The sequence below is a fragment of the Lytechinus variegatus genome, chromosome 8 (assembly GCF_018143015.1).
Source record: "Lytechinus variegatus isolate NC3 chromosome 8, Lvar_3.0, whole genome shotgun sequence".
Taxonomy (NCBI): Eukaryota; Metazoa; Echinodermata; class Echinoidea; order Temnopleuroida; family Toxopneustidae; genus Lytechinus; species Lytechinus variegatus.
In genome coordinates, this window is record NC_054747.1 from 3,014,372 (window position 1) to 3,133,674 (window position 119,303).

The following is a 119,303-nucleotide window of genomic DNA, read 5'->3' on the forward strand; positions in this document are numbered from 1 at the left end:
AACAAAGTTATATGCGCAACTCAGTGGTATGCAAATGTGAGAGTCGATGATGTTCCCCACTCACTTTTTTTTTCATTGTTTGAACTATACAATATTTCACATTTTACAGATTTGACAAGAATTAACGACCAACTTGGCTGAACCACAAAATATTAAAACAATGGTAATACCACATTTTCAAGGAGGAATTAAACTTCTGTTTCACATCGCTAGGAGAAAATGAAACATTTCATGTAAGGAAAAACAAGAAAAAGTGAGTTGATGATGTCATCAGTCCTCTCATTCTCACACCAACCAGGATGTGAATATACGTCATATTTGTTTTCGTGAAATTAATCCAAAATTTAAAATGTCATCACTTTCTTATTATACACCAGATTTTAATGAAATTTTCAGTGTTATGCTATTCGGATTTATCTTTTTGTTCAAGTCTACTTTTTACTGGGGGTGGACTTGTCCTTTACACGAATCCTTTCTCTATAATTGCTTGCTATCCCTAAAAAAATATACCCTCTTTATGTCTCAATCTCAAAACAAATCCCCCTTTATCTCACACTCTCTTTCCCTCAAACTAATCCACCCCCTCTATCACTCAAAGAATTTCTTCCCCTCTCTCACTCTCTCTCTCTCTACAAGTCCACTGCCACCCCAGCAAAAAGTTATCTTCAAAAAGAGGGAAAACAGAACAAGCATACCACTGAAAATTTCATCAAAATCGGATATAAGATAAGAAAGTTATAAACTGATGTATGTTTTGATTCATCCAGGAAAGTCAAATATCGATGGAAAAAATAAATCTATTCATCTGGACTTACTTGTTGAAGCAGAGGACAGTTTCACGTCCGATCCGGGACGCTTCTTCAGCTCTTCTGAATTGGCGAAAAATTCCTCGACGTCTTCAAGACAATAACATCGACGGTGCTTCGGCACCAATCGGCAACGACGATTTCCCGCCAATTCAGAAGAGCTGAAGAAGCGTCCCGGATCGGACGTGAAACTGTCCTCTGCTTCAACAAGTAAGTCCAGATGAATAGATTTATTTTTTCCATCGATATAAGAAAGTTATGACATTTTGAAATTTCACTTACTTTTACAGAAGAGTTATATATATGCACATCCTGTTGGGTATGCAAATGAGGAGACTGATGACGTCATCCACTCACTATTTCTTTTGTATTTTATTATATGAAATATTCAAATTTTCTCATTGTCAAGTGAAACAACAATTAATTCCTCCATGAACATGTGGAATTGGCATTGTTTAATACTCTATGGTTCAGTCAGTTTGGTTCTTCTTGTCAAATATGTAAAAATTTAATATTGTATAATTCAAACAAGAAAGAAACAAAAGAATAGTGAGAGACATCGACTCTCATTTGCCTATCACTGAGTTGTGCATATAACTGCTTTGTGAAAAATAAGCAACAATTGAAAATGTCATTATTTTCTTATTTTATATCCTGTTTTGATAAAATTTTCAGTGTTAGGCTTGTTTGATTTTTCTCTATTGATCCAAGTCAACATTTTCCCGGGGTGATCTTGACCTTTAAAGAAAGCAATCCTCTCTCTCTTCCTAAGCTCAAATAAACCATTCTGTCTCTCTTTCTGCTGTTTATTGATTGCCCGAGGATAGGCAAGGCAGCTATAACAACATGGCGCTACTCGCATACAAATATAATCCTTGCCTTTCTATAACACAGCAAGTAAAGCCGCTATCTTATGAGCTAAAAATCTCATCCAGACTCATTGGCAATCATATAAATGCACTTCATATCAAAACAAATTGGTTATTAAACAAAATAAGAACCAAATTTTCCTCTCCCACAAAATTTCAGCAACATGAATAATATAAATTATTTATGAATATCACTTTAAAAATTATATATCATTTTAAAATCTCCTCTTGCCTTAAAGGAATCCTTTCACGTTTGAGCAGCTGAAATTAAGCAATGCTCAGACTAAGATGAAACGTGTAATTTGTCCTCAAAATCCCTCAAACACACCACAATATAGGATGAAAAACTATAATTTAGACACAAGTAGCAATTTATTAGCCTGATTTTGATAACCGTCTCTTGAGACGCAAAAAATGTAGCTTATGCCCAATTTTCTCAAATTCAAAAATTCTTGTTGGCTGTGTTCACTGTCTTCTGCTGTAACTCCTGTGCACACACTATTGTTAGCTACACTGTACATTCAGGGTACATTGTACACACTGTATGTAGGTCATGCTGGTTTCATCTAGAGTTAATGGCCCAAATTCACAAAGTTGGTTTTGAAAACCCACGGTTGAATCCATGGTTAATGCAGATTTCCTGTATAAATTATGTTTAATTTAGCGTGTACATGTATCAGGTGCATGTATAAAAAAAAAGTAAAATGCTGATGCACGCTTTTGTCAGTGCGCCACATTGATGCCTGTTACCATGGTTAGATATGCTATTTGATTCATGAGTCCACTGTTTGAAGAGTGGACTCATTATTCAAAACAGTGGACTCTTGAATAAAATAGCATGGATAACCATGACAACAGGCGTCAATTTGGCGCACTGTGACAAAAGCACGGATCAGCATTGGACGTTTTTAAATAAACTTGGTAAAATAAGCATAATTCATACAGGAAATCTGCATAAACCATGGACTCAACCATGGGTTTTCAAAACCACCTTTGTGAATTCAGGCCAATGTGTTGTAGCACAGATTCGCACTGTACACTTTGTCATTGAAACCAACCCCTCATTCATTTTCAAACTTTGAGAAATGAGAATTTTTAAAATCGGAACAGATAGAAAAAATATCCATAATCAACATAAAACAAGACAATGAAATTAAACACAAAGACGGATCTAAATTATTCTGTGACTTTTTATTCAAGTGACAATCATTTCCATCTGGATTGAAAATAAAAACAAAGAAAAGTGAAAACAAAACCCCACTTCCCTTAAAAGATGAAGCTATACTACTCTCCCTGCTACACTAGGTGCGCTAGTGCCCTTCGGTAAGGCATTAATCTTCAGTACCAGGTCCTTCGGAGGGGACTTTAAGCCGTCGGTCCTCTGGTTGCTTGCTAACAAGCATTCATGCTTTCTTAGCAATCAGGTAAAAAATCACCACATTCAAAAAATTAACATGTAGTAGTCTGCGCAAGATGGACACTCGTCTGCATACACAGACCCTGATTGAAACTTTTATGAACAAGTGGGTCTTCACGCAAAGACTATCACACATAGAACTCACCTAAGTGAGAGGGCCTTCAGTACACAAGAGATGTTAGTCTTTGCATTCAGACCCCTTACTCAAGCCAGGGGTTCACACAGCAGACGAGTTGGACACGGAGTTCATCAAAAGAAGGAGATAAAAAAGGGTAGTTTTTCACCATCGATCCAGTGAAAATCTAAAATCTAATATTTAAGGCATTGTTTAGGTGGGGAAAAAATAGGACATAATACTTGTTTACAGTACACTCTGTTAACGGAGCAAGGATACCTGTGGGGTCCTTTTATAATAATCCATGGACTAACATGGGGTTCACTTTGTCATGACATTGGCCCTGCCAGCGTGCAAAGCTGCTAGTCTGCACCCACAGACCTTTGGTTTTTGCAATTCGCATTGTGCGAGAAGCAGAGTCTGAAAACTAAGACTAGATTCACTATGTACTCGACTTGCCTCTACCAGTCTTACTTAAGACACACACAGTTAGTCTGGAGTCTAGTCTTCACTGCAGAAAGGGTCTGTGCTTACAGACTACAAAGCTGCTCTGTACTTGAACAAGAAGTTGTGCACTGCCACCATGTTGAATGAATCAAAATGATGGTGCCGTGGAAACAGGCCCTATCAAATGACAAACAAGTTTCAATGATCACAACAATAATCCTTCAGCAGGGAGAGCAGGATAATGCTTGCTTATCTTGATGAATAATGGTGTGTTCCCACTGCAAGCATATCAATCAAATCCTTCAAAAAGAAAATTCCCGGCATGAAAATAATAACGCTAAGATGCAGACATTCTTATGACACATGGAGAGTATGAAAATAGTCAAGTCATCCAAAATAAGAGAAAATTTAACTCTTAAAAAAATAGATAATAATAATAAACACCATGGACACCTCAACGACAGACGCAAATCACTTACATGACTCTCAGTGGGAACAGCCCACTCAATTGTGGCTCAGCAAATTAAAGCCCCATTCACATTGAACATTTCATTAGAACAAGTAGGTGAATCACCCTACTTTGTGTGCAAATCACATCACTATCAGAGAAAGACAAATGGGTATATACACTGTACATAATTAAATACATGTATTACTAGTAATCACTAGTGACCAGGGGGGTGTTTCACAAAGATTTTAAGTATGACTTCAGTCGCACTTAAATACCGAGTTGTGTACTGTATGAAAGGCTTGACAGCATTGGTCAGATTGGGTCATGAGGACGCGCACTAATGCGTATTTATCAATAAGAACGAGCATTGGATATCATGTATGCATCGGCATTCACATGGGACTTAAGTCATATGCAAATCTTTGTGAAACACCCCCAGGGCTTTGTAACATAAAGTATAGTGACTGAGCATGGGGTTGATATCTTCAACTGGGGCCCGTTGCAGAAAGAGTTGTAATCAATCGCAGCTTGATTTTCAACCAATCAACATCGCGCATTTGGGACTTGCAATTGATTTTTTGGCTTGCGTTTAAACGCAACTCTTCCTGCAACGAGCCACTGATCATATTCTATCAATCGCAGAAACCTGCCCTAAGATCAATTAATAAACTTCATGCAACAGGGCCCAGGCATGTTAACATTTTTCTATTAAAGTTCCACTTAACCATACAACCTCTCCATATGAGGTGTTCACACTGCCGATGGAAATGCGACATAAGAGAAGATTGTTATTTATGGACAAGTTAGCTCACTTACCGACACAGGTTGCACAACATCAGAGGGCTTATCTTCATGTAATAACTCACACAGTTTTTGGTGAAAATAAATTTGACAGTTTAGCTGGTTGGACCCTAATTTTTTTTCCACAATTCATACCTTCTTCAGATAAAAGTGTCTTACTTGATATCTTATAACACAATATAAATATTGTTTTGGGGCAAACTTGTTATTATAATGGTTCTTGTGAAACCCTGTCCTGCTCCAAGATCACAGCAATCCAATCTTGTGATATAAATTTACACTTTAGGAATAGACAGAATTCAAGGGAAAAAAGAAACGTATCCTCTCTGATATTGACCTGGCCCACTGCATATTATATGGCATTACCAGAGAAAATTAATCATTTGTCCACAAAATCCTTGTTTTTGATTGGTATTGAGCAGTGTTACCACCAATAGAATGGCAAAGTAAGCCTTACATGTACTTTTATGCAACAGGAACATGACAGTAGTTCAAAGAGTAACATTTTGGTAACTGATACTTGCAACCAGAGTTCATGTATCATAGGCCGTGTTTATGCTTCCACTTTTCAGGCCAGAATCAGCGTTTCCATACATGATTAGTCCAAAACACAGTTGCGTCCATGCTTACTTTCATTTAAACAACATTTCAAAACGCTGATCGTAAACTCACAAAAAGGTGAGTTTGTAAACGTCGCTTGACCAGAATCGGGCTTTCTTGGGAAGCATAAACAGAACCACGATCGTAAACGTGTTTAAATGACGTCATTTGGTACATGCTTCCAGTGAGATGAAAATCTGCGGGCAAATACAGTCGCATTGCTCCATGTTATCTCCACGTAATAACAACACACGGAAAAAAAACTTTCGAAAAAAGGCGCGCTCAATTTGACCTCGCTTCCTGCAAAGCCAGCTGGAGATCGTGATTTCGCCTCTGAAAAGTAAACATAAACAGCACTCCCAGAACCATGTTTACGATCGGCGTTTTGAATCGACGTTTGAAAATGCTGATTCTGTCCTCGCAATGGAAGCATAAACAACACACCCTTAGTTACATGTACTTTTATGCAACAGGAACATGGCAGCATTTCACACAGAGTAAAACTTTGATAAATGATACTTGCAACCAGAGTTCATGTATCATAGGCCGTGTTTATGCTTCCACTTTTCAGGCCAGAATCAGCGTTTCCCTACGTGATTAGTCAAAAACATGGTCGCGTCCATACTTACTTTCATTTAAACGACGTTTTAAAACGCCGATCGTAAACTCACAAAAAGGTGCGTTTGTAAACGTCGTTTGACCAGAATCAGGCTTTCTGGGGAAGAGTAAACAGAACCACGATCGTAAACGTGTTTAAATGACGTCATCTGGTACATGCTTCCGGTGAGATGAAAATCCGCAGGCAAATACAGTCGCATTGCTCCATATGGTCGCATGTTATGTCCACGTAATAATAACACTCGGAAAAAAACTTTCGAAAAAAGGCGCGCCCAATTCTACCTCGCTTTCCTGCTCAGTGAAAATTACAATGCGAAGCCAGCTGGAGATCGTGATTTTGCCTCTGACAAGTTAACCATAAACAGCACTCCCAGAACCACGTTTACAATCGGCGTTTTGAAAACGCTGACTCTGTCCTCGCAATGGAAGCATAAACACACCCTAATTTGCTCCCAGCAAATCTGACAGAACAGAGGACTCAAATTATTAATTGATTTGGGTGTGGGGCGTGGTGGTCCAGTGGTTAGGACTCATGTCTCTCAATCGGAGGGACGTTGGTTCAAATCCCAGCCATAGCATGTTTCCCTTCAGCAAGATATTTACCCACATTGTGCTGCACTCAACCCAGGTGAGGTGAATGGGTACCCGGCGGGATTAATTCCTTGAATGCACCAAGCACCTTTAGCAGCTGGAGGTACAGCTGGGGTGTCATATAGTTCGCCATTGAATAAGAAACTAGATAAATGGTGCTCCTAAATGCTATATATATCATCATTATTATTAGGATATAGATTTGATACAAGGTGGTTTGTTTGAGCATTACAACCTCTGTGATAGAGTTGGGAGGATGTCAGTAAAAAATCCCTATTAAGTTCATGTCACATAAAACCCACAATTCATCATTCACTTCAACAGAGTAAAAAAAAAAAAATCAATACACCATCTTAAATGCTTGTTTCCTGAATACTTGAAGGTAACTTCTTCATAAGAACAGAATTGCAGGTGCTTTAAAATATACAACAAAATAATCAACCAACACACAAAATCAAAATGAAAAAAAAAATATGTTCATCATGAATCACATGACCCCCCCCCCCCTCCCCGATCATTCACTTTTATCTCAAATTTCCTCTCCCTCATTTACTGTGTCCAATAGAAAATACATAGATACAAAAATAGGGTGAGAAATTACAAATCATAATAAATACCCCATGTTCAGGATGAGTTCAATCTGAATTATTAGTTGTGCATGAAATATTTACAGAGACCCAATAATTTACATTCCGCAAAGCATGGATTGATTCCAATGAATTGAGTACTTCAAATATGCTCGGAAACCCCTGGGTTTTGACCCTTCAATGAATAATTTGTGTTTCAAACATTTGTCATAAATGGACTTAATACCAAATTGTACACAGTAAAAAAAAATCATACAATGCTGTTTACTATATGAACCTTACAGTAATTGTTTAAACAGTTTAAACAAGTGTTTAAATCTTAAGCAACAAAGTTCAATTTTCAATATCTAATTTTCAATAAATTAAACATGATTGTTTAAATGGTTAAACAAATACTGTAAGGTTCATACAGGTTGTTCCAGATCCCTGGTTCATATAGTAAACAGCGTTGTGTGAAATCTTAAACAGCGTTTTTACTGTGTAATGTTTAAAAGAGTTATCATCAATCTAATGAGTCATTATTATTAATACATGTCATTGGAATACGATCAAAACATGCCTGTGTGAATAAAAAAAATATCTTTAATAACTATAGCAAATCCAGACATTCAGAATATTTGGAATGGCGAAACTATATATAACTTACAGTAGATGTCAATGGAAGTTAAAGATATCTGCATGCCCTATAGGTGCTGTATCAGGCAAGCAAATTCACCCTAACCCTTCATACTGCAAGCTCTTGAGTATGGGATATCTACTGGCTTTATCTTGCCACACAAACTTTCAGTTTGAATACATTCTGACTATTGGCCATCCACCTCTTACATTCAATCATATTGCTAATATAAAAATCAAACATTCAAGAAAATAAACAAACCTGCTTATAAAAATAATAAATATGTACATCACGAAATGCTCATAGTTTAAGGCAATAAATAAGAAAATCTCAAAAATAGAACACAATATGACGTCACAGTTACACTGGTGAAACCCGACTCTCATCCCACCGATGATGTGACAATTCGGTGGATACACAATACGGTGCACCATCTATCGGCTGGCAGCGACCAGGCCAATTTCTAACTTTTGGGTCAACATCACGCGCAGGCCAGGCGCAACCAGCGAATAGCGCTGGTGTAAAGATGCTTCAAAAATGAAAACCATATGATAAACAGAGGAAGAATTCACCGAAAATGGTCCAAATTTCCCAAAGAAATTTGCAAAGAAATTTCCCAAAGAAATTTGCAGCGAAATTTTCTCCCAGCTCCTAGACCCTGGTATAAACAGAATAATTTTATGCAAAACGGCCGAGCCCATCGGTCATACAGCATAATGCACTCGCGCGCTCGGCAGATGTCATATTTTTCCATGAGGCATTACAAGTTTCAGTCTGTCCCCTGCAACCAACAGGTGCCGCACCGTATTGCGAATCTGCCAAATTTAAATAATGTGAGAGTTTTAATCGCTGTAGGGCCCCCGTAACACAAAGTTTAGCAATCATCGTAGAACTTTTTTTTTTTAACAATTGATTGCATTGACTACAATGTACAATTGATCGTAAAAATCAAGCGTATGATTAATCGCTAACCTTTGTGTTACGGGACCCCGGAGTCGTTTTCATCGGCATGACTGCGAGATTATTTTAATCATTTGCAAGACACATGATTGCAGCGTGCTCCAAATTATCACCAGAGATTTACAACAGAATACACACGATGATTGCATCTTTAAATATCAATGAAAATGAAATTTACAAAACCAAATATAATTAATAAACTCCTTCAATATCACAGACCAAATTATACAGAAAATATCATGTAAAAGTATGAATATATTATGACATTTTATGAGATTGTACTACTCTGATATATTTTCCATGCATGCATAAATATATAAAATATTCATCTTTATTTGAGATTAAATAATAATGAAGGCAGCTGTTAATGTGAAATAAATTGACATTCAATCACTTCATCAAATTCTTTTTTCAGTAATCATAGCTTGGTAAATCATCTAACATATCAAACTACAAGATTCCAACATAATTCTTTGTATACTGTATAGAAGAGAACCCCAAAAGCATGGGAAGTATTTTATAAAATCAAAACACAAAGTCAATCTCTAATGAAACCTCCATTTCCATTGGTTGGTTGCACTCATCATATACCAAATGCAAGCATTGTTATGATTGGCTAACCGGTGTTTTTCTTTTTCTCTCTCTCTTTCTGTGTGTTTTCTAACTTCTCTTCTCTCTTCTCTTCTCCTCTATTTTCACCCCTTCTTCCATTTTATCTCTTCTCCTTCATCCTCTTTCTTTTTATTCTCTTTGAAAAATACAAAAAATATAAATATCTGGATTTGTGACTATGATATCCAAATATCGTAAGTGAAAAATGGTGACAGCAAACATTGGCCTGCAAATAGACTTTGGCCTTCCATAGACAGGAAACATTGGCCTCCCACAGTTACAGCAATTTCAGTCAATCTTAAAGAGTTCGTGAACGTCCTCCTTGATTTTACTAACACTATTTGACTTTCATGTTTGAAGGTTAAACAACCGTACATTATCGGATGTGCATTTTTATGTCAAATGAGGAGGAAAGCTTGGCAAACTCTGGGATATGTTGACTAACTTTCAAGTATTTAACCCATCAATGTAGAAATCTCTGAGACTCTTAAAGATAGGCATGGATCACATTGAGCAACTTGCTTTGTAGCCCTACTGAAAAACAACAGTGAGTTTTGCCCATTAAGATATCTCCATAGGGATTTAGTACATGAAATGGATACAAAACAGCAAATTTCGTCCATTTTACATAGCTAAGCTCACTGTGAATTAAATCAAGTAGAGCTAAGTTTAAATCTCTTATCAGTCCATTAAATGACTTAATTGTATTTCTAGGAATCAATGAATAATAAGCAAAGAAAGATGGGTGACTCTGTTCACTTTATATGCGATTAGAATACATGGCCCCATTTGAGCATTTCTACGTTGGTAGTTCAACACTTTGGATATCATAAGCAAGGTTTTGTCAGTTTCTTTACATATACCTGATAATAACGCCACACTTTGAACAGTCTCAAGCCCAGTGGCCCATATATCAAGCCTACGGACATAAAGAGTTTTCAGTAGTTGACAGATTGACACAACATGAATAAACATCTTAAAATGACTAGATGACAGTTTATCGCTGGGTTGGATTCAGCTCATTCTGCTAGCGTTTCAAACTCATCGTCATGGAAACCATACAGTACGTGCATAATGTGGCGTACACACACCATGGACGCCTCTTTACACTCCTTGCCGACCGTTGAGAAGTTTAGAAAGCCATGGGGAAGGTGATCGACTATCTCCAAGAAGACAGGCTTACCCATACCACGAAGCTTCCTGGCAAAGCTGATTGAGTCATCCAATAATGGGTCTAAAGCACAGCCCTGTGGAACACACAAAATAAAAAATCAGGAATTAATACAACAAACTAATACTCCATTTGTAAAAACAGAAAATTTTCTTATTTTTCAAATGGTCAAAAATATATGGAAAAGAAAATGCTTTTGTATTCAAACAATATATCATTATTGTCCAATTTCAATAAAGAACATATGATGAAATGCCCTTTTGTATATCATCCCCACAAACATCAAAGAAAAGTGCTGACTTTCTGTAATTAAATATCAACCATTCCAAATGCTACCCTCTTCAAACACAAAAAGAATTTCTACAGTGCAAATTTGTTACGATCATAAAGGTTTAGAAGAGACACTTTTATAAGTGAACGACTACATGCAAGAAGTATTTTTTATGACAATACAAATTTAATACAGTTTTATGCTTATGTTTCTCACTCTCATGAATACACAATAACTATTATAAGCCAGAGGAGGATAGAATAGGTCGGGTTGGAAAAAGGAAAAAGATGGGAGGAGCAGGGAGAAGAGGGGAAGGAAGGTGAAGTGTTTCAGGAAAGCAATCAACTTACAATAATATGAACAGGAGGAAGGCCCTTGAGAAGCTCTTCATCTGAGAAGAGAGGCGAGACGTAAGGATTCCTCATGATAGGTGCATCCCTGAAAACCCTGATGGGTGAATTCACAAAGGATGTAGGAGTCTGGACTTCTTCATCCGTTGCTAGTCCTTCCTGCTTCAAATCAAGGTGAAGATCTTCTCTGCTCTTTGGTGATAACGGCACGGTGTCCTCTGACTCGCGGTCTGCTTCAGGTTTGGAGTCCAAGGAGATGGCATCGACGTCCGCTGGAAGACTGATTGAAAGATCCTCCGAGTTTGGAGGATGAGACGGGTCAAAAATTGCGATGGCTTCGGTGCTGGACTGGTCACCATTGGTTTCCGTTTGTCCGTCACCTTGACCTATCGTCGCGTTGTCAATGGCATCACTGACTTGCTCTAACTTCTCAATGTCTGTTGGAGGGACTTCCTCCATGAACGAAGAGACAGTGTCTGTTGGTGGTGGAACGATGATATCACCGTTAATGCCTTCCTTGGACGTTGGTGTGGTCACTTTAGTACTGTTACCATTCTCCTCTTCCTCCTCCTCCTCTTCTAGTTTCTTCTCAATCTCTCCATCAACAGGTGAACCTTCTTCTGACTTGATGGAAGACCTCTTAGGAGAACCGAGGATGCGATCATTGGCAGTGTCAACCACGGACGACACCTTCTCATCTGACATGAACTCCTCCTTAAGACCGACGTAGGCGGAGAGACATCGCATCAAGACTCCAAACGGCAAGAGCGGATCAAAAAGGCACAGTAGTCTAGAAGGGGAAGGGGAGTGATGAACAACAAAAGGTGTATACATGGTGACGATTCCGTCAGGGACCTGGATGCCGTAGGATGCTGCTCTCATGGCTACGGCTGTACAAAGGTTACCTCCAGAACTGTCTCCGGCTAGACAGATATGCTCTCCTGTGGATCCTATGAAAAAAGCAGTATGAGATGCAGACTTATTTAATCTGAGGTATGACTCTTGCTCCATAATTCTTATTTCAATCAACATAACTGCAGCCCATCTGGAATAAAAATATTTTACAGGGTCTCTACAAGAAATAAGCAAGGCTTTGCAATGGGATTATCTTACCAAAGAGGGTGCTCTTTGATGAAGACAAATTCAATCTACAAGTATGCTTAATGAAGAATTCTAGCATTTAAATCTTGCTTTATTCAATATCACAGATTTAAGGTTTGAATAACAATGATAGTGCCATAGTGGTGACAGAAATTGAAGTTTGGATGTAGTCATTTTTTTCCTTTTAAACCACAGCATGGGTGGTGAGTGCTTATTGGCTGTGTGTTTTTCTTCAGAAAGGCGATTTATAAAGCTTGAAGATAAATTCCAGTTGTGGTAACGATTTCAAAATGAGTTCGTACAGAATCCAATGAAATGACCACCAAAGTGTCTGTTTGTGTAAATAAAAAATATGTGCCAAAGGATTCTGGAAGAAATTGTGTAATTGCTGAGAAATAAGCAAATAAGCACGGGATTCGGGTCAAGCGTCGGGCCGACATTTAAAGCATTAATAATACACTGTTCCACGTGCGCTTATCTGTGTTGGTGATCTTCAGTGTGAAAATTTTTCAGCGTAGATTTCAAGATTTCACAAAGTTCAGTTTATGTAACTGTACCAGATCTAGATCCTCGATGATATAGTGACAATTAAGCTTGGTTTCACACACTTTCTCATAAAATCAGTGTTTACTGCAAGTACTGTCATTTATCTTTAATTAGTACAATGCCTTCATTATGCTCACATGTTGATCTTATATTACAAAGTAATTGTGATGAAAAGCTGGGATACATGAAAAATAAAAACTATAAGCTGCATGGTACAATCCTGCTCAAACATTAATATTTTTGCATTATATTATGGTATTCCTGATCCCCATTCCCTCAATATTCTTAGAGCTCAAGAAGGATTTTTTGAAAGATGTAGGGAAATTAAAAAAAAAGCTGATTTGAATTTTTGCAATAAAATTGGAAAAATTTAGGGATTCAGTAATAACAAAGAACCTACAAATTCATTTACAAACTACATTTTTGTTATCATTTTCATCATCATCATCATTATCATCACCATGACCATCATTATAATCATCACAGACATCATCATCACCATTATCATCTACACCATTATCTTTATCATCACTATAATTATCATCATCACTACAACATTCCCATCATCATCATAATCATCATCACCACCATCATCATCACCATCACCACCACCACCATCATCATCATCATCATCACCATCATCATCACCATCATCACCATCATCATCATCATCATCATCATCATCATCATCATCACCATTATCACCATCACCATCATCCCCATCATCATCACAATCATCATCATCATCATCATTACCACTATCATTACCATCATCACCACCACCACCATTACTACCATCAACATCACCATAGTCATCACCATCCCAGTGGGGGGGGGGGAAGTATCCTTCAAGATTTTCACAAACAAACCTTCAACGACTTCCACCGTAAGTCAATGGCTTACCTAGATAGGGTGCGTTCTTGACCGCCCATGCGTAGGCAAAGAAGCACTCTTCAAAAGCTCTAGGGAAGGGTTGTTCTGGAGCTAATGAGTAGTCTATGGAGACGATAGGTACACCCAAATCCTTGGCCCATGACCTTAGGTAAATCTGTTATGGAAGACAGGAAAGAATCGTATCAAATTACGGTTCCATGAGATGTGCTCTGGCGAAGTTTGCTCCGGCGACAATTACTCTGATGCAAAATCTGCACGATAAGCCAAACATAAAATCTAACCTCCAAAACTAATTAAACCAAACTTTACATTATTCTGAAACATAAACTCTATTCCATCCTAACTCTAACCCGATGCCCCCTGAGATATTAAGAATGGAGAATATGTCACAGGAGCAAATGACGTGTCACCCAAAGTAGAGTACCCAACAGAAGTGAGTACACCCCTCTTGGATGTGTTGATTAAAGATAAACTCTATTCTTGGTTACGACAGAAAAATAAAATGTTCAAAACCTACACAGAATTATACAAAAATATGTAAATGATGGCAGCCAAACAATTTTTTCAAGAAAATGCATCTAGAGAGTAATAAGAAAATGAAGGTCTGGAAAATTACTGCAAAAATTGCCCATCCATTTTTAGTGTGGTCGAACATGATATTTTTATGTGTTAGCTACACCAGGAAAATCTTGTAATGAAAATAACATTATTTCAAGCAAGCCTGTATTACTTTAATTTTTTTTGTTCTAAATAAGCATTCAGGTACACGAACACTTCAGGGCCCCTTCTTACAAAGAGTTACAATTGATCCGATCAAATCCATCAGTGTCATTATTTTTTCTACAAAAATTTTGCACAAAGTCCATTTTATTCAAAGAGAAGTGCAGTAAATTTTAAAGAACACAATGAATGCGTGAATATACATCACAGCTAGAAAATATTTTGAACAAACATGTATAATAGATGTTGAAGTTGCTGGCCGTCCATAGTTGCGATTGATCTGATCAATCGTAACTCTTTGGAAGACGGGGCCCAGGATAGCTTCCAACCTATTTCCTATCAAATAAGATTTCTATACCTGATCTCAAACCTAGCTTCAAATGAGAATGGAACCCTTGAAACCAGTTGAATTCATATAAAAAGAAAAATCAAAGAAAGTGATCAATGAAAGCTTGAGGACGATTTAATGGATGATAAAGAACAAAAGAATGAGCATTTGAATGTTGAGATCACTATAAATGCTATGAAGATCCTCCTATTGGCAATGCGATCAAGATCTGTGGTGTCACACGCTACAACGTCCAATTACTATAGTACGTATAAGTTGTTAGTTCTGAATTTATGACTATTGGATGGTGGAATGATAGAGATGGAAATTAAAAGGCGAGAAAGAGAGACATGAAGGTATCTTTTGTGAAATATGGCGTCGTCAATGTCATGCTTTAATGGATGAGTCACAAGTCTATCATCTTTGTAGCTCCACCATCTGGCAGTCCTTTTAGCACTTAAGCACATTGTGAACCATGAGCTTCTACGCTATCTGTACCTCTGTTCAAACTGCAATGATCACAAGATTGTGGCTTTGGGGACAAAGTTACTTCTACAACCACAATTGATTTTGATGTTACCATGTACATGTAGGTTTTATAAGCAGAAAAGAATAGAATAGATCAAAATAGGATAGAATAGAATAGTATAGTATAATAATGGTTTATTAGCAATACATGATTGGCAGCCAGTGGCTGAAATATACATGTTTACAAAATATAAGAACATACAAAGATATTATACAAAGAGTAGATAGATTAAAAAAAAATAACACAAAGATTTTCATTATGACGGATCTAACTAAATAAAGGAGTTCTCTGAGTGTAAGTAAAATTATAAATCGCATTAAATCAAATAATGTATTGCATAAATAGGCAGGAAAGATGAATAATGAAATCAACTGGAAAAAAACAAAAGAAAAATAATATTCAGTAGGTCAACAAAAAGAAGTAAGAACATTGACCCCAATCACTGAACTAACAGGAGTTAAGTCCCTTCAGGTATATCATAATATCTGGAACATGGTAATTGAGGGAGTTCGCTTCAGGCATATTTAAATGAACTGTATTACACTAAGTACATGCATAGGGTGTCTCCCTACAGACCCCATTACCGTACGGGACTTGGTGCATAGGGGATATACCTAGAGGCACGTTACGATATAGGACATTGATAATTGATGTGTCCCTCAATGGGAAATGATGCATAGTGTCATTAGGATGATTAAATCAATAAAAAGGTGATTTGGGATACATAGGGTAGAGTGTACAAGTATTATCTTTATTCTCCTGTGTAATTCAATGAGCATATTTTCAATCATCAAAATGCCATGGTAACCATGAGGCAAACAATGGTTTCTTTTTTAGCTGGGATATAATGTAAAACTAAACAATTTTTGACAACATTCACAACATGGTGAGATGAATGAAAGAGATCAAATTGCGACTCATTTTCCTGGGCCTCATTTCACAAAGAGCTTTGTTTGATTCGATTGATCATAAGTATGGAAAGCCAGTGATTCCAATATCTTAGAGAATCAGTGACCAAACTTGATACCAGCAAATTAAGAAAAATCATTATAATATTGCAGGATTGCAGGGCATATCTATAAAAACCCATTACTACATAAGTATTCTTTTTAAAAATATACAGATATGTGGAAGCGCATTAATGCCTTGGTCACATTTGCTCTATGACGGCCATACGGCAAGTCGAAAACAGGCGTTTTATAAATTTCAATTCAAACCACCTATATGTAGTTGGACAAAAAATGTTAAAACAGCTGTTTTCGACTCGCCGTACGGCCGCCGTAGAGCAAATGTGACCAAGGTATTAGTAAAGCTCAATTTATATCATTATGGGTATCTAAAGTTAATATTTAAAAAAATAGACTAACTGACCGTGATTCTCTCCTCTGTTATGCAAACATTTTATTTTTATGCCGTACTGCACAGGAATGCACTCATCTGCAGCCAATGACCATAATGGGTCTTGAGGCAAATCTAGCTCAAGTAGATAATTACCGTGTTTACACATTGACTCGGCTCGCGTGTTGAATCCGCGAGCCGGGTTGAAGACTGCGAAGGGATCAGAGATCGCGTTCATACGTACATATGAAAAGGCGAGTTCAACACGGCTCGCGGATCTCGAACGGAAGAAGAATTATGACGTCGCAAATTAAAGGCGGGAAATTCACCGCCGGAATCGAATCTTGTCCGTGCGAACAACAACAATGCCAAAAGTGAAAGCGCGCGCAGTGACCTAGGTCAAGAGAGTTCGACACGGCTTTCTGTTTACACACGAAAAAATTGTTGAGTCTGACTCGGGTCGCGGGTTGAAACCTTCGATTTTGTAGGATCGATAAAGCCGTGTTCGACACGGCTCGCGGATCACTCTGATCGCGTTTACACAGCATAAAATTGCCGTGTTGAGCACGGCTCTCGTGTTCAACCCCCGAGCCGAGTCAATGTGTAAACACGGTAAATGTGGAGCGTTGTGGCCCGGTGGATTAGTCTCCAGACTCTGAGACAGAGGGTCGTGGGTTCGAATCCCAACCATGGCGTAATTTCCTTCAGAAAGAAATTGATCCACAATGTGCTGCACTCAACCCAGGTGAGGTAAATGGGTACCTGGCAGGAGTGTATTCCTTGAAACGCAGCGCGCGTTACAGCTGCACTGCTAAAGCCAGGGTAATTATGCTGCATAAACAGTGTAGAGCGCTTAGAGACTTCTGACAAAGTATTAAGCACTATTTAAGCAGGTATAAGTATTATAACTGCTTGTTCACCTAAATTGGAAAACTTTAGAGATGTTTGGTGTTTCTAATGATTCAGTTCACATGCAATGTATAAATTGTTTAGTCCTTTACCTGAAATTCTATATATATCGTTGCAGATTTCAAAAACGGTAAATTTCAACGCCTTTATGATTTTTATCAACTACAAAAAGAAACTTGAATATAAAATAGCAGAGAAAAGAAATCAATTGGGTATTCACTTTAGAAGATGGTCTTTTTCATTTGAAACTACGAGGCCTCAGACTCAGTCCTAATTCTTTGGTATTCTGTACCAGACATGTTTTTATCAGTCAGTGTGCTTTTACCATCTACACATTTTACTCTTAAATTTGTGTGTTTTTATGTATTGTCAGTTTATTATTCATTAGTGCATAAGTTTTTTTCGTTATATCATTTATGTAGGCAGTTCTGTATACGCGTTGTGTTTGTATTAACTTGTAAAATATGTTAATAAATATTAAAAAAAAAAAAATGCTTGTTTGGCATGGCACATGAACCAGTTCTGTTTAGCTCCTGGTAGGCTTAAAATTCAGACCCTATTCCAGTTTCAAGAAATAGAGGACTTGTTCTTTCAAGCACAGGAATACTGACTCTTTTACAAAACCCATTCCCGAGTCCTGTAACACGAAAGTTTAATCGTACAATTGCTTTCAACGATTGATTGTACAGTGCGTATCAAAAAAAAGTTTACACTTTGAAAAAGACCTGGAAATTAAAAAATATACATCATGTTGGTAATTTTTTCACATATAATCTTGGGTTTGGGTCTCATCTATCCAATGAAAGTAAAAGTTTTGACAGAATGTTACACTTGAGTGAGCACTGTCCATTTTTGTAAAGCTCGCAGAAATCTGTTTGCGCAGAAATGCTCGTTTTCACGCTGTGTCAAGTGAAAAGGGCGAAATTAAACTTACCCTCCGACACATTTCTCATACATTTCCCTTGCACTTTTAGTCAATTGATATAAAACGGATACATTCAAGCATCTTGTAACAATTTTGCCGCCCAAATTGACATTTTAACACTTAGTAAGCATAACCTTTAACCTTTTTGTGCCAGCTGGATCCTAGGACACAACTGAATCTGAACAAAAGTTTATTTCAGACATCTCTAGCATTTTTTCACTAAGTTTTTATCATTTAAAGTGGGTTTACTTTTTATTTTTCATTTAATACTTGTTTCTCCACACTTTTCCCAAGCTTGACAATGATTATCAAAATGAAAATCATGCCTTAGCCATTTCATGTAAATTACAGCTCAGTGTAAAGCAAATATCGTCACGATGGCCTCAGTATTTGGGGAAGTGGGGTAGGGCAAAATGCACTCTTCGAAGTATTTTTGGCAAGGAAACAAGTTTAAAAAGGTAAAAGATATCTTCAAATCAATTTTCCTATCTAAATTACACATGTTCTTCATGATTAAGGTCTTCTTTTATCCGCATAACTATTTCAAAGTTCTGCGCAAATCATTTTTCACTAACTTTTTAAAAGTGAGTGGTGCTCACTCAAGCGGAAATATTTTTCGACAGTTATATCGTCATTTGCTTAAATGGATCTGTACCAATGTGAAAGTGTGGAAAAATGTTTAGGAAATTACATATGTATAATTTTACAGGATTTTTTCAAAGTGTAAACTTTTTTTTGATACGCACTGTATATTGTAGTCAATGCAATCAATCATTAAAAAAATGTTCTGTGATCATTGATAGCTTCATGATATGGGCCCCATATTACTGTACGTTATTTTAAATAGCATAGGTAAGGGTTGATATGGAGCTGGTTTCCTTGCTGTGGCTGTAGCATCGAGACTCCAACACGAGAAAGCGTGTCAAGAAAATGGAAGCTATAGGTGGTGCTGCACCATCCTGAGTTTGCTCAATCTAGAGATGTTAGCCAGATCGGCCCTCTTCGCGATTAATCTCGATATTCAAGAAACCCTGTCTCTACCATCGCAAGAAAAGTGATTCCTGCTCGAGCGAGGCATCGATGCATTATGGTCTGACGGCGTGAATAAATAATCCTGAATGCACCTACGAATAAGCGCGATAATTCATAAAATAACGCGCTATTTTGCAAATAATCCCAAGTTGACTTAGGATTGCAATCTCGAGAGATTAATCCTACGAACCAGCGCGATTAATGCGTCTCCATTGCAAATAATTTCGAGATTGTTCAGATCGGGATAATTTGCCCAATCAGAAATAGCGCGCTAATTTGAAAACTCGGGATGGTGCAGACGGCCCTACAGTAAGGAGAAACTAGGACAACCAAAGCAGTTCACTCAAAAACTAGTTTTCTTACAGTCAAAACAAGTACTGGTACATGTAATCCATACTACTATCCTGCCTATGGCATTTTAATCATTACACAATGATTTAAGGGATGGGGAGAAAGAGAGAGAGAGAGGAGGACAAATAAACAAAAAGACATGCGATAGGGAGAAAGTTGAGACAGGACAGACAAAAAGCCAAAATACAAGAGATAGGGAGAAAGGAGAGGGAGAGATAGAACAAAAAAAGCCAAGTGATGGGGAGAAAGGATAAACAAAAAGACAACTAGAACATCAATGATGTGGAGCTCATCCGGCATCTCGAAATGAAATTTAACACAATTTTAATTTCAACCAAGTTGACACTGTAGTGAATTATATTGATGACATGAATTGAGGATATAGAATTAAAATTGATGAAGAATTGACATAGAATCATTTTTGTGATCTATGAATAAATTTCATATAAATTAAGCATAAATAACATTCTAGTCAAAATTTCTTAACTCTGCGTAGAACCTTGGTGAACCTCATGTAGCTCTCAGATGGAACAAAAATAATCAAAATCGATCAACAGAGAAAGTAGAGATAGGAGGGAAAACAAAAAGACAAGTGATGCAGTGACAGAAGCGAGAAAGAACAAATGAATAGACAAGAAGTCAAGTGATGGGGAAGAAAGGAGAGTGGACAAAACAAAAAGTGCTGGGGAGAAAGGAGGACAACAAAAAGACAAGTAATGTGGAGAAAGGACAGACAAAAGAACAAGGAGAGAAAGAGTGTCAAAGACAGATACATTAGTAAAAAAAAAAACCACAACAAAAAACCCCTTAATTTATCTAGGAAGTAATTCCACCCCCTGTGCAGATATCTTGCCCGCCCTCCCCTATGAAAAATACCCTGTCATCATTTCATTGCTTCAGACCACCCCCCCCAAAAAAAAAAGGTGTTAGTAATAGTGTAAGACTAAAGGTGTGAACACTAATACCTTTCTATTCCTAAAAAGATGTGTTTCATTAAAATCTTGTTTTAATATCAAGATGAACTCGAAATGACTTTCTACTGATGGTAATTAAGATAAAGTCTCATAAAGGAATATTTCTCTCATGAAGACCAATCTTGGCAACCTTATAAAATGGGGTTAAATATTCCTTGTGCTAGACGAAAAGGAAGATGGGTGTAAATGGACCACTCAAAAACAGGAGAGGTCATTCGGATGCTCAAAACCCAACGCATCACTTACAAGAAGTTGATTATTAGAGGACTGAAATGAAGACTGATGTAAATGCACCACTCAAAAACATGATAAGTCATTTGGATGCAAAAAAAAACCCTGTGTATCACTAACAAGAAGTTGATGAAGAGAACAGAAATGAAGATTGGTGTAAATGCACCACTCAAAAATATGAGAGGTCATTCGGAGGCCAAAAACACATGCATCACCTACAAGAAGTTGATGAAGAGGACTGAAATAAAAAATTGGTGTAAATGCACCACTAAGAAGCATTAAAGGTCATTTGGATGCCCAAAAATGCATGCATCACTTATAAAAAGTTGATGAAGAAGAGTGAAAGGAAGATGGGTGTGAATGCATCACTTAGAAGCATGAGAGGTCATTCAGACCCCTAAAAATGAATGCATCTCTTACAATAAGTTGATGAAGAAGAGTGAAAGGAAGATGGGTGTGAATGCACCACTTAGAAGCATGAGAGGTCATTCGGACGCACAAAACACACGCATCACTTACAACGAGGCGACGGATAGGGAGGAAATGAAGACAGATCATGAGATGGCATCGAGACGAGAAGATATCTTAATTTCCTTTTAAAACCTGGGTCATCAAGACGGCATTCAGGCATTGTAGATCACCCACTTTCATCCATTAAACATAGCCCAGGAGCAGGTAGGGGTGTGTAAGTACCTATCAGAGAGGCGTTTCACACAAAGTTAAGTATAACTCTAAGTCAGGCTTATAAAGCCCAGCACACACTATGCGCTTTGTTGCGATCAGAATTTCAAGGAAATTGTAATAACATTTTATATGAACATTCCAACCAATAAAACATTAGCAATCTGAGATCAGAATAGTGGTAGGACTAATGAAATCAAATTCATTCTAGTTTGAGCCTCCCTTTAGGAACAAAAGCAAATTCAATTCCAAATCGTAATGACGTCATCATCAGCTGTGACTAGAAGCAGATTTTGAATTTACTCCGACCACAGGGCTTGTCGCGAAGTAAAATTATGGTTTTATTATTCCTAACATTATGCCGAACTTCAAATATAATAATTTTCACATTTGATGCAAAATGCAATGTAGAAAAAAATTGCATTGTATGAAGGCCCCATCTTACAAAGAGTTGCGATTGATCCAATCAATCGTAACTCTATAGAAATTCATCAGTGTCATAATTTTGTCTACAGGAATTTTGTACAATGTCCTCTGTAAACAAGAGAAGCACACTAAATTTTCAAGAAAACAATGAATGCATGAATAATACACCATAATTAGAAAATATTTTGAACAAACAAGCAGTGATGCACTATAATACAAACATGGGAATTTAAGTGAGATTTTCAATCTAACTCAGACATTTGTGAAACAACCCCCCCCCCTATAAAATCTAAGTCACAGTGTCTGGAATATTAGACTAGGCTTGTGTTGTACCACAAGGCTATTCTTTGAAAGAGGGATTGATGATTTTCTCTCAATGCATACACTAGTAATTGATACCCGCCAAAATAAAAAAATATTTCTTTTTCAGATGTGTTCCGGTATTTATTCACAACTACTTGATCAGATACACTACAATTCAAATAGGTCTTTATATCGAGACATTTCGATATCGTCATTATCATTGACAGTGCCTTATGAAAGGAAAAGTACATGAATTCAGGATTTTCATTTTTAATAATAGTTCATGTAGTAGCCATTAGCGATAACTCTCCTGCAATTTCCTGCTCCCATTGTAACCGACTTAACCATGATCTGAAAATCATAAAAAGGCTTTCCCTTTAAAATTCTAAATAAAGTCAGTAAAAATAATCTGCCTCCGAGCAAAGCACAGAGAAGACCGGAAAGAGTGTTGCTGTCATCATGATGTTCTGATGCTTGTAACGACCCCAGAGGATGAAATGTTTTCAAGTATCGGCAGAGGAAAATTTGGAATAAACAAACCCATTCGGGAGAGAAAGAAATATGTCGTTGTAACTATCAAGTTAAATCTCATGTGGAAAGGGAGGCAGAGACAGGTGAAGCTGTTAAGGTTTGAAAATAACACCAATAATTTATTTCTAAAAAATAACACAGCAAGTAACAATTACACCAATGGGTGAATTAAACAATGGCGTACAATGCCTAGTGTAGTCATCTGTGTACTGTGGATGTAAATTTTTAACACCAATCAGGGATCAGTGATCACAAATAAAAAGCGGAAGAGTGTTGGACAAAAGCTCAAACAGAAAGAGCTCCCACTATTTTGTACAGAGAAAAGTTAAAATGAGCTGAAATTCAGCTGAAAATCGAAAGAAAAACTAGCTGAAATAAGAATAAGACAGAACTCTCACAACCCTGACCACTTCTGGTTTCCAGGCCCCCATCTTACAAAGAGCTATGATTGATCGGATCATCCCATAAGTATATGGAAATCAGGGGCGGATCCAGCCTTCGCCAATAGGGGGGGGCCCGGAATTTTTTTCAGCCATATTTTCCCCGATCGGCCGCTCGAATATGATTTTTTGTTTCTTTGAAGGGGTAGTCCTAATAGTCACTTTTTAGCTTTATTCTTATGAAACATAAATGTATAATACCATAACCCTTATTTATATAATGCGAGCGCGAAGCGCGAGCTAAATTTTGTGGAAACTTATGTACTTTTTCCTAAAATTTTGAACATTCTGGGAAATGTTTGTTTTCCTGAAAAAAAAATGTGTATGCAAGTTAATAATTACTACGAACGTAAAGAGCAGAAATGAAGTGATGGAAAAGGTACTGTTAAATATACTTGCTTGCAATTAGCCATGAAGACGTTACACATTTAAAAAATCAAATAATGCGAGCGCGAAGCGCGAGCCGAAATTTTTTGACATTTTTACCTAAGGAATGGAAATTCTTAGCACGTTTTGTGACTTAACAGAATAGGTATATAATTAAACATGCGAGCACGAAGCGTGAGCAAAAAATTTCGAGATTTAGACCTACTGAACAAGACACTCTATTCAATTAGTTTTTGTATATCATGAAAAGGATGAGTAAGTGGGGATCTTCCTTACATTAATAATGCGAGCGCAGAGCGCGAGCAGAAAATTTTTGTATACGTTTTGAACTGCTCGAAATTGTACCTGTTATGGACTGCTTGCATTTAGCCATGAAGATGTTACATATTTCAACATTCAAATATTGCGAGCGCGAAGCGCGAGCTGAAAAATTTTGACCTGTTTTACCTGAATAATGGAAATGCTAAGCACTTTTTGTAATCTTGGAAGGACTCTAAGTATATAAACTAAACTTTATTGATGCGAGCGCGAAGCGCGAGCGGAAAAATTCTAGACACTCTATTCATGTTTTATCATGAAAAGGATAAGTTATTTATCCGCGAGCAGACACTTTTTGATATTGTGATCTGAAACTGGATAATGATTTAAATAGAGAACAATCTGGGTATCTGAATTAAAGGGGAATCCAGCCTTGGCCATAAAATGTTGCGTTGGGAAGGAGAAAAATAAATTAAACAGAATGGTGAAAGTTTGAAAGAAATTGGACAAGCAATAAGAAAGTTATAGCTGCTTTCAAATTGAGATCACTAATACTATGTAGATTTCAAATTGGCAACTGGGTAAGTAAATTATGACAAGGGGCAAGGACAACTTTCCCATAGGCCATGTACTTTATTATCAGGGATTTGTGGTTTTCTCCTAAGTACCCATTCCCCTGGGGCAGTAATCTAAATATAACCAATGTAGTATATTGTTTTATGTCCTCATGAAAGAAAAATATAATTTGAAATAAAACTTTTGGGGAAAATGACATTTTAGCCATAATATGTATTGGAGTACATGGAAGAGTAGTCCTTGCCTTACATCACTATGACATCCCATATGCGGCCAATTTGAAATCTCCATGGGTATAGTGATTACCAATATTTACAACTTTTAAAAATTCATATCTTTCTTTTTGTTTGTCCAATATTGTTCAAACTTTCACCTATCAACTTGTCTGATTTTTCTTTTCCTTATAAAAACAAGTTTTTATTTGGGTTGGATTCCCCTTTAAAGTGTGTTTCAGATTTCAACCTAGAATTTGGGTATTCTAAGTACCTTTCTTATCATGAAAATCAATAAAGCGAGCGCAAAGCGCGAGCTAAAAATATATGATATTCCGATCTGACAAAGGGTCAATTTAAGCTCTGTATTGCAAACACTTTGAGGGAAAATTGTGAACTGTGATGGATCACAGTTAAAAAAGAGCTGATGTACTTTATTATTATTACTTTGAGTTTTTACATAGGACCGGGACATAATATAAGGGCATTATGTCATCATATGAAAATGATGACATATTTTTAAATATGTGATATTTTCCTTTACTTTGTAACTTTGTTACAATTTTATCAATCAATATCAATATGATGACTATCTTCCTATATCTCTTCCTAAGCATGAGAGCGCGAAATCTGTTAATATTATGGCTTGAAAACTGGACATTTAAAGCACTTTTGTAATTATGAATACGATGCATAATATCTATCAATTCGAGCAGATATCGCAAGCCGAATTTTTTTGATAAACTGTCATCAAAGTAATTTGATTTAGAATTAATATTGGGATATACATAACTCACTAATCAAAATGCTAGCGTGCAGCGCTAGCTGATATGTTTTTACAATCTGACCTGAATAGGGAACTTTTTGAGAATTTTATGGAATACAGGAAAATAATAGGTACCTGACAAATCAAATTTTGCGAGCGCGCAGCGCAAGCAGAAAATGATAATATTCAGACCATATTACAGACATTTTTACAGAGCACTTTTTTTAAATCAATTTGTAAATCAAACAAAATAATGAAAGTTCAAAATTTTATATCCTAACAAATAGATTTTTCAAAAAATTATTTTCAAAGTCTTCCCCTCATGTTATTTTTATTCAATCACGTCCCTCCTTTTACGTTTGCCTTTCTTCTTTTCTGCACTCTTTTCCCTTCCTTTTCTTTTTTTCCTTTCTTTTTCCCTTTTTTTTCTTTTTTTTTTTGCTCCGCCAATAGGGGGGCCCGGGCCCCTCGGGCCCCCCCCTGGATCCGCCTATGATGGAAATCCATCAATGTCAGAACTTTTTCTCAAGAAAATTTGCACAATGTCTTTTGTAAACAAAGAGAAGCACACTGAATATTCAAGAAAACAATGAATGTATGAATGAATACACAGTATGTAAATCATAACAAGAAAATATATTGAACATGCTTTTTATATGTTGATGCTGCTGGCTTTCCATACTTATTGCTGATTGGTTAATAGTAAATGGTGGTGACATTTTACCTGAGTGCTATAAAGAAAGCATAAAGGCTCGTTAGCAAATAACCATAGGACCGACAGCTTAAGGTCCTCTCTGAGGGACATGGTAATGAGGATTAATGCCTTACCACAGGGCACTGGCACACCAAGTGGGAATCGAACAAGGGTGACCAAAATCAGACACCCGTTCTACCGACGGAGCTGTCCTGCCTCAACAGGATCAATTGCAGCTCTTTGTAAAACAGGGCCCAGATGGACATATCATAGTGACCAGCCAAACTCTGGATGTCATTTAAATCCAAAAGGTTTATTTTTTAAATCTCAAACAATGCCAATCAAATCTTGCAAGATTAAAGTTAAGTCCCAATTCAATATTCGGCTGGTCACTCATCAACCACAGCCAAGCAGGATGATGCAGATAGTATCCCAGGAGGAGGAAGGCTCTTAAGTACGTCTGACAGAGTGTTGTTAAGTGCTTTAAGAGGCTTGATACATGATACTAGTTTAAGAGGATGATAGGACCGGAATAGCTCCAGGCTCAAGGGGTGGGTTAACCCTTAACATGCCACTGTACAAGCAGCTCGTGGTTCTATTCTGCGCATGATGGTCAGAAGGTCACGGTGAAGATGCTGAGGATGGTGATGATAATGATGATGTTGGTGATGATGATTATGATTATTATAGTGATGATGATCATTATGATGGTGATGATGGTAATGACGATGATGATGGTGATGATGATTATGATTATTATAGTGATGATAATCATTATGATGGTGATGATGGTAATGACGATGATGATGATGATGGTGATGATAATGATGATGTTGGTGATGACGATGATGGTAATGATGATGGTGATGATGGTGATGATGATGGTGATGATAATGATGATGATGTTGATGATGATGGTGGTGGTGATGATGATGATGATTATTAGTGATGATGATCATTATGATGGTGATGATGGTAATGATGATGATGGTGATGATAATGATGATGATGTTGGTGACGATGGTAATGATGATGATGGTGATTATTATAGTGATGATGATCATTATGATCGTGACGATGGTGATGATGGTGGTGATGATGATGATGATGAAAATGATGATGATTATGAAAAATTCTGAACATCTGCAGATCAATCCTTTGCAGTTAACTATTTTTTTTTACTATAATATTCTTTCTAAATACTGGAAATGTACTTGAAAATCTTTCTTATAATATTAAGGTAGTGGGATGCAGAATTAGGATAGAAATTAGATGGTTTAAATCTTAATCAGTGTGTAGGAGTATAACAGATTAAAACCAAGATGGCAACTTCAGATATTGACATAAATGGATCAATAACAAGATCTGGTTTAATTTTTGTGGGATTTGAAGTCGATAAAAATAGAAGCAAACTTGAAGGCTTTCTTGGTTTCCATGCGGGGGTTTGATAATTACTCCTGTGCTCTGCCTTTGGACAAAATAAACGATTCTCAGCATTTTGTTTAACTTTTTTTAATGGTCAGACATTTAAGAGTGGATATTTGTTCCTGTGTAAAAATAGTAAATCCAACTGCATTTTTCTAAATTTTAAAAAGAAAATGAGATATCTAATAATCAAGGTCACCGCATACCTTACGACTAGCCAAAGTTGACAACCTTCCCCTTCAGAACCCCTCCCTTTTAAAGTGAAGGGGGAAGGAAAAAAAAAACCTTTCCCAGATGATCCTGTAAAAAAATTCAATGATTCAATATAACTTCAATAGAATGCAATCTTAGCAGATAATTGAAAACAGAGAAATCTTCCCAGGCAGGTTGAATCTTGAAAACAAACGGAAATTGAAGCTTTGCCTTAAAGGGAGAAGTCTGAGAGGCAGGGGGGGGGGGGGGGTTAATTTCTGTAAACATTCCTGAAACTGTTATCAAACAGGAAGAAGGATTTAGGGGCTATATAATCAGACTATCCTAGAATGAAATTTAAACTGTTAATAACACAATTCTGTCATTCCCATAAAACCTATTACTTCAAATATGAAAAAATTTGAGGGCAGCTTAGAAAAGGCTGTATTTTCAAAAATATAGCAATGGTGGCAGTCTCATATTGTCTGAAAACAGAGCTCCTGATACCTGTGAAGAACTCGCTTGAGGCCAAAGGAGGATGCTACACTGTAAAAACTGTGGTGTTAAAACTGACACCAATTGGTGTTAATAGAGGACCACACCCTGAGGTGTTAAAATAACACCCTAGAGATTGAACATAACACCAAAGAGTGTAAATGTAACAACCATAGGTGTTGTAATAACACCTATAGGTGTAAAACTAACACCACCAATTTAACACTGGTGTAAAATAACTGGTGTGGTCCTCTATGTACACCGGTTAACACCACAGTTTTTGCTGTGTACCCATGTTTATATCTCTAAAGTCTAGCTTATTCTGAGATGTCATCAAAATATTTAGATTTTGAGATACAAGGTTGCACAGCCCAGCCACGATAGGCTTTATAAAGGGATCATCCAGTTAGTTTGAATTGGCAAAAGCTGGCAATGGTTCAAATGGTAATATACAAGTATATTTGACATTCACTTTGAGTTTCAGGTACTTGTCCTGTCATTGGTGGAATGGCAAGTGGATTACAAACAAGGATTATAGAACTTCAAGATTTCTTGACATTTCTTTCTGCTTGTCTTCATTTTCAGCCACATCATGATGTCCTCTTAGCAACCCTCATGCTCTTCCTTGAGACCCACCCCCCCCCCTTCCCTCCCCCCTCTCCCCCCTCCCCTCTTTTCCCTCACAATATGTATCTTAAACCATTGTAGACTTAAATAATTCTATGTACTGTTGTGAATAATACACAATGGCCCGTATTCTGAATCCTGGTTTGACTTAGACCATGGTCCAACTCTGTGCTAAAATTACGGGAAGCCAAATGTTTCAAAATCTTGTTTACAGTGAATGACTCTCATGTTTACTGTGCTCTTTACTAATTCTTCAACGGTGAAGACAACTGTCATACTTATCTTGTGAAGCAGTTAATAATGTCTTGGGAGTAAAATGAGCTGATACATTGAACATCTACTGTTGGATATTTATGCAACAACTGGCTTTCTATAGTTAAACCACAACTTAAACCAGAGTTTAAAATAAACCCGACTTCATAATACAGTCCTTTGAGAACGTTATCTGATTTGACACTCTTTGTAAACTATCTGGGTTGCATTTTGTATTCATATCTCAATGCAAGTCGACAACCAAGATCAGTCAATTTCATTCCTATTATTTATTAATCAATTTTTGCACTTATATTTTGTGGGATGGAGATGTGTTAACTAGAGGCCTAATATAAATCTAAACCATTTCTATACTCTATTCTATTCTATTATGTTGCAGGATAAAATCTGGAACATTTTAATGGATTTAGAGCTTAAGGGGGGACTCCTGGCTAAAGTAATCCCAATAAATTGATAAGTTGATGGCATCTAGAATATATGCAGGCACATGAGATCCCTGGCCTGTTTGAAGAACTGGAGAAAACCAGTTTACACCACTTTCAACCAGTGAGAACCGGTATGAACCAGTAAACACAAATCAACTATCTACTAAAGATGTGAATATACCAGAGGATATTATTATGAAGCAGTTATCCAGGCCTGACTTATCAACATTTTCCCCTGATATTCACTAAAAATCTATTAAATATTTTGAAGCTTTTTGACTAGTTTTTGCTTTATAAAGGTAAAAGGTTGTTGTTGCAGCAAACAATTATTTCTGGAGAAAGTCTTTCAAATCAAGATTAATTGTCAAAATATTATCATACATCTAGATCTTGTACATTAATGTAATCTTATCTTTGTACAAATCATGAAATCTTAGCTCAAAATTGATGATTCTGATGATCACTAACACAGGAAAGCATAATGTGGGACAGTGTATAAATATTGCTCTGAAAAATATTTGACATTTGATGGAATTCCATGCTTATTTTGCTAATTTCTCAGCAATTACGCATTTACTTCATGAGCTATTTAGCACATATATTTTTCATCTACATACAAACACTTTTGAGGGTAATTTTATTGGATTCAGTTGGGACTCAGTTTGAGATCGCTACCACTACTGGTATTCATCTTTAAATTTGAGTGAGTCCATGACAGTTAACAGTGGTTCAAATAAAATCCCGTAAAGATTTGATTAATTTCTGGTAGCTGGGTGCCCGCCTAAAAAAAAATTAAGCAAGGGTACCTGGGAAGTGTTTCATCAACATTTTCGTCTGACATGTTGTCAGATCTGACAACTTTCCTTGATTTTCATTGGCCGGGAAGAACTGGTACTGCAGAAACTGTCAGATAAGACAGACCCGTCAGCTAAAACGACCAACAAGTCCTTTCATGAAACGCTTTATTCAGAATTCAGAAAATCAACTGCCATGCACGGAAGAGCTGGTATTACTCTACGTATGGGATGAAGTGCTGTGGCATAATCCCCGACACCTGGGAAGAATTAGCGGAGAACCGTTCGGCCGAAGGCACCATGGTTAGGGCTAGTGTGTCGGGCAACGAGTCAAGAAATGTGGACAGGCAAGTACAAAAACGCCAGCATCCTTAAGACAAAACAAGCACCATTGTTGCACCTGCCCCACTGTCGCCTTTTGCTTGCCCACACTGCAACAGACTTTTTCTGGCAAAGATTGGTCTGTTCAGCCATCTTCGAACCCACAGGAGTTGTTGAAGTTGTGGTCATCTTCGCTAGCGAAGGATGAACATCATCATTATCATGAGACATGTACAACTGATATTTAATTAAGGTACAACTGCATACATGTACTTCCACATAATCGCCACAAACTAAGGCGCGAATAGGACTATATGTAATACATACCTCGTGTGATTTTGAAGTATGTGCTACGAAGCCACCTCCATGTATGTGAATTAGAAGACCCTTTGACATTGGACTGGGCGGCTTCTCTATTTTCTGTTTTGTTTTCTTGGAGTTCTTCCCCATCTGCTGGAATGCCATCTCTTCGGCTTCATTCAACCAACCCTGGAGAGAGACAAATAGAGAGAGAGAGTCAGAGAGGAAGAAGAGGGAGCGAGTGAGAGACAGATGGAGAGGTAAAAGAATTAGAGCACAGAGAGAAAGAAGGAAAGAGATGTAGAAAGACAAGTGGGGAAGTGAATGAGCGATGTAAAAAGAGATAGAGAAAGGGAGAGAAATGCGAGAAAATAAATGAAACAAGGAAAAGAAAGGAGAGAGAGCAGAGACATAGAGAAGAGATATAGAAAGACAGGTGGGGAAGTGAATGAGCGATGTAAAAAGAGATAGAGAAAGGGAGAGAAATGGGAGAAAATAAATGAAACCAGGAAAAGAAAGGAGAGAGAGCAGAGACATAGAGAAGAGATATAGAAAGACAGGTGGGGAAGTGAATGAGCGATGTAAAAAGAGATAGAGAAAGGGAAGGAGAGAAATGGGAGAAAATAAATGAAACCAGGAAAAGAAAGGAGAGAGAGCAGAGACATAGAGAAGAGATATAGAAAGACAGGTGGGGAAGTGAATGAGCGATGTAAAAAGAGATAGAGAAAGGGAGAGAAATGGGAGAAAATAAATGAAACCAGGAAAAGAAAGGAGAGAGAGAGCGGAGACATAGAGAAGAGATATAGAAAGACAGGTGGGGAAGTGAATGAGCGATGTAAAAAGAGATAGAGAAAGGGAAGGAGAGAAATGGGAGAAAATAAATGAAACCAGGAAAAGAAGAGAGAGTGGAGACATAGAGAAGAAATATAGAAAGACAGGTGGGGAAGTGAATGAGCGATGTAAAAAGAGATAGAGAAAGGGAAGGAGAGAAATGGGGGAAAATAAACAAACAAAAAACAGAAAAGGAAAAGACACAAAGAGGATGAAGAGAGAGTAAGAGAAGGGACAGATAGAAAGAGAGGGGGAGTAAATAAAGAAAGGGAATGATGGAAGACAAATGGGAATAATAAAAAGAAGACGGACAAAATAAGGAAATGAGAAAGGGAGCGCAAAAAAGGAATAAAAAGTAAGGCAGGGGAAAAGAGATAGGATGTGAAAGAGAGGATGTGAAAGAGAGAGCAAGAGAAATTTAACATTGCACAAAATTAACATACAATGATAAATCGTAGCTGACTAGCTGGAATATAAACCTTTGATATGTAGAATAGAGCAATGTAATAATTGCCTCAAAAGAACACATTTTACAAAGATATTAAATTATCTAGAGTAATGCCAATAGTGAATACAATATACATGTAGGTGTTTTTTTTCCCTTTTTTTTTTTGGGGGGGTCAATATCTCATTGCCTATTCTATTAAAGGTCATTCAATATCATTACAAAAAAACACAGTTTCCTAGCTTCACTATTAAAACATAAAAGAAGATGAATGTAATGAAAAGAAATTCTTTCACTATATGAATCAAGGACACCCACTCATCTGATGTACGCCTATCCCTACCAATGGTGTAGACATACAAAACAGTCATGGGATTTTATGGCTTGCTTTTGATTGATTTGGCCTCCTTTTCAAAGCTGAGTAGAAAGTACCTCTTAAAACCTCGCCCCCCTGTCTTACAAAGAGTTACGATTGATCCAATCAATCGTAACTCTATGGAAATCCAGTGGTGTCATAATATTTTTCTACAGGAAATTTGCACAACGTACTTGGTAAACAAAGAGAAGCACAGTGAATTTTCAAGAAATCAATGAATGCATGAATATAAATCAGAGTTAGAAAATATGTTGAACAAACATGCATATAATAGATATTGACGTTGCTGGCCGTCCATAGTTATGATTGATCAGATCAATCGCAACTCTTTGCAAGACAGGCCCCAGACCTGCTCAGATGACTTTATATAGAGTTAATAATTGGATAATTTCTTTGCTTCAGGCTCTCTACTCAGTGTGATGTTATTGTTTGGGCATCACCTGTGCCCAAAGGGCGCTCAAGGTCTATCTGACCATCGCATCTCTCCCAATCTATAACATGCACCTTAAAATAATATATTGTGCAAAAAGTAATATGGGTATTCATATTGAGGACTGTAAATTCCACTCATAAAGAACTACAGAGCCTCTGATGGTGATTAATACATTCATGGGGGTTTCATGATTTATATCATAGATTCAATAAAAAAGATATGTAAAGAATATAACAATTTCAATAGTTGGTAGCACATATACTTTTGTTTATTCAATATTTTATTTCTATCCTTATCATCAGCATCATCATCAATATTATAATCCTCCTCCTCCACCTCCTCCTCATCATCATCATCATCCTCACCATCATCATCATCGTCATCATTATTATCATGATCATCCTCCTCCTCATCATCATCATCACCAACATCATTTCATATTATTATGACTTTATTTTGTTAGGAAGGGGAGGAGGAGGAGATTCTTTTTCCATTGATAAGCCATTCTCATTTGTTATATTTAAACATGTAGATCAACTTCATCTTTCACATTTCATGGATTTAAACTATTATCAATACACAAATATAATGTTCCCTTGCAACTCCACTTTACACAAATAAAATAGATAGCCATAATTTAATAAAGAGCTTTCTACTCTGTCATGCTTTCTGAAAAAAATAATGAGCACTTCTACTTCTCAACTTTATCATAACTGTTATTTATCCCCATCATGGTCAATATCGTCCTAGAAATGTGCTCTCTCTGTGTCTCTCTCACGGTGTACATAACTTCAATCCAACAGACAATCCAGTGCTCTGACGCTCATTTAGCACGTACACCGAGACTGTTATTGTTAGCGGTTACCATGGCGACAAGTCAGCAATAAATTACGGAAAGAGCCAGCCAAGCATGCACACGCCGAGTCTCATTTGCCTAATTGAAATAAAGCGTGTGGCATCTTACGCATAGACATCTAGGATTGATGCGCTTCGATTTCCAACTTCGATGCTACTTTTCAGGTGCCTGTATTTCATCAACTTCAGTGGCTTCAAGTAGGTGTATTGTTGAAACTATTTAAAACTGATTCTATATTAAAGTCATTATTGAGGAAATGCAGGCAAATGGTGAAAATAATGGAAGATTTACCATCAAGTGGAAACAGATTGAGGAGAAACGTGTCCATGAGAAGTGCATTTAGTAGACAGAGGACTTATCCTTTGGTGGATACAGGGTTTGTAAATAAAGGGGGCGCACAGAGTGAATGTGAAAAAAAAATAGAGCTGGCAAATGACAATTTTCCAATATCTTAGCTAAAATTAAAGTATAGAGGGGACGCGCATCGTTTGCGCTCCCCCCTGGATCTGATGCTGTCTGGTAATACTCAATACATCAGAAAATGGTGATCAATATTCACCGGCTCTGTTTTGCAATAATGAGAATAGAACACAATTACACTTCAAAAAAATATGAAATTTCTCAATCATTATGATATGAAGAGGAGGCTACAGTGTATAAACTGTTTTTAAAATATCATAATTGTAAATTCTATTATTAGCACAGCTTTTATAGTGACTGTACATGGGTCACTCGTAAGAACAATTGTCTCAAAATTTCTTGCATTTTATTATTTGTCAAAAAATTCAGTTATTTCCAGCCGATGAGGGACAAAAAAAAACTTGCAAATGTTGGGAAGTACTACTAAAGTGAAGATGGGCAAATGCAAGAATGTGTTTGAGAAATACCTCAGCAATACCCGAAAATATTCAAGAAGTCTATTTCGTAGTATTTCCCTATATTTCCAATGATTTCCCATTTCACCCCAAAAAATTACAGGGGCAATATTTACCTCATCTATATCTGCATTGCGTATTCAAGGAGTCTGCATAGCAGACTAGGTATACTGTGGCTGCACATTCACGCACCCTTTCAGGATGGTTTGCTTTGCGAACCAGCAGCAGCGCACTTTGCACGCTGAGATCCGGCTTCACAAGCCATTCAGAGTCTGCATAGCAGACTGGTATTTACCAGAATTTATCTGATTTCATACAGCCTTGGGTATCTCCCCCCTCCCCCCTTCCTCCATTACAAGATGGACACTATGCTTGTCCAAAAAGCACCCCAAAACATGTAAAAAGACAGACAAGATTTTTATCAATGCATTCTCCTCCGTCTCTTGATTAAAGTAGCTCAATTAAACTAGCTTATGCTACCACAGCCAAGGTATCAAACGAAGGTAATTACATTTATATATTATCATCATTGCACCCAAGCAATGACATATTAAGTGACAATTAAACTGTCATTAGTCGCAAACAAAGGGAGTGATTGATGTGAAGTATTGGTTTCAAATAAGGGTGACTTCATCAGAACGATAATTGCTGGTACTCGAGATTCACCCGATGAGAGAATATGAGGCTCATTATCTGCTCTTGCCAGTTATTTTGCAAAAAACTTCTGCCTGATCACATCTTGGAATACCATCTTACTGTAAACGCTGTTATTTCGCGAAAATTTCCACTTTTACAATAACCAGACAAAGTTAAAGGGAAGTTCACCCAAACTAACAGCTAATTGCACAATTTATTAATTTTGCACAGGTGCGATGCACAAAAATATTGGATTAAGGGGTTCTTGCACTGTCACTAGGACATCCTCCAATGATGTAAAACTTTTTAGATTCTTCACAGAAAATGTAAAAACATCTTTTGTGTTTGATTTGTGAAATTTTGAGAATTCTGCGTTTTTTCCTTTTTTTCTTTGTGGAGAGCTGTGGCCCAGTGGATTAATCTCCAGCCTTTCAAACAGGGGGTCGCCTGGAGGGTTGTGGGTTCAAATCTCAGCCATGGCAGAATTTCACTTCAACAAGAATTGATCAACATTTTACTCTTTTCAGCCCGGGAGAGGCAAATGGGTACCTGGGAAGAGTCTGCAAGCTACATGTATTCAATCCTTGAAATGCTTGTGTGCTGTGAAGTGTAGAAGGCTTGCTGGGCTAAAGCCAAGGTAATGATATTCAAGTCCCTTTGGAGGAGACATTAAATGGCATGCAGTGGCGTACCTAGGATTTTCCACAGGGGGGGGGGGCAAATTCGTATGCCAAAAAATTTGACAAGCCCCCCCCCCCAACAAAAAAAGGTCATCAACCACAAATAAAGGGATTTCGTACCAGAAAAAAAATTGACAAGCAAAAAAAAGGCCCCAAATTAAAATAAGCGGGCCAAAGATCATTTGTGACTCGTGGGGGGGGCAGTCTGCCCCCCTCCCCTCCCCCATAGGTACACTAGTGATGGCATGTGATTTTCACTATAAAAGAACTGCATTATTCTTTTAAAAGCACAAACATTGAGTAGTGTGTGTGTACAGCATGATGTAACCCAAAGGAAAAGGCCCTGTATAAAATAACTATTGGAATGGATTGGAATACCATTGTTAATATTTTTACTAAATTATCATTTCCAAATTCTGTACAATTTTTTTCTCACTTGCCATATTGTGGAAAAGTGGGAATGTTTTTGTAGGGTAACATACCTGTCCCTCTCTCTCTACAAAGCATAGTAATCTAATCTGAACCGGTGCTGGTCCCGTATGGGCGCAGGGTGGGGTAATTGTTGCCGTCTCGCCCTCCCCATCGCTGCGTTCCATCTCAAAGTTATGAGGCTGAATCTGGATTAATTTATTGACTGCTACCGACCCCGCCATCAGGTTACACATCTCCTGTAAGGAAGGGAAAAAAGCAAAAGCAAAGAAAAATTAAGAGATTGTCAATGTAAACGTAGCAATGATGAAGATGACAAAAAGGAACAAATAGTGATGTAATATGCTATGAGGAAAATAATTTCATTATAATGCTATGAATGATGATGATGATAATGTTAGTGATGATGGAGATGGTGGTGATGATGATGATGGTGATGATGATGATGGTGATGATGGTGGTGATGATGGTGATGATGATGGTGGTGATGATGATGGTGATGATGATAATGATGATAATGATGAAGATAATAGTGGCAATGGTGATGATGATGATGATGATGAAAATGGTTGGTGGTGGTTATGATTATGGTGAGGGTAAACTTTTTTCTTCAATAGGAATGAGGAAAATGGTTTCATTATAATGCTATGAATGATGATGATGATAATGTTAGTGATGATGAAGGAGATGGTGATGACAATAATGATGATGATGATGGTGATGATGATAATGATGACAATGATGATGATGATGGTGATGATGATGATGACAACGATGATGGTGATGATGATAATGATGATGATGGTGATGATGATAATAATGATGATGATGATGATGGTAGTGATGATGATGGTGATGGTGATGATAATGGTGGTGATGGTGGTAATAATGATGATGATGATGTTGATGATGGTGATAATTATGATTATGATGGTGATGATGAAACTTATGATGCTGCTGCTGATAATGATGAAGATAATAGTGGCGATGGTGAAGATGATGAAAATGGTTGGTAGTGGTTATGATTATGGTGAGGGTAAACTCTTTTCTTAGATAGGAACAAATAGCGATGTAATATGCTACATGTATGAGGAAAATTACTTCATTATAATGATATGAATGATGATGATGTTAGTGATGATGATGGAGATGGAGATGGTGATGATGACAATAATGATGACGATGGTTATGATGATGACAACGATGATGGTGATGATGATGACAACGATGATGGTGATGATGATGACAATGATGATGGTGATGATGACGATGGTGGTAATAATGATGATGGTGGTGACGATGATGCTTATGATGCTGCTGCTGATAATGATGAAGATAATAGTGGCGATGATGAAAATGGTTGGTAGTGGTTATGATTATGGTGAGGGTTAACTCTTTTCTTCAATAGGAACAAATTGCGATGTATGCTACATTTTTGAGGAAAATTACTTCATTATAATGCTATGAATGATGATGATGATAATGTTAGTGATGATGATCATTTTGATGATGATGACGGTGATGATGATATTGTTGATGATGGTGATAATTATGATTATGATGGTGGTGATGATGATGCTTATGATGCTGCTGCTGATAATGATGAAGGTAATAGTGGTGATGGTGAAGATGATGATGAGAGTAAACTCTTTTCTTCACAAAACTTGTTTTCAATAAAAGTCATCCCTTTCCTAACATGAGTTGTAGGAAGAAAAAAAATCAATAAAACATGCAAATGTTCTTTTTCAGAGGACAAACTCCTATTTTCACAAAATTGAGTAAAAAATGCAGTTTCATTTACTAAACAAGTGGAATGCCTCTGGCCGTCTCACCTGCATCACGCGGTTCAATATAGCAGCAGTGCTGACTTTGAATACTACTCTAACTCGCACAAGATGTTCAGTGATACATGGTTACTCTTATGTCCACTTTTTATGAACTAGACCAATAAACTTACAGAGATATGATGGTTATTCAACAAAAAACCCCAACATGGCCAAAGTTCATTGACCTTACATGACCTTTGACCTTGATCATGTGACCTGAAACTCGCACAGGATGTTCAGTGATACTTGATTACTCTTATGTACAAGTTTCATGAATCAGATCCATAAACTTTCAAAGTTTTGATGGTAATTCAACTGATACACCCAATTCGGCCAAAGTTCATTGACCTTTGACCTTGGTCATGTGACCTGAAATGCGCACAGGATGTTCAGTGATATTTGATTACTCATATGTCCAAGTTTAATGAACTAGACTAATAAAGTTTCAAAGTTATGATGGTAATTCAACAGATACCCCCGATTCGGCCAAAGTTCATTGACCCTAAATGACCTTTGACCTTAATCATTAGGCCTGAAACTTGCACAAAATATTCAGTGATGCTTGATTACTATCATGTCCAAGTTTCATGAATCAGATCCATAAACTTTCAAAGTTATGATGGGAATTCAACAGATATCCCCAATTCGGCCAAAGTTCATTGACCCTAAATGACCTTTGACCTTGGTCATGTGACGTGAAACTCATGCAGGATGTTCAGTGATACTTGATTGACCTTATGTCCAAGTTTCATGAACTAGGTCCATATATTTTCTAAGTTATGATGACATTTCAAAAACTTAACCTCAGGTTAAGATTTCAATGTTGATTCCTCCAACATGGTCTAAGTTCATTGACCCTAAATGACCTTTGACCTTGGTCATGTGACATGAAACTTTAAGAGGATGTTCAGTAATACTTGATTAACCTTATGGCCAAGTTTCATGAACTAGGTCCATATACTTTCTAAGTTATGATGTCATTTAAAAAACTTAACCTCAGGTTAAGATTTGATGTTGACGCCGCCGCCGCCGTCGGAAAAGCGGCGCCTATAGTCTCACTCTGCTTCGCAGGTGAGACAAAAACAACAGAAAAAGAATATAAAAAACATCAATGCAATCCATATCACATAATCCTAAGTATATCATAGACTCTTTTCTTCATAATTTATAGCAACTAATCTGTCAATGTCTTTTAAACATGTAAAACAGAGCTGCCGAAAAAATTCAATAATAAATAAATCATAGGCTTTTTAAGAGGATAATCTACTTTCTTCCTAAATCTTGCTTTCAATACAACTTGTTTTAACATGAGTTGCTGAAAAAGATCAGTAATAAATGGTCCTTTTAAGAGGACAAACCGTCGGCCTTATGCCAAAAGGGCCTTAACTGCTTTTGGCCATTCCGAGATAATGGCGTTTAAAGGTTTTGGCCTCTCTAATAATCAAAAGTTTGTGGTCGTTTTTTTTGCTTTTGAAGCCAATTTCGATAAACGTGTTAAGTTATTAAGTTTTACATGAAATGTGTTAAATTTATTATAAAATATTCAGAACCCCTAAAATCGGGTTAAGGCCCTTTTGGCATAAGGCCGACGAAACTCTCTTTTTTTCACAAATCTTGTTTTCAATACAATCCATCAATTTCTAGTGGTTTATAACGACAGTGGGTGTGAAAAACAAATGCACAGCTTTTATGGTAAAGCCGCAGTCTCTTACATTATCACCATAGCAACATCCACTAACCTACCATTCTAATGGGAATTAAGACAATAAATGTACAAATTAAAACCTTTCTTTATACCTACTATAAAGTGAATAGGCTGTTCTGTACATTTGATGTGGTAAATGGAGTCTATTTTTTATGTTTAGTATGCTTTTCGTAGGTTAGAAAAGAAAACAACACATAATTGTGGAAATACACAGAGAGAAAATCTGCTTTGTGGCTATGGCTTCTTTATTTCTGTGAATATTACTGATTCCATTTTACACAGAAACCATGAGCGGTCTCCGGATCTACACTCTTCTGCAACTTACAAGAACTTTGGTGCTACATACACAGGGGCGGATCCAGCCTTCGCCAATAGGGGGGGCCCGGAATTTTTTCAGCCATATTTTCCCCGATCGGCCGCTCGAATATGATTTTTGCCGGGATTTTTTGTTTCTTTGAAGGGGTAGTCCTAATAGTCACTTTTTAGCTTTATTCTTATGAAACATAAATGTATAATACCATAACCCTTATTTATATAATGCGAGCGCGAAGCGCGAGCTAAATTTTTGGAAAGTTATGTACTTTTTCCTAAAATTTTGAACATTCTGGGAAATGTTTGTTTTCCTGAAAAAAAAAATGTGTATGCAAGTTAATAATTACTACGAACGTAAAGAGTGAGCAGAAATGAAGTGATGGAAAAGGTACTGTTAAATACTTGCTTGCAATTAGCCATGAAGACGTTACACATTTAAAAACATCAAATAATGCGAGCGCGAAGCGCGAGCCGAAATTTTTTGACATTTTTACCTAAGGAATGGAAATTCTTAGCACGTTTTGTGACTTAACAGAATAGGTATATAATTAAACATGCGAGCACGAAGCGTGAGCAAAAAATTTCGAGATTTAGACCTATATTCAATTAGTTTTTGTGTATCATGAAAAGGATGAGTAAGTGGGGATCTTCCTTACATTAATAATGCGAGCGCAGAGCGCGAGCAGAAAATTTTTGTATACGTTTTGAACTGCTCGAAATTGTACCTGTTATGGACTGCTTGCATTTAGCCATGAAGATGTTACATATTTCAACATTCAAATATTGCGAGCGCGAAGCGCGAGCTGAAAAATTTTGACCTGTTTTACCTGAATAATGGAAATGCTAAGCACTTTTTGTAATCTTGGAAGGACTCTAAGTATATAAACTAAACTTTATTGATGCGAGCGCGAAGCGCGAGCGGAAAAATTCTGGACACTCTATTCATGTTTTATCATGAAAAGGATAAGTTATATATCCGCGAGCAGACACTTTTTGATTATTGTGATCTGAAACTGGATAATGATTTAAATAGAGAACAATTTGCGTATCTGAATTAACGTGTGTTTCAGATTTCGACCTAATTTGGGTATTCTAAGTACCTTTCTTATCATGAAAATCAATAAAGCGAGCGCAAAGCGCGAGCTAAAGATATATGATATTCCGATCTAACAAAGGGTCAATTTAAGCTCTGTATTGCAAACACTTTGTGGGAAAATTGTGAACTGTGATGGATCACAGTTAAAAAAGAGCTGATGTATTTTATTATTATTACTTTTAGTTTTTACATAGGACCGGGACATACTATAAGGGCATTATGTCATCATATGAAAATGATGACATATATTTATATATGTTATATTTTCCTTTACTTTGTAACTTTGTTACAATTTTGGAATGAATAAATTCGTTATCAATCAATATCAATATGATGACTATCTTCCTATTTCTCTTCCTAAGCATGAGAGCGCGAAATCTGTTAATATTATGGCCTGAAAACTGGACATTTAAAGCACTTTTGTAATTAAGAATAAGATGCATGATATCTATCAATTCGAGCAGAAATCGCAAGCCGAAATTTTTGATAAACTGTCATCAAAGTAATTTGATTTAGAATTAATATTGGGATATACATAACTCACTAATCAAAATGCTAGCGTGCAGCGCTAGCTGATATGTTTTTACAATCTGACCTGAATAGGGAACTTTTTGAGAACTTTATGGAATACAGGAAAATAATAGGTACCTGACAAATCAAATTTTGCGAGCGCGCAGCGCAAGCAGAAAATGATAATATTCAGACCATATTACAGACATTTTTACAGAGCACTTTTTTAAAATCAATTTGTAAATCAAACAAAATAATAGATTTTTCAAAAAATTATTTTCAAAGTCTTCCCCTAGCCCTCATGTTATTTTATTCAATCACGTTCCTCCTTTTACGTTTGCCTTTCTTCTTTTCTCCTCTCTTTTCCCTTCCTTTTCTTTTTTCCTTTCTTTTTCCTTTTTTTTCTTTTTTTGCTCCGCCAATAGGGGGGGCCCGGGCCCCTCGGGCCCCCCCCTGGATCCGCCAATGCATACATGCATGTGCAGTGTAAGCAAACACCAAGCTGATTTCTATTGGTGTTAAATTGACACCCGTTGGTGTCCGTCCAAATTAAATGATTTGTTTTTGCAGGGTAAAGTACTTTTCTGTTAACTACATGTACTTGATGTTGAAAATATATTGCGATCACCTAAATTGTGGTTTGAACATAGCCTTCTTAGTGGACTGTGAAAAGACTGCAATAAACATTAGCTCGATCGCAGCCTTATCAGTGGACTATGATATGATCACATTCAAGAGCTAGCTTAGCGTTAGCTTAAATGTAGCCTTATTTGTGAACTGAGATATAATCGCATTTACATGCACTGTTCAACTAAACATTAGTTTGAACACAGCCTTTATAACGGACAGCATATATGTGCTGCGATGGAGTTTGAACACAGCCTTTATAGTTTGCGGACTGTGATGATCCTTAGAAATTCTCACAATTGCCATCAACACAAATTACATTTCTTTTTCTGAATTGCCTTTCAACTCGGTAATTCTAATCAATTGCATGAATAACTAATGAGGATCAGCTAACACTGTATAGTCTCTGATCAATCCTGAATGATTAATTATTCAAATTTGCAAAAAAGAATTGGGGAATTTTAATCAGTTGTTACTTTATACGCAAAGTGCAGTGCCTTCTTTCATAAATTTGCAGGTGAACAAAAAAATGCACTGCACTTCCATGTACAAGGATTTCTCTATTTGAAATCCCTTCGGAATAATTCACAAGTATGAAATATTCATACTTGGTATTGCATAATAGACCTCCATGTAACTGGCAAAGTCAAACCAGGAGAGAACTAGAGTGTCGCTATAAAGGCAAGCACATAATACGCCAGTCTGTAACGCGGAAAATGGAGTTATCAGTCAAGCAAGAAAAGTGGAAGGTGGCGACTTCACCTTTGACCTTATGGCCTCAAAATCAATAGAATTGCTAGGATCATGATTAGATATGCTATTTTATTCATGAGTCCACTGTTTGAAGAGTGGACTCGATAATTAAAAACAGTGGACTCATGAATAAAGTAGCATGGATAACCATGGCAACAGGCGTCAATTTGGCACACTGTGACAATAGCATGTTTCAGCATTGGACAGTTTTGATACACTTGGTAAATTAAGCATAATTTTTACAGGAAATTTGTATAAACCGTGGACTCAACCAAGGGTTTTAAAACCCACCTTTGTTAATTCTGGTCTTCGAGCTCACCAGTCAAAATTTGCTACATTTCATTACAGTTTGCATCAGACCCTATAGGAATTTGAGGGGCTATTTTTTTTCTAGTGCTCTTTGGAGCATTCCAGGCCCCATGTAATCATTTTCTCCCTGTTCCAAACATTTGTTCAGGTCCCAATATCAGAATAATGTGTTCAAATGAAGTTCATTCAAAAACATCAGTGTTAACTCTACACCACCAGTGTTTAAAGAGCACCACACCAATTATTTTACAACGTTAAAATTTACGGTGTTACATACATGTGCATGTCGTTCAACACCCATTGGTGTCAGAACACTTTGTGTAGTTTTTAACACCATTTGGTGTGATGATGAAGTTCAATGGTGTATTTTTAGCACCTCATGTTGTTCTTAACGCTAGCACCACTCAACACCATAGCTTTTCCCCCTGTGTTTGCATCTCAATTTGAAAACAACACTTTGGTAAACCAAAATCATGGTAGACCACAATGAGACAGTCTAGGATTCTACTCTAAATATTTATAATCAAAGGCGTACTATTAAAATGTCAGTATGTGGGAGTCGGATATCACAACAAAATCTCTACCCAAATCCCCAAGGCATGTAACTTTCTCTTCATCAACTAGAGATTTCAAAATAGCAATGAGATTCAAAAGGAATCAATACAGCTTCATCATGCATGTTATCAATTAAGCCTGATAAACCAAGTTACTGGCAACATTTTTTTCCCAAAACACTAGGGTGTTACACAAGAGCAATTACGTCAGTGTATAATAAAGGAAACATGAAGTTAAGCAGCAGTTAATCTCGCTATCAATAGTACCATGAAGGAAATTTGAATACTACATGCAGCCATGAACAGCGGTACTCATACAAAGTAAGTCAACCCCACCAGAAAAGGAACATGAAAAAATAAGGTGTTCAAGTTCTGCCACGAGTTAGATATTCAATTGTGAAGTCAGGTTGATAGGATATTACATTCTTTAAAGTTTGTTTCTCTTTGCTCGCCGAACATTGTAGCATTGGTGTCTTCATGCACATTCAAATGTCAGCATGAAGGAATCAACATTGTAACTGGGGTTCACTAACTTTCGAGAGCAACTGTAATTGGCAAAAAAAACTGGGGGATTATCCTTTTTTTCACTGACAAATTTTGACAAAGCTAGAATGCCTAGAAGGGCTATTCATGACATAAATGTAGATGAGAATCTAAAGACTCATGAAACAAAGTACATGTAGACAAATTAAAGGTTAAGTCCACCTCAGAAAATGTTGATTTAAATCAATAGAAAAAAATCAGACAAGCACAATGCAGAAAATTTCATCAAAATCGGATGCAAAATAAGAAAGTTATGACATTTCAAAGTTTCGCTTATTTTTAACAAAATAGTTATATGAACGAGCCAGTTACATCCAAATGAGAGAGTCGATGATGTCACTCACTCACTATTTCTTTTGTTTTTTATTGTTTGAATTATACAATATTTCAATTTTTACGAATTTGATGATTAGGACCTCCTTGCCTGAAGCACAAAATGTTAGAATAATGGAACTCCACATGTTCAGGGAGGAATGAAACTTTATTTCACATGACAATGACTAGAAAATCAAAATATTTCCTATTTCATATAATAAAATACAAAAGAAATAGTGAGTGATGTCATCAGTTCCCTCATTTGCATACCCGACCGAGGTGTGCATATAACTGTTTTGTGAAATGAAGCGAAACTTTAAAATGTCATAACTTTCTTATTTTACATCCGATTTTGATGAAATTTTCAGTGTTATGCTTGTTGAATTTTTCTCTTTTTATTCAAATCTAGTTTTTGTTGGGGTGGACTTGTCCTTTAAGTAGATCACACATAGAAATCTGCCCGGTGCAACTACATCTTACATCTATCTTTTCAGTTTGCTTTCTAGTCAGAAATGAATGCGTCTTGTCTAGTACATATGGCTTTGTTTTAATATACTTCCACTGAAAAGACCGAATTTATAAGCGTTTTTGAAAAGCCATTCCAGAATGAATTTTGCTGAGGCAAAATCACGTCATCGCACGTTTTATTGACCCAGATAGAAAGACTGGTAGGAAAAGGAAAAGGTCTTAAAAATAAAGGGATTCAAGTTTGGTGTTGACCTCAAGGTCAATACATCAATTTTTAATACATCAATGTTGACATGTATCAGGTTTAACACCAACTCAAAACGAAGCTCACTAGGTAGCTGAGCTATCAGATTAATTTTTGGAGCTAGGGAACACAATCTAAATTGTGCTTCTAACAATAAAGAGATTCATCAGTATGGCAGTTCTATAAGAAAGAAATTTTCATTGTTTCACAACCACTTTGATCCTTCCAAGTCAGATGTTGGAGGTACATATATACATTCCTATTCTCTCAGACTGGCAATAGTCCAATACCCCCATCTGTAGCTGGCCAGCGCTAGTCTGAAGAAGCCTGTATATAGAAATGCCAAGTTCAAAAAAATGTTATGTGTGAGATTTTCATGAATCGGCGTCTCTGCGCGCGCGCATGAGATATGGGCTTTATCATGATATCGATCCATACTACAAAACCATGCGATGCACGCACGCGATTCATCGTATCACGTACTAGCTGTGCGCTGACCATGCTGACTGCACTCTCGATTCGTCTCACGTGACGGGCAAGACGCGAAGGCGGCCGGCCAGTCGTATAATCTAGCGAATAATGCTACTTTTTCTCTATTTTTTCTGTCGGGTCCCAATGCGTGAGAAAAATGGGTGCCATGCGTGAGATCGTGAGACGGACCCTGAATGCGTGAGTCTCACGCACAATGCGTGAGACTTGGTAGCTCTGTGTATAAAAACCAGGAGGCAAAACCAAATTGATTTAGAAAAGATCTGCCTGCTTGTGCTTCGAACACCAATAACACCAAACTTGAAATCATACATTACATGTAGGTACAATAATCTACTTCATCCAGTCAGATCATGCACACTCGGCAAAACATTCATGTTGCGAAAACAACATTATGTACATCAAGGAGATATTCACCTCTTCCCAGCGGTGAATAACATTTTGATCAACCACAATCTTTGAAAAGAAAATGAGCAACATTTCAAACATCTTAATGAACGTTTGCTGCTATAAAAACGTCACCATGTGGGAGAGATTGTTTATACCGAAAAAATATATGTTCAGTACATTCATGTGAATTCTTTCTACAAGTATCCCCAGGCAAATCATTATTAGACGACAGATGAAGCTTGACTGAATTTGGACGGATCAACGATGAAGATTTATTCTCGACTCTAACCAGATATCGGGATCTATACAATAAAGATCCGTTCCTGTTTTGGAAGGGAGGTCTTGGTCTCCTATCCGTCATGGTCCTGGACCAGTCATGGTCTCAGATATTGATCAATCAACCATCTATTACAGTCCTCACATTGACTAGTCAAGTTTCATTTCACATAATTTAATATATTTTTTTTCAATTTGATGAGCCATATATTTTCTAAGATATATTTAAGCGAAAAGTTTTTTTTTCAATTGAATCAAGATCAAATACAATTTACTTTAAGTAGCATTGTTATCATCATGAAAATGTTTCTGGGATGATGCTGATAATTCAAAGAGACCACTGGATAAATTTCATTGGATGGGTTGCCACTTGCCAGACATTTTTACCAAAAAGTTTGCCCACAGTTGCAAGTATTCTAGTAGCTTCTCCAATTTCAATCTAATCACTGAATTCATGAAACACTCTCGTTTCTGTGAAGGATGTTTGATGTTTATAGCTCTATGTTGTCACGTCTAATGGGAATGTCTCCTCTGATAGGTGGGAAAACACAAGTGATTTGTTTCTCTCTCAAAGCCATTAAATGCCTTGGTAAGTGGGATGTAAATCATGTATATCAATCAAGACACAACCTAGAGAGACAATCTTAATAGTCATGCCATTTCGAAACAGGAACATGCAAGTCACTAAACTGGTGATATATTTGCCACTTTCATCCTTGATATTAGGAGATTTGTTACACATGTCGTCGGCATTCATCCAAACCATCGTATCAGTCAATTTGGTTTTCAAAAAAATCTATTTTGAGATTTTTTCAAAAATGAAAGTACAAGTCCTATTCTATTCATAACTAAATTTCTATGCAGCAATTTCTTTCAGGTTCTGAGATATGAGGGGATTTTCACCGCGATGCCATATAAATTTTGAATAAGATGCACAAATCCCATTGGAAATGTGTACTGTAACAGAGCCATAGGTTTTGACTGACCGCGATTTCAATGCGCGTGGTCAGCCAAACCATTGCATCGGCACTGGGCATGCATGGACTTTGCACGTGAAAAGCGATACAATGTTTTGACTGATCGTGCGCATTGGAATCGCGGTCAATCAAAATGTATCACCTTTTCCCTACATGGCGTTTTTGTATGGGGAAAATCTCAGCTTCTCAAACCGAAGTTACAAGCATGTAGCTCTTTTGCGATATCTTTTCCAATCTTTAGTTTTGTGTAGAAATAAGGATACCAATGCCAAGCAATTGTCTTGGTCTTTCCAACCATGTATTTTTCTAGCAATGAATATGCTGTAAGACTGGGGCATAAGGCTGTGTAAATTATCGTAAACTTTGAAGTCGATTTTCTCTGAAATGGGTTTGCACCGTCGTATGTGTGATATGACCGTTCGGATGACAACCGACGATGTGTTTAGTTTGACTGCTTTACTGACAAAAATGTGTTAAAATGTTTACTCGTATATCTATAAAGGGATTTTTGAAAATAGGAAAAAAATGTTTTTGACAAGGATGGGAGTTACACTATAGAATACATGTATCTTTTTCTGATACAGAAATCAACAATATGTAATTGTTTTAAATAACAAGAACATGAAAGGGATTAAAATTCATCTGTTCCAAATATAAGAATATCTCATATCTTTGGAAGATATGAAGTCCTTCTGGCCAATCAAATGAGTTGGCATAGATAACATCCAAAGGCCTCCCATTTTTATAGACAAATAACAGAATAAGAGTGTTAGATTTCAAAGGTCACATGACTTCACAGCCTAATGACTTAAAATGATTTTTTTATTTCTCCAAAAAGATAAGATTAAGCATTAATTGATCAGTCTCATTATATTTCTTGTATAGGAGAGCAAGTCGTGGCTGGGCTAAAAAAATCCATGTTTTACACGTCAAACTTTGAAAAAATTGAGGGCAGCCTTAAAAAAAGGCTGTATTTGAAAAATAAAGCAATGGTGACCGTCTCACATTGTCTGAAAATGTGATACCTGTGATGAACTCTTTTGAGGCAAAGAAAGTTGCTACCCATGGAACAAATTCTCTCAAATCTAGCTTATTCTGAGCTGTCATCATATTATTTATATTTAGAAATACAAGGTTTTATCAGCCATGCAGCGATGTACATCAACACAAAAATCGGCACGTCATCTTCAGTAGATATGAAGTTCTTCTGGCCAATCAAATTCAAAATCAAAGGCCACGCCCCCACCACACCCACTACAGCCTCAACATCCCAAAAGGTATACAAATCAGTGGTTCATAAGCATTCTCAATTTGCAATATATTGTGTGATCTTTTATTTTCCTGTTATTCTTTGACTTTCTTCTTTTTCTTCTTCTTCTCCTCTTCATTTCCCCTTCTCCTTTTCTCTTGTTCTTCTTCGTCTTCTTATTTTCCATCTTCTTCTCCTTCTTCTTCCATTCTCCTCATTATTTTTCTTCTTCTCTTCTTCTTCTTTTCTTCTTTTTTTCTTATTCTTCTTCCTTCCCTCCTGTTCTTCTTCTTTTTGTCTTCTTTGTTTTAACCGTTTGCATGCTGAATTAATTTTTTGGGGGATAATAAAGACAATTGTTTCCATTTTATTTTCTTTGAATCAAGATTTATTTTTTAATCATTGATACTGAAAAGAACTTTTTGCCATTTGTCAGCTCCTCTAATATGAAGGTAGGGGAGAAATCTAATTATTACGATTGTTGAATTTAATTGTCCAAATGTGCAAAATTGCACCATCAGTGTGCAAAGGGTTAATTATGGGTGTGTTTTACATTACTCTTTTATCGTAAATATATGTATGGTTTAATACGCAGTAATATGTTATTTATTGCATTCAGTCTGTTATCTATGTGTACTTTTTAATTATGTAAATAATTCCACTGATTTGAGACTGTACATTTCTAATACTGTATCCATGTGCAATTCAGTCTTTGTTACTGCGATGCATGACTTCATAAATACCATACCATACAATAAGACAGATATAAATGCTGTGATACACTGAACAAAAATATCATGGTTGTTTTACCCATTTTTTTTCAAATGCCATGAGGATATTGTAATTTGCTGCCGAGTCCTGTAACCTTGTAATTTATTCATCTTAGACAAAATTATCAACATTTTGTGGATTTAAATTTTTATGAGAGCCAAACTGATAGGGGAAAAAACTTTAAAATCCAGAGATTTTTTATCAATACTGTTTCTATCAATACAATAGCATGCTCTCATAATGCATTCAAAATATGACTAAAAATCAAAGAATAATAATAGATATAAAAATATCAAAAAATATTTCATAGGGCCTAAACCACTCAAAAACTGTCTCTATTCAAGAATGGGTATTATAAGGAAATATTTTGCCCAAATTAGACTGAAAAAAAAGGAATCTACATGTAAACATGAAGATCATGTCCATAACAAAAATGTTGATATCACTATCAAATTGTCAATTCAAATTATATAAAAGATGATTCCACGAGGCATGAGTCTAATCCATGCGGCCTATATTAATTCCAAACCATGCTAAAAATTGAAAGGTATCCTGTTGATATGAATTTATTCAATTCAATCTCCATACGTCCATGAACTTGCTATGCAATACGATCTGTAAGATTAAATGCTCATACCAAATCTTGTCTGCCATCTGTCATGGTTTATTCATAATCTGAACCACAAATCTTCCTCAAGATTTACTACTTGGGGATCATCTTTAGGTACATTAAGTACGTAGAGGTGTCGTGGCTCAGTGGATGTCTCCGGACATTGAACCACAAGGTCCAGGGTTCAAATCCCACCGCAGCACTCGCATCATTTGGCAAGGCGTTTATCTACATTTGCCACTCTCCACCCAGGTGTAGTAAATGGGTACCCCATAGGAAGGAATTCATTGAATGCTCGGATGTCTAATCAGGATAGCCGTGCTAAAACTGGGGTAATAATAGTATGCAGCGCTTAGAAACATAAATTTGTATTAAGCGCTACATGTACATAATTTTTTTATATTTTCATTACATTATTACATTTCCACAGGGGCAATGTAGGCCTACAAAATTGTTCCTCAATTCAATGTACAAAACTACAATATTGTTTTTCCAATAGAAAAATAGCAAAAGCACTAAGAAATTGAACAAAATATTATTACCACTATTTTCATTATCATCCTAGCGCCATCTTCCCATCTCAGGGGCAGGTTTCATAACACACAATTACATGTATGCTAACTTTACCATGGAAACAGTGCTCAGAGGCCAATCAAATTCAAGGTTGGCCAGTATGGCAAAATTTACATAATCATCATTTGTCTATTATGAAACAAGCTCCAGAACAAACAAACAACAAAGAGAAAACAAAACAAAAGACATTAAAGCCCTTGCTTGTTCTTTGCACCATTCAATACTTAAATTTTCCCCCTCTCTCTAGTAGTTGTAGGTTGGCGTATATGGAAGTGAACATCTTTGCTTTGTTTATTTTTTAATCTGTGATTCCATTCATCTATAGTCAGAAAATTATGAGGTTAGAAATGTCATTCAGGGAATAATTGTGCTTTAAAGGGGAATGAAACCTTTGGAACAAGTAGGCTTGTGTTGAAACAGAAAAATCAAAGAATAAGAACAAAGAAAGTTCGAGAAAAATCAGACAAATAATGAGAAAGTTATGAGCATTTGAATATTGCAATCTCTAATGCTATGGAGATCCTCCCATTGGCAACGCGACAAGGATGCGTGATGTCACACATGAACAACTTTCCCTTTGATGGACTATAAAATACCCTGAAAATGTGTCTTTTTGCTTTTTTGTATGGTGATACAAACTCTTTATGCATGATGTAATAATAATAATAATAATAATTCATTCTTATTAAGCGCTTTTTCAAAAGTTACAAAGCGCTGTACAAATGACAAACAAATACAATCAGTAAAAACTTAAAACAAAACTACACAAAATGAAACACTATTGCAATATATTAAACATGTTAAAACAAATGAGATTTAAGCATCTTCTTAAACACATCAGTAGAAGAACATTGTCTAAGTTTATGGGGCAATCTATTCCAATATTTGGGGGCAAACACAGCAAATGACCTATCACCTACTAATTTGAATGTCCGGGGGATGTGAAGAGGGATATGTGATGATGACCGAGTGTTGTACATTGATTGGCGAACTGTTAGGAGGTTTGACAGGTATGATGGAGCTTGATCATTAAGACATTTGAATGTGATAGTCAGAGACTTATGCTCAATTCGTTTTTTTACTTTCAACCAGTGTAATTCTCTTATCAGGGGAGTTGTCTGTGTATATGATGGTTGACAGTAAATTACCCTAGCTGCTTTGTTCTGTAATTTTTGTAGACGATCTAGGTTCTGAGAGGTGACACCATTATAGAGAGAATTACAATAATCCAATCTAGATGTAACAAGCGACCTAACAGCAGTATGACATGTATCATTATCAATAAACTTTCTGATTCTATTAATATTTCGAAGGTGGTAATTAACTGACTTAGACACACTAGTAACTTGATCTGACATTGTCATATGTTTTAACACAACCAAGAATACGAATAGAGTCTGATGGAGATAAGGAATGTTCATCAATGCTCAAAGAGACGTTTTGAAGAGTACGATAATGCATTGGTGACGAAAAAAATGATGAAGTCAGTTTTCTCACGATTGAGGTGAAGTTTATTTATTTGCAACCAATTCTGGATATCCTTCAAACAATCAGATAGTCGGCTGAGAGTCACATCTGCCTCATTTATGTTGAATTTTTCATACACTTGTATATCGCCAGCATACATTTGGTACTGAAACCCATGCTCTTCAATTATATTTTTAACAGGTTGAAGATACAAAGTAAAACATTTAGGACCAATTACTGATCCTTGTGTATTCTTTAAAAATCTGTATTACATGCCCTCCTATAGAAAGAATACATGTTCTACTGATAGATGTAGTAAAAGAGGCAATTTAAGTGAAATATATACTAAAGTAATGGGGAGAGTTGTTCAAGAGTGACATCACACATCTTTGTCGCATTGCCATTGATTGCGCATTTTTTTTATTTTTCTGTTTTCACACAAGCTATCTTGGTCCAAAGGTTTCATTCTCCTTTAAAGGGGAAGTTCACCCTGAAGAAAACTTTGTTGTAAAAATAGCAGAAAAAATAGTAAAAATTATTGGTGAAGGTTTGAGGAAAATCCGTTAAAGAGTAAGAAAGTTATTAGAGTTTAAAATTCTGGATTTGTGACGTCATAAACGAGCAGCTGCCCCATGTGTTATGTAATATAAAATGTATGAAATTCAAATTTTGTATGGTTCCTGATGACTTAATTTTATTTTCTTTTCATGATCGGGTGTGAAAAGATTTGTCTATTGATGTACAAAAGTTACAGTGAAAACTATTTTCAATTTTCTGAGAAAATGACATTTCATTGATTTTTTACCATTCGCTATGTAGGAATGCTGCTCGCATATGACGTCACAAATCAAATTGAAATTCTAATAACTTTGTAATTATTTGATGAAATTTTCTCAAACCTTCGGCAATATTTTTTATTATTTTTTCTGCTATTTTTACAATAAACTTTTTGTCAGGGTGAACTTCCCCTTTAAATACCAAATTCGATTGATATGAATTTTTGGTATTAAAGAGAAGGGTTCTACATTCCGTAAATTCCTTTTAAAAAAATCTGTTACACAAAGGACTTTTTGTGTCTTGGTCTAGAAAAACAAATGTGAAGCAATAACAGGAAAATTATTCCCCGTCAGTATAAAGCGCCTTACAAATGTTTTAATTATTTTTTTACCAATTCCTTTTTATCATCATATGAAATTTGTAAACATGGGGGAGAAAATAAAAACTGCCCTTCCAGTCTTGCCATGAGATGATCTCATAAATGTTTGCTCATATTACATCAATCTTAGAAGCTACTTATATGCCAGCTGCACAGGTGGACGGCTTTATTTACAGCATCACTTTCACTCTCCTCAAATTCATTACTTCTAGGCTGCGTTCATACAGTGTGGTTTTCTGTCGCCAGATAACCAGAATCACCATTCAAACCGTAATAATAACAAAAATGATAACAAAAATAATAACAATAATAAAATAATAATTACATATTTTAGTTTTAACCAGGATAGCCACTCCAGTTCCGAACACTGTTCTACCAGTGGGCCCTGCTTAACATGATAAGGTCCTTATTACCCTGGCTTCAGCCATGTCATTTAAGCCAGCCACACTCCCCTCCACATTACCCCTAGGCTGCATTCATACGGTGCGGTTTCTATAGCTAGAATCACACCTCGTCATTAAGCAAGCCTCAGACTATAGTACACAATCTGAAAGGCTGTGTTCATAAAGTATGGTTTCTGTTGATTACATGTACAGCTAGAATCACAAATCAAACCTTGTCATTTAAGTCAGCCCCACACTATGCAATCTGATAGACTGGGTTCATACAGTATGGCTTTTGTAGCTAGAATCACTAATCAAACCGTGTCATCTATTAGCAATGTTCACTCTAAAAACATAAAGAGGGCTAAGGAGTGACATCATTTCAATCAAGATGCTATAATAATAATATTAACGGTATATTTACATAGGGTAGCCACTTCAGTTCCAAAAACTGTTCTCCCAGCAGGCCCTGCCATTATAACCCCCGCTAAGCTAGGCTAGCTATTCAGGTGCACACAGCTTTTTGGGGAATTACTTCCCGACGGTACCCATTTACCTCACCTGGGACGAGTGCAGCACACTGTGGATGAATTCCTTGCTGAATGAAACTACGCCATGGCTGGGGTTCAAACCCACGACCCCCTGTTTCAAGACTAATCCACTGGGCCATGACGCTGTCACTCCTCGATGCTTTTTTTTCCCACCCCTTCCACTCTAAATGTATATGATCTGAGACCAACCAATTTCACAAATTAAAACTCACATTTTGCATTGAATATGAAAGTTAAAAGAAAGTGAAATGAATTTTCACTATATTTGAATTTTGGAGTAATGCTAGAAGTAGGCCTACATGGAATGTTCAGAGAAAAGTCCAAATTCAAAGCGTAATAGATGGCATGAGTTCTAGTATGTCATCACTAACTTTTGGAAGTGAATTTTATTTTGCTTCTAAAGGGAGGTTCACAATAAACTAGAATTCTGTTTTTCCTCATCTCTTTACCCCCGCATCCCCCCCCTCTCTCTCTCTCTCTACTTGTCTTTCTCTGTCTTTGCCATGGTATTCTATAAACAAATTCATATTTTGAGGGTTTTTCCCCCAAATTAGGACAAATGCTGAATTTTAGGATCTATTTTTCTCTCTCTTCCTTTATGAGCAATTACGCTGTCAAAGCAAATTGTGTACTGGGTGGACAGTATGTAGAATATTGATTTTCAAAATGTTCTCGAATACTATTTCTGGCAGACTAAAGATGTTTGCCCTAAAGCATTCTGTTTTGATAATTTCAGGGCCAACTTGGGTCGTCATGAAGGCAGAATCACCAGTCATTCTCTTGCGTTACTTTCTCTGCTGGACTCTTACGGGGGGGGGGGGGGGGTACGTTCGTGCCGCCAAAATAATCAAATCCATACTTGTCATGTTGCATCGTCATATATCTGAACCATACATGAAACCCAGTATATGGGACACACTGGGTGCCTTTCAACATACGTCTTGCATACCGCAATGATTATTTACAACATAATGGGCATCCCTCGAGGAGTTGAATGTGGATAGACCTGAAGTCTACCTCGATCCACTTCACATTGCAAAGTAATACCACATCGAGCCGACTCAGCGGCAGTGATAGACTTTGAATGACAGTACATCGATGAAGCTATTTTGTCAATCGGGGTGAAATCAAATTAGGTTTTCCTTCTCTCGATTATTGGTGAAGAAGCACGAGTACGAAACTTGATAGCGAGATAAGGATCAAAATGTCAAATTTTAGGGAGGATTTTAGCCTTTGCGGGCTAAACCTTCAATGGGTTACAGTATCAAACATGGAACTGTGGATCGATATGCAGGGAATTACTCTTGTTCTCAACTTTTGCAGTTCTTATCATTTTGGGAAAGTTACTTGTTTATGGTCCTACGTAATATCTGCAGAACAGAACACATCTTGTCTAGCAGTCATATGACAATAGATCTAAAATTGCAACGTGGCACCAGTGAAATGTCTTCATTATAAACGTTATCTAGATTTGGCTTGAATTCAGTTTTTTGTAATGCAGTTTTGAAAACAGAGATTCTGTAAATATCTGAATGCCTGAAATGCTTCTCATTGTTTATAATTTAAGATAAGCAATCAGACCTAAATGACAAATTGAACAAACTTTCCAGAATCCTTGTTAATACGGACGATCTTCCGCCAAAACCTGCAAAACAGAGCTCATCTTGAGCAGCAGTCATATGAAGACACATCTCAAATTGAAATGCAGCACCAATGAAAATTATTCTCCGACATGACTTCGTGGTAAAAATAAACGGAAAAAATCTACATTTGATTTTGCATTCTGTTTTTGTCAAGCAGTTTTGAACACAAATTCTCTAAAATCTGAATGTATTCATAATGCTTCTTATTGTTTATAATTTGAGATAAGCAATCAGACCCGAATGACAAACTGGACGTTAATTTTCCATTGAAGATACTGGTAATTTGAATTGCGCATTTCAGATGATGGTGAAGCCTCGCTTTCTCCTGACCACCTCTCAAATTACAATGCAATATATGCACCTGAATCGCTGTTTTGTTCCATTTCCGAGGATTAATAATGTGAACGTGACTATCTATCACATTACAATGCAAAATACATGCATGCACCTGAAACGCAGCTTTATTTTGCTTCTGAGGATTAATAGATAACGTGAACGTGACCTCAAGATACCTTCTTACCTCTTCCACGCATTGGGTGACCTGGTTTGAAAAGCTCTGTGCATTTCAAATAGACATGGTGCACTGCAGAGGAACAAAACAATATTTTCTATCCAAACACTACCCTTGCTGGGTGACTTCAAATGATGAAAACATCATCTCAAAGATTAGAACGCCGTTTCATCTTAAAGAGGAATAGTTGTCTCTTTATTTATTTATTTACCACTTGTGGGATGGAACACCCTATCAGCACATGCTGTTTTTCATAGGGGTCCATACACACAACAATAAAAATGTACAATAAACATTCAAACATGATAATTACAAAAACACAAAATCATATGACATATTAAAATCATAAGAACATACAATAAAAGGCAAAAAAAAATACAATATGATAATAAAAGCAAAATATATATAAAAACAATAGGGGGACTAAAAGTAAGGAATAAATGTAAAACAATAGAGAAATAACTTAAAGATAAACTAAACTCAAGCAGGGGCTAAGGGATTGAAATGAGGGGGGGGGGTGAGCATGTTTTTAAGATGTGTTTTAAAGGAATGTATAGGGTGATTCCATACGTGTCGTACGGGACATTTAGAGAATATTTGACAGTTTTTGACAAGAAAAAACAAAAAATATTCCAGTAACTATAGGTGGTCATCAACTGCTACCAGAGTGTAAGAAAAACCAAGACTTAACATGACTTGAATTCACATCCTGTATAATACAGATTAAAAATAGTAATGTGTCGTACGGACGCAGAAAAAGTGGCTTTTTTAGAAACCTCAAGTTTGTACTCAAAAGTCTGTGAGTTGGGCAGATAAATTTCATAGAAACTGAACTCAAATTGACACTCAATTACCCAAGAACAAACACATTTATAAAAGAAAGCAAAATAAACATTCATGAATAAATAAAGCAAATTATAATTTTCGAGAACATTGTGGCGTACGGGACATTCAAAATGTGTCGTACGGGACATCTCTAAATTGAAGCCAAACTTTCTTACTTTATGTCACTTTGACTTCTTCAATCACATTATTTGGCTGATGATAATGATAATCCCATCAAACTAAGACATTCATTAGGTTAGAAACCGCTATTAGGTAAATATTTCTGTCAATATATCATAAACAAAATAATGTGTCGTACGGGACAATTGTGTGTCGTACGGGACACTTGTGTGTCGTACGGGACACTTGTGTGTCGTACGGGACACTTGTGTGTTGTACAGGCACTTGCGTGTTGTACTGGGCAGCCTGAATAAATAAACATAATTTTATCAATCAGAAGGAGCATTATATCCCTAAATTCTTGCTTATTTATGAATAATCTTTTATAAGCAGTCATTCAGGACAATACAATTAAGTAACCTCAATATATACAATTGGGAGCAATATGTTATAATTTTTTTCATGATGGGAAATGTATTAAGTGTTCACAGCATTTTTACGAGCTGAAAAACTTCAGGTTTTGTGTGAAGTTATATTTTAGGGAACTAATTGATGATTTCCAAACACTATTTAAACAATAAATGAATGAAACTTTGTATAAATTATGGGGCTACAATGATGATGTTATGATTTTTTATATAAAATGTATATCTACATGATATATGTCACAACTGTCACTTTTTTTGCTTTTTTTGGTCACAATTTTTTTCTAAAGAAATGCGGTTCTACTTTTTCAAACCCATCTGCATTTCATGAAACCATATGGTTTGTCTTATTTTCCAGATTTTTTTTACAACTTGAAAAAAGTAAGGAGTTTCAATACTGTATATAAATATATTCAAGGGAAGTCCAAATAGATGATCATGATGATTGATATGTATTTTTTTACATCTTATAATAATTCCACATTAGCATGCAAGAGGGAGTCATCTTCCAGGCTAGGTTGAAATAATTATAAAAGTTTTCTTTTCATGCTCAATGAAAAGAAATTAACCTGCTCTGATCAGTGAAAATCACCAGTTTAGCTGAGGCGATTCACAAAAGAATAAGCCTACATGAAATCAATTAAAATGTTTAGAATCACCTATTTCATGTTCTGTGGAGATAAACAAAGTACTTTTTCAGTTCACTTTATGTTAAATCAATTAAATGAATTTAAATATGCCTACTATTTATGGTTTCTGAATCCAAATCCTGCAATTAAATGCATTATTATATTGTGTGTCGTACGGGACATGTCCCGTACGACACAGCGTGTGTCGTACGGGACATTTTTTAATAGGACAATAATTGAAAAATGAAGGACAGTAATTAGATCCTTATGGGATAAATCGATCACCCATGGGTCAAACAAAGAGAAACTCATTTTATGAAATTGCATCATCAAAAATAAAATTGTAGGAAAAACTTTTGCATTGTCATGTGTCGTACGGGACATTGCCAAAAATAGGTTCGGAAAAATCAGGGCTGCCCCTATTATGGATCATGAAAATGTTGTAGATATTATTTGGAACCATCAATGATATATTATTCTATTGACCTGCAATATTTTCAATCTTCTCTTGCTTTGAAAAGAATTGTTTCAGGTGGAATTTGTACTTGACTATTCAATGAGCAAAATTATTGAAAATTTAAAATTCCATTGTTCTCCCCCCAAAAAACTATATCTGTCTTCACTTTTGGTTAAAACTCATAATTTTCATAAAATTTAGGTATCATAGTAAAATATTACACTACTTATGACTTATTGAAAGCATGTTGAAATTTATGATATTTTTGAAGTTCTAGTGTGGAATCGCCCTATAGTGATACAACTAAGGAGGGATTTTCTTTTCAATAGAGTTCCATATTTGGGCACCTCGGTAGATGAAGCATCTTTTACCATAATTTATCTTTCTTTTCATTTGGAATTCTACATCATTTTGATATAAAACCAAGGTAGAACCATGGAAGAATGACATTTATGTCTAGCAGAAGTTATGTAATGCCACTGGAAAGAGCAGGCTGATATAACATACAAATAATAATAATAATAATATAGGATATTTATATTGCGCACATATCCACCTTGTTAGGTGCTCAAGGGGCTCCTATATTACCCGGCAAAGCTAGGCGTTCATAGCGCACACAGCTTTTTAAGGAATTACTTACTTCTTACCTATTTACCTCACCTGGGTTGAGTGCAGCACATTGTGGATCAGTTTCTTGCTGAAGGAAATTATGCCATGGCTGGGATTTGAACCCACGACCCTCTGTTTCAAAGTCCGAAGACTAATCCACTGGGCCATTTGGCATTTTGCATTTGCATTTGGGACTTGCGTTTGAATTTTTGACTTGCGTTTAAACGCAACTCTTTCTGCAACAGGCCCCAGGTCCCAAATGCGGGTGCTTCATTGGCTGAAAATCAAGTTGCGCAAAAATTTTTGAGTTGCGTTTGATTGCAACTCTTTCTGCTGGCTCCAGGGCTAGCTTCAGTGCTATCTATAGCTGATGTGAAGTAACTGGGTTTAAAACAAGGGGGGAAATGTAACATCATTCTTAACTGGTAACCCTGGGGAATATGAATTCTACTCACCGCAATGACGTCACCTTCCGTGATGGACCAGAAGGCTTTGCAGAATCTGATGTCCGATTTGTTAGTGATGTCAAGGATCTGCTTCCCCCGGGCTTCGGGATTCGTCAGGTACCTGCCGCTAAAAACCAGAAAGAAATAAGCACCAGAAAGTGGTGCAATTTGACACAGTGAAGGGGGCTTGTGTAGTGTTGGGTGTTAGTGTTAATGATTGGTGTTAGGTACCTGCCATTATAAACCAGAAATAAGCACCAAAAGGTGGTGCAATTTGACACAGTGAATGGGGGTGTAGTGTTAGGTGTTAGTGATTGGTGTTTAATCGGTACCTGCCATTATAAACCAGAAAGAAATAAGCACCAGAAAAAGGTGTAATTTGACACAGTGAAGGGGGCTTGTGTAGTGTTGGGTGTTAGTGGTTGACCTTACCTGCCGTTATCGACCGGGAAGAAATAAGCGCCAGAAAGTGGTGCAATCTGACACAGTGAAGGAGGCTTGTGTAGTGTTAGTGATTGGTGTTAATAGGTACATGTACCTGCCGCTATATAAGCCAGAAAGAAATAAGCACCAGAAAGTGGTGCAATCTGACACAGTGAAGGGAGCTTGTGTTGTTTTGGGTGTTAGAAAATACATCTCAATATGTGCAACTTGCCAGCGTGTTCCGGTGTAAAGTGTTATATACTATAGATTTAAATGCTGCTGTACAAATTATGCTATTGCGAGAAGAAGTGGGATAGTGGTCAGTGAAATTGACCGTGTCTGGCATGTGTAAATCTAGGATTGATGTCAATGGGAACTGTTGTAATATCTGGGGCCATTTCATAAAGCTGTTTGTAAGCTAAGAGCGGCTTTAAGAGCAACTGGTGATTCTTACGTGCTTACCCATCACCAATGAACATTTTGGCGTATACCATTTACTACAAGAAAGGATCACCAGTTGTTCTTAAAGTCGCTCTTACGTTACAAACAGCTTTATTAAACGGCCCCCTAGGCCCTGTCTTACAAAGGGTTGTGATTGATCCTACATGTATCAACCAAGGTTACACTTCGTAATTCCGAAGGTTCTTTATTCCGAAGGTTCGTAATTCCGAAACGCGTAAATTGCCTATACCTCGATGTTCGTTAATCCGAAAATGTAAAATGGTTCATTAATCCGAACATTTGTGGCATTATTCCGAAGGTTCGATAATCCTAAAGACGAAATAAGGTTCGATGTTCCGAAGGTTCGTTAATCCGAAAACGAAATAAGGTTCGTTGTTCCGAAGGTTTGTTAGTCCGAAAACGAAATAATTTCATTTGCATCAGTGTGATATATTTTTTCTGGTCATGTCGGACCAGTGAATCTGGCTATTTCTGGATAGTTACTGGCCTGGGATCGACGGACCAGTGCCAGTGTCGCGCGCTGCACTACAATCCCACCAATAAGGGACTATTATTACACGAAATACTCTAGCCATGGTAAACTGTCCTGGTTGAAACAAGTTGTGCAAGTTCAGTATTTAATGGAACAATAGGCATATCAATCATACAGCATGGTGTGGGTTATTGTATTAGTTGTCAGAAACTCCAACAAATATTGAACATTATCTACAACAAATTTTATTCATTCTGTGTTAGTAAACCAAATTTTAATATGGAGTTCAGGCATATTACTATAGGACACGTACGTAAGAGCATGCTTTCACAATTTTTAGTATTCACTTTAAATGTGATTTAAAACTTCACAATAACATTGAAATATAGTTTAACATTAATTGTAGGAATAAAATACATCATGCTAAATATTTCTATATTACAGGAATATTTTTTTCATAGTGCACAATCAGAGTGATATTGTTTTAATTATTTGTCAAGTAATTGCAATACAGATCGCAAAAAGTAATCAAATGTTAATGACAAGCATGCATGAACGGATGGATGGATGGATGGATAATTGATTGATTGATTGGATGGATGAATGAATGAATGAATGAATGAATGAATGAATGAATGAATTAATATATGAATGAATGAATGGATGGATGGATGGGTGGATGGATGAATGAATTAAAGAACATATGAATATAAAATTAATGAATAAATGTTGATCATGATTATCAAAGACTAATCCTATTACACCTAATAGCGGATGAAGGTTGAATTTCATGGAAATCAAGATTCGTGTCTTATTGATCAAATGTATGAAATCATAGTTTATCTATAAAAGGCCAACTGCTAACCATTTTTTTTTATCACAAATTAATTATAAATTTGTTAAAATTACCTTTGACTTCATTTTAATAATGAAGGAAACTTGAAAATCAAAGAGGTAATAAACTTTTGATGTGTCAAAATGGCCCATCATCACCACATAAAAATCCCATAGAGATGATTCTTAGGGATTTGGAATTTTACACTTTTGTTGTGAATTATGGATCAAAATGAAACTGGATGCGAGATCAATTTACAGTTGATATATCATTTGTCCAATTCAATACTTTCATTTTTCCAGACTAAATATATAATCCAATTCCTCTATATCCCATAATAGTCTCACAAGGTATAGAGGGTAGTGTTATTCAAAAGCAAGTTTTTTTATGTTGTGTAATGTTTTGCATAATGTCCATCATACAGGTTTAATTGATATTAAAACTAAAAATGTACAAAAAACTGCAACTGATAATTTGTCCATTAAATTCGATACTTTCAGTTTCTTTAAAAATTAGCGGATATTGATCTCAAGGAGTACCACCAAGTTTCACTTTGATATAAATAAATCTGATACAATGTGCATCCCACACTACACTCAGAGGTATATTACAGTTAAAGGACAAGACCACCCCAACAAAGTTTTATTTGAATAAAAAGAGAAAAATTCAACAAGCATAACACTGAAAATTTCATCAAAATCGGATGTAAAATAAGAAAGTTATGATATTTTAAAGTTTTGCTTAATTTCACAAAATAGTTACATGTATATGAACATCCTGGTCGGTATGTAAATGAGGAGACTGATGACATCATCCACTCACTATTTCTTTTGTATTCTACTATATGAAATATTCTAATTTTCTCCTCATTGTCAAGTGAAATGATTAATTCTTCTCTGAACATAAGGAATTAGTATTGTTTACTACTACATGTGGTCCAGTCAAGTTGGACCTTGTTGTCAAATCTGTAAGAAATAAAATATTGTATAATTCAAACAATTAAAAAACAAAAAAGTGAGTGAGGGACATCAACTCATTTGCATGTCACTGAGTTGTGTATATCTCTGTTTTGTGAAAAATAAGTGAAACTTCTAAATGTCATAACTTTCGTATTTTACATCCAATTTTGATGAAATTTTCAGCATTATGCTAGTTGGATTTTTTTCTATTTATTCAAATCAACATTTTTCTGAGGTGGACTTGGCCTTTACTATTGCCTCTTCTGATTTCCGAGGTTATTATTGTGCTGTGCAGTATAGCTTTAAGCGCTTTAACAAGTTGAAAATAAAACTGAATGTGTGATCAATTAGTGTTTATGTTTGTCCCATTAAATATTTTCCAATACATCCCATAATAGTCTCAGAGATATATTGATTAATAATAAAACCTAAAGTATAAATACAATTTCCAAACTATGCAATGTAGTAAGTAAATTATAATAAATACAGGGCTCTATATTATTAAATAATTTTCCTAGTATCACATCGTAATTTCCCCCTCATTTTTAAAGGCTGCTACAAAATAACGTCTTTTTGAAGCAGAGTTTTATGTGTTAGTGTAGGGCTGTACACAACTTTATAGTTAAAAACTTTCTTTAATGTCCAAAAATACTAAATCAAATTTGGTAAGCATAATTATTCCCTGGTTCTACTTTAACAATAACATTTTGTTTATTCCTTTTAATTTTCAAAGCTTCCCTAGCTTCATAATTTGCCATCCTTGGAATTTCTACATGTATTTTACACAATAGGACAAGTTCAACTCCTGCCTGGCAGCAGTTTTCCTATCCTGAACTCTGAATAAAATTTAAGAAATCCATCAGAATTGCAATGAGGAGTCAGATAAGGACCTTTGGAATTACGAACCTCCAGAATATATTATGCCCCGAATGTGCATACTACCAAACCCTTTTTCATTTTGAGATTAATAAACATCTTGATATATATATATATATATATATATATACATTGTAAAGAAATGGATGAAGAGAACAATGGTAGACGTAGCTTAAATCAAGGTTCCCCAGAGTAATTGGTATAGTGTTGAAAATCTGTCTTTCTGACGGTCAATCGGATCTCGGTCGGCCTAGCCACTAGCCCGTCTCTGTGGTCTAGTGGTTAAGGCACCGGCGTTCAAAGCTGGGGGCCCGGGTTCGATTCCGGCAGAGACATTTTTTCGGCATAACCAATTTTTCCAAAGGGTAGATAGCTCTGGGGAACCTTGATTTAAGCTACGTCTACCATTGTTCTCTTCATCCATTTCTTTACAATATTTAAATAAAAGAGTTGCCAAAGCTGTTGTACATGTATAGCTTCACACACACATATATATATATATGCGATTTGTGTGTTTCAAAATAGTAAAACATTGAGAAAAATGAAAAGAATCAAAATTTTCTCCATCCAGTTTAAGGGACCAAAGTTGTTAGTGTTTACCTTCCGAAATAATATTAAAGTGAATAATATTTTATAATACTGGATAAATAAGCATTACAATGATCTTTTTTAATGCTTTACCTTTTTGATCTTCGTGGTCTCATTCTGGTAAAACAAGGCATACATATACAATGTGAACATAATATCTCCACTGTAAAATGGTTTTAAATGTATCTATGACAATATATGTCTTTAATAAAAAAAAATAGTATTGTACAGCTGTACGTAAATGTGTACTGTTAACTGTTATGAGGTGTACAGTGCTGCTAAAAATTTAGTAGACACCACCAGAAAATGAACAGTGTTTATTCTGCACGATGATTCAGATATTTAATTGTGAAGTCAAGTGATAAAATCCGGGGGGGGCACTTACAATGACGAGTGGATACCATGCGCGACCAAAATAACACGTAAAATAATTTTCTTTTTCAAGATAGGGCATGTTACGTACGTAATATCATAAGGGTGTCAAAAACACAAAAATAATGAAAAAAAGGGTATCCACTTCGTTAGGAAAGCTACGTGTTTAGGGTCAAATTTGCGGGGATGATAAAACAAAATTGAAATGTTTTATAAAGGATGTCCTTTTTGCCCCAATAATAATATTCCGAATTTATATAGCGCTTAATACATTGGAACGCCGTCTAAGTACTGAAAGGGGTAGAATACCTGAACAAGAACCAGACTTCAGACAGGATAGTTTTAGAGTCACACAACATTAAAAGGCTTTATTCTATAGATAACTCATAACCAAGACCATAGCTTTAGCAGCTTTCCCAAAAGTCGCACTCCCCTCCCTTACATGTATCAAGCAGTCCTCAGTAATATATATGAAAGCTTCTAGTGCAAACAATACTGTGTATGTCTGTAAACCCTTACACTCCCCCCCACTAAAATAACCCTATGGGTTTTTTTTAACCACAATGAATCAAATGTAATACATACAATATCATGTCTTGTCATTAGTACATGCAACGATACTCCACTTATAAGTTCAATAAAACATTCATATACGAACTTGACGCTAGCAATTTAACAGACATTTTTACCCTTTGTTTCATCAGCGTAAAATACTCATTTGACTGAATAAACAAAGGACTAAATGCGATACATTAACATTTCTTATCAATAATTCATGTGACAAGATTCCCCCAATAAATCAGATATAACATGCATGTAAATGTACAGTAAGAAACTGCAAATAGCAATTTAACAAGTCTGGAGGTGTCATATCCTTATCCTTTTCACCGTCCAAAAGCTAACAAACATTAATAGGCAATAAAACACCTTAAAACATCCCAGCGCAGCTGAAGGATAAGAACAGCAAAAGCAAAAGAACCAATCAAAATTTATCCAAACTGGAAAATGTTGGCTGATAACAAAATATCAAGAACAAACAGTATCAATATAATTTTGTACATGGTAATATGTAGCTTCGCAGTGACACATTTGCATACTCAATTTTCAAAACTTTAGTATCTAAATTGTAATGAGGCATGCAGTTGGAAATATTTAAAGAGGTTTCAATGAAGTATTTTCGACTTAAAACAAATGATGTTCAGATGCTTACAATCACACTTTAGTTTCAACACATTTCTTTTGGTTGTTTGATGTTTTGATTTGTTGTATACATGTAACTGAGTATTCAAGAACGATATGGTTGGTACATGATGTAATCATACAGTTATATATGCATGCAAGTTTCAGTTAGTAAATTAGATCTAGTTCACATCAGATTTTGTTGGTTTATATACTGCCTTTGTTACATAACTGAGTTCTCAGGAATTACTCGACCAATAGTTTTCACAATGTTCATAGTCCATTGCCGATGAAATCATGGGCAGAGTTTTAGCTGGTCGACATGGACAATGCGAATTTTTTTCTTGTTCTTTTCATTCACAATCTCAAAGTTTACAGGAGTCAGTTGCTTGGTCACTACATACATTTCCGACCAACGGGGAGCAAGCTTTGCAGTGAAGCACTTCTTTGCATCGGATATCGGGTAGGTCTTGACCCGCACATGATCTCCCTCCTTAATATTGTTCTCTCTTCTCCGTTTGTCATAGTGTTGCTTGGCTTTACCCTTCGCTAGTCCACTACGCTGTACAATGTCCTCCACACTGGGTTGGCTAACACCATCAGAAGGGTTAGTTTCAAGCTTGTTGCTGAGGGGAGTGTTTAGCCTTCTCCCAAACATGAGGAGTGCTGGTTCTGTCCCAAGGGTATCATGAGTAGAAGTGTTCAAAGCGAAGCCAAATTCTGCTAGGTGTACATCCCATGAGCGATGATCCCCTGACACATAGGACTGAACCATGGCCTTCAGGTTTCTGTTGACTCTCTCCACCCAGTTAGTCTGTGGGTGGTAAGGGGTAATGAAGACCTGTTCCACTCCCCACTCCTTACACACTGCTGCTAATGCCCTTGCCCGAAACTGTGGACCATTGTCGGACAGTAGTTTCTTGGGGGGTCCATACCGACAGAACACTTGACGGACCAATGTGCACGATACCACCTGGCTGCTTGAAGACTTTAGGGGGATCACTTCCGTGTACTTGCTGTAGTGATCCACTACAACCAGTATATGTTCATGTCCACCATAGCTCTTGGGAAAGGGTCCCATCAAGTCTACTCCAACAATCTCCCAAGGCTTAGATGACGATGTGGAGAGCATCATACCTGCTTTCTTCTGGTAGACAGGTTTGGTCTGCTGACAAACTTTGCAAGCTCGGACGAAACTGCGGACTTTTTGAGACATTCCCCTCCAGCACAAGTTGTTACTTTTTAGTCGAGCGAGAGTTTTCCGCCGTCCCAAGTGCCCGGCGGCAGGTTTCCTGTGGCACTCATTCATCACAGCGCTTTGTAGTTCACTGGGAACTACTAAACGACCGTCCTTCTTCCACAGAAGCCCATTCTTCATTTCATATGAATGGGCAGGTTTGAAGTCAAGGTCACCCCTCTCCAAGTTCAAGATAAGGGGTAGGAGTTGAATGTCGCGCCTCTGGGCCTCGCGGCATAGTGTTGCATCGAGTTCTGGGATCAGAATCGGATTGTCCACATTCTCAGGTCCTGGAGCTTCATCTGGTAGGCACGAAGGGCAAATGTAGAGATCCATCATCTCTGCCTCCTCCCGAGTGATACCAACACAGCTTTGGTGGTACCAACGTCTACATTGATCGCAGAACACCCAGTCTAATACATCATCCTCTGGGTAAATGCAGTTAGGATCAGCACATTTCTCGTCATTATCACTTGAAGAGTTAGCATGGATTTCCTCGACTGCTCCAACTACTGCAGATTCTCCACTACATCTTGAAAGAGCATCTGGGACATGGTGTTGGGATCCCGGGCGATACACCACCTGGAAGTTGTAGTCCTGCAAGCGTAGTACCCATCGAGCAAGTCTACCCCCTTGCTTCCTTTTTCTGAAGAGCCAACACAGGGCTTGATGGTCTGTCACAACTTTACATGGTCTGCCTTCTAGGTAAGGCCTCCATTTTTCTAGGGCCCAGATTATTGCCAGACATTCCTTCTCGGTAGTACTGTAATTCCGTTCCGCACTTACCAAGGTCCGGCTTGCATAAGCTATGGTCTTGGTCAGGGAGTCTTGTTTCTGAATTAGAATAGCCCCTAAACCTACATTACTGGCATCCGTGTGAACAACAAACGGCAAAGACTTGTCGGGGTATCCTAACACTGGTTCCGACATGAGCGCCTCTTTCAACCTGTGAAACACTATGGTGCATTCGTCCGTCCACTCCCACATGGCATTCTTTTTCTTCAAGGCATATAGTGGGGCAGCCTTATCTGCAAACCCAGGGACAAATTTCTGATACCATCCAATCATGCCCAGGAATCTCTCTAGTTCCTTGACAGAGGTAGGCACCGGATAATCTCTGATAGCAGACACCTTATCTGGGTCAGGCTTTAGGCCATCAGCTCCAATGAAATGTCCAAGATACCTCATCTCCCTATGTAAGAACTGACATTTCTCAACATTAGCAGTAAGACCAGCAGCTCTTAATCTGGTCAATACCTCCCTCAGGTCTCTGTAATGTTCTTGTGGGCTACCAGAAAAACATACAATATCATCTAGGTAGACATAGCAACACCTCCCAATGAGATCCCCAAGGACCTTATACATCAATCTCTGAAAGCTAGCTGGCCCATTGACAACCCCAAAGGGCAGGACTTTAAACTGGAACAAACCATTTTCACAAATGAAGGCAGTCTTCTCCCGGTCTTCAGGAGCCATTCCCATTTGCCAATAACCACTTTTCAGGTCTAACGAAGAAAACACCTGAGCTCCATGCAAAGACTGGAGGATGTCATCGACTGACGGCATGGGATACGCATCAATCTTTGTAACAGAGTTCAACTTGCGGTAGTCTACACACATGCGATAAGTGCCTCCCTTCTTCGGCACCATGACAACAGGGGAAGCCCAGGGAGATGATGAGGGCTCTATCTTCCCACATTCTAAGAGTTTCGATATTTCTTCATCTAGGGCTCTTTTCCGCTCAGGACCAATCCGATAAGGATGTGAACGAGAAGGTGTAGCGTCACCCACATCAATGTGATGGCAATCAACATCTGTGAAACCTGGAATGTCACAAAGAACATCCTTGAAATCACCCAGGAGTGACTCAAGCTCTGCCTGCTCAGTAGCTGAAACATCTAACTTGGTTCCACAAGATACAGGGATAGTATCCCTGCCCTCGTCGAGTTCATAATCTGGGTACTCTGGCTCTCCAGACTGCATTCCTAGCATAGGAAACTTTACAGGTTTTTCAACCCCGAAACTGGTTCCAAAGCATCCTTCGCCAAAATCCAATACCAATTTTACTGCATGAGCAAAATCCACTCCCAAAAGAACTGGAGCTGGCAACGTCTTGACTACCTGAAATTTAACCTGCAAGGTACTAACTCCGAACTCTACTTCTGCACTTGTTACCCCATGTGGAGTCACGGTCATTTCTCCGAGAATTTTCAGAGTGGTACCCTCACTGCAAGGGGTCACAGGTAAAGACAACTTGTCACAGAGATCTGATGGCAGGAGCGAAACCGTAGACCCAGAGTCTACTAGCCCATATGTCTTAACATGTGCTTCTGTCTCTCCTCTCAGAACAAGTTCCATCATGGGTAGTCCTTTCTTTGGGACATCTGACAAGTTAGGAGTTATTAACTCTTCTGGAGCTACAAAGTTACAGTTGCCTGTTTCTGAACTATGTTGTATTGTGTTTGGTGCAGGTGTTTGTGTGTTGGGTGTGAAGGTGTATTTGGCAGACCTTACTGGGGGTGGCATGGGGCAATCCACAATCCTATGTCCCAGCTGGCCACAGCGGTAACAATTCTGATTAAATGTCCCTCTGCGGTTAGGATTTGAGTTAGTATGACCTTGGGAATAACTAGCAGTGTTTGGACGACTATCAGTCGTACCACCATGCTTCTTCCTGAAATTTGCCTCATCTCTGCGAGCTACTGAATTAGCTCGCCTATGCAAGAGCAACTCATCTGCTGTGCGGGCTAAGGCAATGAGTGAGCATTCATTGCGCTCTCTAAGTTTCAGCCGTAATGTTTCATCAACCACAGTGCTCAAAAACTGATCAATCATGATCAGATCAAAGCACCGTCTGACTTCAGGGTTGTGAAACGCCTTCTACGTTTCAGAAGGCGTTACTTCCAGCCACCTGCAGAAGTTGTCCTGGAGACGGTTTGCATATTCCTCAAAGGTTTCTTCACCTTGTTTACTATCGGTTTTGAATTTAACTCTATAGGCTTCTGGGGTTAGCTGATACCTCCGTAGGATAACCTGTACAGCAGCATCATAATTTTCCTTTTCTGAATAGCTCAAGGAGTGAAAAGCCTGTTGGGCCTTCCCTGTCAAGTACGGTTCCAGCAGTTTAGCCCATTCATGTCTAGGCCTCTCTTCCGCTGTTGCCATACGTTCAAAAGTGTTGAGATAACATGATATATCATCATCTCCTGTTAGTCTGTGGAGCCCTGGTAACCTATATTCTACCTTAGCCTGTGGACTTACAGTCATCTTCATCAGAGACTCGCATAGCTGCTTGGTCTCTTGGTAACGAGACACCTCCATCTCCTTCATCAAGCGAGCCAAATCTTCAGCACTCATACCTGTCTGACTGGGCTGAGCACTAGATGGAGTAGTCTCTTCAATCATCTGTGGTAACTGACTTAAGCAATTGATTCTTTCTTCTTTTGTTTTTACTTTAATCACATCAATATGATTCAACTCACACAACCTCCCAATGTATTCTGCAATAAAGTGATTCAAATATGTACTTCGATCCATGGTAAGAATGTAGCAAAACCCAATATTCAATGTTAAATTGAATAATATTTTTTATTTATTTTTTTTTATTTTATTTTGTTGTTGTTGGTTATGTCTCAAATAAATCTTTTACTGTTTATGCATTACTCCATGTGTTTATATTTAAGATTATCTATAAGATCCAGAGTGAAGAGTTTGTTGGTGTGTCTTTATTTACCTGTATTTATTTATTTATTTATTATTATTTTATTTTTTTTAATTTATTTATTTATTTTTTTTTTTTTATTTGTTTACTTATTCATGTGTTCGATTTGACTGATTAGTCTTATTTATTTAGTTTAATTTATGCGTAAGTCTCAAGTATTAGTAATAAATGTTTATATTTCAAAATCTTTTGTACTAAGAGTCTGTTTCTTTCCTTATTCAATTCTTTTAACCTGTTTATTTTCCCTATCCATTAATTGTGTAATAGATGTTAGATCTGTTACTAGGCCCTATAACCCAGGATTTGCTTGATTTGTATATCCAGAGCAAGTTACACTTGTTATTTACTTTCTTTACTCACTTCAGTTTTCACTCACTGAATTATATTCTAATTAACATAAAACATAACAAATTATTGACCGTCTAACAACAGACCTATCGTTCAGTCACCTAATTTGGCGGCGCAGAAAAACAAAGGGGAAAGAACAAAAGGGAAGAAAGAATAAGAAAAGGTCAAAGGTCTGGAGAACTTTCAACAAGAAGTGAGGAGCTAGAAAAATGAGAGTGAATGATTGAGATTATACTTTGCTAATTTATTTTACTTTATGTAACTAGGTTGGTTGACTTAACTTAAGATCTAGATTCAGATTCTAGAATGACTGGCACAATTTCAAACTTAATTTCACACTCATGAGTCAATTGGAAATAGCACAGCAAAGACTGAAAGAGTAATGATATGATCATTCATAGACAACACTAACCTTGAGTGTGTATGGCTATACACACATGTATGTGCATGAATAGTAGTGATACAGTCACATATATCTGCACACACACTACTGTACTGTGTACTGTCAGTGCAGCACCAGGGACTACACAAATCACAATGCAATGAACCATCAAACAATCAAAAAACAATCCATAAAAATCTTCCTTGTCCAGTAACATCCAATCCTGCTGACAACGCCAAATGAAAGGGGTAGAATACCTGAACAAGATCCAGACTTCAGACAGGATAGTTTTAGAGTCACACAACATTAAAAGGCTTTATTCTATAGATAACTCATAACCAAGACCATAGCTTTAGCAGCTTTCCCAAAAGTCGCACTCCCCTCCCTTACATGTATCAAGCAGTCCTCAGTAATATATATGAAAGCTTCTAGTGCAAACAATACTGTGTATGTCTGTAAACCCTTACAGTACTTTACAGACATATTATTACCCCGGTCATATGATCCTTACATCCCGCATACAATGTATGCACCTTCTCCACTCCCTGGGGAGCATTCCAACAAGAGTTCCAAGACTCAATTGCTAGGCATACTACATATAGGCTTTCACATCATACCGGGTACCCATTTAACACCTGGGTGGAGAGTGGCAAAGTGTGGATAATTAACGCCTTGCCAAAGGACGCTAGGCCATGGTGGGATTCAAAGACAAGACCCTCTGATTACAAGTCGAGAGTCAGAACCGCTACACAACGCTTCCACTACGTGTTTAGAGTTCGATTTTGAGCGACGTGTGGAAGGTGGGGCCATACTAAACCAAATGATGTGTAAAAGTAAAACCGACGACCAACAGACCCGTTTTTTTTTCCAATACTTGTTAAGGGTAGGGTTTCACACGCCAATACTTGTTAAGGGGTGCATTTTCAGAATATGGAAATTACGTGTTTAGGGTACTTTTCGAGACCCCATGGTCGAGCATGGTATCCACTCGTCAATGGAAGTGGCCCCCTCCCCCCCCCGGATAAAATATTGCAAACAACAAAGTTTGCTCCTCTGGGCTTGCCAAACATTGTAGTGTTGTTGTCTACATTCAACACTCAGCATAAAGGAATGCATTTTGCGATGAGGCTTGCTAATTTCTGTCTAGAAAACTGTAATAGATGTACTTGGTCTTACAACCACTTGGTCTGATTTCTACAAGCTATAACTGGCTAGACCAGAGCTGCCAGCAGGTGTTAGTTGTATTTTGCATTTTCAGTATTCTTATCCCCCAAAATCAGTATTTTGACAAAAAAATCAGTATTTTTACCGTGTGAGATAAATATGCATGCATAATGGCAAAGTTTGATCAATTCTTACATTTGCGCCCCACACGTTAACACTTGTGTTGAAGATTTAACACTCCACAATGAACTTAACACATCAAAGTGAATGCATTTAATTTGCCCTTTAAAAAAACATTTAAAGTAGTACATATACTTTTAAATGAACACTCACCATTATTGACTAGACAATTCTTTAGTCTTTCTTGCAAATGTCCTTTATTTCAGTTCTAACTCTTAACTGTCTCTAATGCATACTGCAGTGCTTCAAAAGCTATTGAAAATATCAAGGTTCCACATACATGTAGTCCCATATTTAGTTCAAGAGGTGCTATATAGACTTGTATTGTATGCATGTGTAGCTTTCTTACATTTCTCGAGAAGTTGATCAGAGAAGGTCATTTCATGACAAGCCTTGTCCATGGCCTGACACCAGACCTTTTGAGTCAGAAAGTCAGAGATAGTTGATGTTGCTAAACTGGCTCTGAGCTCTGTTGCATTCTTCCTAACCAGTGAGAAGATCCTTTCATCAGTGGGATTGCTATGTGCAAGACTGAGAATTGTTAGCATGACTCTTGACAAGTTGAGATACTTCTTGCTGCTTGTTGATTTGTTCTCCATGTTAGAGATCTGAGTCCAGACAATATCTGCTCTCCCATCCAGGATTACTCCATCTAAAGTGTCTACTTGGTAAGATACAAATTCCAACTCAAGGGCATCCTTATCAATGCTATCCAGCTGAAACCTATTGACAAAATATTCCACTGAAGAGTAAGACATATGTACTCGATTGGCTGGGTTAGCCACCCTTGCATGCTTCAAAACATCATCTTGAATAGGGAACTTGGTAACAATATAGTTACAAGATGTAACAAAGTATTTTCTCACTGAAGAATAAAACTCTGTCTTTTCCTCATCACTGAGTTTTCCACTGGTGAGAAACTCACTTTTGACCCCACAATCAGGTCTCCATCTTCCCGCTGATTTTTGCAACATTTGAAGTCACACTTGTCTGGCATGTTACCTTCCATCATCACCTCTGGCTTGACAAATCTAAGTTGAAGCTGATGAAGCAATTCCTGAAGAATATCAAGCATCACATGTATTTTAGGAGCTTCTTCTTTAAGTTGCAAATTGACACTGTTGAACACTGGAATTGTGTGCTGCAAAAAAAGACAATACACCGGCACCGGTAACTTGTTCTTATCTTGCACTAGTTTTTCATAGATGGAGGCTGCTTTAGAAGTAGTACTTTCAGCTGACACTTTACAACCTTCATCTGAAGTCTTTCTTTTCACAGCTGATTTTGTTCCAGGAGGTAGCTGGGAGGTTTTTGATGTACTACCTGACAGTGATTCACTCTTCCTTGCTGATGCTGGCACTTTACTTTTCAATTTTGGTGTGAGTTTACCAATATGTGTAGCAGTATTAGAAACTCTAACAGGAATAGTCTGCTTTCTGACTGTGCCTACATCAGCTGCCGTTTGCCTGCTGTCCATGGATGGAGTCTTTGATACATGCTTGGATACAGCAGATGTCTCTTCTGAATTTCTAGTTGGACTAGACTTGGTACCACAAAACAATGGAGTTGCTGCTTGTGTCTCGCTTTTTTCTGTCCTGGATAAAGCTCTTGCAAACAGACTAGCTTGAGGCATAATCTTACCACTTCCTTTGGAGGAACCTGGAATTCCTTTCTTTGGAGGACAAGTATTTGATCTGATGACACTTTCTTTGTCAGCTGGAGTTTTCCTGCTGCAACTTGCTAATGGAACACTCAACACCAGTGAAGCTCCAGCACTATCTGAGCATGCAGCTGTCTGAACAGAAGACTTCTTGGAAGAATGAAGCAAGGGCTGTGTCTTCTTTGCTGCCACGGACGATTTTCCTCCTCCAAGTTTTTGCTTCTTGGGAGGACAGGATCCTGCTGTTTGTTTCTTGGCACTTCCACTTTGTGCTTCTTGGCGGAAGTATTCCAAGAGTGCAACCCACTGTTCCAAGAGCCTGTCAAGGGACTGTTGCAGAGACATCCATCTTGTGCACACATGCTTTAAAATGGCATGCTTTTCAAGGCAACATAGTTTCTGCACTTCTTTGAACTCCTTACTCCTCTTACTGGACTTCTCCAAATAATAATAGATAGCTGTTAGGGTGTCAGAAGGCGAGACTGGCAACTCAGCAGCTCCCTTTTCTGCAGCCAAATGAAGCAAGTGGCAGGGGCATCCAAGAACAAAAATGTTTGGATTTTCTTTCTTTACAAATGCTGCAACTCCATTATGGATTCCAAGCATGACAGCAGCATTGTCTGCACCAAAACAGATTGCATTTTTCCATGGGATGGAGCACTGCTTGAGTACATCATTCAACAGTTCAAAGATGTTTCTACCAGTTGAATTCTCTTTGGTTGTGGCAATTTGCAGCAGGGCACTGACGACACGCTTCACTTCATCATCATAAAATCGAACAACTACTGGATACAACTGCTCATCGGCTGCTCTGTCGCTACTTCCATCTGTAGACAAGGAGAAAGATTTATCCAGCAGCTTGTGGATGATTTTACCTGAGAATGAAAAATAAGAAACACATTGCCAATTTCATTTTAACTTGGTGTTTTAAATACAGTTCAATTACATGTAAAAATCACGCCAGTATCAGAGGTCTGTGGGCCAGCAAAGGATATACATAAAACAATATTCATCGTGGTCCCATTTTCGAGCCAACATCCAATAAACATTGCAATAAAATTTTCAGTGAAAATTCAATGTGACATGGGTCATGAAACCGACATGCCACCTACATGTACTCCTACACTTGACTTAAATATTAAAATTATAATGAAAATTTAATGTGACATGGGTCATGAACCTGACATGCCACCTACATGAACTCTTAACTTTACACTTAATATAAATTTCAAATTTATAATATTTAATGTGACATTGGTCATGAATCCGACATGTCACCTACATGATGAACTCTTAACTTTACACTTGATATAAATTTCAAATTTATGTGACATGGGTCATGAATCCGACATGCCACCTACATGTACTCCTACACTTGACATAAATTTTAAATTCATAATGAAAATTTAATGTGACATGGGTCATGAACCCGACATGCCACCTTCTCATACATTGATATAAATTATAAAGAAAAATTAATATGACCATGACATGGGATATGAACCAGACATGCCACCTAATCTTACACTTAGTGATATTATTAATTAAAATTTTAATGAAAAATCAATGTTACAATTAATACTAGATTGGTACTCACTTTTTGCATCTTGGCCAAGTGTTTTTCCTATTGCTGTTGCTTTTGTTCGGCGTGAAGCAAATTTGGACGCAATTGCACTGTCTGGAAACATCTGCTTGACCAGGTCAGTGAAGTGGTCAGAGACACTGAACGAGATATTGTGTTCAATCAAAAATTGTGCCATTAAAGTTTCTGCTCGGATAATTTTGTTGTCCTTGGGTTTAAAGAAGGTTGCGATATTTGAAGAACCAGAACTCCCTTCCTCCTGTGACTTGTGCTTTTTTTATTTCAAGTGTGCTTGAACGTCATTCGCTCCACCGTGGCTAACGGAAAAATCACATCCACACAGTGTGCATCTTGCACTGAACTGGTCCCTCTTTGAGGCAACAATGCACTTCCATCGTTTGCAATATTCCTCCTTGAAATGTTGTTTGCGTGGTTGAGCTGATTTAGAAGACATGATTTCCACGATAAAATCTCAATTCAAACCACAGAACACCACTGGTACACAGATAAAACGATGGGATGCGACACACGTTCAAATCACGATCACCGATGTCCCATGCGCACGTCCACACACACACGTGTATACATGTACATTGGCAAGTTGAAGCACCGATTTACTTCGGTCCCAGGCATAGACAATTGATGCTACAAACACCGCACACATGTGCTCCGTTCGTTCAGAAAACATACACACATGGATATACGAAGTCCGTTGCGAGCCTAGAGACATCTCTATGGACTGGTTGCGAGTGACGCTGACTCGCCACGTATTGTTTCCGCCGAAAGTTCCCGGATGCGTAGTGGGGCGAACAATACCTTTTCATCTCTATTTTTTGTTTTCCCGTATTTTGTCGTGAAAAAGCGTACTGCCGCATTTTAAATTGAAATCCGTATGAAATATGGAAAATCGTACTACTTGGCAGCTCTGCGCAGAGCTGCCAAGTTGTATTTTGCATTTTCAGTATTCTTATCCCCAAAAATCAGTATTTTGACCAAAAAATCCGTATTTTTACCATGAGATAAATATGCATGCATAATGGCAAAGTTCGATCACTTCTTACATTATTTTGCGCCCCACATCGTCGCACACCAGACCGAAAAACTTCAGTCTAGATTTTGGTTGTTCCGCTGAACTGCGTTGGCTGACTCACCAATACATAGACTGAAGAATTAGGAGGCCCGTACGTACAGACAACGTATTAGCAGTAACGTTAGATCTAACATTCGACGGAAACCTGGTTTTTTCCGATCGTATTTTTGCACATAAAATCATAAAATGTCACATTATGAAAAAGAAATTGCATCCATATTTACGGAAAAATGTATGAAATTCAGAAATATCGTACCTTAGACCGCAGTTACGGCTAATTCGTTTCAGATTATGATCGAAACATCGTCATCTTCGATCCTTCCGTCGGTCAACGTAAGTTGCCATCTTGGATGACGTCATCATCCTTACAGACGTATTTACCAGTCGCAAAATATCGTGATTTGAGCCGCTGCTTTGCGCTTGTAAACTACGTGCGTGCGCTTGGAACTTGTCACCCGCATTGATTCGCCAGGATATCGAAAATTCTAATCGGAAAGCCTTGATGAAAGCATAACTCATTGAACGTAGAGGGCAGCAACACACGGAATACCTTTTCTTCTCTAATTTGTTTTTTCCCGTATTTTATCATGAAAAAGCGTACTGCCGTATTTTAAATTGATTTCCGTATGAAATACGGAAAAATCGTACTACTTGGCAGCTCTGTATGAGGTACACCATATTTTAACGGTGAACAGATGACCTATTACAAGATGTAAATACATGTAGGAGCATGTGCACTGTTATTAAGTGTAATAAAAATATGTGCAAGTTAAAATGGAAATATGAGCACTATTACACTGGCACAAGGTGTAAAATTACTATGAGATACAATGATGTACACAGTGCATACTACACTCGCCGTTGCAAGGTGTTAACATAATATGTACAATTATAGTAACATGCCCAATGTTACATGTATCAGGGCACCGTCTAAAAAGAGTTGGGGTGCGTTTATTCGACACTTTTTTACCCTAGAATCATGATTAGAATCATGATTCAAATCACGATTCTGCAGAATCACGATTGCGTTTAGTCGAAATTGAATATAATCATGATTAGAATCACAAACATGAAACACGAAAAAAGGGGCGTTTGGAAAGACGTTTCTGTAGAATCACGAACGAAAATGGTCGTATAAACGATATCGTGATTTGAATCATGATTCTATGACGTCATTGTGTCGTGCTTCTTCCGGGTTCGACTCAAAGGCGCGCGCTGTGTTTCGTGCAGGTTAATTTTCGTGTAGCAGTATTGCCAGCATTTAGGAATTATCATCTGTGTATTGTACCCCCGGGGTTGTACTGTAGCGTCATTTCTATATTTCATTGTTTTCATCAATCATTTCTTCAAGTTCCAAAGGCACAAATTGGACTGACGATGAACTCAGGGCTCTGCTTGTGCTTTGGGCTCAGCCTGAAGCACAAGCATCCCTTACCGGGTTTCACAGAAATAAGACGATCCCTTTCAGCGGCGCTTGCGAGGGAGGGATTTCAACGGAGATGTGGCACCGCCTGTCGAGACAAATTAACAGAATTCGTGCCCAGTACAGGACCATCATAGACAAGAAAAATCGATCGGAAGGTGGGAGGATGATGACCCCTTCTGGTTCCCGATCAAAAACAATACGAGGTACAATACACGGAATTCTGGAAGTAAAAGATTTATTTTTCGGAAGCCGAGTAAGCGTTGCACTTGCACAAACGATCGCGCGTTAGCTCCGGCGGCAGCAAAAATCTAGCAGCCGACGTGAAGTTAGAAACACGTGCGAAAATGTTGACCTATACTTCCTGGGTCAAACTGCGCACTGTGATGCGCACTGGATCGGCCCGAATTCAGGGAGAAACAGCTTTAGAAAGATGGTCGTATAAACGCTGATTCTGTCGGATCGTGATTCATGCTGCTGTTTTGAATCATGATTCAAATCATGATTCAAATCATGATTCTGGGTCGAGGTCGCATAAACGCAGCCTTGATCAGATCAACCTCAGCTTAATGGAAATCCATACATGTCATGAATTTTTCTACAGGAAATTTGCACAATGTCCCTCGAAAACAGAGAAGTACACTTACATGTGGGCCCAGAGTCAGACCATGGTCTAACTCTATTCTAAAATTATGGGAAGCCAAAAGTGTCACAATTTTCATTAAGTTGTATGTTTCATATGTTTACTGTGCTCTTTCCTGATCCATTGATGGCGAAGACAATAATCTTGTTATACTTCCTAGATAATTACGAATGATGATTATGATTGATTAATGAGTTAAAATATGATACCTCTACCTTTAATGATTTATGTAACAATTGGATATCCATACTTAAACCACAACTTTAAACCTGAGTTTAAGTTAAACCTGACTTCAGAATACGGGCCAATATTTTCAAGAAGACAATGGATGTATGATACAGCATATCTAGAAAAAATATTTTGAACAAACATGCATTTGAGATGTTGATGTCGCTGGCTTTCCATAGTTGTGGTTGATTTTAAATCAATAGCAACTCTTTGTAAGACAGGAATCATGTATAACTGTGAGTGTAAAATGTTTGATAAATTGTCAAATGTCACTCATGAGGTGTCAGTGAAAACAAGGAGTTATTATTTTTTCCACACGTGAATTGGGATACCATGATGTAACTCAAAATGTGATATTTAAAATTAAAATGATAAATGTAATTTGGAGGAACAGTGTACTGTAATCAGTGTGTATATTTTCCTAGAAAATGTTCAACTTGTGTAAGAATTGAGGAAATCTTATTTTGGACACAAACATTTACAAGGCTAATTAGGAAAACTGACAACTAGCACATCAATGATGTGGAGCTCATCCGGCATCTCGCAACAAAATTAATACAATTTTAATTTCAGCCCAGTTGACACTGTAGCGAATCATATTGGTGACATAAATTGAGGATATAGGATTGATGAAGAAATGACATAGAAGCATTTTTGTGATCTATCTATTAATAAATTTCATATGAATTAAGTATTAATAATTATCTAGTCAAAGATTCTTAACTCTGTGTAGAACCTTGGTGAACCTAATGTAGCTCTCAGATGGAACAGAAATAATCAAAATCAATTAACAAATAAATAAGTAATTTTTGGGAGTTTTGAAAATATATAAATAATTTAGCATATTTAATGAATTTCAAAGTTCTGTGTTGAAATTTTGTATCACCACCTCGAGCTATCATATTAAGCAAAAACGATTGACATTGATCAACAAATGAAGAAAAAACATTTTTTGTGATTTATGAATAAATTTTGCATAAATTAGCATAAATAATTTTCCAGACAAAATTTCAAAATTTTGTGTACAAGTTTGGTGAACCTCATGCAGCTCTACCAGATGCAAGAAAAAAAAATCAAAATCTGTCAACAAATTAAGAAGAGGCATTTTCTGTGATTTATGAATAAATTTCACATAAATTAGCATAAAAAATTTGGCGAAGAAGTAGCATTTTGAAATTGTGGACGGACGACAGGGCATAAGCTCATCTTGCCCTTCGGACCGGATGAGCTAAAAAAACATACAACTACAGCTTCAAACTCATTGTTTCATTAACACTTCCACTGCAAAATATGTTACATTAACGTTGCGAATTGTAAATCTTTTACCTGTGGAAGAACGATGATGCTACCCTGGAGAAGGGTCCCTCATATTTCTGGTAACCCTCGGCGTATGACGCGAGGGCTACTGCTACAGTTTGGAGAGGCTGCCATAGTGAATCACAAAACTGAAAAAAGGAGAGAAAGAAATTTTTCTACACCAGTAGGCCAGTTGAAGAAGACTACACCAAACATTTAATACCAGTGTTAACTTCATGATATCAATACAACATCCAGACCTTCATTTTTGAGGAGCCCGATCGCGCCAGCTCTCCTCCGCGCTCCTTAAAAAAAGTAAGGAGAGCAAAAGCGCTCCTAAAAAAAAAAAAAAAAAATTGCTAAAATTTCACATTTTGCATCTTTAAATCCATGAAATGGTCTTCTTTTTTCCATAATTCCTTGAAATTACTTTGATTTAGTTGAAAACTATCACAAAAAGGAAGAATATTCATCTCTTTCCCGACTCTGATTTTAATTTAATCTCGGTAAATATTGCAGTCCCATGTAGTCCCATATGTGGATTTTCATGGCAACACCATGGAAGTCTACATGTGGGATTACAATATTTACCAAGGTAAGTTCAAATCAGAGTCGGGAAAGAGGTGAATATTCTTCATTTTTCTGATAGTTTTCAACTAAATCAAAGTAATTTCAAGGAATTATGGAAAAAAGAAGGCCATTTCATGGATTCATTTCATGGATTTAAAGATGTAAAATGTGAAATTTTGGCAATTTTTTTTTTATTCAATTTTTTTTTTTTTTTTTAGCAGGAGCGCGTGCGACATCTTGTAAATGTATTGACCCAGGCCTACTTTCACCACAGATAAATTAATAGCTAACACAGCTATTGCATGTATACAATGTTAAGAGAAATCTACAATTTATCATAAATGTACATGTAATGTAATGAATTGATTTGAGCTCCTCACAGAGAGCGATTCTGAGGAGCTCAATTGATCTCCTCAAAAAATAAGGAGAGCGATTTATTGAGCTCCATGAAATTATAAACGTGAAGGTCTGAACATCCAGGGAATAATTTTCCTGGTATCGCATCGCAATTTGCTTCAAATCTTTGAAAGACTTCTATGTATTAAAGTCTCTTGTATAGCATATTTTTACATAGGACTGTACATTACTTTAATAGTTGGGAGCTTTTCTTTTACGACCAAAAATGCAATTCAAATTTGTAAAGCAAAATTATTCCCTGAACATCTAATGGTGGCATTCTGTTTGTGATGTCAACATTATTTGGTGTTACATCCCATGGTATATTTTAACACCTGAGGCTGCAATCCTCTCACAATACTCTCTGGTATTTCATTTAACACCGTTAATTAACACCATACATTTTTTTTTAATGTATGTGTAACGTAGCTTGAACACATCCAAGCAGACAGTGAGGGAGGAGGATAACAATCAGAACTGATGCACACGGTTGCCATGGTGACTCACCCAGCTGTCAAATTAAGCAGATCTAATACTGACTAGGTCTCTTGTAATAACAAGATGCCCACACAATGTTTATTCAATAAGGAATACGATAACATCAAATAACCTCTCATGAAACCCACTAGATCATTCATTTAATTCTAATAAAACTCAATTTAATACCAAGATGCTCAAAATGAAACAAATCAAATATGTTCTTTTCTCAAATATGATATTTCCCATTTATCACTCTCTGTATCATTAGCATGACTTGGGATCTCTAATAGTCCATTTTATGACTTTGGCTTTTTTTTATAAACTGAATCATATGTTCATGAAAATAGAAACATGATTCATAACAAAAACAACCAAGAGTTTATGACCACAATGGGATATAAAGCAAACACAACATTATGGAATCCAATCCACATATTCAAAAATAAAAGAAAAATAGGTAGGAATAACTCAATGATGATCGGTTGACCACAATAATGGATAAAACCAGCATAATGAAGGGTACATGTATGAAAAACAGAAATTTTAAAAATGATCAAATTTTATTTTCCCAAAAATAGAAATGTGTAGGAACACTTGGTACTGTACATGTAGGTCTTGTAGAATCACATCAGGTTGTCATATCGGGAAATCATGAATCCTTTAACCATTCAAGAAAAGGGACACCTTAATTCTCAAAACATTGGGTCAAATTTACCTGACCATTCGAAAAGAGCCACCTTAATTCATGAAACACCGGGTCTAATTTACCAAACCATTCGAGAAAAGGGAGACTTTAATTCATGAAACATCGGGTCTGGTTTATCAAACCCTTCGAGGAAAGGGCGACCTTCATTTATGAAACATCGAGTCGAGTTTACCAAACCATTCAAGAAAAGGGCCACCTAAATTCATGAAACATCGGGTCTAATTTACCAAACCATTCAAGAAAAGGGCAGCCTAAATTCATGAAACATCGGGTCTAATTTACCCAACCATTCAAGAAAAGGGCCACCTAAATTCATGAAACAGCGGGTCTAATTTACCTGACCGTTCAAGAAAAGGACCACCTTAATTCATGAAATATCGGATCCAATTTACCTGACCTTTCAAGAAAAGGACCATCTTACATGTAATTCATGAAACATCGGATCTAATTTACGTGACCTTTCAAGAAAAGGGCCACCTTAATTTATGAAACATCAAGTCCAGTTTACCCGACCAATCAAGAAAAGGACCACCTTAATTCATGAAACATCGGGTCTAATTTACCTGACCTTTCAAGAAAAGGACCACCTTAATTCATGAAACATTGGGTCTAATTTACCTGACCTTTCAAGAAAAGGACCACCTAAATTCATGAAACATCGGTTCTAATTTACCTGACCTTTCAAGAAAAGGATACATGTAATTCATGAAACATCGGGTCTAATTTATCTGACCTTTCAAGAAAAGGGCCACCTTAATTTATGAAACATCGATTCCAGTTTACCCAACCAATCAAGAAAAGGGCCACCTAAATTCATGAAAAATCAGGTCCAGTTTACCCAACCATTTGAGAAAAGGGCCTCCTAAATTCATAAGACGTCAGGTCCATTTTAAAACAATTTAAGAAAAGAGCAACCTAAATTCCCAAAAGTTTGGGTCCAATTTACTTGATGTTTTTTAAAATGATAGCAAATTTTCTCAAATGGTTGGGTTGCGATTGCCCGACCAAACGGCAGCGACAAGCCAATGTGATGACACATGAGGCCACATGGTCTAGTGGTTAGAACATTGGACTCATACAATTGCAAGGTTGTGAGTTTAAATCCCACATCTCCACTTTGATAGAACGGCCCGAGAGTTGTCTATAAGGTCAACCACTATGACTGATTAAACTTGACGTAAAACGTTTTCTTGGTAATTGGTTCTATACCAGCTTGGCGTTTACCTGCAAAACACTGTCCTGCTATGTCCCTTCGGAAGTTCCACAAACAGAAACAGGTACATGAATGTGTTCATTTTCCATCATTAAAACAATACTACACACGTTTTTTATTAACCTTCGGTTCAGAACAGGTATCACTCATGCTTGTTTTTACATACTTTCGCTTGAATTATTGCTCAATGTGACAACTTGAGTCTGTCTTTCAAATTCATGAATGACTTTTTACATACAAGCAGCAACTTCCAATTCCAAGTCATGCTGAATAGATCTTTTACACAGATCTAAAGACCCCATTCTCATTACCATCCTAAAACCAGTTTACCGGAAACTGTGGAAACTAGTTTAACATGTAATGAGAACGCTGGAAGCGGTCTTTATAATAGCAATCTTCTAAACCGGTTCGGAAACCAACTCGTGATGTAGATTGTATGCCTCATTAAATTTGTTTCAGTGAAAGTGAGGCCACAATCAGAAACCTACCTTGCGATGCAGTTTCAAAATTGCTTTGCCTCATTAAACCGGTTTCAGCAAAAGTGAGGACACAACCGTTCTTCAGGATGCGATCTTCGCATATTTTAAGCGCACTACTCCACACACTGTGTGGAATGCCTACGCTGCAGTTTCAAATTACTCGCAAAACATGTCACCAAACTGAGAGCGTTCCCATAGCAACAAGACCGCTTTTTGTGAAGTTGTTCTGAAAACCCCTTTCAGGTGATCAATTGTCAACGCTCGCAAAGCGATCTTCTTAACTGGTTTCTAGTACTTACACTGGTTTTTATGTCAATGAGAACGGGGTATAACTGTAACAAGACCAGTGGAAAATGGCTTAATGGCATGTGTCAATATTGACCATTTAATAATGCTTTTTGCTGGTCATGCATGGAAAGATTTGATGTTTGTCTTGCTATTTGTGATAATAGATCCTGGTTTGCAAGTAACACACTGATATGGCAATGAATGAACAGTATATGTATAAACTGATAGATGTATCAATACATGCTCTTTTTTTTATAGACAAAATCGAAACTCTTTTCTTCTTCTTTTTTTAACACTGGCACGTTTGTACCATAAGTACCTAAAGTACTGTATGTTGACTATGTTCATTTTATTTGAAGTAGGCCTACATTAGAGACAGTGATTTTCCGTTTCTAAAAATGGTCTTTTCTGTTTCTGAAAATCTATGATTCTGTTTCAACTTGATCTAAAAATGGAAATTCCGTTTGTCACTGAGAATGTACACAGCAAAGACCTTAATTCCGTTTTGCAAAGGTGAATTCCATGAATTTTTTTTATACATGAAAAGTATAAGAACCAAATGGAATTTCTGTTTTGTTTAGTACAGGTAAAACGGAAAATCACAGTCCCTAGTTCAGGTAGTACATTGAAGATGAAATGACTTGCTCAAGGAAACAGGTGCAATGACAGAGAATTAAACCCCGATAATAATTACAATAACAAACAGTTCTTGGATAATGCATATCACACTTTAATGTCTCTATGGACTTCCAGAGGACTTGGATATTATCAGCCCAGCTTGAGGTTGGTGGCCGTAATTAATTTACTGCACATCCATTTCAAGGAATCAATTTGTACCAGGAACCCACTTTACATGTACCTCATCTGGGTCGAGTGCAGCACAATGCAGATAAATTTCTTGCAATTAAGGAAATTACGCCACAGCTGGGATTTGAACCCACGGCCCTCTGTTTCAAAGTCTGGAGAACTAATCCACTGGGCCACAATGCTCCACGTACATAGATATGACATTACACATATTACAACTGCACCCCCCCCCCCCAAAAAAAAAAAGGAGAGAGGGGCAAAAAATGACTAGATTTCACTTCTTTACAAATAGGCCTTGCTACCAACATGGGTGTGAGTGGTCACAAATAAAAAGATCTGAAAAAAGCTGAAGAGTATTGAAAAAGTCTGAAATAGAAAGAGCTCCCATACTTTTTGTACAGAGGAAAGCCAAATATAAGCTGAAATTCAGCTGAAAATCAAAACACAAAAATCTGAACTCTCACACCCCTGTACCAAGGAAGACTTTGACTTGAGCAGAAAGTGTGAATGGAATATCTACGACAGAGATGAGACAGACTCACTCTTCCATGTATCCATCCCCCTTACAAAATATAGGCCCTAAATTTTATTTTAAACAAAATTTTGAGCAGTGTGAACATATCACCAAACCAATTTCATACTGAACAAGCCTAAACAAACAAAAAGTCATACTGATATTGATATGGCAGTGGTTTGACCTCTAATAGTCATAAAATCAATATAGATTAAATTGCGGAGTTGATAAGATGGGGCCGATTAGATTAATCCAGAATGATTTGATTACGGGGACCCTCATGCCACAACCAGTGATGAAATCCTCATGTCAGGTGACACGTCATGTGACCATGGCTGCTTCGAATTGGTAATGTGGTTTTTATTTTCATTGAAGTTGCTTGTTAAGGCTACCATGTGATTGCTCTGCGACCCAATTTTGGAATAAAACATGAAATTTTTAGGTGAATATACATGTATTAAAAGTTCTAAATTGAACTATATGTTCAAATCTGTGACAATGGCATCATCATACAGTAAAAGCAAATTGAAAATCTATAGCTGTAAGGACATCAGGCTACGATTTGAAACAAATTTGGCCTTTGCTCCAAAAGTCTTGCCATCTTTCAAATTGTCATTCTTAAAGTAATTTTGATCCTTACAAAAAGATGCGTTCATTCATATTTTAAAAAATAAGCAAAATGCGATTTGTTCCAAATTTGGATCATGGACAAGTGGTAAAGTGTGTTTCAAAAGAAAAAATATGGGGCCCGTTTCTTAGAAACTTTATTACAAATTGGTCATATAGCAGTTAAAATTACTTAATTTGATTTGCTTGTAGAAATAGAAATTGTGCAATTAAAACAATTATTTATGAAATGGAATGGAGCTTAAAGAAATGCTTGATACACCCTGTAGGTTAAAAAAATTAAATCCATTATAAAAGATATCTTTATGCTCCTATTCACAACTACATGTACACATTAATACTGACTATTGGGTCATTCCATGTAAATTCACCCAACGAGTTAAATCGCACCGTCTCAGAATTCGTTCATTTTTGGTATATAGGGAGTTTGACATGGCCCATGTCCACATATTTTTTTTTAGCGCAATCGGATGCACGGTTTTCCCGTTATGACACGCCCAATTTCGTTGATTTGGCCGAAAATGGGCGCGGCCGCCAAGTTATAAGCGACCATAGCTCGGTAACTGATGGACCGAAATCAGTAAAAAAGGTATCAGTGGATAGAAAATTGAATGAACTATCTGAAAAATGTGTTATTTTTTATGTAGGGGCAATATGAGTGATGACCTTTTGACCTTTGCATTGACCTTGAATTTGACCCCCGGGGTCACACTATTTTTAGTCAATATTTTTGTATCTGAATTCCTAACATTATTTTTACACAATATCAAAAAATTGGAAGTGTATTATTTTTTCTCTGTCTTAAAACCACTCTCAAAATATGCTTTCTTACTGCAAAAATTCTCATTACAGTCCCACACATATCTATTTGTGCTGGGTCAGTGAACATGCATTCAATACTTGTGATGCAATAAGGGATGGATGCACTCTTTTACTGAAGCTGTACAATTCATGTCTTTCCACTGTTCTTAAACATATAGTTTATGTCCAGCCAAACTCAGTAAACAGTAATAACATGTTTTATCATGGAGGAATAGTTCCCTGCCCATAATTACCATATGAGGCAGATACATGTATGACCCACTGTAATTTCTTTGTAATGTAAACAAACTTTCACTGTGTGGGTTTCATGTACTGGATTGTTCCCAAAGTGTACAATGTATACAAATTGATCCATTGAGCTGAGCCCCTCCCCCCCCCCCACCAAAAAGGCATTTCATACATTGTAATGTATGTAGAATTAACCAGATTCACTGATAAGATAATAAGACACTTGTTCCTGCTGAACCAGCTCTTTCCTCAACTTACAGCAGTTTATTTGTTTTTTGCTTTTTTTTGCTTGGACACTTGCCTAGCTATCTTATGCTATAGATGTACCATTTCATGAGTGACTATTCAGATAGCACATGTTTTGTACGTAATTTGTCCAACTTATCGAGGGAACACATTGCTTAGTGATCAGAAGTTAGACGGGGGGGGGGGGGGACTTCCATTGACAAGTAGATAACATGCACAAACCAAAAAACGTAAAAAATATAGATCTCTTTTTCAAGATATTGCACATTACTTACATGAGTAATAAGGGTGTCAAAAACACTTAAATAACGAAAACAGGGTACATGTATTTATTTCGCTAGGAAAGCTACGTGTTTACAGTCCAATTTGCGAGGGTATAAAACATTACAATAGTTACATGTAAAATGATTAACCCTGGATTAGTACGGTAGATGAGATCTCCAAAGAGTTTGGAGACTATCCTGTCAAATTTATGCATCCTCATGGGCTAGCAAAGGAAGATATGTGTTGGGTCGGAGAAGAAAACATTGTGCTAGATTAATGCTCCGTCTTTTCATCATCATCTCAGAAATATGTCATCTCAGAAACTTACATTGCAAAAATATACCCACATTGGACACATTCTCTTGAGCTCTGATCAGTACAAGATTGGTCCTGGGGTAGGGGGGGGGGGCAGTCAAATGTAGCACTGTACAGTTACACACGCGTGGCCAAATTATTTCCAAACACCACCTAAACGAGTTTTTCTCTGTGTGCAAAATAACCCCGTAAACAAGTTTTTCACGGGCTTTATTTACTATTTACACATTTGGCCCCTAAACAAGTCATCGCCAGAATATGACCCCGGGGAAAAAAAACATACCCTAAACACGTTTGGCCAGTCTAATAACAAAGCTTTGGAAAAAAAATACCCTAAATGCGCTTCACCCTGCAATTGACCATTGACCAGTCTTTCAAAACTACCCCTTTTTTGAAAATTGGTGTTTTTGACACCCTTAACGAGTGCATGCGTAATGTAATTAACAAAGATTTGAGATACTTCGTATCAACATACATTATGTGTATTCACTATACAATACAGAAATTAGTATGTGTGGGACTGTAGTAAAAATATTTGCAAAAAGTATGCCTTCTTCGAGAGAAGTTGGAACAAAAACAAAAAATAATACACCTCCAGTTTTTTAATATTATATAGAAATAATGTAAGGTATTCATATATTGAAATATTTACTCAAAATAGTGTGACCCCGGGGGTCAAATTCAAGGTCAATGCAAAGGTCAAAAGGTCATCACTCATTATATTGCCCCTACATAAAAAATAACACATTTTTCATATAGTTCATTCAATTTCCTATTCAATGATACCATTTTTACTGATTTTGGTGCATCGGTTACCGAGCCACGGTCATTTAAAACTTGGCGGCCACGCCCATTTTCGGTCAGATCACCGAAATTGGGCGTGTCATAACGGGAAAACCGTGCATCCGATTGCGCTAAAAAAAATATGTGGACATGGGCCATGTCAAACTCCCTATATACCAAAAATGAACGAATTCTGAGATGAAGCGATTTAATTTTAATTTATTTTTGGGTGATTTGACACGGAATGACCCTATTAAAAGAGTCCATGACAACGCAATAAAAAGAATAACTCGAATACACACTAGGTGGTTTCAAACCGCCTCGATCACAAGAATCCCCGTTAAATTACGAGAACTTTTTAAGGCTAAAAAATACCCATTAATTATTCCTGCATTCACACCGCCCCGAAACACATCCTTCGGGATAAGTTCCCGAAGTTACGAGCATGCGCAGTGTGGTCTGATAAGCAGGCAAGGCGGGAGATTCAAAATCACTAGCCCAGCAGCCACCCACGCCGCCGCGCCCAACAACACGCTGGGATAAAAGTTCCCGTAATTTGCTTTCACATCGCCAAAATACCTGCGACCTTGGAAAAATCCCCACGAAAGTTCTCATAATTTCGCCAAGTACCTACTATTTAGCGGGTATTTTCTTTCGGGGAAATTACGCGTAGTTTGCTTTCACATTACCAAAATACCTGGTATTTTCTGATCGGGGTAAATTTCCCGATCAGAGAATACCTGGAACTGGCGAACTTCGAGGCGGTCTGAAACCGCCTAATGTGTACCTTTAAGCCTGGTCTCAGCATGACCCTACATATTCTGCTATTGACTAATGGTGATTGTTCCCTCCTCTTGAGGGCGAGGAATGTTTGCCAACAATTTTTCTCTACTTTTTATTTTGTCTGGAGCCATAACAGCCCACATACCTCCACATATTAAAGACAATCTAGGTTTTAAAATAAATTGAGAAATGGTTTCTGTTTGCACACAATATGGACAAGAACCTCACAGAAATTCTTCAAACGTATGAATGTCTCAGAGTATGTCTCAGATATAGGCATTAATACATGTCCATCATCTGGCATTATACAGTACATGTATAATAATAACAATAAACTGTATTTTATAGTGCCAAAAAGTTCAATCAGGATTTTAAAAGCAATAAAAAAAACCTGTATTGCTCTGATTACAAATAGTCTATAGGCTCTAATTCATTTCTTGTAAAACTTTTTTTTTGGGGGGGGGTCACAACCAAAGCCCCCATCATTTTTATTTATAAATATGCTGCTGTGTTTGCACATATGTATAAACAGTTGTTTCGTTCATAAAAATCCGCTACCCCCCCCCTCTCTTTTGCGCTCTCTGATCTCAATAACATACATACCATGCTCTATACATTCAATCTCATTGATTGCGGCCAAAAAGAATAAATATCGTACTGAATTTTAATAAGCATGCTTCTGAACAAACACAGACTAAATTTAGCTCTGACACAGACGGTGGTTTCAGACCGCCTCAAAGTTCATCGGTTCCAGGTATTTTCTGATCGGGAAATTTGATCAGTAAATACCACGTAATTTTGACAGTGTGAAAGCGAATTGCAAAATTAATCTCCCTGAAAGAAAATACTAAATATTACGAGAACTTTCGCAGAGATTTTTCCAAGGTCGTAGGGACTTATAGATAGTGTGAAAGAAAATTACGGGAACTTTTAGGCAGCCCAGCTTTTACATGTAGTTACTGTAGGTGTGGGCGCCATGGGTGGCTGCTGAGCTAGAGATTTTGAATATCCCACCTTGCTTTATCAGGCCATACTGCACATGCTTGTAACTTCAGGAACTTATCCTGGAAGGTATGTTTCGGGGCAGAGTTCAAAAATAATTAACAGGTATTTCTAAGCCTGAAAAAATTCTCATAATTCTCGGGGATTCCTGTAATCGGTTTGAAACCACCTAGAGAAAGTTCCCATACGTGCCTTCACAATGCGAGAATACCTGTGATCTTGGAAAAATCCCTATGAAAGTTCATGTTAACAATTTAAAGAAAATGTGCTATGTAGCAGGAACATTTTTTATATTATGTTTATCTTTTCTATTTTTTTATTTTATTGTTCGAAATACACATCAGAAATGAAATACTCCGAAAATTGAATATGCCAAATTGATCGTGGGCCCAGCAAGCCGCTGCAGCGCCAGATCGACGAGGCTCTATCCCTTTAATTGTTGAACGCCAAACAGAGTAGCAGCAACTCCCCTCTTTTAATGTCTTTTGGTCTGACGCGGCCGGGGTTTGAACTATCGATCTCCCGGTTGTGAGACGGATGTTCTACCAACTGAGCCAACTTGCATGTAGGACGATTTTTCTTTCAGGAATATTACAAATATTTTGCTTTCACAACATTTGGCAAAAAACCTGGTATTTTTTTATCAGGGTAGATCAGGGTTTGTGTAAATTTCACGATCAGAGAATACTTGGTATTCTCTGACTTTGAGTCGGTTCGAACACTCCTATTGTGTGATTATACATATGTGAGCCCAACAGTTAAGGTTGCTATATTCTCTGTAATGCAAGAATGCACTTATATTAGCCGCTCGTTCACCGAGCCTAATAAAAGAACTTTATAAACATATGCCATTCCAATCCTATATTGTTACAGATGAAAAGCCTGACTGTTACATACACATGCATGCCATGCCTTTTTAATGACAATGACAAAGACACTATATTGCATCGATTCAACGGATATCTTTCCAATCAGCAATGGATAGAGTTACAGCTTGTCTGTATGCATTCTGTTACCATGGTAACATATAGTCATGCATAGAAGAGGAAGAGCGCGAAGATCGATGTCTGGCTTGGTGGGTCATGTGTCTCTCCTCCAGCCGTGAACTAATCCTGCAATTATCAAATTCACCGGTCAAAATCAGAATTTAGTTTTTGGTTAAAAAAAGATTGGGTCCGTACTAAAAAAAACATGAAGTTTTACGATTGATGACAATGTCTGGGATACCTTCTAAAATTAATTGCGTTGATGATTGTGGATAATTGCGTGGGCGTGTCGTGGTCTAGTGGTTCTGACTCTCGCCTTTCAAACAGAGGGTCGTGAGTTTGAATCCTAGCCATGGCGTGTTTTCTTTCAGCAAGAAATTGATCCACACTGTGCTGCACTTGACCCTGGTGAGGTAAATGGGTACCGGCAGGAAGTACATGTAATTCCTAAGAAAGCTGCGCGCACTGGAATTGGTAGACTAGCTTCAATAGCTGGGGTAATATAGGAGCGCCTTGAGCACCTAGCAAGGTGTGAACGTGCGCTATACAAATCCTATATTATTATTACTGTACAAGTAGCCCCACAATCAATTGCTATTGAATCTTTATGATTTTTCCCGCTATGCGGACATTGCAAACTACTTCACGCAACACTAATGACCCTTATTGTGTTAAATGTATGTCCTGAACCCAGGTATATACTCATAGGCGGCGGAAGCGGGGGGACGTGTCCCCCCCTAAATTTGAGGAGGGGAGGGGACGGTCCCGCTAAATTTGTTGATGATGACCTTTTTTTTTTTTTTTTTTTTGTGGGCTTGTCAATTTATTTTCCTACGTCCCCCCTAAAATTTTTGGATTGAGAACATTTTTTTTTTTCTTGTCAAAATTTTTTGGGTTGTCCCCTCCTAAAATTTTTGGCTTCCGCCGCCAATGTATATACTGTATATGATTTAATAGAACAATAGAATATCTTCGACTTCTCTCAGAGGCACTGGCAGTATCGTACTGTACATGTAGATGGTTTTTCTGTTAAGTATTCAGGGTCAAAGCACGGAAGCTAACCAGGTAAAATGACTCCCAAGATCACATTCTATCCAGAATGCATGCTCCCAGGCAGGCGTAAAGGTTCTATCGATTGTTTTTCCTTTGGAATTGGAGGTAGATGGTTTATAGAGCAGAAGTTCATGGATGCATTCACATTGGAACCCAAGGGGAAAGAAATTCTCTTTGGTAGACTGAGAATATTATTTGGGGTGATACCCATCAATATTTATTAGATAAATTGTTGCTTTTGCAAAAGAAAGCACTTCGTATTATTCATAGTACATGTTTCCGTTCTCATACGGACCCACTTTTTCTAGAAAGTAAACTGTTGAAAGTCAAAGACCTGTATTTACTACAGTTAGGGCACTTCATGTATAGTTATAATAATAATGCACTTCCCCATATTTTTGATGCCATGTTCCCTAAAAATCAATTTTATCATAACTACCCCACGAGACACTCTGACGAACTTCACATCCCACTTTACAGAACTTTACTGGCCAAAAATACATTCTTATTCAACGGTCCTAAATTCTGGAACTCACTCGCTAATAATGTTAAAGACAGTGTCTCCTTGAATTCATTCAAACGTAAACTCAAACGTATCCTGCTTAATTCCTATAATTCTTCTCAACGGAACTAACACTTCATTATCTTGATTATAATCCTTACATTTTTCACTTTTATTTTATCTTTTTTCATCTATATTGTCCAGTCATATCCTTTGTTATTTCACCAGATCAAGCTGGTTCATGGTCAGCCCTTTCCCATTCTTAGTTTTACTCCTTTTAAAAACTAGTTGTCTTGTACTGTCCTGTCTCTTGTTTTGTCTTGTCTTCTACGTCTTGTCATCCCCTCTCTCTGTTTTTTCCTGTCTTGCGCAACATATCCTTTGCAACGAAGACCTCTTTGTGTGAAAAGCTTTGCATTTGTTCAGTTTTTATGTTTCCGTCAATATGATTTCTTTTTCTCTTTTCTTTCCTGTAATACATGCATGTACGCATATAGTAAGTCGACTATAATTCTTTTCCAAGGGGGATCCACAATTTTACAAGCTTTGCTTTTTAGTGGATCCCCCTCATTTCCATATCCATTTATGCTCTATATTATACTGTGTTTTTTTTTTTTTTTTTTTACGAAGTAAGAATGCCCTTCTGTAAAATTGTATTTGACTTCTATTGTTTTATATTACTTTGTATTATGTTTTGAATGGAAATGAAATAAATGAATTGAATTGAATTGAATTGAATATAGAAGAGTAGAATGTCAGGGGCCCGATGCAGAAAGAGTTGCAATCAATCGCAACTCTAAAAATCATGCGCAACTTGATTCTCTACCAATCAACAGCGCGCATTTGGGACTTGCGATTGATTTTTTGACTTGCATTTAAACGCAACTCTTTCTGCAACAGACCTCAGATTGGTATCAAAGAGAAGATGACTTTTGTTATATTTCTTTGGCAGTACAGAGTTCAGGGATGCATTCACATTCGTACCCAAGGAGAAAGATATTTTCTTTGGTAGTATAGTTGAGTAGAACGTCGGGGACGCATTCAGATTGACAGCGAAGAGAAGATGAATTTCGTTGTTTCTTTGGCAGTACAGAGTTCAGGGATGCATTCACATTCGTACCCAAGGAGAAAGATATTTTCTTTGGTAGTATAGTAGAGTAGAACGTCGTGGACGCATTCAGATTGACAGCGAAGAGAAGATGAATTTCGTTGTTTCTTTGGCAGTACAGAGCTTAAGTTCAGGGATGCATTCACATTTGTACCCAAGGAGAGAGAAATTTTCTCTGGTGGTATAGTAGAGTAGAAAGTTAGGGATGCTTGGTAGTGAAGAGAAGATGAATTTTGTTATTTCTTTGGCAGTACAGAGCAGAAGTGCAGGAATGCTTTCACATTGGTACCTGATGGGAGATCATTTTGGGGGGAGTATGATAGGGCAAAAGTTCATGGATGCATTCACATTTGTAAAATAAAATAAATTGAAATATATAATATGCATTTATATAGCGCAAAATCTATTTCTATATTGTGCTGCAAGAGCTTCCTCAAGTGCTGTACATACTAATGGAATAGATAGGTTTTTTATTTTAACTTGATGATATTACATGTAAATTTGTTGAATTCCTAATGTCAAAGGTAAGTTTGTTCCATAGTCGTGGGGCTGACATCAGAAATGACCTATCTCCTATTTGTACCCAAAGGGAGAGATTTTTTTAAGGGGGGTATGATAGTAGAGCAGTCCTTCAAAGATGCATCGCATTGGTATCTGAGAGGAGAAATAATTGTTTGTAGTATAGAGCAAATGTTCATGGATGCATTCACATTTGTACCCAAAGGGAGAGTTTTTTTTTTTTGGGGGGGGGTACAATCTGAATGAACTATCTAATGATTGGCGAACATATTATAGACTATAATGGTCCAGGGCTCAAACCATGGCAAAGGCTACAGAACAAGCTCATTACCTGAACTTCCAAACTCAATCTAAGTTGCATTTATTTCTTTGCCCACCCATCAACTTGTTTTTCTCCTTAGAGTATTCTGTTGAATCGTACAAATTTCAGATACAGATCTGGATCTATGATTACATGTATATGTAGGTCATCTGTGGTACTGTTTTCCCCTGCACACTTCAACATACAAAATTATCACAAATCAGATTTTACTACGTAAATTTCTTTTGAAGCATTTGCCTTCTGGAGTTGTTGGATTCCATGATTTTCCATGACCCATTTTTGCAATTTCTCTAGATTAGATTAGTACCATTTGAAGATGGGTATCAATACCCATGGGAAATGCCTCTTGCTGTATTTTGCATACAGTAGGTTTCATCAGATATACATTTCCTCATGTCGGCTGTACGTCGAGTGGAAAACAATTGATTTATTCAAATTTATTCAAACCACCTACATGTAGCTGGTACAAAAATGTTAAAACGGCTGTATTCGTGTCACCGTAGGGAAATATGTGACTGAGGTATTGGGGGCCAGACAGCCCGACCCTGGACAGTCCGACCGACCCGGTCGAGTTCTCTAGGGTTGGCTCCGATTCGGACAACTCGACCACTTGAATTCTTCTTCAAAATTTCATGCAATGAGTTTTCCAACTTTGCTTCAAAAGTATTTTTCTGCATACATGTAATCTATGTTTCTACAATATATTCTTGACAGAAATTTTGACAGTATGGAACTGAGCCGGTGGAAAGGGCCGGCCACAAATACATCTGTAAGTCCCTGAACTGCTGTATACAAAAAGCTTTAAACACCCCTCTGGTAAATGGTACCTAGCAGGAATATAAATTTCTTGAAATGCTGTACCTGACTGGAAAGGTGGCCAGGCTACAGTCAAGGGTAATAGAGAATTAATCACTAACCAAACCAGATACAACATGGGCTTTACAATTTAAATAATTTGCATTTTATTCATAATCATCTATTTTTTTTTAGTTTACACATGACCTTTACATAGAAAAGAAAAAAATGTTTTAAAGAAAAAAATTAAAGCTCAAATTAAAGTCATCATAATGAATAAAAATTCACAGAAATGGAGTCTGCATTTATAGACTAAATGACACTTTTTACAGGTGTATTTTTCTAGGTCAATCACAAGGAATTCATCCCGAGCGCGAGCGCTCATGATCGATATGAAGGCAAAAGTATTCCTTACTTTTGGGTCCATGGGTGCGTTGAAGCAATTTTCTTACTTTTGGCTCGAATCACACAGTCGACAATTAGCAGAGTAAGCCCTCGGTGATTTTTTGCAATTGCGGTTAGAACTATAAAATGATTATTAAAATCACAATATTTGTACACAGTTTTTACTCATAAAATCAATAACATTCTGCTCTTAATACATGTACCAGTCAGTCCCTCAGAACAATGTCTCCACATTTACATAGCATTTTGTTCCAGAATGTGCCAGTCACTCGTTTCTGGCTTACATCAATGTACCGCTGCAACCATACATTGTACATGTACCTGTATGCAAGCACTTCTTCCCCTCCCCGAGGAAGAGCTTCTGAACACAAACTCCTGGATATACTTTATATTCGCATTCGCATCTATAATTTGGTATTGCATGTATGTACTCCACCCTTTCCAATTTTCTATCATTCAATGTTTGCATTTTGAAAGACGTCCGTGTTTTTACAACGTAGTCAAGGCAGGTGGACTGTGGACAGTATGGTTGTCTGAACGTAACCAAGGATGAACTGATCTATAGCATCCCCTGGTGCATGGTAGCTTCAAGGAAACTTTATAATAAAAAGGTTGTCTGAACGTAACCAAGGATGAACTGATCTATAGCATCTCCTGGTGCATGGTAGCTTCAAGGAAACTTTATAAAAAAAAGGTTGTCTGAACGTAACCAAGGATGAACTGATCTTTAAGCATCCCCTGGTGCATGGTAGCTTCAAGGAAACTTTATAAAAAAAGGTTGTCTGAAGTTACCGAGGATGAACTGATCTATAGCATCTCCTGGTGCATGGTAGCTTCAAGGTAACTTTACAAAAAAGGTTGTCTGAACGCGTTTAAGGATGAACTGATCTTTAAGCATCCCCTGGTGCATGGTAGCTTCAAGGAAACTTTATAAAAAAAAAAGGTTGTCTGAACGTAACCAAGGATGAACTGATCTTAAGCATCCCCTGGTGCATGGTAGCTTCAAGGAAACTTTATAAAAAAAGGTTGTCTGAACGTAACCGAGGATGAACTGATCTTTAGCATCGCCTGGTGCATGGTAGCTTCAAGGTAACTTCATGAAAAAGGTTGTATGAACGTCCCTTTTCGTTGCTGAACTGATCTTTACGCATTCCCACGGTGTACGGTACATGTAGCTTCAAGGAAACTTTATGAAAAAGGTTGTCTGAACGTAACCGAAGATGAACTGATCCTTACGCATCCCCACGGTGTATGGTAGCTTCAAGGAAATTTCACTGACCTCCACGCCAATTATTGATTACAAATTGGAAACGAGGAGACACCATCCATTAAGGTCCTTCACAATTTTTACCAATTTTCATCCATTCCTAGGCATGCATTCTCACTCAAGTGTACAAAGTACATGAAAGAAGTACAGAAGTTTGAATTAGTATTAAAGGGGAATGAAGAACAAGTACATTGTAGGCTTGTGCCGAAACAGAAAAATATCAAAGAATAAGAACAAAGAAAGTTTGAGAAAAATCAGAAAAATAATATGTCCATTTATATAGCGCAGTTTATGTGCATATACTCAACTGCGCTTTGATACTTGGTATCATATTATAATGAGAAATAATATCATATTATAATAAAAAAATAATGAGAAACTAATATGGGTATTTGAGTATTGCAATCACTAATGCTATGGAGATTCTCCCATTGGCAATGCGACAAGTATGAGTGATGTCACATGTGAACAACTTTCCCTTTGATGGACTATAAAATACCCTCAAAATGTCTCTTTTTGCTTTTTCTTATGGTAATACAAACTCTTTATCCATTATGTATTTTTTAAAAGTCTGTATTACATGCCCTCCTATAGAAAGAACACATGATCTACTGATCGATGTGATAAAAGAGGCAATTCAAGTAAAATATATTGTAAAGTAATGGGGAGAGTTGTTCACAAGTGACATCACACATCTTTGTCGCATTGCCAATTTAAGGATCTTTATAGCATTAGTGATATTAGTGATCGCAATATTCAAATGCTCATAACTTTCTCATTATTTGTCTGATTTTTCTCAAACTTTTGTTGTATATTTCTTAGATTTTTCTGTTTTCACACAAGCTATCTTCTTCCAAAGGTTTCATTCTCCTTTAAAATTCAAATCTTTGTGCATTTTAGCATTTTCATCCAATCTTAGAATGCATGCATTCTCACTCAGATTTTGAAGGTAGAGAGTACATTAAGTTTATCATTATTTATTTGGTAAAATGAAAATTGCATTTAAAAATACAACAAATGAAATATCAAAGAATGAATAGAAATAGAGATTGGCCACTGGAATGCCATAACTGAATAACTGTGACAACATGGGTTCTGCCCCACTTCCTGAGGTTACAACCATACACATACAGTGTACATGTACATGAATTCAAAATATTAAAATAATACATACATTTAACTCTGGAAAAAAACTGCAACTTCCAAAACAATATCATAAATTAATTAGTTATACTCAGGGGTGTGAGTGGTCACAAATAAAAAGATCTGAAAAAAGCTGAAGAGTGCTGAAAAAGTCTGAAATAGAAAGAACTCCTATAATTTTGTACAGAGGAAAGCCAAATATAAGCTGAAATTAAGCTGAAAATCAAAACAAAAAAAATCTGAACTCTCACACCCCTGTATACTGCATGTAGCAACATGTAGGGGAAGGCAGGGTAAGTTGTGACAGTTTTTGCTTTTTGCATGTCAGAATTGATATGATTAATAATCTTGTCGAAATAAGTACCTTGCCTTGAAATTTAATTCTTCTGAAATATTTTCCACCTATATATAACTTTCTATCCCCACACTGAAAGTCATCGTGACCTTTGAAAAAAACAATGTCAAATGGCTCAACTTGCCCCATATATGGGGTAAGTTTGAGCCACCTTCTGGGGTAAGTTGAGCCACAAAAACTATGTACAAAATGTATGGGGGAGAACCAGCATGTCAATTTTTTGTTTAAAGTCTTTTCACTTGCTAATTCTCTATAAATACTAACATCCTGTAAAAGGAAAAGAGCAGTCATGTAAATTTGCTCCTTTCAGCCTGCATTTAAATCGATTTTTATGGTTTGTTCGTTTTCTAAGATACATTACCATAGGAATTACCATGGCTCAACTTGCCCCATGCTGTTTGGCTCAACTTACCCCAGTCCGAACTTAGTGCGATAACTTTGTATCCACACATTTATCATGCATCCATCATATAAAAGACTATGGCAAGAATGATGATCCATACCTGGACTAATGATGTTGTTATCATGTCTTTATTATTTTTAAAGACGTGTGTGTTTATAAAGCACTTATCTATTTTACACTCTTTTTTACTTTTTTGGCTGAAATTCATATTTTTCCCTCTAAAAAACTACTTTTTGTTTCAAAGTTGGAAACAATGTGGTAGGGTTAGGGGTTATGGTATGGGTCATCAATACATGACACCACCACAATGTCTGACTCATTCATTATTGGCCTGGGGCTGGTGGCTCAACTTGCCCCTATGCTCAACTTACCCCGCCTTCCCCTATACGTCCTAGGTATTCAGTGCAGACTATAAACATGCAAATTAAATTAGAAAGTCTTGTATTTTTTCGGTAATTTCATCCTCTCTATCAGCATCATACTATCACGGTACTGAAATTGAAGTTTCAAAACTTTCTATTATTGATGAATAAAATTTGATATCCTTGGTTGCTTCTCCTTTACTGATTATTCTTCTTTGAGCTATACATACATCCTTGAGTGGCCATTAAAGTTAATTATTAAAAATCCCCATCTGTGCATATTTTGATATTAAAATAGAGAGCTGTCGGACCAATACATACATGCAATAGAAAGAGTAAATTAATATGTAAGACCAAGTCCATAGGAGGTTATTTCAAGAAAATTGATAAAACTGGAAAACTGATTTTTAAATGTGGGTAATTACAGTATTTTGGGCCAAAAGACACAAGAGAACATCATAAAACAAATGTAAGTGCACATTTTTTTATGAATATTAATATTCACGTTACTTGCGGGTGGGGCCTTTTGTCTGGTGGAATTGGGTCGTTTTTAGAATCATATGGACTTGGGTCATTCTGACATTCATTTAATACATGGTAGACTTCTTTAGTAGAGAGGGCGCTATATTATGAATGTATTAAAAAGCCTAAGTCCTGGACTTGGGCTTTTCTTATACTTACTGTATACCAGATTTCCTCCTTTATTTATTAAAGGCATTTCCAAGATGATTTCAGATTTATCATTTATAGTACACAAGATGAGTCATTGTATAAGGAACAATTTCCCATATTTAACACAATTTCGCCAAAAATTGGTCTTGGGCCGTTTTTATATTCAGATACATGTATCTACCATAGCTTGGCAATCACTTAACATTTTATCTTAGATCTAGATATGTACATGTATGTAACTTAAGATGTTAAGTACAACTACAGATTATCGTTAAACTTCCTATTATATATAAATATACAGCATAAAAATAGAACTCTCACTTTCTTTCTTGCATACAAGCACTATTAAAGGTATTGTTTAACTTTGTGAGCAGCCGATTTAAAAAATTCTCAAACCAAGATGAAACATGTGTACAAATGCACGTGCATGTATTAGAACTAATAAACCCTGAAAACAACCATTATTGAGAATGAAAAGCTAAAGCTACAAGGCAAACCCCGATTTTCTAAATAGTGTATGGGATGAAATTAAGTTGGTGTTTCCGGTCACTTTATATTTCAATTTTTGAAGCATTAAATAATTATTTTCAAACGCAATTTTTTGCTGGGCTTCATTTTTGTAACATATCACAGACACAGGTGACAAGTGTGACCTTCTAGCTCAGATTTTTTAAAGTCAAACCAATGTTAACCAATCACTTTAAAAGCTCTCTGCATGTACATGTATAGGTCTGTAGTCCAACACAAAATGGCAAATTGGAATAAAGTGTGCAAAATTGTATTCATGAAGCATTGATGAAGCCAACATGCTCACTGCCGTTAATTATTAAAATCCTATTCCAAATTATATGTTCTTGAATGATTTTTTCTTACAATTTCATCTGAAAAATCCTGATCTACAAATTTGATATCAAACAAATGAGCATGTCATGCTGATTGCTCCTTCATCACATTGCATTGTCACCAGGAGCTGAAAAATATTTAGGTGTCATTTTTCCCCAAAGAATCTTCATATTTTAGACGAATGAAAAATAAAAACTTAACAAAAACATTCCACATTTGTGCTAGTTACGTACTTCTCAACACAAAAATTTCAGATTACACTTTTTTGTTCATTGGTGAAATACATGTATCATGAAAGAAAATGCAATATAAATCATAGATTTGACATTTACATATTTCTAAATTTTCTATGAAATGATGTTGAAAATATTATAACAATAGAATACATTTGGCATGGGTATTATTATTTGTTCTTCAAAGAAACTTCCATATCTGAAATATACTTTGCTCGTAACAGCATCCCAATCATGTGCAAGAGCTTAATACGCTCTTTTCATTTGATACCAAATTCGTCATGGTGGTATTTATATAAATTTCTGAAGATATAGTAAATTTTACGATGTTTGGCAAGCGAACAAATTTCACTGAATTCCATGGCCCATATTCTAAAGTCGGTTTAACTTTATTAAACTCAGGAATAAGTTGCGGTTTAAGTATGGATAGCCAATTGTTACATAAATCACTAACAGTAGAGATATCATATTTCAGCTCATTTGGCTCTCAAATCATTCATAATTGTCTAGGAAGTAGAAATAGATGATTGTCTTCACCATCGATGAATCAGGAAAGAGCACAGTAAACATAAGAAACATACAACTTAATAGAAATTTTGACACTTTTGGCTTCCCATAATTTTAGCATAGACTTCGACCATGGTCTTATTAAACCTGACTTCAGAATACGGGCACATGGGTGTAAACTTTTGGCCTCAACCGTACCATAACGGTAATAGTAAAAACAGCAACAAAATATGACTGTAGTGAAATAAACTTAAATAGGAAAGCACCTAAAGCAATTAGAGATGACTACATCATGATGATTATTGATGACTCAGACAGTATATTGTAGGCATGATCAAGCTCCTATCTACCTACCCTACAGACACACGCTCTTCTAAACTTTTTAATTTCCTGTGTTAATTTAGAAAGGCAATCAATGAAACTATTCAATCCCCATTACCAAGGTGAATTGGGCTTTTGTCATCCATTTTCAATTCCATGCAATTAAAGTCTGTATGTAACCGGGAGGGGGGGGGGGGTCATAAAGCTGTTTGTAATTATGACAATCAACTGATACATGTATGTTCACTTGTGTGCGTGCAAATAATTTGCCCTGCTGTGCATGTATTGTAGTTATCTCACAACTAACATGCGGCTTGAAGCCTCATAGTTTGTTGGCAAAATCTTTGAAAATCATGATGTACAAGAAATGTTTACATGTTTATACACAATATTTGAAAATAGCCGATGGGCATATCATAGTGATGGAGAATAATTTGTTCAGAACTTCAGATCATCTTTAACATAACCACCCCCTCCCCCTTCATAAAATTCATGTTCATTTACATGATAAGAGTGTACAATAAGCAAATCGATGGGATAGACTGAGAGTGTGTTTATGCTTCCATTGCGAGGACAGAATCAGCGTTTTCAAACGTTGATTCAAAACGCCGATCATAAACATGGTTCTTGGAGTGCTGTTTATGCTTAACTTTTCAGAGGCGAAATCACAATCTCCAGCTGGCTTTGCATCGTAATTTTCATTGAAACATGAAAGCGATGTCAAATTGGGTGCGCCTTTTTTCGAAAGTTTTTTTCTTCGAGTGTTGTTATTACGTGGAGATAACATGAAGCAATGCGACTGTATTTTCCCGCAGATTTTCATCTCACCGGAAGCATGCACCAAATGACGACGTTTAAACACCTTTACGATCGTGGTTCTATTATACTTCCCAGAAAGCTTGATTCTGGTCAAACAACGTTTACAAACGCACCTTTTTGTGAGTTTACGATCGGCGTTTTGAAACAGCGTTTAAATGAAAATAAGCATGGACGCAACCGTGTTTTTGACTAATCACATTTGGAAACGCTGATTCTGGCCTGAAAAGTGGAAGCATAAACAAGGCCTGAGAAACTTTATTTAATGCAGGTCATATTAGCCTACTTGTAGTCTGCATACACAGACCTCTGGTCTTCAAAATTTACAAAGTGCATCATGGAGATTCTTTACTAGTAATGAGAATGAATTTACTTTGTACCCAGGCTGCCTTTAAAGAGAAATGCTAGTAGTTGCAGTAAACACTGATTTCATCAGAAAGTCTGTAAAACCAGGCTTAATTGTCAGAATATCATCGAGGATCTAGATCTGGTACAGTTACATAAACTGAACTTTGTGAAATCTTGAAATCTATGCTGAAAAACGTTCACAGTGAAGATCACCAACACAGATAGGCACACGTGGGACAGTGTATTATTATTGCTGGAATAAAGACCCGAAGGAAGTGACCGAATCAGCGCTTATTTTGCTTATTTCTCAGCAATTACACAATTTCTCCCAGAATCCTTCGGCACATATTTTTTATTCATACAAACAGACACTTGGGTGGTCATTATATTAGATTCTGTAAAAAGTAATTTTGAGATCGTTACCAAAACTGGAATTTATCTTTAATACAAAGAGTTTGGAGTACTACAATGTACATATGTAATTGGATAAGGTAAATTTCCAATTCAGAGAGTTTGGAGTACCAATATCGCCTTTACAGAGAGTTTGGAATTGGTAAGGTAAATTGCCAATTCGTCTACTGCCAACTCCTCTACTCATCGCATGGTCTACATGTACCTTCATTTTAGTCTAATGCCATTCCGTGTTTCCGTCCATCAATATTTTGTCTAACAACCATTTGGTCCAATAACCGTTTGGTCCTGAATCATTGCTTCGTCTAACCACCAGTTTGTCTATTAAAGACCATTTCGTCTCATAACCAGTTAGTCTAATACCCATTTTATTTTCATTCATTTTGCCCAATTAGCACAGAGTCAATTTAGACCAAATGGTATATGGACTGAATGGCTATTGCACCAACTGGCTATGAGATAATGAGTGGACGAAATGGCTATATGGATAGTGGACGAACTGATGGTGGACCAAATGATAGTAGACGAGTTGTTAATTGGACAAATTGCCATTTAGACCAATTGAAAACAAAACCATTTGTTACGTGTCAAGTAACCTGTGCTTGCAGACTATTAGCCCGGGATAGGTTTACATGTTGCCATGGCAATGATTGTAATCTAATACACTGTAAGTCATAAAGCTAAGTAGGCTGGCAGGAAGATTGAATTAATGTATCAATGCAAAATCTTTGCCAGAGTTTAATACAATTTCCTGAATCCAATAAAATTTACCTACATGTATAATATAGGCCTACATGTACATGTACGTACACATTGTAAAATGATACAGTACACCATACATCATGTGGCTGGGCATTATCTTTATAATACCATGTACCATTGCATGGTGATCTCTCTCTCTCCTCTTTTCTTCCCCTATCTCTTCTTCTTTCTCTCTGTCTCTCACTCCCCCTTCTTCTTCTGCCCTCTCCCGAAGTCTCTCCCCCTTCCCTCTCTCTTCTCTGAGGGCACTTCCACTGACCAGTGGACATTATGCCAGTCCATGGGGGTTTCAAAAGCACCTTATTAACAAACTGTAAAGGTATCCTTTAACAAGTATTATAGAGCCCCAGCATCATCCAGGGGCCGATTGCACGAAGGGGTCTTTCAAAGGACCGTCTTTCGTGTCGCCCATCTTTTATGATACGCTATAAGCGGGCTGTTTCTGAAATTTATGATAAAGAATAAGATTCGTTAGCTTGCTTTAAAATCAAATTTTATACAATTTCATGATATATCATATCATTTTTTAAACAAATATTTTGTTAGTTTTAACGGACGAATGAAATATATTTGGAGATGATTTATTTAAAATGCGTTTCACATGGCGCATCATAAAAGATGGGCGACACGAAAGACGGTCCTTGCAAAGACCCTTTCGTGCAATCGGCCCCTGAACTATTGGGAACAAAACGCTACCATCTGGGTTAACATGTATTCCCTCTTGCAAGGAAGTTCATGCATGCTTGGACCACACTTTATCAAATTATTACATCACCACACAAAAGACAGACATGACCCAGGACCTGGGCTCAAAACTCGAACCTCTGCTGTGGCTCTGCATAAACTTCCCCAAAGTAGCATTGACAACATACAGGCACACGACTCAGTACTGCCAATTTAAAAAAAAGAGCGGACCTACGTGTATCTGAATAAGAGGCTCAATGATTGTTAAATATTTACCTACGATTTGTAGCTGGATCTCACTTTTCTTTATAGTTTAATACAGTGTACATCGATCTTGATTTTATTCCCAAGAAATTCATTTGGCTGGTCTTCCCGAGTTCCCATTGTAACCAACTATAATAAAAGTTGAAATGGCGAGTTGAATAAGAGAGATCAGTTAAGAAGACACAGGTCTTAGATCTGGTATCACCGCCTTTAACCTTAAAAGGACTAGGGGCCCCCTAGTCCTTTTAAGGTTAAAGGTGGTGATACCAGATCTAAGACCAGGGGGCCATGATGGCCCCCTCACCTCGACACTTCGCGCAATATTTCTGAAACGCAAAAAGAGCCACAAAATTTCATGACTTTCTTTTAGGTCTCGTGCAACTTTTGAGACAAAATTTGTGATGTACATGTACACTTGTACAGGTACATGTATACTATACATTGTAGCAGAGATGCCAAGTTCAAAGACCAGCTATGCGTGAGAATCTCTGTGAATCTGAGTGAGATCACAGACATCGTGTACAATGTATACGGGGATAGGCTGTGATAGTTGCGTGAGACAGAGATTTGAGGGGATGAACAAGAGTCCAAAATACTTGAGTCTCACGCATAATGCGTGAGACTTGGTAGCTCTGGTATAGCATCCCGACGACTAGACCAAAAGCTTCAGTCTCTGTATTTTGGTTGTTCCGCTGAACTGCGTTGGCTCACTCAATGGGGATTGTAGTAAAAAGTCAGAAATTGTTGAATAAATCCCCAGAAACGACGGTTATTCCTGTCTACCCGACGACATATGAATTTTTACAAGATACGGTACCTTGCCACAATGTGTCAAAAATGGCTAATTTTTATCCTTTGTGTACAAAGTCTATGGGAGATTAAATTCATAAAAGGGTGATTATATTTCATTCTAATTGTTGTTGTTGTTCGTTGAGGGTCGTTTCCACACCCAAATAATATCCTCGGTATTCTAATGGGTCTGCTTTATTAGGGTTTAATTTAGTTTTTACATGTAAATGGTCTGTAATAATTTCCTTTAAAAAACCAATGAAAAACAAAAGATGAACAAACAAGGAAATACTTAAGAAATTCTAAAAACAAACAAATACATATGGAAAATTTGGCTTTTGCAATTTTTCTTTGTGGAAACATTTATTTGAAAGATGACATCTGCAAAAAAGAAGAAAACATGAAGTGAAATTGAGTGTTAAGTATGCAAATGTTTTTCAAAAATAAATCTGCATATTTTATTCTTAAATTATGAACAAAATATGCAAATTCATTCATCATAATTAATAAAAAAAATATTTTCAGATTTTTTTTACTAGCTTGTAGTTGGCATGTATGTAGTAAAGAATGTGTGTGCCATATTTTGGAACAGCGGCCGAGATCAGAAGGGGCCAGCTAGGGTCCATAATGGTCTGCAGACATGGGACTCCCCCCCCCCCTTTCATAAAGTCTAGAGTATCTAGACTCTCGTCTAGCTAGTACTAGTAGCTTGTTATTTAATTCCACAACGATTAATAACAAGTTATTTAAATTTTCAATGTTATTTATTTTGACATTCTAATAAATTATGGTGCCTACAATTATTCTACAAATATGACAAAATATCATCTTGCTTACCTGAAATCCGAGACATCTACCATAAAAACATTCTCGATCCAAGGCTTGAATCTCAAGCATAACATTCTCTGGAAATTGTTCATTATTGCTTGGGAACAAATTGCCCGCCTCCGAGTAGGCGACCAGCTTCTGAGCGTACCCGAGGATCACCCGCAGCTGACCCAGCACCTTCCCGTACGACTCCAACTCCTTGATGTGGAAATTGCTTCGAAATAAAAGACTTTCACGAGTTCGTGATATACTATCCACAACTTTTAGAAGTTTATCAACACAGGCATCTACAACTTGCACTAAACTGCGGTATCCATTTCCCCGGTACCTTGGGGTCAAAATCGAAATTGTGTGCTATTCTTTCAAGCGCTTCCACGGTCGGTCGCATTGCATCAGTTTCTTGTTCAAGCACACAAAACAGGGTGTAAAATCGCTCCCCTGTAGCGCTTCGAAGCTTCTGAAAATATTCAATATTGTTTATTATAAGATGCCTGAGTGCTGCTATCGACACATTCACAGAATTTTCTCTGACAGATGAACATGAAGCGTTTGAAATAGCGGAACTCTGCCGCTGAAATGAAGCCATCATGATGAACGTTAATCCAGTCGGATATATGGCTTCGAACAGTACGGATGCGAGATCTTCCCACCGTACCGGTCCCGGGGAGTTACGGCGCCGCGCGGGTATCAATGCCGCTGCTATGCTTGAGTTGGCTCGCGACGTGGAACTAAACGCCACTGGTTGAGTTCACCGTACAAAATGAATGGGAAACAATCCGGAAGTGATATCGTATCAGTTTCATTTACACCCGACGATCCCTTGCATGCCAATTATTAATTGGGATAAAAATCATGGGTGCAAACAACCGCGGCGGCGGATCCCATTATCATATTAATCTTACCCAAATTTTGGTGTCTCATTAAAAAAGTGAAATGCGCAGCATTGTCCAATAACAGCCCAAATGACAGGGCCGGAGGAAGAAAACAACATTTCCCCAACCGATTAGCTCCCTGCTTGAAGAGCCAAAACCCGAAGTTTAGGCCGAGGGGGAAATAGATGAAAGTTTGAGGATCTACTATCATTACCTGCATGTATTTTTCTCTCTCTTTTCTGACCTGCAAAAGGGTACATTACCAGATGAACTGTTTGTATGAATTTATTCATGAACAATGTATTAGGCCTACACATGTCACTAGACAAATAATACGAGCATGAAGCGCGAGCATTTTTTCTTTCTTTTGATCAAGCACCATAGGCGGCGGAAGCGGGGGGGACGTGTCCCCCCTAAATTTGAGGAGGGGGGACGGTCCCCCCTAAATTTGTTGTTGATGACCTTTTTTTTTTTTTTTTTTTTTTTTTTTTTGCTTGTCAATTTATTTTCCTACGTCCCCCCAAAAATTTTTGGGTTGAGAACCTTTTTTTTTTTTTTGCTTGTCAAAAATTTTTTGGTTGTCCCCTCCTAAAATTTTTGGCTTCCGCCGCCAATGTCAAGCACTCCCCCCCCCCGAAAAAAGACTATGCATCAAGAGCTATTTTACCCGAAGAAAAGAAAGTTATTATGTACATTTGTGTACAAATCTCATCCAACTTAATTCAGCTCATTAAAATACATGGATTGCTTGCTCACCAGCCAAAGAGAGGCCGGGATTTAAATGAAGATTAAAAAAAATCAAACTAAAGTTAGCCGCTGATACATACTCAAAATTTGATGAAAGATTAAGAAAAGTTTTACTTCATTTCACCAACCATTAATTTGCCCATCCTGAATAGTATATGCAAATAATGGAACTGATGACGTCACTCACTCTTATTTTCTTTTCTTATTTAATATAAAGAGAAATATAATCATGTCTTCTTCATTAAACTGAGAAACAATGTGATTGATCTACCTTCAGTTTTTTATTGTCATTGTTGCGATCTATATTACAGTGATTCGTGATAATGCTTCCTTATTATCAAATCGGCAAACAATGAAAAAGGCCTATAATTTCATTTCATTTTTTTTTCTTTTTTCTTTTTTTCTCTTTTTCTTTCTTCTATAATCTATAAAATAAAAAGGCAAAAAGAAAGTGATTGAGTGACATCCTCAAATAGAGTTTGCAAAATGTTGTGCACTACCTGAAAATAATTGAATCTAAATATTACTTTAAAAAAAAAGATACATCGGATTTCGATGAACTTTTCAGCAGTATATATGAAAATGCTTTGCTTGATTTTTTCAAATTCAAATCCATTTTTTGTCGGAATGGATCTGAACTTTCAGAATAATGCTGTATAACTGAAACTTTTTTTGGGTGTGCTGACTTGAAAACAGTATGCGCAACTCATAACATAATAAATGCAAATATGCAGACCTGAAATTCTCATACAGCATGATAATAGGCTATAGCTATGTCAATTAAATTATGCAACTGCAAAGCGGCGAGCCCAATTTTTTTGTTAGGATAAATTGATTTTCCCGGATCATCAGTCTTTCTTTTATGTCTCTTCGATCTTCCTTTTCTTCTTCTTTTCCTCTTCTTCTTATCCCTCCTCCTCCTCTTTTTCTTCGCCTTCCTCTTTTCTCTCCTCCTGACCATTTCTTCTTCCTCCTGATCCTCTCCTCCTCTTCTGCTTCTTCCTCTGGCCTCTTCGTCCATTTTCTCCTTTCCCCCCTCCTCACTGAGGCTCTTCCCCCTCTTTCATGCAGGAACATCATTCGTTTTTTTTTATAGGGGTATAACAGATAACTCCGATCTCCCTCTCTCCTTTCGTATTTCTTCTATTTCTTCCTCCAGTCCTCACTTTTTAATGGGGGGGGGGGGGAGGAGGGCACTCGCCCAAGCCCCTTGAAGTGATGGCCTGCCATTACAGTCACCTAAGTTAAAGGTCAAGTCCACGAGAAAAAATGTTGATTTGAATAGAGAAAAAATAGCATATACCGCTGAAAGTTTCATCAAAATCGGATGTAAGAAAGATATATAACATTTTATAGTTTCGCTTATTTTTCACAAGACAGTGATTATGCACAACTCAGTGACAGTCGATAATGTCCCTCACTATTTCTTTTTTTTTTTTTTTATTGTTTGAAATATACATTATTTCATTTTTTTAAGATTTCACTTGACTGAACCATAGTATCAAAATCAATTCCATTTTTTAAGGAGGAATTAATCGTTGTTTCACTTGACAATGAGGAGAAAAGTTGAATATTTCATATAATAAAATACAAAATAGTGAGTGGATGACGCCATCATTTTCCTCATTTGCATACCGACCAGGATGTGCATTTTTTTTTAATTCAGCGAAACTTTGGAATGTCATAACTTTCTTATTTACATCCGATTTTGATGAAATTTCCAATGTTATGCATGCTTGATAGATTTTTTTTATTCCAATCAATTTTTCGTTGGAGTGGACTTGTCCTTTAAAAATGTATCGCCCATCTCTCTCATATAACTGTTTTTTTTTTTAATTAAGCGAAACTTTTGAAATGTCATATAACTTTCTTATTTTACATCCATTTTGATGAAATTTCCAATGATATGCTTGTTAGATTTTTTATTCAAATCATTTTTTGGGGTGGACTTGTCCTTTAAACATATATCTCCCATCTCTCTTTGAATCTCCTTCCATCTTGCAAATATTATCACGGTCTTATGTCAGTCAATGGCATCGGGTTTTACATTATTTTAGCTAGTTCATGATACCAATGAAAATTATAAATTTTAAGAAATAACTTTAGAGGGGGAGACAATAGAAGTTCTGTTGAAATGATATTCATATTCCTCAAATATGTCAGGTTATTCTCATATTTAGATAAAGACACGATCTGTGCGAAATCTTTACTCCCTGCCCCCCCCCCCACACACAGATGCAGATCAAGGGGAAAGGGGTGGGGCAGAAGGGGTACATATACTCCTCTTGTTTTAAGGACCTTTTTTGCTGGTAAAAAAATCAGGTCTGCTTTTTATTTTCCAGGGCTCTTTTTGAGCATTTTGGAGGCAAAATCGCCCTTAGCCCCACTCTCCCCGGTGTATGTTTCCCCCCCTGGCCCAGACCTATCTTTTTGATACACTTCTCCCCTCTTTCTTCCTTTTTTATAACCCTTTTTCTTTTTTTTAATATTTTTTTTCATGCAGGTAAAAAGAGGAGAAAAAATTGGCTTCTCTCATGCCCCAGTGATATACACGAGAGTGAACACCACCCATACATTTTACCATAAAAACACATTGATAACATAAGTAAAACAAGTACCGATGATAAAATATTTATTTTATTTTCTTAATTCAGTGAAATAATACTCTATCATTGCACATTTTAATATAATCTCTAAATAAACATATATTAAGTGAAATCTAACCATTCTGATAAAGAGGATATGAGAGAAGCAGAATAATAAATTGAAGTTAGTGATAAGATTTTAACACATATTTTCATCTTTAAGGCCACCATAGACCCTATGATAAATCTGCAAAGTGATTTGGTGAAAAAAAAAGAAGTCTTAAATTCCTTGTCTTTCATTAACAGGCCTACGTTAAGGCTCGCTGTATTACAGTTTGATTTTGATTTAAAAAAAATGAAGGTTCCAGGAAATGCTTCCATTTTTGTGGGGGGGAGGGGTGTGTTTGAGTTCTGAAAATACTGCACAAACCACACCAAATCTGAAATATATCTCTATAGTATGAGTTAAACAAGGAATAGATTGACCTCCAGCTAGTAAAATTTTAAAGCTAGAAACATACAGTACAACAAATAATGAAATTAAGAATCCGTACACACAAATGAAAACAAAATAAATCTCAAAGGCTCAGATATGTTACATAAACGAAAGACTGTACATAGAAAACAACTCAATCAATTGTTTACTTGGAAGGGTGAACAGACGAATGAATGATAAAAATGAAGTCACTTTTTGATTTCAATGAAACACATTAAAGAATAAAAAATGGAAGTAATGACATTACACACAAAACAATAATTCAAATACATTTTCCATTCAAAACACCAACAAATACTACAAAACAGATTAATTTGAGTAGAACATAACTTAAGTAGAACTCATTATTTCATACTGAAAAGTGATTGTAAGATGAAACTATTATTACATGTAAACTTTGGAAAAGTGTCAAATGATTTCATATAATTGTAATGCAGTACTGATATTTTCTAATAATATTTTTAATCACAAATGTCTTTGAGAAAATGTACATATACAACTCATAAAAAAACAAACTAGCATGCTAGCATAATTTGTACATGTCACAATACATGTCACTAATGTTCATGATCATAAGAGGCCTACTATTACTTATGGGTTGACAACTTTTCCTCGGAGAGCATGCATTCCAAGTGAGAATTGAAAATTCAAGAGATATTTAATTCCTACTATCGACAGTAACCAAAAGTTCTAGAAGTAGCTCATGCCATTTACTTGTGTGACCACGTAACTTTCAGTAGCTTAAATGTAAGAATATTATACATCAAGAGGGAAAACGCAAGTACCTAGATTTACATTGATTCCACCTCGAAATGTAAGAGATTGAGAGCAGTGTTCGAAAGCGGATGCAACAAGACTAGTGCTAGCTTTGGTACAGGATCATTAAGTGTGCAACCTGCATGCATTGATTATGAAATGCAAGAATCGATAAACAAGACACAGTGAGCAAAGCTGTGCAAAATGAACAAAATCTATCGTTTTGCAGCCCTTTTGTAGCCGTGTCACGTAAAGTCTATGTAGAAAACTAACTGGACAAATTTACTTTTTTCTAGCAGGTTTTCAAAAGGCTGCAACAGGGAAAGAAAATACCAAGTTGCTCACTGAGAGAGTACGATATAAATATATCATATCTCAACATAAAATAAAAATGAGAAGACAATATTAACTCTTGGATATACATGTAAGGCACCAGATCTGTATGAGGCACTATCTGTGAAGGCACAACACATTACGAGTCAGATTCTTAAAGGGGGAATTCACCCTAAAGAAGTTTGTTGTAAAAATAGCAGAAAAAACAACAAAAAATATTGGTGAAGGATTGAGGAAAATCTGTTAAAGATTATTAGAATATTAACTTTTAGATAAATTGTGACGACATAAATGAGCAGCTGCCCCATATGTATAAATGTAGTATAAAATGCATGAATTTCATTTTTTTAATGGTTCCTGATGACTTATTTTTGTTTTCCATTCATGATTAGGTGTGAAATGATTTGTACATCGATATACAAAAGGCACAGTAAAAACCTTTTTCAATTTTCGGAGAAAATGACATTTCATTGATTCACAAATCAAATAATTCAAATTCTAATAACTTTTTAATTCTTTGATGGATTCTTCTCAGTCAAACCTTCAGCAATATTTATTATAATTTTTTCTGCTATAGTTTTACAATAAACTTTTGTCAGGGTGAAATTCACCGTTAATATACAATATCTGCAGGTTCTTTGCATGGAAGCAAAATGATTTCTAGGGTTCAATTCAGTGAAAGATTGAGCAAATGCTGGTAAAAAAAACAATCCAAAAGCAATGAATGAATAGTTAACATTTCAACAGAATGTCTCCAGTGTTTGGTCTCTCCTTATCAAATGTATTAAAAACTGAAATCTCCTTTTAAAGCACTCAGATAAAGCACCTGCACAGTGTTTATAGGCACTATCTGACAAGGCACAAATCATTATGAATAGAAGTTTACATTATTTACTATGTAGCATTCTAATCCCAATGTACAATATCTGTAGGTACTTGCATGGAAGCAGGAAGATTTTAGGGTTCAATTCACTGAAAGATTGATCATATGCTGGTTGAAATAACTGGCCCAAGAAAGTGATGAATCATTGATTCATTAGAATTTCAATTGGTAAAATTTGAGAATGAAATGTGTTTAATAACAATGGCTTTTAAAGCCCTTTTTTGCATGAGGATACAAAGCGCTGCTTCATTATCCTGGCCATAGCCTTGCTGCCAACATGTGCTCTTGCATTCAAGGAATTTCTTCCTACTGGATACCTATTCACTTCACCTGGGTTGAGTGCAGGACAATGTGGGTAAATTTCTTGCTGAAGGAAAACACGCCCTGGCTGGGAATCAAACCCATGACATAACCAATAGACCACGATGCCTCCTTTAGGCTCAATAAAATGGATCCAAAACCACAATCTATGTATAGCGCTCCCTTGAAAACATGTACCTGCACATATATATACATGTGTGACTTAACAGTAACTGTATAAATTGTTCAACAGCTTAGAAAAGTCTAATTTTAATTATCTGATATAGATTCTTAAATCTTAATGATATATTTTGTACTTCTACATATATAAAATACATCTTCTTCATTATTCACATGTACAAAATATGTATTTCTACATTACTCTGCTAAAGTGATAAACACTCTGCTATTAAGTAGGAATGCTCCTCAACGATTAAAATTACATTATAGAATGACAACTTCATAAATCTATGGAAAGAACAAACATTTTAAAAAATTGCACTTTTAAAAATCTAAGGCAATAAGGTTTGGAAGAAATCACTTCTTTGAGACAAATCATTCAAAGGCAATTGATATGTCAGAAGACTTGTGACAAGCTTACGAGGTCGCGAGGTTGGCAAGAGCTCTTTTCAAACATAAATTTTGTAAACAAATCAAACATACACTGTGATATCTATCAATTCATTACTTGTTATACTGCATTAAATCATATAACATACATGATGGAAATGGGCAAGTTTTCTCCCATGACAGCCAAAATCGCCCCCTAAAATTTCAAAATGGAATGCTTTCAGGCAACCATCTTTTCTAAAGTTGCCACAAAATTTTGCCATCAAAACAGCCAAAATCACCCCCTAAAATTTGCAAAATGGAATGCTTTGAGGCGACCATCTTTTCTAAAGTTGTCTCAAAATTTTGCCATCAAAACAGCCAAAATCACCCCCCTAAAATTTGCAAAATGGAATGCTTTGAGGTGACCATCTTTTCTAAAGTTGTCTCAAAATTTTGCCATCAAGACAGCCAAAATCACCCCCCTAAAATTTGCAAAATGGAATGCTTTTAGGCGACCATCTTTTCTAAAGTTGTCTCAAAATTTTGCCATCAAGACAGCCAAAATCACCCCCCTAAAATTTGCAAAATGGAATGCTTTAGGCGACCATCTTTTCTAAAGTCCCAATATTTTGCCATCAAGACAGCCAAAATCGCCCCCTAAAATTTCAAAATGGAATGCTTTCAGGCAACCATCTTTTGAAAAGTTGCCCCCAAATTTTTTCCTATTTCATAAAAAATTGCTCCCCAAAAATTGCAAAATGGAATGCTTTGGGGTGACATCTTATCTAAAGTTGTCCCAAAAGTTTGCCATCAAGACAGCCAGAATCACTCCCTTAAATTTGCAAAATGGAATGCTTTCAGGCGACTTTCTTTTCTAAAGTTGTCCCAAGATCTTGCCATCATGACAGCCAAAATCACCCCCTAAAATTTGAAAAACGGAATGCTTTGAGGCGACCATCTTATCTAAAGTAGGCCCAAGATTTTGCCATCAAGACAGCCAAAATCACACCTCTAAAATTTGAAAAATGGAATGCTCTGAGGCGACCATCTTATCTAAAGTAGGCCCAAGATTTTGCCATCAAGACAACCAAAATCAACCCCTAAAATTTGAAAAATGGAATGCTCTGAGGTGACCATCTTATCTAAAGTAGGCCCAAGATTTTGCCATCAAGACAACCAAAATCAACCCCTAAAATTTGAAAAATGGAATGCTCTGAGGCGACCATCTTATCTAAAGTAGGCCCCAGATTTTGCCATCAAGACAGTCAAAATCACCCCCCTAAAATTTGCAAAATGGAATGCTTTTAGGCGACCATCTTTTCTAAAGTCCCAATATTTTGCCATCAAGACAGCCAAAATCGCCCCCTAAAATTTCAAAATGGAATGCTTTCAGGCAACCATCTTTTGAAAAGTTGCCCCCAAATTTTTCCATATTTCATAAAAAATTGCTCCCCAAAAATTGCAAAATGGAATGCTTTGGGGTGACATCTTATCTAAAGTTGTCCCCAAAGTTTGCCATCAAGACAGTCAAATCACTCCCTAAAATTTGCAAAATGGAATGCTTTCAGGCGTCCTTCTATTCTAAAGTCGTCCCAAAATTTTGCCATCAAGACAGCCAAAATCACTCCCATAAATTTGAAAAATGGAATGCTTTGAGGTGACCATCTTTTCTAAATTTGTCCCAAGATTTTGCCCTTATTTCATCCAAAATCACCCCCTAAAATTTGCAAAATGGAATGCTTTGAGGTGACCATCTTTTCTAAAGTTGCCCCAAAATTTTGCCCTCATGACAACCAAGTCAATTTTTTTTTGCCTAAATTACATATGTTTGTATATGCATCTCATGAATATGAATGCTACAAGAAAAGTATCTACAAACCTTATGCAAATATAAATATGCAATGTCTTCAAGAGAAATTTTTTATACATGTATATATATATATATAAAAAAAATTCTAAATACATGTCAAGTCCACACCCTGCTTGTAACACTCAGTCTCTGAACAGGAAATTCAACCAAATACCGGCAATGAAAAAGGAGAAAATTAAGTATACCTTTAAAAAGCTTATTGAACAAACTCTCTAATAGGACAAAAACCACATCCAAGTTTTATCAGATTTTATAATTCTAATTTCCGCTTCCCCTAACTTAAACACAAATTACTGATGCAAATGGACAGTAACATTATATTACCTCCTAATATTACATAGCTCTGCTCCTTTAGAAAGTCAAATCAGGTTTATAGTAGAAAATATTCCCCTCCCTGAGAATGTATGTTTTCAGTATCCAATATTAAGACAGAGTGAATTCTAAACCAATGATGAATTGCAATTGGGTGGAAAAAAATTTCACCACTCCCAATAATTAGACAGATTTGTTTTTCCTTAAGAGTGTCAAAATTTTTTAAATGTGAAAAGTATTCACTCCCGAATTACCTATTTGTTATTGCTTAGCATTATTTTGCTTGAATAAATAAATTATTAAACGCAAATGGGTGGAATTATTCTTCGCCCTTCCACAATTACAGAGATATTCTACTATTACGACAAATTAAACAAAAAAAAAATACATGCACTATTCTTCACATTTAGGAAGTCTTGATGCTCTTCGTGCAAATATAATTTCTCTCAGTTTGCTGTTTCCCTACACATGAAATATAATTCAGTAAATTTTGCGACCCAGTAGTAAAGCGATGAGTATGAAAAAGGCACAACATGTTTCATATCCTGAGGAGGAATTTCTCTCTCAACTGAAATTGACACAATTCTACA

At 36.8% G+C, this 119,303-nt stretch overlaps 1 protein-coding gene across 3 annotated transcripts; it reads right to left on the reverse strand.

The window, feature by feature from the left end:
- Positions 1 to 8,876: 8,876 nt before the first annotated feature.
- On the reverse strand, positions 8,877 to 109,823 carry LOC121419824 (hormone-sensitive lipase-like). Of its 3 annotated transcripts, XM_041614287.1 has the most exons (9): positions 109,017 to 109,823; positions 81,817 to 81,935; positions 65,375 to 65,398; positions 60,676 to 60,793; positions 36,901 to 37,086; positions 31,314 to 31,475; positions 13,833 to 13,977; positions 11,283 to 12,232; positions 8,877 to 10,737 (listed from the first exon to the last, which is right to left on the reverse strand). In XM_041614287.1, the coding sequence occupies exons 1-9, from the start codon at positions 109,074 to 109,076 to the stop codon at positions 10,510 to 10,512; spliced, it is 1,992 nt and encodes a 663-aa protein (XP_041470221.1). In that variant the 5' UTR covers positions 109,077 to 109,823; the 3' UTR covers positions 8,877 to 10,509. The 3 variants fall into 3 exon arrangements, with proteins under 3 accessions (XP_041470221.1, XP_041470224.1, XP_041470223.1); XM_041614290.1 differs by lacking the exon at positions 65,375 to 65,398 and having other exon boundaries at positions 60,676 to 60,787; positions 109,017 to 109,822; XM_041614289.1 differs by lacking the exon at positions 65,375 to 65,398 and having other exon boundaries at positions 109,017 to 109,820.
- Between the last annotated feature and the right edge of the window lie 9,480 nt (positions 109,824 to 119,303).

What these genes read in the sequence shown, in the direction of transcription:
- LOC121419824 (XM_041614287.1), bottom strand. Translation starts at nt 109,076, where the DNA reads ATGCTTGAGATTCAAGCCTTGGATCGAGAATGTTTTTATGGTAGATGT. An exon ending in CGGAAGGTGACGTCATTGCG is followed by an intron (nt 37,087 to 60,675) that starts GTGAGTAGAATT and finishes CCTTCCTTACAG; the next exon opens with GAGATGTGTAACCTGATGGC. An exon ending in ATACTTCAAAATCACACGAG is followed by an intron (nt 13,978 to 31,313) that starts GTATGTATTACA and finishes CTTCCATAACAG; the next exon opens with ATTTACCTAAGGTCATGGGC.